The following is a 144179-nucleotide window of genomic DNA, read 5'->3' as shown; positions in this document are numbered from 1 at the left end:
TGAAACCAAGGTGAAGTATCAAAACACAGTGAATGCAAACGGAGACTGCAGAACTTTTAAAGATCTGCTGGAAAGTTAACCATACAACTATTGAATATTTATATTAAAGGACAGGTTCACCTTCATAGACATATGGGTTGAGTGAATGCAGCAATACTAGTAGAACACATCAGTGAGAGTTTGAGAAAAATCGGACAATCCGTTAAAAAGTTATGAATTTTTGAAGTTTCTGCTCAGTCACGGCTGGATGAAAAGACTACTATAGCTTGTGATGTCACATGAGTACAACGATATAAAGAAAGAATAAAGAAAATTCAACATATTTCCATTATTCTCGCATAACCAAAGAACACCCGACTTCTCTCTTTCAGAAGGCAGGGGGAATATTATTACCCTTAACATACGTCTGTCGTAAGTCGAAGAGATGTGCACTTTATTCAAAAAGTAAAGTTTTGTGAAATTCTCTTTTTATTTTCCTTATATAGTTGTACGCATGTGACATCATACACTGTAGTAGTCTTCTCTTCCAGCAGTGACTGCGCAAATACTTGAAATATTCGTAACTTTTGAACGGATTGTCCAATTTTCCTCAAACTTTCACTGATGTGTTCTACTAATATTGCTGCATTCTCTCAATCCTTATGTATATGAAGGTGGACTTGTCCTTTAATGTTAACGCACAGTTGATATGAATAAGGATGAAAGAAAGAGATCAACAGCAGCTGAGAATTAGATGAAAATGGAAAAAAAAAAGAGGAGGGAGTTCGTTATTCCGAAGGTTCGTTAATCTGAAGAAAAAAAAAATGTACGTACTAACGAACCTTCGGAATCAAAAATATTTCGTTTCGGATTCAATAACCTTCGGAATAACGAATCTTACTACCTTCGGAATAGCAAGCCTTCGGAATATCGAACTGCTACCCCGTTTTGACACAAAGATGCAGGGAGTACAGCAAAAGGAAGTACCAAAAGAAAAATCGAAGAAGTTTATTTCTGACATGCCCTCTCGGTGTGTTGATGGAACATTTCTGCATAACATTTTGAATTTCCAGCTGATGGTGACACGCTATCACAAAGACACCGATGTAAGTGTTACTTTAAAATAGTATTTTTCTTCACTGCCGACTTTTAAATCCGGAATGTTGTTTGCAGCACATCGTAACTCCGTTACTTCTCAATGGTCCCTGGAAAACTCGCACTTACTTAGTACATTATACATTCAATACTCAACACTGTGGCGCAGTCGGTTTAAACATCTGATTTATGGCCAATTTCAGGAGTGAATAGCTTTCAACGATTTCAAATTATCACTGTGGATTTTGTAAACACTACATTACGACATAACTGAGTCCATTAGATAGAGAATAAAGAAACATAGCGGTCTGCAATCAACATAATCACTCGAACCAACAACGTGCTCATCAAATATACAAAAAGAAAAGAAAGTGCATGCGATTTATTCGTCTTTACAGACTCTATGAACAAACGGGCATTCGGAGGAACGTGTGACAAACCGCTAGTTACTGCAAAAGTCGAACAACTTTTTTTTTCTTTCTTTTAATTCTTTGTAAAACATGGTAAAGACTGCAAACCATGTGAAATGTCAGTGGATTATTTGAGATGAAAACAAGTGAAGCAAACACGCTACCACCGTCGTGGCATTCCCTCACTCCAATTTTTATCCTCGCCCTCACACCACCACTCATTCAGAGCCGGCGAAGGTTAAGCATTTATAGCGCCAATCTAAATTCAATGATACGCTAACCTACCCATCAAATGACATTATAAATTGCATCCTCATTTCCGTACGCGGTGCGATGTGATGGTGTTCGCGGTCTTTTCTTGTGCTCGACTTGCAAAAGTAGCGGCCAATAATGACTGCGCTTAATTCACCTTTGCCACAATGGGATGCCCTTCATGACGAGAGAACAACATCCAGAGGTGGGGGAGGACCACCCGAGATATTCTAGCCCTTCATTCTTCGTGAGATAAAAGCAACAATGGACGGCTGAAATGAGGAAAAGAAGAGACAAAAGCGATTTGAACAGATCATTCTCTCCTCATCACTGCCACCCAAGTACCCCTTTGTGAGACATGCTTTACATGGGGATGGTGTGATGTGGTGGGGAAAATAAAAGGGCCGAGTTGCTCTCCCATCGGACCGATATGTGCGTGCTTCCCACAACCCCGCACGGCCGACACGATCAATATTTGGAATAAAAATTTTATCCCCCCGATGGTGAACCGTCAAACCAACTTACACTACACATTCTAGACATTGTCAAAAAATCAGATAACACTTCCACGTATATAGTACACACCCAAATGCGTAGTTCTATAGCCTGAAACAACGAATATGTCTTCAATGTGTAGAATCTGCCAAAAATGCCTTTTCAGGGTAATTATTAAAGGATTTCCTTGTTCATGGAAACGAGCTGAGGTAAATAAACATCATCGCTCATCGATATGGCATTGTAACATGATTTGAACCATAAGCCAAAGGTCTCTGCTTGTCAAATGAAAGAACTGTGTAGGGCGCCTACTCACATTTAAGACAATCTTTAAGTAATTTGAAAAATACATGCCAACATTCTGAGAAAGTGCCTAGGGTCTATACATACACAATTTATAAGTACGTGGTAGTATATGTTAATCAAATACACTATGCTTTGAGAGGTTCCAGTTGAAAATATGGATTCTGAGGTGACTGCCATAGCACTATTCTATGAGGGGCGCTGCCCCAAAGAAAATAGTAACTTTGCCAGTCACCGAAGAGTCCATAATTCAAGCTGGTACCTCAAAAATAGGGGCATGGCATATTTTTATTCATATCCTACAAGAGAAGAATCTAGATCTAGGTGAAAACAACGAAATTATAGTTACAACGAAGAGAACATTCATGTTCCTAAAATATATATATTTATCTTTGTATACTTTACTGTTCGGTTATAAGGAAATTTTAATATAACGGAAGAAACCCCCGGTCCCGAGGACTTCGTTATAATAGGAATGCACTGTATAGCAAAAAAATATACCGAGGTCTGACGTCACTCCATGATATCCACTTATTTGTTCATATTGAAATTAATTAAAGTCACATGAGAGGTTTCCAGCCAACCCTAGTTCGAGAATTTTTTTATGATGTAGGATTTAAGTATGAATATTATATGCCACGTAGATACAGGTCCCAAGGTATAAGTGAAATATAATGGTAAATGCATGGATTATATATATACATATACACACACACACACACACATACACACACACATATATATATATATATATATATATATATATATATATATATATATATAATGAAAATGCAACCAGACGTGGTTTTAACACATTTTGAAAGTAATATATCACCTGGGATTTCTGCTTCGGAATGCGCTGTCGTGTTATTTTCATTGTTTCTGAGCGAGCCCTTGCGGGTACCTTTCAGGAGCCGACAAAGCTGGTGCGACTTGTCTCCCCTGGTGTTTGATTCACGACATTGCACTTGAACCACTCGATGTGACCAAAACTGTTTGTTTATGGTCGTTTGCGTTATACAACTCACCTCTAAGGCGTATAAACAGTTCAGAGATTCCACAGAGAGTGGAACGGGGGTAGGTGAACTAAAATTTTGACTTTGTCGCTGAGTCGACGGAGCGAGTATCACGTATCAATACTCATGGAATAACATTCCTTTTTAACCATGTTTTCAAATGAATCTTTGGAGTTGTGTTAGTTTACTATTTGCCTTGAGTTTTTTTTTTAATTTCTTTTTGTGCCATTAATATAAAACCTACCCAGTATGGTACCACAGTACACGCCAAAGTTCGCTGACATCGCTGTGAATAAGGTTGATGATAAGAGGGCACTGCTTACACACACAAATCTATGTCAAGTAACAAAGGATTCTATAAATTTGAAATACAAACATTGCATGATGGCCCATGTTTGATTTCTTCTGCCGAATCTGGGTTAAGCCGTGAAAAGCGACAAAGATTAAACAGTGTACAATGCAGTCTTGGTATTTCTGCCTCCTCTTTTCTTCCCGCAATACTCGAACAAGAATGATAAAGCAGTCGAATAAAACAAACACACACACAGTATTGATTTGACTTATTTAACATCTACATCACTCCCAAACTGTCCAATTGACTACGTGCCAAAGACTTGCCACAAGAAAGAATCGGTAACCGACTTGGCTTTTGCCCTGCAACATGATGTTGTGATACCAGGTGTAAATTCGTGAGGGTGATAAAGGCAAAAGGTGTTAATCGCGTGGTCTTGGTCAAACTGCCTGTGTGCCGTCCGAATTCTCTTGGTGACGCGGAGTTTAATAGGTGGGACCGCGCTGCCAGAAGCTGGTCAAAACGTGTCGAACGCATTGCTCGAAACTCTCTGAAGGTTTGTTAAATCATCACCCCCGTGCTCCTTTTGTAGAATATTCTCCGTGACCTAAATTTCGTGCTTGAAAGTGACCCGAGAGAAAACCAGTGTGTACCGTGTAAACTAGCATTTTCTTTTTCCCTCTCTCACTCTGCCTCTCCGTTTCCCTTTTTCTTTCCTCATTTTCTCTCTTTCTGTTCTGAGGCAAGGTGAGCAGCCATGTCAGTTTGGCCACCAACAAACCGCCCCACTCACAACACAGACAATAGGAGGCCTGGTCATCCAAACAATTATGAATAAAAACAGCATCGGCACGGTTTGGGCAGGGTTTACCACATAGTAACCACAACAAGCATTTTCAATGATCACCTTAAAGCTAGAATCCCGCTTAGAGCGGCAACAAAAGCATCAAACAAGTGAGCTGTATGAATTAAATCTTGTTCGTCAGAGGAAACTTACCGGCAGTAGAACAGGATCATCATTTAAATGAAAAAAAAAAATGTGTTGAATACGAAAACTGTCTGAGTTACAGAATGCAAGGCAAAGACGAAACATATGCCACGTTGAATATATTTAAAAAAGATGCAAAGGCATATGCTTTCTCTTATTATAGGGAAACAGATTTTGACGTAATGTTGACATACCAAACGCTGGGTGATGCAACAGATTAACATTTACCCTACCGAAAATAGGTACGTAACGACATTTCAGTTTCACATTTAGCAAAAACACGCATCCTGCATCTTAATTTAATTCATCCTGATATACATATTTCTTAGATAACATAAATGGAGTTGAATCAATGGCTGAAATCTAGCATCAGATTGCAAGCAATGGCATTTTCATGTTTCTTTTTATATCAACTAATACTTTCTGAATGTTTAGGTCAAATGTTCATTTTCATCGAGTTTTCTTCGCGTTGTTACGACAAAAAAGAAATACGAAAAAGACATGGTTGAGAAATGCATTTTTGTCGTTCCAGGATATTTTGTCTCAACCGTATACAGTTTAAGTTGCAGGAATGCCAGATTTGATTGGGTGAGGGAGAGTATCGATCTTCTGAGCAGAAGCAGCTTTGTAGATTTTGTGTCCAAAAGAATTGAAGTCAGCGATTATTGATACTTTGTAGAAAGATTAGTGGCAGTCTTAATGAATGATAGTGAATCGATCAGACGGTTCGCTGCCTCAGCGGGTAGTCGGGCTGAGGTAGGTTATTAAGACACCCGTTCCCAAACAAGACCAAAGATTATGAGAGAAGAAGACCTTGATTACCCCTTTCTATGTTTTGAGTGCTGACTGGCACAGTAAACCCCATAGCATTGTACACACTGTCCAGAGTCCCTGGCACAGAAAGGGTTCAAGATGAAAAAGCGGCATCGGGATTTTTATCCAAACTTTCATCCGAGATGTGAAGCAGCTAGCAACGAGAAGATAGGGATTAAATAATATTATTTCCAAAGGTCAATACGTTGCATACAGGAATCAGTTGTGCTGTGTATTAAGTCATCTAGAGAGGTATCAGATCATTAGTTGACCATATCAGTCTTAAATTTACTAGGATAACCAAAAGGGAAAATGGTCTACTTTTAAATGCCTGCCATTCCACGTAGAATAAAAAAAAAGTTTCCTTACTAGCAAAATACAAGGTCCTTATATCGAGCTTTAAAACAGGCGAACAGAATGATAGAAATAATGATAATGTCGACATTAAAATAACACGCAACATATCCAGTCAGGATGGGTTCGCAATAAAGCGCTCACAATGTACATGATAAGATACTCAGCCAGCATTTACATTGTTTGAGGACTGGTATGTAACGACCTGTGATTACTTCGGCTACCAGATCGCATTTTACCACATCTGGACAAAGCAGATTCGTATACTTATCCACAATATCAGGCACAACAATAGAAAACAACAAAACATGAATAAGGTGGCTAAGAGGCGCTCATTATTGTGTACAAGTCGCAAGCTTGAATCTATACTATAGGCTTTGAACATTTAGAATGAGATGACGCAAAATGAGGCCACCAACGCTTGTTGGTATCCTACAGAGAAAGCGTCGATTCAAATTCCGGTGGCGATTAACTAATCAATACCCGTCAGATTGAAGTGCTCTAATTGATCAAGAGTCATCTATTTCAAATGTCGCTACGACGCTTCCAATGACGGCAATTATTTACATTAGTTCTCCTAATCGAAAGCAAGTTATACATCTTGCTAGTGCCTCAGGGAGCCTTTGCCCCCCCCCCCCCCACTCCATCTCTCTTTATTTCTCACTCTGTCTGCGTGATGAGAGATGCACATGTATCTTGCCAATTTGGTGGGCATTAAGTGGTAATCGATTGCAGCAATTCATCCAATTCAGTTCAAGTGGCACCTGAAGACCTGCCGTCGATGTTAAAACCAAGATCTACAGACAATATAGTGCTGACAAATTACTAATGACGTGACGCGTTTAGCTGACAGTTCATACGAGACTGTAAAGGCATAATTTACCATTTGCAGATGAAACAAAAACCCAGCATTAGTGATTTAAAACAGTTCTAAAATGTGATTTAGGGATAGAAACAACAACCATTGTAAAAATTTGAATCCATATAATCAATGTTAAGTATATTGAAATACACAAAATGTGAACGATAGTTATAATAGAATGTTTCCATACTAAACCGTCTACGGTTGTGGTTTAATGAGAAAAATACTGATATTTCCTTATATATTTTAGGCTTTATTGAGAAAATTTCATATTGCAGGGTGTTTTGTGAAACAACAGACCTACACATATGCATCGCATAGGATATCTTGATCATTTTTTAAAACACTGCTCCCAGAGGTAAACAGGACCTTTAAACGAGAATACATCACGATGTTTTGTGGCTCGATCGAGCCTTTCAAAAAGAAGCAAATGAAGTTGAGCTATGAGTGAACCCTACATTTAAGAAGTATAAGAGTGAATAATCATCCATAAATGATACAGCAGTGCGACTTCTTCAACGGTATACATAATTATAGTGTTGCAATGAATATTATCTCCTCGATTACTAGTATAATGTCTCAGGTTGCAAAGCACTTTTATATTTCCGAAATATTCATGAAGTCGATTGGTAATAACTGGAATAAAACGATGTTAATTCAATGGAACTGGAATGAATAAAAACAGGAAAGAGATAGATTTCAATTGCCTTACCCAATTGATGTTTTATTACATCACCTTAAATAGTAGGGAAAGGTATCGTGAGAGGCTGTACGGGTGGGACTACAGTAAAGTAGGCCCATACGTACGCGTACAGCAGTGTTCCATCTCACATAGATGTAGACCTATTCTGTCAGCAGCCACTCTATGGGTGGGACTACAGTAAAGTAGGCCCATACGTACGCGTACAGCAGTGTTCCATCTCACATAGGATGTAGACCTATTCTGTCAGCAGCCACTCTATGGGTGGGACTACGGTAATGTAGGCCAATTCGTACGCGTACAGCAGTGTTCCATCTCACATAGATGTAGACCTATTCTGTCAGCAGCCTGCTGTAACCCTCTGAAGTGAATACAAATTTTATCCAAATGAAAATATCAGTAACAGAAAGTGATGCAAAGGACTGTGGGATATCAGGTCAGAGTTCACAGGCTATGATAAGCTATATAAATGACGTCATCGTCCAAGCCATTTCTGCTACGGATTATCCCTTAGATCGGCGTTCGCAGCGTTTGTGCGAACCACGGGAGATCCTGCCCGTATATCTGCGGGATGACTTTTTGTTTCGGAAGAAATTGATAAAGCGCGGTGACACTCATGCTATTGAAGTTATAGTTGTATGTTGTTTATAAGTCCAGATCTCGTTCAAAAGCCCATGTGGGAGTTTTACAGCATGCTGAATTGAATAGGCGAGTCCGTTTAAAGAAAACAGAAGTTTGCACTCTGTTACAATATAATTTTGACTGTTAATTACTTTGTAGATGAATAACTTGGGAAGTATTCTTGGTAGGAGCTAATAGAGGATGGTCTCTTGTCAAGGAGTTTTAGAGTTTAGTGGAATCAGATTTTTTTTTCACCTCATCCTAACAAAAAGACTGGAGTTGGCACCTCAGTTAAGTAACCAGACGAGTATGCAAAGTTGAATGGGAGCACAAATATCGGTCGCTCTGGATGTCTACCTCTTTGAGCAGGCGATTCCGAGCTATTTACTTGTGAGTTTTAGTCAGAAAAATCTTTACAAGTTTGGCTCAATGGCATCCCCCAGGAGGGGGGGGGGGGGGGGGGGGGCATCGTGTTCTGCCTGAGGGGTGAAATATCCTCACCCCGAGAGAGAAGCCTCATTCTCTAATATTTTTCCGTCTCCGGGACCAGACATTCTGATGGCGGCACATTCTCGGCGAGGACTAGCCCCTTCATTCCTTTCCTTTTCTTTTCCTACTTCTTCTTTTGCGCCCGACCCGTGTTTAAGGTTAAACGCTCCTTTATTTGCCTTTCTCGCATTGTTTTGTCTTCTGCTATGGGTGTCGAATTTTGGCCGAAATGAGTGATGGATACGACTAAACCCTGTTGTTCGAGACCTTCTTGCATTTTTTTTTATTCCTCACAATATCGCTCTCTTTCGCCCACTTTCAACTAACTCGCCTTTTCCCTCCCCCCCCACCCCATTCCCTTAATCTTTCTCTCTCTCTCTTCCACAGGGGATTCTGTCTCATTGTTTGAATAACGCATCTTGACCCAAGTGGGTTCGACGACCGTTGGGTTGCTTCAACATTTTCCCCATCTCTCCATCTCATTCTCCTTCTCTCTCCAAATGATTCTGCCTTTCCTTTTTTTCACTCTATCTTTCGTATTCCATTAATTTTTCCTTTAAGACTTACTTAAATGATTCTTTGTGGTTTGGGTTTTCTTTCCGGTTTACCAAGCATCCGATTTTTGATTCACCTTATAACAGATTATGATAGTTTGTAGTGATATCTATTTTGGATTATATCATGTCATATATCAATTGATTACTGTTCCACACTGAACGAGACATAAAAATGATCGATTAAATAAAGGCTGGCCGACATGTCAGTTGATTCTATACTTGACTGTCACGTGTTTCTGGCTTCCTCATCTGTACCTGATTTATCTAGATGAAAATTAAGTTTCGTTCGCTCTCAGCTTCCGTCTCTAGTAATTGAGTGTTGCACAGGAGATGAATAGATTGATGAATAAATGAATCAATCAATATAATTTAGAGATAGATAGATAGATAAATAGATAGATAGATAGATAGATAGATGAATACATACATATACATACATACATACATACATAGAAAAATAAACCAGCCGGGTCCTACTTACACCTCTGCACATAGCAAAGACAGGATATATACAGAACATTCATATGTATATAGGAGACATACATTCATATGTATATGGGAGACATATACATTCACATACACATGCATACATATATACACACACATAAACACAAAGAAAAGTAACGCACTGACGTGATAAGTTTTCACATTATGCATATGACCACATGCAGGGGAAAAAAAAGAGTTGGTCGAAAATCGACAAATGGATCAGTTTACTGAATTTTTGGCCGAGCTTAGACATGATCTTTTGACTTTGTTTCAGCTTCCTTAAAACTACACCAAGGCGATGCATTCTTGTGCATTGACGTGAAACTCATTCGCGAACAATAGGGTCGGAGATTGAGTTCAAATTTAGTTCTGGTCCACGGTAGTTTGCATCGTCGAAGGAATGAAAAAGAGAAATTTACTTTTCACCTTTCTTTTCAACGGCGGACAAATTTATTAAGAAGGTAAATTGAAAAGTAAATAATACCCGCTGTCTTCGGGCTATCTGATGCAGTTATAGCGTGATTGGATCGCACCACTTGATATCAAGAGAGAATGACGTCCACAAATAGAGAATTGTATCCATTTTGAAGGCTCTATTCTCTACACGTCGCGGTGAGGCGAAATTGTCGTGGCAGACACTCAACCTCTGCTATCCACCCCAGCCAGCTATCCAATACTATACGCCTTCCTTTGATCCAATTCATCGTGTTTCGCCCTTCACTCGACTGCTTTCTGCTATCCTCCGGGGAAGTCCTTGCCAGAGGAATGAGCAGTCCCCCCCCCCCCTCCTGCACATATATACATACACAAATACACACACACACACACACACACACACACACACACACACACACACACACGCACACACACAAGACAACACACATACACACATAAACAAAAATAAAGTCTTGCCCCCTGTCCCTCAGTTCCCCCTGCCTTAAAATGTGAGTTTCGTTCTTTTTATCCGAATTAGCGGACTTTCAAAAGCCGCTTACAGTAGAATGCCGAAATTGCGCTAAGCAAACACGTCTGGTTAAGGCATTGCCTTTCACTCCCATGTCACGGGGATTAATGCATTCGATACTCTTGTAGAAACTGGATCTTATTGAAATAGGTGTGAGAGAGAAGCCCACGAGGAAGGGAGGAAAGACCTTGTAAATAGAAGCAAAAGGGAAGAATGAAAGAAAGAAAGAAAAACTTGCGAACAATATTCGGTTATGATCCCATTTTGGTCTCTGCGCTGGGCCAACTTTCATTGTTGCTGGTCATAAACTGTGCAGAGGGATTTAGTTCGCAGTTTCAAATGTTTTCGAGTTATCCATTGACAATTCCAGTAGGTCTACTCGAATCTTTCTATTTTTTTTTTTCACTCTACGTTTTGTACAGTTTTTTTTTTACACCTTTCTTCTTGTAATTGTCACATAGTAAATTTTTCCGACGCTAATATGGTTTTTATCGAATCAATTTGCGCGAATAATGATGTGTAGCTCACACTTATTTCTCGAAATATATGAAATGGGAGCTTGATTTTAATTCCACTCTTTTCGAAATTGTTCATATAATTTTATATCATATTGATTAAAAATGCGTCTTACGAGGGTCTTATAAATACACACACACACACACACACACATACACCACATACACAATTACAGTTGTACATAATAGTCCCACAAAAATAATTGCAATCCATTTTAGATCTGTTTCAAACATTTAAATATGTGTTGCAATATATAAACATGTATGTATGTAGTATAAGAATATATATAAGTATATATATACATATATATATATATACATATATATATATTTATATATTCACTAGTCTTTGTCTTTGAAATCTTGGTCTTCGTGTATGTGTTGGTGGTTAAAATACACATTTGAATGTGTTTCTTTTTTCTCTCCTCTCTTTGAGTGGTGACTCGAGTATTCCCTTTGATTTATCGTCTTGTATAGAAAACTATTTTCTGAGGCCAATATTTTCACCGAGCGTTTGCCTGTGATGATGGTCTCCTGTATTTCTGTTATATTTAGAGTTGCTTGATTTGTCTTTTGAACAGCACATACATGTGATTTTTAAAGTTGCATAGGCATAAGATAACACCTGTTCGTCTTCATTTTGTATTATCATGGAATAATGTCCTATACTTGAATTAATCAATTACATGTTTCATATGTTAGATTTAAACAATTATTGTGCTCAATTGCCTTGTTCAATTGACCTTGTGTTACATTTATGTATGAAAAAGAAATGCAGAAATGAAGTCAGCTAAAACCAACTCAATCAAAACGCATTTTCTTTGTTCAAGGGCTCCAACTATAACAAGCACATGTTGCTTCTCAGGAGTCCTGGCCCTTAGTGTTATTTGCTTCTCTGTTATGACTTGTATTGTTTTGTATTTAGTCAAATGAATGAATGAATCAATGAAGTACAGAGATACCATTTTTTGTTTCACGCACGATATTTCGCCCCTTATGATCGCAGCGGATGTTCGTGTATCCAGCGCCTGGATTCATCGAAAAGAACCCCCTCGCTATATTCATGTATACGCATCACGCTCGACCTGCGTTGACATCAGTTCCACTAAGTCGAAGTGTTTACGTGACTTTAAATAGAAGCGCCGATTTAGGCCACTTTCATACGACAAAATAATGGGCGAAAATTCCAAGTCGGCTTACAGAATATGAATCACTTTCATTCACATGCGCTTTCCTCCTAGACTCGCCCAAGGGTATTTTCTGTTCAGTCCATCTTTTTTTTTTTCGCGCCAGATTTGTTTCCTTTTGTTCAAGAAATTTGGGTCAAACGTTCATCGTCTCCTCCAAAGATGAAGCGACTCGGTCGACGGGGATAACACCGTTTATAGGACGCTTATTGCGACAATTATAAGTCTGTCAGTAACATGGTATCCAAGAGGAAACATATTATATTTAGATAAGATTGAGATTATTCTCGCGAGAGTAGAGCATGGCTTTTTCAAGAATGTTTCTTCGCCAAGTCAGAAAGTCGGTCAAAAACCATTGACACAGGTAGAGTCTGTGCAAGTTATTTACACTAGCAGGGGGAACTGACTGTTGAAAAGATATGGGCATAATTATGCATAAAGTACACACGTCACATATACACACATTTTATAATTTCTAAACATGATTGTATGTGTAACAGCAAATATAAAAATGATTCCTATATATGTATATTGCAACACCCTTTACAGCATATTCTGTTTAGTTTCACAGAGCACATTCTATTCTTTTATTTAATTTTTTTTCTTTGAATATTTGTTTGTATGTGTGTGTGTGTGTGTGTGTGTGTGTGTGCAGGTGTTGTATAGGCAGACAGGTTTATTTAGTACTTGTCTCGAAGAAGCAATGGATTCATGATGAAGTGTAAGCTTAACTATGTGGTATAATGTAGCAAAGTAATTGCCCTCACTGTAAAAGTGACCATTTATTACCCTTTTTTGTGAGAGCGGTTACAACGGAACTGTATGTTCAAATAGCACAGAACAAAATACATGAAAATATGAAAACTGCATTATTGTATTATCCAGTGCAAAAGAGTGAATCTGCAGGATTTAAATATATTGTCAATATCATTTTTTTAACCATTTCCCCCAAAACCTAATATTTGGAAAGAATTCGTAAAAGACACCACTATTACCTCGTATGTGAAAAATGGCACCCAAAGAAAGCGAAGAAAAGAAATTAATGGAATCTACTCGTGGATCCGATTTAGAGTGCTTAATATTATGGAATGACTTTTGCAAATGGAGCAGAAACGACCTATTCTTGGGTCTATGCAAAGATTTAGAACACTATCTTACGTTTCTTTATATACGATACCATGCGACACTAAAATCGCCCATTGTTTTCTATACAGCGCACTCTGAATTATACTGATGTGTGTTCTTCCGTCACACTTGGGTTGCCCACGTATTCAAAACTTGATTAAATATCATAAATCAGCAAACGACCCCAAAAAGGGTGAAAAAAAAAATCACCCAAAGTTCCGAAAGTGTGAAAAAAAAGAAAAGAGTGAGAGAATAGGAGACTCACACAAATTTTTGGTGAATGAAAAGCTTATACTGGTGACGGATGGCCTCCTGTATTTTGGTGACAGGGTGCGAAGAAATGTTAGGACTCTATTGAGTGTCTCGGCTATAATCGCCGAGTTGTATGGAACTTTGCGGCTGAAAATGAAGGTCAGTGTTCAAAGGCTTACCAAATTAGACAGAGAAGTGGGAGAGAGAGAGAGAGAGAGAGAGAACGAAAGAGAGAGATTGTGTGTGTGTGTGTGTGTGTGTGTGTGTGTGTGTGTGTGTGTGTGTGTTTGCACCCGTTTGGGTGCATGGAGTGTTTGTTTAAAGTGTAAGAAATTGACGAAGAGAAAGAATATAACATAGTTACACACACACACACACACACACACACACACACACACACACACACACATATATATATATATATATATATATATATATATATATATATATATAGATAGTAAATAAAAAGTGAAAGAAAAGAGTAATAAACAACTACAATGTAAACAAAGAACCATCATCTTACGATGGGTAGGGAAGTACTATCAGTTCGCATAGTAACAATTGTTTGTATTACCAGCACATGCACAGTCATAGGAAAAAAAAAAACTTAGAAAGTTGCACTCTTTTACTAACTATCATAGGATCTTTTTTTTTTGTTTTTGTTTACGCGGAGCGGAAAGTATTGTGTGATGATATGACATTCTTTTTATTTCATTTCCCCAGGGAAAATTTTGTCCATGTACCGCCCTAAATACACGAGCTTTAGCATTCTTTCCTTGGTCCAGACGATACAGACTATGGATATTAACCTGACTTTGAAAACAACCGGTATGCCAATAAATAGTTTACTTTGCTATGATATATTCAAAAGAAATATATTAAGTTGATCTAATCTATTGCATGGATTGGGCACTAATCCCTGAATAATCGCTTGGTCTGATTGGTATTATTCCTGATTAATCAAAAGATTCTTTCTTTCGTTTGTGCGAAAGCAAAAAGAAAGCTGGTCGACTTGTTAACTCGGCGCCTTTTGCCAAATTTGGCCAATTTGGTTTGCTTTCTGTTTATAACCCCGTCAACTCGACATCGACTATGAGAAAAGCATCCCGATATCATCATGGCAATATGGATTCCGAAAATGACATAACTATGCGCGAATTATCCTAAATTGCTTTTCACCTTTGTATGAACCCAACATTGTTCAGGGAGAAAGAGAGACAGAGAGATCGTGCAAAAGAAAGGACGACAAAAATCCAGACAGAAGCGACGGTCAAAAAGGAGAACTATTCCAATGGAATCTACTATTCATAAACGTGTTTATTAAAACGAACACATTGGAATTTATGACAGGGCTTCTTATATCGATAGAAATGATAACACAATTGATAACAATGATATAAAGAAGGTATGGCTGCAAAAGTTAGTTGCTTTATTTTTATATAGCCCTACATTCTCTACTGCCTTGTTCAGAATAGACCTAAAACGTTTCATGTATCCTTTGTTGTGCTATAATGTCAGGTAAAGGGATTAAGAGTATATAATACTTTATGCATTCAAACGTAAATTTTGAGTGTAATTGCCACAGATAAAATATCTTTAAAGCAAAGACTAATTTCTCATACATTGTTTGTATCAGCTATATTAGCTCCAAAGAGACCGAACTTTGTATGACATAGAGGGTAAATGGATAATTCTGTTCAATATTCAAACTGACGTCTGTATCTAAAGAGAAAATATAACCACACCGAATAGACGCACACAACATGTCGTGTAAAATTATGCATTTTAAAATTGTCCTATCTTACGTCCGATTTTAATGAAACCTGTACTATTTGGTCAGTTTGATTTTTCTCTATCTTAGTAGATAATCTTGAATGTGAAGTGAAAGTGTACTTTCCAGCATTATCCACCTGTTCCGTTGGCAGAATACCTGGTGCACTCACGTAAGTTACATTCATTGGACATTCGAGTTTGCTATCCTTGCCGTTACAGTGTATATTTGTAAAGTTTTCTTCAGAACTGGCTCGGCAACATTTTTGTATTTTTTTTCCCCGTCGTTTCACCTTCACTGACGACCGCGAAATTCCGAATGAAACTAATGGTGGGAAACGTTTGCCTTCCCACGTGGCTTCATCGCATGCATATGAGGCAGACGGATATAAGTGGCAGAAGGAAATAAGTGGCATTCCACTGCGTAAAAGAGAGGAGGGCGCCACGGAGGTCTCTTTCCTCAGAGCTTCGAACTTGGCGTGGCCCCTTCGTCGTGCGATTCCGCCATCAACCTAGACAGGTAATTTTCTGGCGCTCGACTCTGGTGAATAATGACGGTCCGAGCGACGGCGGTAGATTTCGCGTCCCCGAAGCGCGCTCTTTTCTCTTGGCCTTACATCAAGTCAATTTGCATGATGCATAGTTTTAAGACATGGGCTTGACTGGTATATGTCAGGGGAAAAAGACACCGCCATCAAAAGAGTAAATTGCTTCGGATTGAAAAATGGTGGTTGAATGGGCGGGAAAAGACAAACAGATAGACGACGGCATGCAGAAAATGTAGAGGGCACGACCGGGGACTACCTGTGTGTCATTTACACTTGCTTCAATTTACTCTTTATTTGAATTGATAGTTATTTGCTTTGTGTGTGTATGTGTGTGCGTTGCATTTGTCTCTAGATTACTTTCAAACCGATAAACGTAATGAGTTTCTACATTTCAAGCTTTATTTTGTTCTATACAGGCGTCACGCCTAATTTTTGCCTTTCTTCTCTCTTTTCCCCCCCCCCTCTGTACTTGCAGATATTGATGCTCCGTCAACTACATCATTCCGACGCCTTTGATTCTTTCCGAAAGAGGTCTATCCGAACCTTTCAAGGAATAAATCATCGTAATGTATTTCACTGCGCGCGAGGGAAAACTGTCCAACCACAACATCAGCGTCACCAAAACCGTTTTGGGCTTAAAAGGCACGCTTTGTCAAGAAACTGTTAACATCGTCGTGTCGACAATCGCGTTGGTGTGAGATGCCAATACTGCCCATATTCATCGGTGTCTTGCTGCAGAGGTGAGGATTTCATAACTGGCAGGATTATTAAACAGCGGATCATTCACCCTAACATTAAATTTGAAATGGTCCATAAGCTTTGAATTCTGTCAGTCGTCATGGCTGGGGAAACGGATGTATACCTGAAAGATCCGGTGCCTGTTTTGCCGTATAAAAAGAACTACATGTATGTTAAATTCTTCCCCTAACTGCGTGATTATTCTGTTGTTTCAAAATTGCTTCTTTGTATTAACAGGCACGCCTCTTACTTAATAAGATGAAACCTTACCTTGCCCAAAAACTATTATCATTACTACTACTACTACTACTACTAAAAAAAAAAAAAACTACTTTTTTGGTTTGATTGATATCGTTTATGCTCTTCGGCGTTGTTGTCTTTTAGCATGATATGTTCCAGGTGGATAGACGGAATTTGCCTCCTTTTTACATCATATGAATATATTATGTTATATCATACGAATATATAAATACATATATATATATATATATACACACATATACATATATATGTATACGTATAAATATGTATATATATATATATATATATATATATATATATATATAATGGTGTGTGTGTTTGCGTGTGTGCGTATGTGTGTGTGTGTGTGTGTGTGCGGAAGTGTGTTTTGTGAGGGAGAAAGAGAGAGAGAGAGAGAGAGAGAGAGAGAGAGCTCTTGCGAGTATGTGCGTGTGTGTAAGTGTTGGTTAGTGACAAATATGCGCATTAATCACTCGGCGCGCCTTTTCCGACACAAATTTGTGTGATTCCGTCTCAGACGCTTAATTTGCTGGAGGTGAGAAGGGTATCCGAAGTGTCAAGTTAGACCAAACATGGGTCGTCTCCAGGTCAGTGTTTTACCCCTCCCCCCCCCCCCTTCATGACCCCTTCCTTCTTTCCTTCACTTCGTACATCCCTTCTTTCCTAAAAAACAATTTTCAAATGGGATGTAGTTACTAACAGTCTACACCGCTACATCTCCTTGAGTTTATTTACTTAATACTTTTATTTTTGGCAAATTGAGGCAACTTTCTTTTTTTTTCTGGAAGGAAATTACTGGAATTTAGTTAATGTCTGAGCACAGACATTACATGTAAGGGAAACTCACCTCTCATTCGCAATCAGATCCTCAAAAAGTGATCTCTTACGTAACAATGTTGCTGTTGTTGGTGTTCTTGATATAAAGATTATCTTAGATTGGGGCTGTGAAGATTCATCAAATGAATATGAGATAAGGTCACAATCACATTGTATCTTCGCGCTGATCGGATCAGCTCTTGAAGGGGCTAATGGCAATTGGAAATCGTATACTTGTCATATCAAATTTATATGCTATACGTACAGTCGACTTTCGGAAGCTTTTCGTGTCCCATAAAACATGCTGACACATTGTCATGAAGTCTTCATATTGATTGATTGATTTTATTTCTGCATTTCTTTTTCATATATAAATGTAACACAAAGTTAATCGAACAAAGTTATTGAAACCAACAGTTGAAACAGATAAGTGATTAACTAAAGTATACGACATTATTCCATGATAACACGAAGACGGGCAGGAGTTTTTTTTTTATTTTAGCAAACTTAAGAATTACACGTACCTGCCGTTCAAAAGACAAATAAAGCAAGTCTAAATATGAGAAAAATACAGGAGATCATCCTCATAAGCAAACGTTTGAAGAGGATAATGGCCTCAGAAATAGTTATCATACAGTACGACAAATTAAAGGGATACTCAAGTCACCACTCACCGATTGGAGAAAAAAAGATAAGGAAAAAAAATACAGTGGTGCATCGTGTAAAAATGTGAGGAGTTTGTATGAAGATGAGTTGTGTGTTTGATGGCGAATACCAGCGATGTCTACAACATTGTGCGACCGTTACACTGGTTTACTCGAGTTTTGAAAGGTGGCAACCATGACAACGATTCTGGTGACGACGACGACGACGAAGACGATGATGATGATGACGGCGGACATTTAATTCGATAAATCTTCTGTCGTCGTTCTCTTCGAATCCAGTACTCAAGAAGAGAGAGATGTGTGGCGGGGGGGGGGGGGAGGGGGGGGGGGAGGGGAGAGATATCATTAACCGTATTTGGCGATCCCTCTTTAGTCCGTCAAAACAACTTCGTCCATCCGTATGTTCCTTCCTCATAATCGAGACTAATCTAGGGATATTGTGCAGCCGTCGCTGAAATAGACCGTTGCAAAAATGGTCAACAAAGTCAATTACTACCGTTGTCCTGATTTAAGGTCATCGACGGTCCGTGGACTTATTTTTTCCACCTTCATGTTATTCATCCTTCAGATGAGACGAATATTAGAGAAAATTTAACAGTATATGGCGAGTGATGAGTGACCAAGGTAAGAACCACTTGATGAAAAACACTAATGAAGTTTATAAACAGGTGTATGGAAACGAAACCAAACAGAAAAGAGATGGTAAATGAGCGGGAAATCCCAGCGCTTCAATGAAGCAAGTAATCGCGATAGAACGTCTACACGAAAGTTGGTCTGACGTTGTCGACGTTGTCAGATCAGCTGGGGGGCATATGAAGCAAGATATTTCGTCTGACAAAATGTTAAAAGCTACTGAAATCATCTGATTGAGAGCAAATTTGTCACAAGTTGTCAGACAAAAATGCTTCATGAAATGCAGATATCAAGACACATCCACAGACTCACACAAATACACAATAGCCAAACTATTGGCTATTCTTTCCAGCAGTTTGCATTCTCAACAATGTGTTTTTATAACAAAATAACATCCAGTTTTCACCTTCCTTTACGAGATATGTTACGCGTAGCAGGTGAGTTTTACTCTCTGTTCTCCTGCAGTGTGAATAATGCAACCTACAGCAACAAAAACATGTTTAGGCAAAAAGAAAAAATAAACGCCCTCGAGCATGTTTCAAAAGTTGCTCGGAATTAGCAGTAACGTGAGCCACTGATATTCAGTATATGATATGAGTGTACGACACAGGTGTAGAGAAACACATTTTTATAATAAAAACAAAACAAAACAAAACAAAATTAACAACACAGCCGAGTAAAGAGTTAGAAAAATTCTATTCCGGAATGGGTAATTTGCAGCAGTTGTGTTGATATCATTATGTAAAGAATGCGAATAAGCATGATGTTTAACCATCATGATCCTTTAACCCATCATCCACACACTTGAAAATTACTCATAGACATACCAACTTTGTTCAACTATAGCGCACTGACGTCTACATTACTCGTAAGTTGAGAAGCTGCAGTGGCGCAAACTAACCTTACGAATTCTATGGAAATAACGTCCTTCTGCGTATCACGGTTTCAATTGACGATAATCGTCACTAAGTATTTGAGATCATTGCAAGTGACCATTGATTAAACTAACTTCCAGACGAATGCAGACTAACCGCTTTACCTGAGACTGACCTTCCAAGATGACACCTGTCAACGAACCAATTAGACACCTTGCCAAAACTGGACTCGACACATACACACGCGCGCGCCCGTGCTTGCGAAATCAGATGCCGTCCATCAACGGACACCGGTATACGGACCGGAGGGCTTCAGGCGACATCAGCCAGTCCCTTCCCCTTCATGATCACCATTCAATTATCAATGACCGCCCGATAAGCTGTTGACACTGACTGTCCCGTGCCATCTCGCCTGGCGAGGTGACACACCATGGACAATCATCGTAACTTAAGATGTTAAAGCAGAAATAACCGGTAGGTGATGATCAAAATCAGTGTAACAGTGAATTAGAATGAAATGTTACGCGTCATCAAGTAAATTAATAGCAGTAATAAACAGACACACACACACACACACACACACACACACACACACACGCAAACAAACACACACGCACACACGCAAACAAACACACACCTTCTCTCTACCTGCTAAATGTTTTGTTTTCACTTTGAAAATGTTAGTGAAAAACTAAGTACAGTAGTCTCACATGTTTGAATGCTAACAGGTAAAAAGAGGCCTAATGTGTTTTGATAACATTCGTTGAATCACTTAAAATTTCCTAACAGAATCTTTCATTGATCTACGTTAGATTTGTTTGGACTCTCTTTGTTTTAAAGGTACAGTTTACCATTGGGAGCAGTGATTTCAAAAATGTTCAAGATGTGACAGATGCATCTGTGTAGGCCAGCTGTATCACAAAACATCCTACCACGTAAACATTTCCCACTAAAGCCTAAAATATGAGGAGATATCACTACTTTTTCTCTCACTAAACTATAACTGTAGTTTTAGTCTAGAAACATTTTGTTATAACTATTGTTCACATTTTATATATTTAACAATACTTAACATTAATGGTACTAATTCAAAATTTTACATTGGTTGTCTCTATCCCTAATTCACATTTAGAACTATTTTGAAGCACTAAAGCTAGATTTTTTTTTTGTTTCATCTGCAAATGGTAAATAATGCCTTTAATAGGAGACATGGTAATGACAAAATAATGTCCATTTGTCTACCTATATTCCCACGTGACCACTTTGTTTGTCCTATCTGCGTGGAAGTCAGCATGTGTCACATGCGTCAGCAGGGCGGGAAGTCTTACCTGTTCACTCCACGTGAATGCCTTTAATTAAACTTTGCATCATTGAAAATACAACAGGGTTCAGTTTAGTCCTGATATCACTGAGTTTTCTCCCTCTCCCGCTATATATATATATATATATATATGTATATATTCTCTCCCTCTCCTTCTCTCTCCCTCTCTCCCTCTCCATCTCTTTCTCTCTTCATCTCATTCTCTCTCTCTTCTCCCAAGAAAAGTCCGTCTTCCTCTGGCTCCCAGTGACCCGAGCCGATTCCTTTTCCTGCTCCAGGCATCCTGTTACTCCTGCAAAAATTTTGACCACACCCTCTTGCGACACCCCCGGACCGCGCTCATCAAGAGTACGGGTCTTCCCTCTTCCTCACCAGAGGGAGATCTAATCACGGTTCCCATGGCAACCACGGTACAGGTAGAAAAGTGATCGCGTGCGAAACGAGAATGTTTCACTCGCATCATTACGGCTTCTCACGACCCAAACTCGGAAATTGGTGGAGTGCTTAGTTCCTTGAAACCTCAAAGGGCTGTTGTTTTTCCCCGACACATGAGCAAATTTCTGGTCAAAGGATATATGAGAAAGAAAAGAATTAATGCTGATATTAAATTTTATCTGAAGTCTTTCACTGTCTGAACAATAACGTGTGGCATCAATCAACAAACCGAAAGTTGAATCGTTCTCAAGTCACAGCATGGACTTGTTTGTGAAATAATATTCGAAACGTGCGACCATGTGTATCTTGTTAATGATGATGGTGGTCAAAGGGAACATCGTCCGCGTTTTGATGATGTTCAAGAAACGCAAGTCTCACCGCGCACCAGCAAAAATTACTGCTGCTCCCTGTTTTCGTGTGTGTTCTGGCGGACACGTCTGGTGTCGGTAACATATTTCAGGTAGTTGATACAGAGAGCGTGACGGGAAATTAGAGCCGGTTGACATTTGATGTGAGGCAAGAAGATGATTACTTGACACTGAGAGAGAAATAAACCATTATCCATTTCATTCTCGGGTATTTGATTTGGCGTTCTCTGATGGAAATCTTTTAACTTTGCTCTTTTCTTGGTGTGATGATGCCAGAAGTTCTCCTAATCATCTCAGTGAAACCTCTAGCGATCAGATTCAGAGTAAGATTGGAACCCACAATCACATAGTCACGTGAAGACATGAATGTGACGATCAACGTCTACACAACCATGACAACGGCAATCTAAAACTGTGTTTGTTCGCAGGCTGATGTCTTATGTGAATTTCGTAGGTGAATATGCTGACATTCAGCCAGTTTATGTTATCTGTCCGATCATTTCAAATGCGATGTTACTTAAAAGACAAACATATTTCAGCGTTTCCTGAGAGTGGTGAACAGATATAAGCTTATCTGATTGGTAGAGCAATTGTTATTTCCCAAAGGCTGGGAGCGAAACTATTATCATCTCCATCGTGGTTAGATTTGCACGGTCTTTTTTTATGAAAATGTTGAGGAAAGGCGTGCAGAAACTCTCCTATCGCCTAAAGGTAACATTCGAGAGAGATCACTCGCCGGAAAGGTGGTTCAAATGAAGCCAGTGTATCGCTCCCTCTCCCTCCCTATATACCTCCTCCCCTCCCCCTTCCTTTCTCTCACTCTCTCACATGCACACATGAGGAATGGAGTACATAAAAAGATGAATCCAAGAAAGTATTATTTGTTTAGACTGCCAAGACATCCTTACAACACCGCAATAGATATCGATGATGGACTGAGTTTCTAAGGGATTTGTAATTTGTGAATCTTCTACTTCCTATAGGGGAAAATAGTGATATCGTCGGATATACATCATTTTTATTCATGATATCTTGTCAGGACAATCATAAGACAATCATACACACGACAACATCACCTTATAAAGACAGCAATTTACATCGAAGCACATTACGCCTAGTTCTAAACTCGAATGTTTGCAATGTTTATGAAGTGAGAAGAGATTAACACCATGTGAGTTCAGCATGGCTGTTTTTTACTTAGTCCGTGCAATAAAAACAAGTATATCTATACATTACATAATACGTCATTGAAAGAATACAATACAAATTTCTTCGACAATGAAGAGCTTCGTAGTGATTAAAGTCGTTTTTATGCAGCCCTTTTCCTTCAGATGGTGATGCTCAAGGAGTTTTGTTTTATGACAGAATATTTTGAATAGATATAATCATAACTTGCAATGGTTACATTCGACTATAAACGTGTCCGAATCAGAATTTGCAGTGACGGAAGGTGTATTTCAATGCCAATTTGACATTCACATGTCACGACGCAACGATCTTTACACTTTCACTCACTTGAAAAATCTTCAGCATTCCTCCCACGACGAAAATGAATTTAAATCATTTTTCCTTTCACCCCCATCATTCCACTTCCATGACTTCTCTTTACATAATTTTCGTAATCCCCGTAATTTTCAAGTCGGAACCCTCGGCGCCTTCCTCGTTAATCAATCACATATCTCGTTTTTAAGATCGGTATCGCCTAATCGATCAAAATCTCCACTATATCGCTGAAGGATTGGGCGACCGGGTCACGAGGTGTAAGAAAACAACAACAACAACACAACAAAAACAAACGGCAACAAGGACTAGCAAACATGTATGTTATATTGCCTCTTATTCATAGTCGACACAGACAGGTGATTTTTCTTCAAGATGGAATCATGAAAATGGAAAAAAAAAGATTATGATAACAACAATAGCGGAGCTTCAACAGCGCATAACAAATCAATGTTCCCCACGCTCTTTACAATATTATTCATTTACGCACGCAATAACACAAAAACATATTGACAAATTCCATTCAAAACACCAATATAAGATTGATACAGTATATCAAACATACAACACACAACTTAAGATTTATAAAGGTACATTGATATAACTTAGACAAAAAAAAAGTTTACCATCCAAATAATTCAGTCTTCAAAGAAGATTTAAATGAAGCCAATGTATGTTACTCTCACCTTGAAAACCCCCATCATTTCATTTTTAGTTCATTTTCATTTCAATTTATTTTCATATTTCTCAATGAAAAATACTACGTAAATCAAATATACTGTATAACAATGGACAAGATACATGTTGTCCAGCTCGGATACTTGATACTGTAATCCCTCTTGCAGCTCCAAGTAGCTATATACTAGGATGAATTACACATGTAGATGCACAGTAGAACAATGCAAAACATACAGAACATGGTGGTCAATCTATGAAAGTTTGGATCTTATTTATAAACATGATAAATGCTAAGGAAATACGATGGAACCTATACTTACAAGCACGTCAAATGCAAGTAGTATACTTTTGATATTGTTAGCATCAAGTGTAACCGTTAATTATGTTGTCCTGAAGCTGTGTTGTTAATTGAGGTCCAACTTCTCAGAATTTCCGGAGAAAAATGGTGAATGTATAATCAACCAGGTGATGGTTACTTTCTTTTATTCATGATTGTCAAAAAGGTGATGCTACAAATTTATCATGACAAATTGTGTGCTGCTCCAGCATCAGAAGTTTAATAGAATGCCCTCGATGCATTTCACTAATCCAGCAATATGCCATCATGCACAAGGGACATCTCTTTTGCAGGTTTTCCAGAAAGGTTATTGCCGATCATAGACAATGAGTAATTATGGACAATACATAATTATCATACTTTTCAATGGTAAGTATCAATGTGCCACTGGAAGCTCTCATTAATTATTTAAGAATGCAGAATAAACAGAAGAAATTAACGAAGTCTTTTTCTTTCAAAATTTGTACCATGCATATTATTTTTTTTTCTTGTCAAAATGAAGATAAATTAAATCAATCACAGTAAATATGTACGTATGTTTTTTTTTATTATAAGGTATGCATATATATTTATCTGTACATAACCCTGTTTATTGTATTCATATTGTCATACTCGCATGCCCGTGCAAATGATTATGTACGTCATATAATCATGTATTTATGTAAATACTTTTGTTGTTTATAAACTCAAACTCGATCACAAGAGTCCTTGGCAATGTTTCCGCAGAAATGGCGGTGTGAGATCTAAATAAGGTACATGGAATTAACGAATTAGATAATGCCTAAAATCGTTCATCATCAAGAACGACATGCATTGGGAATATTTTATCATCATTGTCATCAGTACCGATTACTGATTTGTGGTTGTGGGGGGGGGGGGCATGGGGAACAGAGTCAAATATAAAATTAAGTTGGTGAAGATGTGATGAGATGATGATGACGATGATGATAAGGTTTATATATTATATGTTTGTATTATTTCATCATTATTTTTTAACGAGGATTATTGTGTTAATATTGTGGAAGATAATTACACCACTGTTGTTATTGTAACGCAGTAATATTATTGATATTTGACTGATTGATTAATATTTGACAGTTCGTGTGTGATATGGTATATAACATGTATTTTGTATGGCGGTAATGTAAACTTCAATAATTTTTGGGATCTCATGTACGTGTTTTAACCTGCCATTCGTTTTGAATGAAACGGTGGACCTGGTTTTTGTATCTATGTCATTCTAACACTGCCTTGAACTTGGATAAAGTCATGATTAAGCAACAATAAAAAATGAACTTTGCAGGGAGGTCCCAAAATGGCAGTGATGATGGTAAGATTTCGTTTTGCAGAAACCATTCATGGCATTTACAATATATATCAGGTGTATGAAAAACCAGCGTTTGTCTCATGCAGTGAGTTTTTTCTTCTTCTAACTAAATGACAGACGATGAGATTAAAAAGAGTAGTATTTTATCTGTTTGTATGAGAGCATAACTTGATTGAATTGAGTCACGTACAAATCACGACTGAAAGAGAAATTGAGTAAACGGTACCAGACATCGAAGAGAGAATTTCAGGAAATCCTGCTATCCCACGAGTTTGCATGCACCAGCAGCGAACCCACCTGAGTTTTGCCCACTCACCTGATCCACATGACATGATTTCAAGTGCGCAGTCTGTCGAGCTAGATTGGGAACTCTGCCCACAATTCACGTTTTTGCCAGCACTTCTCTTTATTTAGCGAGGGCTGCTATTCAAAGTCTTAATCCTCTGGATGATATGCCCTTCTGATTCCCATCAAGTCATTCCTGTGTGTGAATGCCAACCTGAATTCAACATTTGTCACTGATTACATTTGTCCTCTTAGATTCGTTGGTTAGGAAGACATTTTGTGAAGTACGTCATTATCGGTATTTCAACGTGTTGGAAACAGAGTCACTGTCTTGTGAAAATTGCTTAAATCAATTGCAGATATCTGATTCTTTGCTGTTCTTAAGAGGTCCTTAAGACTACTTTCTTTTACAGAGGAATTCCTAACCAGTTATAAGCTAATCTGAACAGAGAGAGTGAATGTTTATATAAGCACAGCAATTAAGATTGGATCATTTGGATAAAAATTGGGAAAGTTGTGGAATTGAGAAGTTTACCTAATTTTTGCAAAACAGTTTTCGAACAGTTGATATGAATATCCATGTCACTGAGCTGATAATGTCATCACCTCACAATTTTCCATCGATCGTGTACACACACAGAGAGAAAAGAAAATGAGAAATTAAATTTTCTGCTTCAAAAGTGTAAAACATTGCGTGACATCCTGACTGAATAATTCCAAATCAGTTAGATGTACTTGATTTTCAAACTTGGGCATAACTGCCTTTTGAACGAAAAACAAAAACAAAAACGAAGAAATGACAAGTTGAGAGGCGATGACATCATCATTTCACTTATTTGCATATTCATATTGACTGTTCCAAGCGACGAGTAGCGAAACTTTACAATTTCATAACTTTCCTAATTTTTATCCGATTTTGATCAGGTTTTCACTGCTGTGCTTATAAAATTTTACTCTTTTTACTCTTTCTCATCAGACTAACTTGCAAAAAGTCCTACATTCCTCTTTAATCTAATATTCAAACATTTTTCCCGTACTTAAGAAATCCTCAGACTCATTTAGACGACTTCGCTTAATTTGCTTAATTTCTCATGTAAGAAGAAAGGCAATATGAATCTCGTTCGATTACCATGATATCTCTGAATATCAAGCTATAGTTTATAGCCCCAATCGATGTTAATGTACGCAAAACTCTCCGAATGGCTTTTAAAGAGGGCTGGCGCTGCCTTCTGCACGGTTATATTGCTGATATATCAGCACAGACAGATATAGTCCAGGGAAAGGTATGATTCCGTGCCTGAATCTATATCGTTTCCGAACCCTCTTCGATGAAATTACATAAAAAATGACGTAGGATCTAAGATTAGGGCGATAAAAGAAGTGTTTCAGAAGGTGCCATCATGTCCGCAGGCACCAACCATCCCTTCCCCACCTCTCACCCTCCTATACTGTGGTTCCTACATGAACCGGTACTACAACGAAGTGACTGAGCGGTTGCAGTTCGTTGAAGCTTCGCTATTCCGAAGGTTCGTTAATCCGAAAACGAAATAAGATTTATTAGTACGCACTTTTTTTTTAGTATTAACGGTAACATTTTCGGATTAAAGTTACTTCGGAAAAATAAATCTTTCTACCGATTAAAAAACCTTCGAAATAATGAACCCTTTTTCTTCATTTACGGATAAACAAACCTTCGGATTTTTTTATTTTTTTTTTTATTTACGGATTAACGAACCTTCGGAGTAACGAATCTTTTTTTTTTCGTTCACGGATTAACGATCCTTCGGAATAACGAATCTTTTTTTCACTTACGGATTAACGAACCTTCGGAGTAACGAACACTACCCAAACGAGCCTTTTTTAGCTTCTAGACAGAGGACTATGCACCAACGTTACCGTCTCATCTACCACGCTTCAGTTTATTTCCCATAAGTAATCAGTCAGTAGTTTATCGTTAAAGCGCAAATCAAATACATTTCGTTATTCCAAGGTTCGATAGTGGGATATGAGTGAGGGAAGTCATTCTCATATCTCAGTCATTGCATATTTGGAGTTCCTTACCTGGGTTGTTGTTGATATAGGCCTACTTTGATACATGCTTAAATGCATCATTTAGCATTTTGAAAGTTATAAACTCCGTATTGTCTGCTTACTGAGATACATAATGACTTTTAATGCATTAAATTCACAACAAACAACGGTCACTGTTGGTACCACGAAAACCAGGACCAAATGTTACCATGCCCGTATACAGTTTACTAAATTTTTTTGCTCTAACACCAGTCTCTATGGGATATATTGAGTATGGTAAATCCGGTCACTCACAGATCTTTCACCGTTTTGAAACATTTAGCATTTATAAATGTTCAACTTTCAACCCTATCTTTTTTTCAGAGTTTTATACGTACAAAATTATCTGCTACGACCACGTGCATCTCAGATTTTCCATTTTCACATTTTGATTAAACAATGCCTTTAATTAGCTCGATCACTTTTGATGGATGTGTCGTCAAAAGACAATGGACTTTGTTTGTTTGTTTGTTTTTTCTTCATCTCAAGCCGACAAAGATATCCACTAGAGTTACAGTGACGACGTTGTAATGGCCAACTTTTACTTTCTCTTATGGGAAAATGAAGGAACTCCTTGTCTTAAATGGAACACCCCTAAATCAGCTTCAAATACTCTTCTTTTCAAAAAATGTAACCCGAAGAAAACGGGAAACGAAGGTTGAATCAAAATGTATGTAAACATCAAGATCTCTCGCTGTCCTGAAGAACCTAAAGAAGACAGTCACACACAAACAGTCAAACATCATTAAGCCTGTGATCTCCCTAACTTAGATACTACTTCCTTTAGTCGACTTTACCTTTCAAGATAACAGACTAAAAAGGATCAGCTTCTTGGTTTCATCCTTCGTTGCCAACTGTCAATCGCAATTCGGCAGCCGTTCCCTTTCTTGCGTCAAACCAAATTCATTATCCATGTAGGTGCTTCCTTTAATTTTCCTTTTTCATGACTAACCTCCATTTTTTTTTCTCTCTCTCTTCCCTAACCTGGGACTGAGTAAGCAAGCTATGAAAAGTAGAGAACAATCAGATAGACAAGAAATTCTCAATTAACCTGATATATTGGTTATTTGTCTGGCCAGTCTGACAGACTTCGCAATCCTATATCTTTATACTTTGATATTTGTGGTCGGAGCGCATTCTAGAAATGAAAACATATCAAATTGATTTTTCCTCTTTCAGTTATTGACCGTCTAGAAGAAGAAGCAAGGGTCGGCAGTCAGTGCCCTGGGGCTATTGGAATTTCTTGCGAAAATTTCTCCACAATGGCCTTACAATCTGGAAAAGTAATGACAAATTGGGATCACTAAGTCATAGTGTTGACATTATCCTTCCACTTCGCGGCCTTTTTAGATGATTGTTTGTTGGTTGCTTTAGATGTTTTGATGCCTTTCAAGGAACTGTTTCCCAGAAATATTTCGTGAAGAAGATCACAAGGGAGCAAGAGGTACATTCACTTGTACACAGTCATGTCGCAAACCCTACGAATACAGTTTTTACTGTGCGAGTTGTTCAACTGATACATATACTTTCAAATGTTGATATTTTTTTAATCTCCCCTCCCCCTCTTATTTATATATCTATTTATCTCTCTCTCTCTCTACACACACACACACACACACACACACACACACACACACACACACACACACACACACACACACACACACACATATATATATATATATATATATATATATATATATACATATATATATAAACAAAGAAAGGGAAAACTGATATATCAACAAATATTAAATAGTGAAAACTTTGAGCAAAGTTTTCACTATATATATATATAATATATAAAGAGAGAGAGAGAGAGAAAGAGAGAGAGAGAAAGAGAGAGAGAGAGAGAGAGAGAGAGAGAGAGAGAGAGAGAGGTATTATACGTAGTGTAGATGCCCACGCAAATATCGCCACAAAACAAATATAAATAGACATAATTATATAACATAAAATATGTGTACATTAGGTATACCTGTGTATACAGATGAAGCTCTTATTGCCTGGTATGAGTCTAAAGTCACTTGATAATTGAGATACTGTGTCGAGTCTTTATTGAGTCTTAGTAATTTTAAAATCACAACAAACTCCGAGCTTTTCACGACCTATCCTTTATGGAGCTGACTCATCACATTTTTTGTTCAGTACTCCAATTTTCAGTCACCCCATCAACAAAATCAAGAACAAAGAAGACAAAAACTTAAGTGGTGGAGGCTTTTGCTGTTAGTCAGCTAATTGTTGCCGCGTAAAATGAAAAGCATGGACAGAAAACTTATTTCCTTGGCGCCCTTTCCACTTCAAGCTGGGTGCTGAAATCGCTTTTACAACGTAATGCTTTAGGTTTTATGAATATGTTTAGAGAACAATAACCGTGATAAAAATCATCACAGAGACCATAAAGATATTGTCACAACGACGATTGATACTAATAATGATGATGGTGATTATAACAATGACTCTTCTTGATTCTGGTGATGACGATTGTGGTATCAAAACATCATCATCATGACTACTACTATAGTAGCACTGTTTATGTCAATATTGATATTCATCGTTAAATTGTAGTTGTATCATGCAATAATAATAGTGATAACAACATACTTCAGCTTTGTAACAACTTCAAATAAGAATTTTGGTGTTTGAGCTTATTCTTAAAACCAAAACTATCGTAGTATATAGCTTTTGGTAAGTATGCTAATAGTAAAACTAACATATACTAATGGTAAAGATATGTATTCCAATTCAACAAACATGACTGTAAAGGTCGCCTGCAAAATCCCACCCATGCAGAAATTTTTTTCGTCACTACTACCCGTCTGTGGACGTATTTCATCAACGAGTGTTTCCGCCACTGAGTCTGATTGCAATTAGGTCGCTGTGATTGGTCGTGAGCATAAGTTGTACATATTGTTCAAGTACATGCACGGATTATTCGACTTCCGATAGATCTTTCGCTACGCCTCCCTCTCCGCGCAGGAACTGCGTCGATTTTCACTCCTCGAATCGGTTCATTTAGAACCGAGGCGTGCATGAAGATTATGGGCCGTTCCCCCTGCGGGAATAACCCCCTCCGGGATGGGAGAGATGCAATTTCAAATCCATTTGACTATTTATGAGCACAAAATGATAAACATGTTGTAGGCTTCCACGCTGAACTGGCGTCGATCCTTGTGCATTTCTCTCATTCACGAGTGTCGAAATTGGATAACGCCATGGATTTCCTTTCTCGTGGATAGATAATCGCATTTCACACCAATACGGACGAAAATTGCTAACTGGGAGAGATCCGTACGAGGACAACATCCGGTCACGTGATATGACGTCAGATCATTCAGTATAGATGCCTAATGGTAAGAACGCTTGTTGCCTCAATCTGTCTATATATTAGTCTTGATTGACGTAATCCACTGCCGTTCCTGACATAATTCGAGGGGGGGGGGAACTACTCTGAGGATAGTATGGTCATACACTGAGAGAAAGAGAATATTAACTGTGCAGAGAATCTTTCGGTTAATAAAGTCTACATCTATTATGATAGTCAGATATTATAGTATACTGCTTTTATTGTTGAGAGGTGTAAGAATACAGATGGAAAAACCCCACCAACAACAGCAATAATGAATACAAAAATACAGTAAGTTATGTATGGAAAGCAAACGCGCGTGCGGACACACACACACACACACACACACAGCATCACCAACATCACATACACTCCCTACCACCTCCATCCCTTATTATGCTTTATGATTTATATGTGTGTGAATATTTGACGTTTGTACGCACTTTGAAGCATCTGGACATTACAATAAAACATCCAATCTGTATGAGTGAATGTTAAATATTTTTCAAGCTGACGATGCAAGATAAGGATCCTGTGGGGATAATTTTTCTTTTTTAAGAATCAATTTGTTTTCTGTCTTATAAGTAAAAGATCCACGTGGTTGCACTTCGCTTTGCAGACACAGATTTATGATTTTCAAAAGAATACGTTTAAAGATGTTTTAAAATGCTTTAAAATGTTTAAAATGATTTACAACATTGCACTGATATTGTGCTACTTTGTGCATGTTAATGTTTTGTGTTGCTGGAAATGAAATGAAATGAAATGAAATGAAATGAAATGAAATGAAATGAAATGAAATGAAATGAAATGAAATGAAATGAAATGAAATGAAATGAAATGAAATGAAATGAAATGAAATGAAATGAAATGAAATGAAATGAAGATGTCACTTAGTATGTGCATTCAAGCAAATATGCAACCCTTTACCAAATGCTTTACACTTTAATATTTGCATATTTATAACACTTAGGACCATACCGCCAGAGCATCAATATCGTTTTACTATCATTATCAATGGCTTAAAGAGTAAACACATTAATCAACTTTTTATCATACTGAAATGATATACTGAAAATGACATCACGCTGAAATCAAAACTCGCTTATCGAGTTTGAGTAAGCCCAACTTAGGAGGAAGTAGGGTAAACTTACTATTCCCGCCCCTTCCCCGTCCCTCGAGGTAAGATAAGTCAAAGATTTCGACTACTGTAGTGTTAAAGGGCATGGCGTACTCATAATAGCAAACTCGGGAGAGATGCCCACATCACATTTTGATTTTATCCGCAAATTATCTTACAAATGAAATTTACATTACAAACATTAGAGACTGTAAACGTAAGAACAAGTGAGGGTATGACATTCGATGTTGATGCATAATTTTTGCTGAGCGATTATTAAAGCACCAATGCCTAGTTACTGTCAGTGATTGTATTTCATTTTATTTTTCGTGACTAGTCGACTTCATGGTCATAATTTATTCAATCCTTGAAGATCATTTAAGATCGCGAAATGAACAGGTGTTAGTTGTGCCATAACACGACGAGACATACAGTAGACTCTTACAGGTCTACATTATACAACTCATTGCTGGCATGAATGTGAAAATCGACAGGTTTTCAATATGGGGTCATTAGACATGGTTTCAAGAGTTACACGAAATTTAAGATCTTCATCACTAACGGTTTGTCTGGTAATTTGAGCTAAAGCTGAACTCTTTTTCTTTTTTAACCGAAGGTTGGCTCAGGAAAATATTGTAGAGGAAATTTTGAGGACTAACAAAAGAAATGCTACCACCTTTAATAGGAGGGTTTTTGTCTGCAGACTGCAAGAGCCCTGTCGAGAACGGAAGACACAAGTTGACATTAACAGACGCGGGAAACCTGTTCGAGCGCGGAGCAGACATCTAGACGCCACCAGGCCCGGCTGGCATCAAGTTGCACGGGGTTCGCTGGCTACGTTCTGGGGGCTAAATTAATGTCAAGAGTCGGAGTTTTCCCTTTTGCCTATGTAATACCAGAGTAGACAAAATTGATGAGATTAATATAATAATATGTGCAGGACTCATATCCATATTGCGTCTGTTTTGACTGATTGACAGCATGGAAATACTTTCTAGGTCTCTGTTTGACCATATACTCACAGCAGCTACAAAAATTATCAATCAAAGAAACTCGTCCTTGCCATATCTATCAATGACTATACTGCGAAAGTAAAATATCTGGGCGTATATTTTTGTCTAGAGACATAAGGTGTTGATTTATCAATTTCACAATCAATAGCATTGTGATCATAGGCGAGTCGAGCGGGAAAAACGGACGTTCATCGACAAATCAATACTTGCCAGATCCCTCATTCCTGATTTGCTCAGTCCTTTAACCCGTTGAAGACTGTACTCGGGCAGGTGTCAAAGGACAATGCGTCTTATAGCAAAATCAGCTCGTCCTCAACGGGTTAAAGGGATTGTACAGTTTCGGTTGAGACCTAACTTCAGATTTCTAACATTTTTTGGTGAGATAATGAAAAACCTCTTATGAAATATGAAAGAGCATGTAATTTTATGAGGAATTCAACATTTATTTGACGAAAATTGGTTTTGAAATAGCTGAGATATCCAAAAAGAGCGATTCTAATAAAGTGTGGGACCCACACTTTCACACGAGCGCTTTGTTTTACATTGTTTTTGGATGTTTCCGTCATTCCAAACCCGATTTCCATCAAGTAAACTTTGAATTCCTCTTAAAATGGTATGCTCTGTACTATTTCATAAGTGTTTTCTTGGTATCTCGCAAAAATTTAAAAGCCCAATTCTCACCTCCACCAAAACTGTACTATCCCTTTAAGCTGTCCTCACTGCTTGCCATATCATGACGTATATTCTTTGATTCGTCACAAAGTTGCCCGATGCGGGAATTCCCCCGTCGACCGTGTTGTCGTCTTCGTCGTGACATTTGAGACATCTTCCGATAAGACTGCTCTTCTCCGATTGATAATAAAGATGTACCTGGGACATTCACTCGTCATTCTAGAGACAAACTGAAGTTTCCGATGCGTCAATGAGGACGTCTCTATGGCGGAGCAGCTCGGAAAAGTATATGGGCCCGTGTTTCGAAGGTAGCTAGCAAGTTGATCGTGGCAGCACGCAATGGCGAACATAGACGCTTATACATAAATTTTGCTAAAGAATGACTCTCCGTGGTAATTCCAAGTCACATTGCAAGTAATGTTTAATTGGACGGTACCAAAGTGTGGGGAAAATTCGTCCTTAACACTAATAGGGTTGGATAGAAGGATGATTAAAACTTATTAAGTTTCGGAATGTAACGTGGCGCGATGGTCTAAAACTTACTACAGATACTTATTAAGGTATAAGAAAGGCTCGGGGTTTGAAGTGGTGCATAGAGATTTTTTATTTTTTTATGGGGGGGGGGGTGCCAAATCTATCACGCTCTGTCAGGACTCCGAGAATCTGAAAATTATGGCTCTCATGTTGGACAAAAATGAATGTTTTCACAGTTATCCCTAATAATCTATTGGTCGCGTTGCAAGCACTTGTTTCGAATGAGAATGAGAATGAGAGAATGAATGTAAATGTTTTCGATGCTCTTTGTTCAAGCTGATATTCTCACATCCCCATTGATTTTGTTCCCCGCTTCAATGAAAACGAGAGTTTATGTCCTACTTCAATGAATCCAGACATGAATGATATGAAATATTTTAATAAAGATAAGTAAGAGATCATCTTTATTAAAAGATTTTAAATCATTCATGATTGGAAACATTGAATATTGAATATTGAATTGACTATTGGAAATGCGGAAAATTAATTAAAGATAATCACTTAAATATAAAGTCAAAAGTGTCCAGACTTCCGAAATATATGACAATCAAAATTGGTAGAGAAAATTGATTTAAAGGTTGCCTGAATACCTCACAACGTTGCGTAAAAGAGAGAGTAACACTCCAAGATACAGTCGTCATTTACGAATCCTCAAAACTACTCCAAAATCTGCCTCTCTTATCACATTAGGTTATCTTCGTCAAGGCTATTGACTCTCTCATTTGCGGGGACTTTTCTCGGCGCTCGCGCAATTTGTGCGGTTGCAAATTGTACTTAAAAGTTAAATTGAATAATTGACGTAATTGATAACTCCGCCAAAACGCCAACGCCAAGTGCAGACTTGCTTTTTTTCCAAAGACTGAAATTATGTTGTTACATTTGATACGAATAAATAGCGTGAACAAGGTACCTGGGGGGGGGGGGGGGGGCAAAAATCTCTAACCAAGCTTTCTCGAAGGAAATCTATGTCCTATAATTAGACAGGGTTATTTTTGAACAAGATCAAAACTTCTCTCAATTTTTGTCTTTCTCTCCCCCCCCCCTCTCTCTCTCTTTATGGCGGTGATTACTATCGAGGGACTAGCGGGAGCTGAACTTCATGACAGCGCTATTGAGAGGAATTGTGGGATACATTCGAGTTCGCAACATACAGGCAATGGGGTGTCAGCCAGGTCGTTCGTTACGCGCGAATTGAACGGGCGGCGACTGATAATTCAGCAACATCGTATATGCGGCAACTTGTGTATTTGTGTATGCGCGTGTGTGTGTTTGTGGGGGGGGGGTTAACGACAAAGAAACCATTTATGGAGACCTTGAGGATGAGACTGATATTGCTATCGAATATTGAGTGAGATACTATTGTTTACCGCAGATCAATCCGGAGTCGTTTAACTTTACCCTTTGGCACTGGTCTGTGGTACAAGTATATTATGTTTTTGTTTTTGTTTTTTTTTTGCTATATGATTGAGGCATATATGAAGTACTCATATATTTTATATATTATATATCATATCATGTCATGTCATATCATATCATATCATATCATATCATATCATATCATATCATATATCATATCATATCATTTCATTTCATTTCATTTTTGGTTTTATGATTTTTTTTCAAAATCCATGAAAAGAACAAAACAAACAACTGTGATTTTGTGATTGTCAACCGTAGACATGTAAATTTGTAACTTCAAGCGTTTCATTTACTATCATTTATTATTATTCATTATTTTCATTTTCATTATCACTATCATTATTACTATCATAATCATTATCAGTATTTCAAAACTGTGGTGTTCGTTGCCTCATGGAACCTTTTAGCGTTTGCAATGGCCTTTCTAAGGACCCTACTATATTTTTGCCATGGCATTATCACGTAGGTCTACTTATTTTTGCACGTCTGTCAAGAGTTACTCTGACCAGTGATGCACGCACTAGGCAGGATTCGAACATGAAGCTACATGGTTCGAATTCACGATCTCTTGCTTAAGAGCCAGGGGACTAGATCACTAATACCAAAGTACTCCCGCTTCCTAAATGGAGTCAACTAAGATGGTAAACTTTGTGATCATTGAGGAATTCATGATGTGAAAACATGACATACACACACAAAAAAAAAACCACACACACAAACACACACGCACACACACACACACACACACACACACACACACACACACTTTGCACACATTCCTAACAAGCCGAGAGTAAAAAAACAAAAACAATCTTTTCTGCACTCACTAAAGAATATTTTAGTACAAAAATTTAGCAAAGTATAAGAGATCCAACTTGACGAAGAACTGATCTATCCTGCCTTGGGTGAAATACTGAGGATATTAAAAAGGTTAAAAATAAAATTTTCTTTCGCATAGCCACTAATGGGTATATCAGTCAGTGTCTCATTATCTCAAAGCTCTTCCTAAAGAAATAAATACTAACAGAATTTATGGGGATAGAGCATATATAAGCCTGGTAGGTCGCCGTCAAGGAGCAAAGGGGAGGGGGTTGAAAGAAAGGAGCCCTGATTCGTTTTAAGCGCTGAGCTCTGTTGATTGAAGGAAACAAGCGTAATCCCTGGTTCCAAGATACAGATCCTCATCACATCCAACGCCGCATCCGAGATTGAACAGACCGAAAATCTCCATGCAACTTTGACTCCGTCGATGTTTCCCACTCCCGGATGTACACCTTCTAAAGCCTTGACTCCTCAAACTATCTATCTCAAAATGTCATGTGAAAGCATTTCGGTAATCAGAGTCAAACTAGACATGAAGTGCTGAATGGAATATGTAAGGACTGCGAGTTTCGCAACGACGGTTATCAGTGGTTATCACTATGACACAGTGCACAACCCTTGTCGAATTCCATCAGTAAATGGAAGTGCGATGTCGAGTATGATCAAACGCAACATGATTTTTGTGTCTATTTACTAGTAAAATGTATCTGACACAAACAAACTCTAAAGTTGATAAATGAAAATACTAGGGAACTCGGCATTCAGGATTTGTTTGTCAAGATTTGAAAATACGAGTAGGCTACTACTTGAGGAAGTATCAAGATATTGACAACCACTTAAATCTTCTCTGCAATGTATTTATACGAAGAATCATGAACTTCGGGATAGAGACGAACAGTTACACATGGCTTGCGTTCGCAAGGTGACTATTTTGTCCACATGTAGACAAAAAGGTTGTCTAATGCAGCGTATTGAATGTAAAATGAAAAAAATCCAATAATGTTTGAGCTGGCTTAACAGTGGAGGGTATCGTGGACTACATTATTCTCTAAACATCTTCTCTAAACATCTGCGCCAATTATCGACAGATATTTCATCCTATTCATATATTAACAAATAAAGCAAAATAACACTGGAAGAAGTTAGATAGCAATGAAATGATAAATCAGGAGAAGAGTATTTGTATGCATGTATTATATAATTTATTGAAAAGCAAATGTTTGTCTATTTTGATTTGTAGCCGCCATCCCAGCCAAGCTGCACCTATATGATAATCATCTCTTGTATTTCATATTTCCACTTACACATTGATTACAACGTGCGGCTTTCTGTTTTGTTGTTCTGTGATGATAATAATGACGATGAATACGTTCATATAAACCATTACTATTTCATTTTATTCCTCGTCTTGTTACTCTATCTTGCAAGAGTGTATGACTCCAACAGTGAAAGGGCGCATATAAGCTATAGCAGGTGGAAAATCACAAGTGGCAATGCGAAGTCAATTCACAGATCGAGGGAATAGTAATTCACAAAATTTACAAGCTTTACTTTTCTTGTGGGTTGCTCTTTTCCATATCCATTTGAAAAAAATAATTTTAGTTGCTTACTTGTTCATTTATCGAAATATAAAGACAAATATACTATGACTGTATTATATGTTACTGAGGAATTTGTGTCATTTGAAAAATCTTTTTATACTCTTGTAAGCGTTACCTTGTAATACTTTATACGGAAAGAAGATTAATTGAATTGAAATTGAAATGCGTCGGCTGATTCGCAAATCATAAATGCCAGGTGAACACAAAACACAAAATAAAATAATTTAGTATTACCCAATATCAAATATGCAGAAAGAAAGAGAAAAATAGAGTGATGAAACAGTTGGGAACATGATGGTGAAGAATATTTGAGTAGAAACCCCAAAACCCAACCACAGAAAAGCTATAAAAGACTAAATATGTGAAGACAGTTTTCGTTATCTCTCCGTTCACTTATAACAAACCTTTATGTCATACACTACCAAACTTTTCTCCTTTCTATATCCCTCATTTTCTCCCTCTTTTCATGTTCCCTCGACGCAGCTGATCAATGCTTGGACGGGAAATTAAATCAAAGGCCTACACTTCCCACTCAGAATGCACAAGTTCAATAGCAGCTGACAAACGCGAACTTTTCTCGTGTGACGATGGCCGGCAGGTTAGCGACACTTGACCTATAACGAGTGACCCTTCACCTCGATTGCAGCTGGAAAAGCCAAAGTTCAGCAGTTGACCTGTGACCAAGTCGCAGGGATTGCCTGAGCTTGAGGACAGTCTATCTTAACTATTATCATCAAACGTTGCATACACAATTTGAAAAACAAAATCAATAATGTTGTTAACACAGGGTAAGTGGAAACACATTCTATTGTTTTATTCATGTTCACTCACATACTATGTCAAGTGACTATTTCATTAAATAACCACAATACAATGCACATGACTTGAATATTTTAAACGCTCAAATACAGCCAATTTAAAAATCGACCACACACGTGCTGTACTAGGTAACTATAAAGTACTAATATTAAAATCCTCTCCCACAGCTGTTATGTAGGAATATTTTCCAGAGTGGCTTGCACACACTTTATCATAATATAATGTGTGTATGAATTGATCATTAGCTCATCAGTTTGCTGTTGTTTTTTTCTCTCTTCATGGATGGCGACGATTTATATTGCCATTTGTTATCACACATCTCTATTATTCCACGACATAATTATCATTATGAAGGCCAATTACCGAAGAAAGCCAAGGAAAAATATATATAGAATTTGTATTTGTGATTTTAATTTTGTCGGTTTTCTGTGTTATATATACAGGATTTCAACAAGTTCTAGTATACATTACAACTCCGTTGTAACGATTGCCGTCTCATACGCCACGTTGCCTCATTCCCCCAGCGCGATCACAGCGGACGGGAAATGGTTAATCATTCCTGCACCAACATGTAACCAGATGGTTCGGGACCTGTTGCTCTCAAGTACCAAGTTCAGCAATGCAGACCGTCTTTACTCACGCGCACTCCAGACGGACAGCCGCGCGAAAGGCAACTTCCGCGAGATCCAAAAGCGGAAACAATCCAAGCGATGCCAAGTACTCGGTTCGTCATTAAGGGCACTTCGCGCGAATGGAGGGCTGATTTCGGCATCTGTTCCGCCATCATTCAGAGGCAATGGGGCTCCGTCATCGGACTCATACAGTCACCCTGCCACATCATCGTCGACGTCACTGTCAATCAGCCGTGTCAGGTTCACCACCTTTCGACGAATCCACCTGCTATAGTGACAGTCCTGCAACAAATGGCGATCGCCAGCCATCTCGACCGGCTGCTGTGTGGGCTGTGGGTCGTGGCGCCCTGATAGCTATGCGCGAGGGTGACTCCTCACAGCTCCTGGTGGATCCTCGGAAGTGAATTCTTCCGGAGCCTGTTCGAGCTGAACACCAGCTGATCAATGACATAATAATGGCATACTTGGGAATGTCAGATGACGTTTTTGCCCCTCCCCCTAGCATATTAATGTGAGTGATGACCGTACGCTTATAACGTTGAACAAGTTACAATATATCTCTCCTAGTATTAAACTGCAAATTTGTCTTGTAAAAGATTAATATTGTAATTCTTATGCATATTTTTTTTCATACACTGTCCTTCATTTTCAGAAAGGAATTCCATGCCATAGTTAAGTTGAATTTGGTTGATAGCAAAGCTCACGTATAACAGTGCAACTTTGTTAAAAAAAACGATGAAATAAAAATTGGAACTTTTCACCAAATCAGTCACATAGATCACTAGTAAGTATATCAGTAATTTCTACCTTAAAATTGTATGATATATAATAATACATATAATACAATACAATATATGAATTCATTTGTTGATATTCTAATAACTATATTATATACCTTAACCTACAATGAGTCAACATTGTTAATCATTTACATTGGCATAAAGGATTTGCATTTTTATTTCATTTCCCATTTACTTTGTATGCCATCCTAATAGAGAATAGCAAAGCAATGTCTTTTTTATTGTCTGTGGCTGCTTTGCTTTCATTTTGCCACATATACCAAAGTCAACTTGAGCATGAAGAAAGTTTTTGGTAAAAGAACATGAGCTGTCAACAAGTCCTCATATTTTGCCCATTAGGAAAAAAGTAAAATAAGCATGACAATATACATCAAATCAATTTCGGAGTTATAGCGAGAGGGAGATTATCTATGAGCGTCTCATTACTTTTTGTCGTCGTTTCTGAGGGCTCATTTGTATTTTCCATTCGTCACAGAATAAGTTACATTTAGTTTCTCGTCAAATTATGGCAATGAATAGTTTATGATGGTTCAGTACGTCAGTAAGGGTGGGATTTCACGGAGCACGCGAACGATTTGCGAAGGATGCGAATTACAAAATCCAGCATTCGGAGACGTTTTTCTCCGAATGTGTTCCGACAATGAAGCCGAAAACTATTCTTGCGCAATTTGTGCGAAGTTTCCACGACGTATGTGCGAATGTCGTGTGTATCATTGCTAAAGTACAGCATGTTACGTACACGAAGAACACGCGACGGAAATGCGAACAACGAAAAATTTTCAATGATCATGGGAGAAAATGTACCCAAGGAGAGGTGGCAGCTGTCTTGAGTTGAATATTTTTCTTTCCTCTATTTCTCTTTTCTTTTTCTCTCATTTTTCTATTGTGTGCTTGCCTATATTTTTTTCCTAGGACGTATCTCCCTAGTAAAGCATATGATCTTTTTTTTTTTTTTGCAGTTCCTCCAACACATAATCTCTACACTTCAAATAAAATTGTACATACTTTAGATTAATTTTAACTGTATTCTGCGATTTTTTTTTGTATATCAAACATTTCTTTCTCTTTGCTAGTCTTTAATTTCTTTTGTTACTATAGTTGTTAATAATTGTTTGATGTTTAGGTGTATGCTACGATTTTTATTTGTAGAAAACGTATAGGTCATACATCCCCCAAACGTGCGCTAAACGTTCGCGAGAATGTCTCAAAAGGTACGCGAACAGTTTGCAATTGCGTCGTAAAATGATCGGAAAAACTTCGCAGATTTCGCGTAACATACGCGAGACATTCTCAAAAGTTTCGGAGTCTGTTTGGGGTTTCACGAACATTTTGCGAACATCGCGCGTGTCTTGCGAAGGTCTTGCGCATATGACGAGGCTTTAAAGACACTTTCGAGAACAATTCACGAGCAAATCACGACCAAGTGTGCGGAAAAGGTTCGCAAAAAATTTCAAACTTTTTTGAAATTCACGCCGAAGTAAAAACGACATTCGCGAACATCTGACGACGCTTCCGAACCCTCACGTTCGTTTGGCGATCTTTTGCAGACCAAAAAAATACCCTTTTGGGTAGGATTTCACGGAGCACGCGAACGATTTGCGAAGGACGCGAATGGCAAAATCCAGCATTCGCATTTTGGTCTGCAAAAGATCGCCAAACGAACGTGAGGGTTCGGAAGCGTCGTCAATTGTTCGCGAATGTCGTTTTTACTTCGGCGAGAATTTCAAAAAAGTTTGAAATTTTCTGCGAACCTTTTCCGCACACTTGGTCGTGATTTGCTCGTGAATTGTTCTCGAAAGTGTCTTTAAAGCCTCGTCATATGCGCAAGACCTTCGCAAGACACGCGCGATGTTCGCAAAATGTTCGTGAAACCCCAAACAGACTCCGAAACTTTGGAGAATGTCTCGCGTATGTTACGCGAAATCTGCGAAGTTTTTCCGATCATTTTACGACGTAATCGCAAACTGTTCGCGTACCTTTTGAGACATTCTCGCGAACGTTTAGCGCACGTTTGGGGGATGTATGACCTATACGTTTTCTACAAATAAAAATCGTAGCATACACCTAAACATCAAACAATTATTAACAACTATAGTAACAAAAGAAATTAAAGACTAGCAAAGAGAAAGAAATGTTTGATATACAAAAAAAAAAATCGCAGAATACAGTTAAAATTAATCTAAAGTATGTACAATTTTATTTGAAGTGTAGAGATTATGTGTTGGAGGAACTGCAAAAAAAAAAAAGATCATATGCTTTACTAGGGAGATACGTCCTAGGAAAAAAATATAGGCAAGCACACAATAGAAAAATGAGAGAAAAAGAAAAGAGAAATAGAGGAAAGAAAAATATTCAACTCAAGACAGCTTCCACCTCTCCTTGGGTACATTTTCTCCCATGATCATTGAAAATTTTTCGTTGTTCGCATTTCCGTCGCGTGTTCTTCGTGTACGTAACATGCTGTACTTTAGGGTGGGATTTCACGGAGCACGCGAACGATTTGCGAAGGACGCGAATGACAAAATCCAACATTCGGAAAAGTTTTTCTCCGAATGTTTTCCGACAATGAAGCCGAAAACTATTCTTGCGCAATTTGTGCGAAGTTCCCACGACGTATGTGCGATTGTCGTGTGTATCATTGCTAAAGTACAGCATGTTACGTACACGAAGAACACGCGACGGAAATGCGAACAACGAAACATTTTCAATAATCATGGGAGAAAATGTAGCAAGGAGAGGTGGAAGCAAGAAAAAAATCAACTCAAAAAGCTTTCTTGAGTTGATTTTTTTTTCTTTCCTGTATTTCTCCTTTCTTTTTTCTCTCATTTCTCTATCGTGTGTTTGCCTACATTTTTTCCCCCTAGGACGTATCTCCACTAGTAAAGCATTTGTTCCTCTTTTTTTTGCAGTTCCTCCAACACATAATCTCTATAGTTCAAATGAAATTTACATACTTAAAGGGAAGGTAAACCCAAAGAACAATGTGGATTGAGTGAAAGCAGCAACATTAGTAGAACACATCAGTGAAAGTTTGAGGAAAATCGGACAATCGATGCAAAAGTTATGAATTTTTAAAGTTTTGGTGTTGGAACCGCTGGATGAGGAGACTACTAGAGGATATGACGTATGAGTGGACAACAATACAAAGAAAATATAAAGGAAATTCAACAAAAATTCACTTTTCTAGAATTATGAAAGAGCAATGGACCAACCGCTTTCAGAAAGCAGGAAGAATAATTGCTACCCTTAACATATGTCAATATCAAGTTGATGGAATTTGTAATTTTCATGAAAAATGGATTTTTGCAGAATTTTCTTTATATTTTCTTGGTATTGTTGTCCACTCATACGTCATAACCTCTAGTAGTCTCCTCATCCAGCAGTTCCAACATAAAAACTTTAAAAATTCATAACTTTTGCATCGATTGTCCGATTTTCCTCAAACTTTCACTGATGTGTTCTACTAATGCTGCTGCTTTCACTCAATCCACATTGTTCTTGGGGTTTACCTTCCCTTTAAGATTGATTTTAAGTGTATTCTGCGATTTTTTTTTTTGTATATCAAATATTCTTTCTCTTTGCTAGTCTTTAATTTCTTTCGTTACTATATTTGTTAATATTTAATTGTTTGATGTTTAGATGTATACTACGATTTTTATTTGTAGAAAACGTACAGGGCATACATCCCTCAAACGTGCGCTAAACGTTCGCGAGAATGTCTCAAAAGGTACGCGAACAGTTCGCGATTACGTCGTAAAATGATCGGAAAAACTTCGCAGATTTCGCGTAACATACGCGAGACATTCTCCGAAGTTTCGGAGTCTGTTTGGGGTTTCACGAACATTTTGCGAACATCGCGCGTGTCTTGCGAAGGTCTTGCGCATATGACGAAGCTTTAAAGACACTTTCGAGAACAATTCACGAGCAAATCCCGACTAAGTGTGCGGAAAAGGTTCGCAAAAAATTTCAAACTTTTTTGAAATTATCGCCGAAGTAAAAACGACATTCGCGAACAATTGACGACGCTTCCGAACCCTCACGTTTGTTTGGCGATCTTTTGCAGACTAAAATGCGAATGCTGGATTTTGCCATTCGCGTCATTCGCAAATCGTTCGCGTGCTCCGTGAAATCCCACCCTTAGCAATGATACACACGACATTCGCACATACGTCGTGGAAACTTCGCACAAATTGCGCAAGAATAGTTTTCGGCTTCATTGTCGGAAAACATTCGGAGAAAAACTTTTCCGAATGTTGGATTTTATCATTCGCGTCCTTCGCAAATCGTTCGCGTGCTCCGTGAAATCCCACCCTTAATGGGTCTCATTATTTTAATTAAAAAATTGCGATAGCAAACTTTCCTAGAATGCAAGCCTCTTGTAGTAACAGCCAATCAGGAAGCATGAGTCTTGTCGTTACCATGACACTTGCCATTGCAACCAAGGGCTGCTATCACAGCAACTTTTTATGAAATGGAACCCAGGCTGATCTTACTTGAGACCGCCAACGAAGCCCCTCAAACTGAAGACTTATGGTGAAGACGCTGAATGGGAAGAAGGTCGTTGTAAGTGTGTATTGATAAGTAATTCAATCAGTCAATAAATGTGCCTTGTCAAATCATGAAGTTGGAGACAGTTTTGATCTGCTTGTCTCTTGCAGCACCAGATCAACTCGATAGGCGTCGAACTAGTGGCTCTTCTGAGGCCATCCATGACCAAACTCAAGATCTAAGGCCAATATTCTTGATATTCATATCTTTTCTTCTTCTTCTTCTTCTTGTGTGCTTTTTTCGGGCAAGAGTTACCTTTCAAGCTTTGAACAGCTTTGTCCATTCGCTATCCATTAAAACAGACCTCCTTGAAACTGATATAACTGATGAGTTGTGTGCTTGTGCCATGCTATGAGATGGGATTCAGCAATCGCATCATAAAGTAATGTTTGCAATCATTATTTTTTTCCAGCTGATTTTAAAGTCTTCAAAACCTGACAGTATTTGAAGGTCATTTTTTCCTTACTTGAAAAGGGTCAATAAATGACCAGGGGTACGGCCTGCGATTCCTCATCAGGAGAAGATACTTCATGACAAACCAAAGCAGCGGCGGGAGCAGCATCGGCTCCAGTGACCCAGCTTTTTGCTCCGTCTTGCTCCTGTTTGTACTCTTTGAAGTCATCTGGACCTGAGGAACATTCATATGCTGATTAGATTAAGGTCTCAGGTCGTGTTAGGGTCCGCAATGCCTGAAACGTCTGTCCCTCTGTAACCGCACTGGTCGAGTCATGGATCACCAGACGGTTTCTTGTTTCCCGCCATTTTTGGCACATCACTTTCTTCTCGACTCGACGAACTTTGTCGCTTCCAACAAGTGGTCTCCGATGGCTCATACAGCACGGATATTGGTCATAATAATAATTTCAAGACCATGACTTTTTGAAAATACATCCTAATGATGTCTATTGTCTTGATCAGACATATGCTCTTGTAATGTTCAAAAGATATAAAGAAAAAGGACGGAGTCATTCTGAAGAAAAAAAACCAACTGCAACGTTGAGCCCAGGCGTCTTCATACGAATAACATCTGGACAAAACATAAATTATACTAAAAGGAAACACGCGGACATTCATATTGAAGAAATGTGACAATTGTTAAGGAAATGAAAAGTAATGTAAACTCAGGTATAGATGGTATAGATGGTAAAGATGATATAGACACTAAAGTAATAAAGTTTGTAATCCCTCTAATATGAGAATTAAGCTCCCATTTTTAATAGTGATTGTATGTCTGTTGGCTTTTTCCCATCAAAATGAAAATTGCACGCGTGACCCCTATTCATGAAATGGGTTACCGAAATTATATCAGTAATTACTGACCAATATCAGGTTTATCCATATTTCCAAAGATATCAGAGAAATGTATTTAAATAGATTATTTGGATTTATTGATTCAGTGTTGTTTTTTTTATATTGAAAGCCAGTTTGGATTAAGGAGGGGTCATACAACAGCAACAACAATATTAGACCTTGTGAACAAAATAAAGGATGTCATACATAATAAAGACTAGGCTTTGACAAAATTCATTGATCGTAGTAAGGCCTTTGATGTCATAGATCATTTCATTTTAGTGTCAAAATTACATTACTATCATGCGCGTGGTGCACCACTTCAACTTTTAAGTAAGCGGTGTTATCTTAAAGGTAGCAATTAATCGAAATCAATGGGCTTGAGCCTGTTTTCAAAACAATTGTGGTGTGCGACAAAAATCGACTTTAGGCCCTCTTCTTTCTAATATTTATACATAATTTGCCTTTTTCAACTCAACATTTAAGTCATATTCTATTTGAAGATGACACCAGAATGTCTTGTTAATTCTCAGATCTAAGTGAATTATATTTATTTGTAAATAGGTAGTCAGAGAATATTAATGATTGGATGGAAGCTAATAAGTTTCCTTTAAATATAGATACATCTGATTACATAATACTTGGTACAAGAATTATGACAGATCATAATTTGCAATTACATTCTAAGAATAAGAAAATTGATAATGTTTTAAGTACAACATTTTTAGGAGTAATTATAGATGAAAGATCATCTTGGAATTATTATATTGATCAAATATCCAATACCACATTTACAAATACAGGAATTTGCACATATTACAGTGACTGATTATTTTACCTTAAACAAATGAAATAAATTGACTCTTTTAAGAGCGCATGACCGCGTGCATGACAGTACATGAAAGTGTGTGTGTGTGTGTGTGTGTGTGTGTGTGTGTAATTGCAAATGATTATTCGCGTATTAATATCATTTAATATACTCCAGCTAATTCTCAACACCGGAAGATATCTATGATGAGTTGTTTGAAAGTTTAATGGAGTAAGGACAAGGAAAAACGAAACAATCTACTTGTAAATGAATTATAAGGGAGATGTTTCATCCGTATAAGAAGAGAGCGGAGAAAGCCAATTCGTGGCATAATATTCTTTGTTCCCAAGTAACTTCCGGTGGTTGGAATGCAGTGGTCAAAGATGATGATTCAGCTCATGTAGTATCGTCTTTGGACCGTCATACTTTTTATTCTTCTCGGCCAGTTGAGTATGATGTGTGGCAACAAAATTAAATGTAATGTTGATCATTTACCATCTTCAAATTCGCTTTAGAAGACTGTACAAACACGCACACACACATACACACACACACACACACACAAAGTAACAAAATCATTAGGAAAAAAAGGCATGAAAAAAGTCATTGTGACGAATGATAAAGTTCTTCGTAATATCCTAAAATAACGACACATTTAATTCTTTCCCAAGTTATTTCCTTTCATTTCATTTCATTTCATTTCATTTCATTTCATTTCATTGCCGACAAAAGTATAGAGTACAATATGACTTTTGCAGATTCTAGCGAAATTGATGCAGCTCATTTTTTATCACAATAGGATAAACAAAGTTTAAGGAAATGCATATAGGCAAACTGTAACTGAATCGCATCAAGGAACAGATGTCGGAAATGGAGGGAACTGCTAAAAAGCCTAGCTTGTGGAATGCAGTCCCCTCGTGAGCAATGTAGTAGTAATAGTCAAACGAAACGAGAACACAACGATTTCACATTGCTCTGTCTTTCACCTTGACACCCTCCTTCAGCGAGTTGAATCTGGAGTTCCCAAAGACCCAGGGTTTAGATGAAGAGAAGATATGTTCAATGTGATTGCACTTGTATTCCCAAATCAAACAGCTTATCAAATTTAGGATTTCTATTTGATCGTTTTGCTTGCAGCATGTAGTTATCCAGATATAACTGTGATATGCATTCATCAAATTCCCTTACATCCGTGCTATAATTTCAAATTCCTTGTACTTATGATAAACTAGTTTCGAAATGGGGAATACGCGGGCATTCTGGACTCAGAACTATTGGCATGATTGGAGGTTCCCAGCTTCTATGTCGCCATGGGACATTACGCGACAATATTTAAGGCTCATGACATGCTGTACGTACTTTGACACAAATAAAGGTGATTGAAGGAATTAAGCCAGATGGCAAATCATACATATATATAAATAAATAATTAAATAAATAAATAAATAAAAAAAATATATATATGCTGGAATATATAAGATTTATCAAAAAAAAAAATCTAAATGTTCAGAAGTGATTGGAATAGATACTTTAAGAGTTCCAAAACAGCCTGCATGATGCAATTTGGTAAATTTATAGCTTATTACGTAGCTCTAAAATCCAATTTGAAATATATTGAATAGTTTCATACCAAATTTTATTCTATATATATATATATATATATATATATATATATACATATACATATATGCATACTATAATAACTTACCTCGCTTTAGTTTCCATTATATCCGAGTGATCACCACATCATTCAGATCCTTAAAGAGATGATTTCTCCCGGCAACCGGTCAACGAATGGGATGAGTCTAAAAGAAGCTCTCCCTACATGGATAAGATTTGAGAGGAGGAGGAAATGTTTTGTTGACATGCCAACAGGGATTTTTGAGCAAACCTCTGACTAGCATCCTTTTGACCGCGTTACCCGGTTTTCCCGCCACCGGTCCATATATAACGAGTTCTCCCCCTCCTCACCCTTCCCACCACCCCACCCCAACCCCCACGCACATCCCACCACTCCTACTGAGGAAGACTTCAAACCAGTTCAAACTAAAGCGGTCACCTAATGTCTATCTTGAGATGTCAGTCCAACCATATTTACCTCTAGACCTCGAGGAGCAGTACCACGGTCAAGGGATAGCCAGCCATACAGTGGTTGCAGCCCGGAGAGACCCCTCAAGGCTTCTAGTTTCCTGACGGGTGTTCCCTCTTTATTTTGTTTATTCCTGGTCCTTTCCACTCTCTTCCACCCCCCCACCAATAATTCTCTCTCCTTCAGCATATAATGTGTAATAGCGTGTACGAGATTTGTAGGGTGTTCTTTGTATTCATTGTGCTTATCATAGACGTAATTACTGTATGTAGTTGTGATGTAAAATGTGTTTGTATTGCCATGATCATTTTGTTGCAATATAACGCCAATGGAAGCCAAATTTCTATGTCTGACATAGACCAATAAATGAATGAATACCGTCTGCGCATCAAACACGTCCCGTGATATAAAAAAAAAAAAATATTAGAACATAATATTTATGGCACACAGACACACGGGGAGAGAGAGAGTTACACACTTAGTAGTTTATATAGTGTATCTAGTGGATAATTGAACAGAGGATGTCACTTTAAATGTAAATTTTGATATATATCCAATAGGCAAAATTCTCGTGAAACAATTTCAAAAAGAGATGATCTAAGTAGTAAACTTGATCATTTGCAACGCTTAGCAATACATTCTTGTGTGTGCATGCGTGTGCGTGTTAAAACAAATACGAGTATAATGATTTTGTATTGTTTTGTTTGGTATAACTTAATATGGATTGACTTTCTTTTAGACGTGTCATAATATTGTTAAATTGCAAATGTTGCTTCTCATGAATCATGGTCTAAATATCAACCTGTTCCTTTATCATGATTTCTTGTGCTAATGATGAAAATGGAATGAACGAGGGAATTAATTTGTTTCAAATTCCTCAGACGATCTAGAAAGAAGTAACAGCATTCCAAAAGTTATAGTTATCATTATCATCACAGGTTTTTATCTGAAAAAAATTTTAAACAATTTTAAACACTTTTTTCTAACAAACTCATTTCATTATTTTCATTTCATTTTATTTCATTCATATTCATATTCTTTTGTTTCTATTCTGTCTAACTCTTCGAATTTGCAAGCTAATCTTGGTAGCATCATTAATATTGTTATTATGATCATCAGGAGTATCATCGTTGTTACCTTTCCCTTTTTGTTGAAATTCAAAAATAATTTGTCATAAATGCATCATAAACATTTGAAAATAATATACCACCATGTATTTGAATGTATTATATATCAATTGATGGAGATTTGGAGAGAAAGTTGACTTCTACCTTAATGTTCACAGAAATTCTAAGCGTCATTCTCGTCCGATTAATGCCCCCATCGTCCTGAGTGGCGCCTCCTCCTACCCGCCGGTGACGGGCGGCCAATCGTCTTGAGATTTCACGGATGTTGCATGAGGTGACTCCAACTCGGCCGTCATCGCACCCCACCTGTGAGTCAGTCCAGTAAGGATGTCTCGACCGCAACAATTTCCCCCTATCGTCCGGACCTGCTGGAGGAGGAATGGAGGGGGTGGGGGGGGGGGTGGGGGTGGGGGTGTAAAGAGGGGGAGCTGACATCACGGCCAAGTTTCCTCTATAATATATCTCTTTTTCTGATTTTCTCTCTCTCTCTCTTTCTCTTCCTCTTCCTCTCTGCTGATGGTGGCCAAGCAAGTTAAAGGGCTCACTTTGATAACCTTAACCCTTTCAATGTCTCGTTATCGACAGGGGATGACCTACGTTTGTTAGAGATTCACTTTCATAGAGTTGCTTCTATCATCGCTGTGCTTTCTTGGCTATGATGTTTGCAATAGCTCTCTACAATGATACTACAGCTTAAAACTAGGATATCATATTTGATGTCTTATAGCAAGCTACGATACTACATATCCCAAAATGTTTCAATAATTATCCTAAATATACCATTTATGCCTGCGGAAGAAGTACATGACTGTGCCCCAGCAAGACGTTGCTCTTTCCGATTTTTAAGTTTCTCAAACTCCCAGCCACTTGTCCTCTATCAAGAAATAGTTTTGTGTATGTTATTATAAATGTCCCGTTCTTATAGATTGAATATATCATTATTATCATCATTTAGCCAAAAGCAAAAACGCACGTTCTGTTCTGGAGAGGTTCTGGATGTTTCTTGAGTATTAAAGTGCAAGCGACAGTTCTTTCGGTTGCAAATGGTGAAACGGATGAGGAGCCTCGCGGACTCATTCTCATTGCTAATGTAATAATGGAGTCTTATGATACACGCCAAACCGTAGCCCATTTTCCTTTCTTGATGAAGAGATTAAAACACATGCAGTCTTGGTAGAACAGGTTGCCAACAAACCTGTCTGGTGATTCAAGCCCGCAACAAAAATGTGAATAACTAGATAGCTAAAGCAAAAATTTGTAAAAAAAAAAAACAACGATGGCCTGCCTGTTTTGCGTGGGAGAAAACTGGATCAACTCGCCATCTCGCCCAAAGTATCAAAAACCGCAGAGGAACAGATTGCGAGTTTACGGTGATGAGGGGGCCGGGTGGATGTAAGTACATGTAGTGTGTTAAGCTGGCACATGATAGCATGGAATAGGAGTCGACGAATGAAGAATCTGGGTCTTGTTACGTCATCCAAACATGTAGCTTACGTAAGAATTACATACACACACATACACACACATACACACATACATACACACACATACACACATCATGGTCATGGAGGGTTATTAATTGCCTCGTTGTTACGCCCGTTATTGTTTAACAGTTGTTTGACTTGTAATTACAGTAATTACATTACTTTAGATCGAAGTCACATTCAAGAATATTGTATTTTATTTTTTATATGTATTATATTTTGTTCAATATGCGCAATATTACACTAAATACGTCAACCCTCCTTTCAAAAAGTGTAGGATAACTTCTTGACTGGTTCATTATTTGAGGAACTAATTTAGTTACTTTGTAAAATGGTATTAATGTGACTCCGTATTTCAGCCCGATTTGTAAGTTTGTGGGTGCGAATGTATGTGTACGTGTGTTTTGGGACTGCAAAATGTGTCAAGGAACCACGGGATCACAAAAATGCTTCAAATGAAAATGCATCAAAACAAAATGTATGGTGGCAGGGTGAAAGCAAAGTGGCGCCACATAGAGGCAAATGAGTAAACGAATGAATAATACAATATATATGTATATTCATATATATATTATATGATTCATTATCACATGCGCATACAGAGTGAAGCAATCTATTCATTCTGGTTTTCTGATATCTAAGCCACGTGTGCAATGTTTGATATAAATTCACTTTGTGATGTCAATATATACACTTATTTTCTGTAAAATAAAAAAAAATCATGTTTACCATTCATGTTTTGTTGGAGATGAAAAATGAATGAATGAATGGATGAATGAATACTGGATTTCATTTGGTAAAGTAAATCATAGAACAACCAGAAGCTTGATGTAAATGAGACATCATCGATATAAAAAAAAAAAACACCAACGAACAAAATCATAGAAAAAAAACACATGAGATGATAATTTGATTAGGGAGCAATATCAAGGGTTCATGGTCCATGTAATAGAATGATCACAATTGTACCTATCAGTTTTCTTTGGCGTCTTCTTTACACAGTGAGATTGTCATGTCTTATACACATCGCAATATGATATGGGGGTATTGTGCGAAATATCCTTTATATTGCATCACCGCCCTCCGGAAGTTGTGAGCCCCAAACTCATTCAGATTCCTTGTTGAAAAAACAAAAAAAAAAACAAAAACAAACTTAGATTGGTAACTGTGTATGATGTTGATGAATGTATGACCGGCCCATTAAATTTTTCGTGTATCAATAATTGTTTGACAACAACTCTTGAAATGCACACAATACTAGACAAAGTAAAACTAACTACATTCCAAACTACAATTCTAATATTTCGAGATGCACAATAAGAGATAAAGGCCTTCTTTTATAAAATGTCTTATATGAATGCATAGAATGACGAGCAGTCCTTAATGTTTCAGAATGAATAAACGTCATCTCTTCTTCTACTTAATATACATGTTCTTATTTAAAGAGCACTTGCCTTGCTTGTTGCACAGTTTCTCACGATAATTGTGATGTTCAACGTCTTCTGCAATGGTCTTTTCTCACTTTTCATGAACTTCGTGTTTATCATTCTTGCTTAAGATAAACTTTAAAAGGTTGATCCAACTCACTCTTAAGCACTTTCAAGAAAGTAGATGTGAGTGGCTTCTATTTTGTTGTCTTGTTTGTATAAGTTTGTTTTGTAGATTTTGTTTTGTTAAATTGTGGAAATGAAATTATAAGTCAAATGATATCTCCACATCCATAGATAATGAAATAGTCTTAATATCTAACTGGTTCGGAAGATATGTTTCTAACATAAATCGACACTGCATCTTTAATGTTTTGAGGTCATGTGAACTCCAAACCTCCCAGCAGCCACTCGCGGTGTTAACAAAGTTATCGACAACTACACGGGCCTGCAACGACAGCAGCAAAACCAACAGCTACAACCCATTCAGTGTGAACGACTTATGCTGCAGTCTGGGCTGTCCAAACTAAAGAAGCTTGACGTGCAGTGAAGAGCAAGACCCGCTGTGTCAATCATTCAAAATTGCCCCCCCCCCCCCCCCCTTTCAATATACTCCCCTCCACCCCCACCCCTTCCAATGCGATCCTGTCTTGTCGGGCGATCGGTGTGACTCCTGAGTGTGGAAATGTGGGGTGGGGTGGGTAAATAGGGATATGGATATACACAGATAGAATATGGTAAGACATTTTACATCTACATCAAGTCAGAAATGCCTTCCGTTGGGTTTTTCTTAGAGCACAGATGTGGAGAGGAGGGGGAGAGAGGAGGAGGAGCAGGGGGAGGAGGGGATGGAAGATCGAGGAGGAGCAGGAATAGTGGCAGAGGAGGAGGCGGAGGGGAAGAGGAGGAGGGGAGGAGGAGGCGGAGGGGAAGAGGAGGAGGGGAGGAGGAGAAGGAGGAGGAGGAGAAGGAGGGGGAGGATAGGAGGAGGAGGAGGAGGAGGAGGAGGAGGAGGAGGAGGAGGAGGAGGAAGAGGATGAGAGGAGAAGGAGGAGGAGAGGGAGAAAAACAGGTGGAGAACAAACAGACATGAATATTAATATAATAAACCGGATCGAACTGCATACATGGTGTGTGACCATGGCTTGTATTTTAGTTGTATTCTTCTATGTACCACAAAGTTTTATTATGTTGACAACCCTCTGCTAGATATATCACTAAATGAGGGCTGCTGTTCTTTTCATGTATCTTTTTAAAGAAAAAGTAAACACAGCAACACACAGACACATACACTCACACACGTGAATACACACTGTTTACCATGATAATATGGAACAAACAAACTGAAAAGGTACATGAAGGTTTCTAAAGTAATTGGGTATATTCGACAGTTAAAGCAGAATATATCACAAAATGTCTCATTATGTCATATAACGCATTAATCTTACCACATATTCTAAGGTCTTGTGATCTGAGCAAATACATGTATACAAAGTGCAATATCAAGAAATTACAAAAAACTTCAAATACAGTATAGATATGCCTGTCTGCAGGTATTTTTTTGTTTTAAATATTCAGTAATGTCTTTGTTATCTGGAATACAATGTGCACGTTTGTTTGGCTTTTTTGTTGTTGTATTTGAATGTATGTTTCTGTATCTTTTTATTGCGCATGGCCCTTTGATGGACCAGATGGAACAGAAAGGGCTACCCTGTTGAAACAAAACGAAAATTAAAGGCATAATATACCATTTGCAGATGAAACAAAAATCCAGAATTAGTGCTTTAAAATAGTTCTAAAATGTGAGTTAAGGATAGAAACAACCATTGTAAAAGTTTGAATCAGTAAAATTGATGTTAAGTATTGTTAAATAAACAAAATGTGAATAATAGTTATAATGAAATTTTTCCCAGACTAAACCGTCTATAGTTACGGTTTATTGAGAAAAATACTGATATCTCCTTTATAAGGCTTTATCGCGAAAATTTTATATGATAGGATGTTTTGTGGTACAACAGACCTACGAATATGCATTAAATATGATATCTTGAATATTTTTAAATCACTGTTTCCAAAGGAAAACAGGACCTTTAAACTAAATTGTACGCGAGTGGTGTAAGACCTCAAGACATCTGCAAGAAGGCGTAATGATTATTATCAACGATTACACAGACAAGACAGGTTGGTTACCTGTCATACACCGAGTACACAAACACTAGAGGTTAGCAAAACAAAGACGAGAAAAAATGCCAATTCTGTGGTTTTGCATATCCTGAATCATTGTTCATAGTTAGGGTCTTTAATGTGGTACGAACAGTTTGTCTAAATCGCTCGCTAATTACTGGAAACCAGTGGAAATATTTTGTGGTGTATGAATTATCGTTTTGTGGTTTTCATGTGTTTATCAAAGCGTTCCTATAGCGGCACTACTGAAGGTTTCAAAAGTTGCCCCCTTTTGAATGGAATGGTGGCGGTCTTTTTTGTGCAATTGTTCATTTCTTATTCTTAAGTATTTTTTGAATTCGGACAAAAGGAACAATCAATAAGAACCACAGATTTTCTGTGAATTGTCTTGCCCTTGTATCCGTTGTTTTACTATTATAATTGATTTCCTTTTATTCAATAGGCCTGGTCCACCTAGGACTATTTAACATAACATTGTTGGAATTCAGAGCCTCGGTATTTGTTCCAAGTTTATTGCGTCACCAGAGATCTAGCCTGGTGGTATAGTGTCACTGCCCGTAAAGCAGTAGATGATAGGATCGAATCCAAGCATGTGACTGGGCAGGGTATGAATATAAAAATGAATACATGAACTATACTCCGCAGTCTTGACAGTGTTCCATGGATGTACTTGATGGAAGGAATCATAGCAGAATTCACAAGGTGAACGAAGAAGCGACGAACAACATAGAATATTGGAGATTTTCATTTTCAGATTGAAGGAATTCAACCAGTTTCATCTAATTCTTAATCCTATATGATATAATATATGCAGTGGAATTCAGATGTACCAACTGGATTATAACAAGATGATCATTTTGTGCAGTAAATTAGCCCGGCCTTAAAGGGTTGAAGGCTAACTCATGATATTATACCCCGTTTTACTTTAAAAGGACTCAGGCATCGCATGAGGTACATCACATGAAAAGACATAGTTGAGTGAAGGAATAGCATCGTGTGTAAAGCTTGTAAGAAAATCATGCACGGAAAGTTGATTTTCATGCTGCTGGTGGCATAACTTAACGCACACTACAAAGCGGAAGTTCATTTTCAAGAAGTATGTCTTGAGGCAAATCGAAGGGGGGGGGGGGGGGACGTGGTATCGCCCACGCGGAAAGAGTTTGCATGTTGGAGGCAAAGAGGGACGTAGGCAATCTGTTCGAACCACTCACATTATGCAGTGGAAAAGAACATTGTTCTGTGAGGTAGAATAAAAAAAAAATCATGTCATTTCGAATGAATTAACAATTAAAACAATAACAAAACAGTAAAAGCAAACCACGATTATAAGCAACGCACATAATGTTACGAGATTGAATGTTTTTTTATCGCATGAAACTTGGATCTGTGTGGAAATGAATGCAGCATTTTAGATATGGCCATGAAAGGAAATAGACGAGGATGAAGAGATTGAGGAGACGGAGGGGATAAGGAGATGGTGGGGAGAAGGTCATGGAGAAGGGGGACGGGGAGGAGGGCTAGGAGGAGGAGGAGGAGGAGATGAAGGAGTCAGTTGGATGAGGAGTAGGAGGATGGGAGTACGAAGCAGGAGGACAGGTGGAGGAAGAAAAGGAGGACGAGGAAGTGGAGGGGAGGAAGAGGGGTGGGAGGAGGAGGAGGATGATGGAGGAGGAGTTGGTAAATGATGATGAGAAGGAATGGGAGGAGGAGAAGGGGACGAGGAGAAGAAGGAGGAGTTGGTAAATGATGATGAGAAGGAATGGGAGGAGGAGAAGGGGACGAGGAGGAGGAGGAGGAGGAGGAGGAGAAGGAGGAGGAGGAGGAGGAGGAGGAGGGGAGAGGAGGATGAGGAGGAGGAGGGGGAGGAGGAGGAGGAAGAGAAGGAGGAGGAAGAGAAGAGGAGGGGCCATGGAAGGAGGATGGGGAGTGGGGGGGGGGGAAGAGGAGGAGGAGAAAGAGGATCGAAGAGGAGGAGGAAGGAGAGGACAAGGAGGTGACGAAGGAATGATGTTGTAACTTGTAACCCATTCATTAACGTGGTTGTACACCACTTAAATATGTTTTTACCGTATCACCCTTACAGTTGATGCTGCTCCTACCATTACTATATTTCTATGAATACTACTGTTACTGGTTACCGCTGCCAATGACTGCTGTAGAATTTACTAACCCTGCAACCATTAGCACTGCTCAAGCTGCTCTGCTACTGCTATTACTCAACACTTATACGACTACCACTACCACTCTCAAAACAGGGAGGTGTGAGAGAGAAACTACCATCACAACGAACAAGTGCCTCTGCTACTATTATACTACTATTCTACTAATACTATAACTTGCTACCAATGTCTACCATTACTCCCTTAGTCCATAAGATTGTTTTTTTTTTCAAGGCGTAGAAGTATATTGTGCCCATAGGATGAACTCAGAAACATTACACAACATCGAAAGTTGCATGAGCAAACATTGTTGAAATTCGCCGAATTGTTTTCCAATTTTCGCGCCACTGGCGGTCCCGTCTACCCTTCACATGGCTCGGGGCCGCTTTGTTTAACGGGTGGAGATCAATTTTTGTGCGCCATTAAACACTTACAAATTATTGTCGTGTAATGACATAAGTGGCAAACACTACCTACCGCGAAATGAAATCGGATCTCAGGCAAGCTATCACACCATGTCATGGCGCATGCGCACGAAGTAAAGACCTTTTAATAACAGTGTTTTTTCCCTTATTGAGAACAGGTTGAATACAACTCGTCAAAAACTGTGTGCCCTGGGCAGTGGCTCAGTTCCGTGGTTCCATGAAATTTTGTCATCCCCCCATTAATATGATTCTTTGTCATGTTATTCAATTCCTAATGATAACGAATTTGATTTTCGGAGATGAATCTTCTGTTTTATAGCATATTTTCCTTTAGTGTTTGAAATGATCTCAATGTTCGTAGTTACGTAGCATTTGTATTCAGCTACTCAGCTTCCAATTCTAATGCAGCAACGTTTTATCTTAAAACCACTAATTCACCGCTGAGACTAAAATCTCAGTGATCACTTTCAGATGATTAAAGATACATCCTAACCTGCACCCCCGTAAAAATATAAAAACATTAATCTGTTATGAGAGTACGTGAACAGTTTCCGCGAAACGTAATTTCCTCTCCTTCAAAATTCATCAAAAAGTCATTAGAAATCATTAATCAATGAGGCAACAAAATGGAAAATACTGATTTTGACGGATGGATATACGAATTTAACTCGAAAGCGCATTGCTTGAATTACCGTATGATGAACTACTGCCTTATGTATACATATATACAGAGAGATAGAGAAAGAGAGATAGAGAGAGATAGATTCATATATAAAACATTCTTTGGCACTTAACTAAATTCGCTTTGGCCGAGATGAGCCTAAAACAAAGCAGAAAACAGCAGCAAATAAAACAATAATGACCGCATATATTTCGCTAGGTTGGACATTGAAGATTGCTGTCAGTTGATTACTTAAGTTTGGGAATATTGTCGTGATGTATGAAATATCATCACCTTATGCAAAAGCAGATTGGATGAACAATGATATCTTCGCCTTTACATAATTCGATATCATCAAAAATGTGCGAATATTTCATCATCAAAGCCCTATACGTCAACTGCACTGGCTCTCAGCCTGGAGTACCCACAAAAGGTACTGTTTGGCGGTGAAACCTATCTCCCGCCCTCTCTCTGTTTCTGTCTCTCTCTATCTCTCCCTCTGGGGAAAAAAAAATCATGAAAGCTATAAGGATTTGTGGATCAGGAAGGCTTCCGAGCAGAAGTATCAGTTTTTCTCTCTAAATCTTCTCAAAGCTAGCTCTTTCCGGTTCTCTGGCAAGCAGTTTGCTTCTCCCTTCTATAAAATGATGAGGCAGGAACGCATCCTAGCTCTCTATCATCCTTCATGTGACATCTAATTCTCCCTTCCTCCCTTCCTCCCTCTCTCTCTCTTCCTTCCACGTCCCCCTCCTCTTCCTCTTCTTGTTTTTATCCTCATTCTTCCTCCCCTTCTTTTAATTCTTCTTCTATTCTCCTTTAATCGTCTTCTGCTTGTTTTCCTCGATCCGCTAATAATCGACCAACCGCTATACAATTGCAAGTCGAAGTGGCAAGAAGAACAAAGACATCTAGAGTATCGCTTCGTTCGATCATCACAATGATCACAACTATTGCACTAACGCTTGTGCTGATCAGAACACGCACACTTTGTATATCACAGATAAGGCTGTGTGTAGTCCATTACGAGAGAAGATTTGTTTCAGCGGCCGACGAAAATGCTCAATTTCGGGCGCCTCTCACGGCGGCAATCTGCACAAAAATGTTAATCATTTCACAGCTTATTTTAGTAATCGGGTAAGGAGAACCTAAGAGCACAAAATGAGATAATTTGTTTAAATTTTTCATTTAAAATGGCACAGTTTTAGCTCTTTTTCAGCTTGTAGTGTTAGAAATATTGACTCGCGATTTTACTAGCGTGCCGACGTGAAAAAAGCACGCGTACCGTTCCCCGCTGGGAATGCGGCGTCTACCAATCATGCCAATAACGGCGAAAATTAGCACGCCGAACCAATAACAGCGTACAACTGGCACTAATACTTAGTAATAGGCAACACAGCTGGATAAAAGAAGTAAAAAGGTAAAACATTGAAATTTGCCGCAATCTGCTCCGACATCGGGTGAATACATTCGACAGTCAACAGGAGGGAAGGCAAATGAAATGCGCGCACATTCCGACACGAACTTCGCTGCCAAGAGAGCCCCAGTGGTTTAGTGGATAAGACTCCGCACCGTCTCGAACGAGTCGTCCACGAGTTCGAATCCCGCGAGGTGCCCTCGCAATGTCCCTCTCCACCCACGTGTACGAATGATTTTACCTAACTACAACAGCCACAACAGCATCATCTATATCAGCAGCAATAGCAACATCAACAGCATCTCTTCCTGTCTGTTATCATTAAGATTGTCATCTACTTAGTATTGGACATTCAGGCTTTTAGAGTTGCCCGATAGGCATTTCGCTGCCACGAGAGCCCCTGTGGTTTGGTCGATAAGACTCCGCACAGTCTCGAACGGGTCGTTCACGAGTTCGAATCCCGCTAGCCACGAGAGCCCCCCTGATGATGCTGTTGTGGTTGTTGTAGTTTGGTAAAATTATTTGTACACGTGGGTGGAGAGGGACATTGCCAGGGCATCTAGCGGGATTCGAACTCGTGGACTGTGCGGAGTCTTGTCGACCAAACCACAGGGGATCTCTTGGCAGCGAAGTTCGTGTCAGAATGTGCGCGCATTTCATTTGCCTTCCCTCGTGTTGACTGTCGAATGTATTCACCCGATTGCGTTTTTTTGTGTTATATATCATTAAGTTTATTTTTTTTTTAATGAAGAAATGATAGTGAAGTCCGAAATTTGAAGATATTGTATAATAACAATTGTGAGGGGGGGGGGGGGGGGGGAGGTGAAGTGGCAATACTTTTCCGATTGCCCTATCAAGCTGTTATTAAGCTGTAATCGCAATAATGTTTGAGTTTGTTTGTATTTTTGTTGTGGAGTAGTGGTTGATTGTAGTATAAGTTATTTTACTGTTTCTACTTTGTTTTGATGTTCATGACATTTTCATCTGTACATAATGTGAGCAGGGCCCCTTGGTAGAACAGTTAACCAACTGAAAGGGCTACCCTGCTAAAAGAATACTGAAATAAATAGATAAATGAATAAAAATAAGCCAAGTTGTAATTTATGAAAACAATATCAATTTTGTATCCTCTTCTCATCCTGTAAAAATGAAAATAAAATGGAGTGCTGCAAAACAATGTATCTGTGCTGGAAGGTGGATGAAATTCATTCAAAGACACAAGGCATGTCGGTGTGAACTAGCGAACTGACAAGATAAATTCAGATTCGGGTAGAATACAAAGTGAACCACAGCAAGTAACATCCTAAATTACTTTTAAAATGGCTTTTTAAAAATGACTTTTAAAGGGTGGGAAGAAAAGGGGTTAAAATTAGAACCATGTTTATGAATAATCATTTAATCAACCGCAGAACTACAAACAAAGTAACTTACCATTGCTTTCATTATTGCAATCTTTTCTTATTGATCGTTTTTCTTGAAATTCCCATTCAAATAAAGAAAGGCAAGAAATATTTTCTGTCAAAACAAGGTTTTTATTCTACAATGTCGCGTAAAGGGCGAGAATCCAATGTGTTAACTGGGAAGAAGTAAAACACTAGGGTTCAGAGAATCTCAAAACTTTATCGACATAGTTCTTCTTCTCTTGGGGGCGCGCCCCCACTGTGCCAGGATAGACGTGCAAAGTTCCGGAACTTTGCAGGCTTTCGAAGTAGAATGCAATGCCCAGAGTTGAGTCACCCTGCATTCTTTCGTCACGCGTTCTACAGCACCTGTCTGTATCTTTTTAAATATTCTTTTACTGTTCCGTCTTTCGTAGTTTTGACTCTATCTTGTGTACGGACCAGCCGAGTCTAAATACGACCCCAGGAAGGGACCAAAGCGGACAATATTATCAAAACAATACGAAGAAACAAGCGAGAAAATTGGAACAGTGCACGTATTTCGTTTATGTCATGTATTATCTATCATCTGACCATGTTCGAATAATAGTGAAGTTTATGACTGCTTTTACGGGGCAGGGGGTATAGGTGTTTTGAAGGTGTCTGTTTTTACGTTAAAACTTCGAATCAGACAAAAAAATTGTGCAACTTTTAAGGTGCAATGTATCTAGACATCTTGAAAGTATTTTATCTGAATAGAGATATTGGATATGATTAAAACTGAGAGAGACGTACATCGGGAAAGTGCAGATAATTCCAGTAGAAGTGCGAATTCTACCCCGGGAACAAACAGGTGCAAATGTGTGCAATATACGCTAACCAAACTTTTCGAATGAGTGAAAAATCACTACCGAAGTTCACAATTATTGTTATTAGGAAACAACCAATTGTTCTTGTTTTAGCAGTATAGAGTAATCTATGTAGGCCTACAAACAGCTAATTTCGATTTAAAAAAATACATCGCACATGATAGGTCTCTTTCGACATAAAACGAAATGATAGGAGTGCCCGTTTTCTTGTTTTGTTTTTTATGTTGTGACATAAAGCGAAATGGCGATAAACCAGCACATACACACGCGCGCACACACACATACACGCGCGCACACACATACACATGTATATACACATACCTACCTTATACCTACCTACTATACATACATACATACATACATACATACATACATACATACCTAGGCCTACAGTATATTTTATATTGTTATTTCAATTGTCCCCGTCTGGTTCAAGCATTCCATCGTGAACTTCTTTAGTACACATAAGATTGTAATGGATTATGATAGCTTATTATTAATTATCGCAGATGTCAATGTTGTTCCCTCCTCGCACAAGCTAAACAGTCCGACGCACGTGTTTGCGTGTACACGTGACTATGCGCACACATTTTTTTTTTTGAATGCGAATGTTTTAAAACTTGCTCCTTAAGTTATACCTCTTAAAATACAGAAAATAAGATAAACTAACACCCAAGGGCCTAGAGTTGTATTTTGCATGATAACCATCGTGAAATCAGCAGACGATGAAGATGAGAGAAAAATAACGAGGGGTCGCTCTCAGAAAAAAAAACAAGAGACCCGCGGGTCTAGCGCTCACCTGAGTATCGCAAGTTCACCTTTCACGCAGTCACTAATCTAAATTATTCACAGCTCTACCAAAATTTGACCAGGCATTCTCAAGTAGAAGATGAAAATGTACAATAAGGGCCCAATTTTTTTAAGATTCCTTAATTTGGGGGGATTGGGGGCCCCCTGGGGCCCTCTGGGTGGGGCATGGTGCCCATTTTGATAAATTGAGATCCTGACCCCCTAGGGATGCTACCTGCCAAGTTTGACAAAAATCCATCATGAGGTTTTCAGGAAGAAGATGAAAATGTACAATTCAGGCCCCCATTTGGACCCTTCCAACCACCACCCCCCCCCCACCCAAGAGGGGCACCCCTGGATCTCCTATGAACAAACTTGAAACTACAGTCATTAATGTACTCACTCATAGTATTATCTCAGCTCTATATATAACTTCTGATTCTAGAGAAGATTTATAAAGATTCCTTCATTTGGGGGATTTGGGACCCCTGGGGGCCCCCTGGGTGGGGCATGGTGCCCATTTTAACAAATTGAGATCCTAACCCGCTAGGGATGCTACCTGCCAAGTTTGGTGAAAATAGGTCATGGGGTTCTCAAGAAGAAGATAAAAATGTACAATTTAGGCCCCATTAGGACCCCTCCTCACCCCCTCCCTCCCCTGGGTCCCAAGGGGGGCACCCCTGATTCTGCCATGAACAAACTTGAAACTACAGTCATCAATGTACTAACTCATAGTATTAACTTAGCTCTATCACTTCTGGTTCTAGAGAAGAAGATTTTTGCGGATATTCCTTAATTTTGGGGGGTTTGGGCCCCCTGGGGCCCCCTGGGTGGGGCATGGTGCCCATTTTCACAAATTGATTTCCTAACCCCCTAGGGATGCTACCTGCCAAGTTTGGTGAAAATGGGTCATGGGGTTCTCAAGAAGACGATGAAAATGTACAATTTAGGCCCCATTAGAACCCTTCCCCACCCCCCTCCCCTGGGTCCCAAGGGGGGCACCCCTGATTCTGCCATGAACAAACTTGAAACTACAGTCATCAATGTACTAACTCATAGTATTAACTTAGCTCTATCACTTCTGGTTCTAGAGAAGAAGATTTTTACAGATTCCTTAATTTTGGGGGGTTTGGGCCCCCCTGGGGGCCCCCTGGGTGGGGCATGGTGCCCATTTTAACAAATTGAGTTCCTAACCCCCTAGGGATGCTACCTGCCAAGTTTGATGAAAATCGGTCTTGGGGTTTTCAAGAAGAAGATGAAAATGTAAAAAGTTTACGCACGACGCACGACGGACGACGGACGACGGACGACGGACGACGGACGACGGACGACGGACGACGCACGACGGACGCCGGACGAAGGGCGATCGCAATAGCTCACTTGAGCCTTTGGCTCAGGTGAGCTAAAAAGCTACCCATCCGCGTCTAAATACCTTAGAAATTTTTAGTAGGTTCCTCATATTTACACATAATTTCATTACATGTCCTTATACATTTGTGAAATTATGTCTAAAATTGAATGTTGTGTTATACATATTTTACTCCGAAATCAAATGGGATATGAAACCTGAATATGGAATGTGGAATATGGAACTTGAAAAAAAAAAAATGGACCTCTAATGGAGTATAACGGCACACCAAATTTGCATCCCTAAATGGCGCCATACCTGTAATATAAGCAAACCCTAAATGAAAGCAAGTGCATCACAAACCTTAGATTGCATGTTTCGTTATGACACCAAGTACAATACCCTAAATGGCGGTTTGAATAATTGCTTCTGGTCGGAAACAACAAAATAACACTTATTCTGAAATACAATCAAGTACTCAGTAAAACAGAATTTATGTCAGATTGTTTTCAATCCACACAATTTAATGTAGCACTAAATGTCCAAAGCATTTTGTGAAACAAGACCCCTAATTGGCGACAGAAAGAAAAAAAGCATCCCTTTTGGAGGGAAAACATGTCGACAATGCAGCATGTCTAAAAACTTTTCTTTATATCGCAGGTCATATCGAGAGGGGCACCCCTTCCGCCAACACGCGAGAGAAATCCCACGCCATTCTAGTGACCGATTAGTAGATGGTATTTTACATTATAATTACATAATTACATGCCATCGAAGGGACAGGTACAGAATAGCTCTATTACTCCCCCCCCCCCCCTTTTTTTTTAAAGCGCTATTAGTCTCGCATGTATAGGCAACCACTACAAAGTGTAATTTACGTATTTCACATTGCGTAAAGGCTCCTGCGTGTAGGGTTTTTAATTAACGTTTTTTATAAATGTACTATGAGCATTTTCCGGCGTACATTTAACTCTTGAGGTTCTACACATCGATGTCCTTTACATTCTTCAAATATAGATACATTTAACTAGAGAGGTGATAATAATGTTTGTAGGAGTGGAATTTCTGCGCAATTTGGGCGGATTTATGCGTAGGTTCCACATGGCATGGCAAGCATCCCACTGGCGCTTGCATGTCTCATGTTCACAAAAGACATTGGAATGTGCCTTCTACTATACAGAGCATAAGTTGCATATTTCCCTGCAATGTTTTTTTAATTACAGTCAAATTAATAACATGAGAAACATGCAAGTTATGCTTAGTCTGGGGGAAAGGTGCATTCCGATCGTCACTATAATCATATTATTAGTATGATAGATGATGTCACTGGCAAGATCTTGGTTTGGAAGGTTTTTTTTTTTCTGGGCGTGTAAGAGAAATCTGAAGAAGAATAACAGAAAAATTAGTAGAAAATATATGGAGCGTAGATGCACATATCATGAATCTACATGCGTTATTTTGCATTGTATAGTTCCTTTAAAAGTTACTGTTCAAATTATTACCATCTTTCACACTGTGCATAATTCTGCTCGCCAGGTTTAGCACTTTGCTTGTTAAAATCTTTTGGATTAAATTACTGGGTAAAGCGCATTTCTGCATATAAAAGAAGCATATTTCAAAGTTTAAGAAGTACTATTTGTTACTGAATTTTACTTCACACATGCGCAGAAAAAGGCAATTTGAACCAACAGGACATGTTGTTTCTTTTTATTTAAGTTACCAGAGATGAGCATCTGTGATGCAAAGATTATTGAAGTAATCTTCATAAATGTTACTTGCGTGCACATCCAGCTGACAGCAAACCAAAGTTCACTAGGTTTGTTGTGATTTCAGAATGATGCAAACATGTGCTTCAAGGACCCATGTAGTGTAAATGCTTGTTGTGTTGATTCATGATAGCCTCAACATCACTTGTGGTGAAATTAATATCTGAATATGTTTAATATATTTAACTCTTTGACTACATTTTTCTTCAAATTCTTTGAATATGACCACAAAAGGTTATATTTGATGTATTTTTTGAGAAATATGACAATAAATTGAAATTGAAAAAAAAAAAACCTTTCCAGAAAAAAGATTCTGCTTGTTACCTCATCTGCCAATAACTGCAAAAGTACTAAATGTAATAACCAAAAGACATAGGAATGCACCTTCCCCTAGACTGAGCTTAACTTACACATTTCACTGCAATGTCTTCTAACATAATATAGTCATATTAGTCAACATGGAAATATGCAAGTAATGCTCCATTTTGGGAAAGGTGCATTGCAATGTCTTTACTAAATCATATTAATACTTTAGCAATGACAGGTGGATGAAGTCACAGGCAAAATCTTTTTGTTTGAAAGATAAAAATGTGTATATATATATATATATATATATATATATATATACACCATCGGTAGCGGTCTACGTGTACCCAAGGTAAATGACTATATATATATATATATATGATATACCTACACCATTAGCAGTAGAGAGAGCAGTTCTGCAGCTATTAAAGGGGGATTCCAGACAATTTTCATAATTTCACATCATGTAGTACATAAATCAAACACCCCATGTATAGCTCTGAAAAATCTTGAACAAATTACACTGAAAAGTGTTGATGACATAGCAGCCTCACATATTTCAGAAATCTGGCAATGTAATTCCATTACAATAATACCGCTTGCTTAACATTTCACCTGTGTGAAATCTATGCATGCCTTCTTCTTTTGTTCTGCTTCCTTGAGCCCCTAGTCATGCATTCTTATGGTGAGGCTGCATGTCATCATCCTTGTTCATTGCAATTTGTTTTAAATTTTGAAAGCATTCTTATTCCTCATCCCAATCACTATAAATTCTGAAACTCTGTACTCAGTCTAATTCATAGTTGTTTAAATGTAAAAGTCTGAACATCATCCAGAGGTCTACTTTAAATATTAATTATCCATCATGAAGTAACTGTGTTTTTCACTAAAAGCATGCTCCGAAACGGCATCATTTATTGAATACGTCTGCAGAGTTGTACGGTAGACTCCCGTTATAATGAAATCTTTGGGACCGGCAATTTTCTTTCGTTATATCGAAATTTCATTTTAGCCGAACAAATAAACGACAAAAATACATAGAGTGGATAATGTTGCTGCTTGAATTTTTACTTCGTTGTAACCAGAATTTCGTTATAACCGTGTTCGTTTAATGGGAGTGCACCGTATATGTATTTTCATCTCTAACTGACAGAATGTAAAGCATTTGCCAACTCGTGCACATATTCTAAAGCTTCTCTCATTTTCTGATGAAGTTTGGTTAAAATGAGTTACAGGGCATGCAAAGGAAAGCATGTATTGTTCAAATACAAGTGAAATCTTCTGTAGGTCAGATGTCTTAGATGGAATGAGGTGATTTTAAAAGCACAAATAAGAACACCCAAAAACAACACTGTTTTCTGTAGAAAACAAAGTTTTAATCACTTTACAAGTGGCATACTGTAATACACCTTGTACAAGGAAGGGTCACTGTTCATTCTCAATATCATTCCATGATTTTATACATTGTAGTGGGAATGACATAATGAAGGAACACAAAAGACAAAGGGAAATATAAATCATTGTTTAACAATGTAAACGTATTAACAATAATTTCCCTTTCTTGAAAGTATGATGTACATTTTATCTCTTTCAAATACGACATTATTTAATGAGGGGCTCATTACTTAGAGGAATCAGTTGGGGCAATTTTAAATTTGAACTGTGAAAAAAAGAAAGAATAAGAGAATGCATATAACCAAGGCCTGTATTAACAGGCAAACTTGTCTAGTGTTTCGTCATAGAGGGAAAACATCCTTTGTATATGGGACACAAATCTTTGCACAAGTAGTTGGTCTTCTCTGCAGTCATAATTGTGCCAATGTTGATCCCCAATCAGGAGCCAAAATGGCAACAGGGAACACAAACGAACCACTTATATTTATTCCAATCATTAAAAGAGAATAACCTGCCTTTAGTCCAGCGATACAAAAATGAATGTGATTTATACGGATGGATTTACAAACAGATCACGGGTGTCATGCAATTTCTGATAGATGTGAGCCATGTGAGCCGCTTTAATTTTGCTAGAAATGGACTGGATTTTGTGTGGGCCATATCAGAATGGCTTTGCGCAGAGAGGGGGTGGGTTGGTGGAGGTTCTGGGGTCCAATGGACCCCTTGAATGGGATCTGACAGGGGAATGACAAATTTGCAGGAAATCATGTTAGCTTAGGCTGCAGCATGGATGTCTATGGAGTCCCATGTCTTCGCATACACACAACTCACACACACACATACATATCCTCACTCGCATAGATGTACATCGTCACATACATTCAGACATGCTGTAGAGAAGGTAACAGAATGTCTACTGTTTAAGAGTTCAAGAATGCGCTTCTGCAACCGGGTATGAAATTCCAACATCCCACAAAAAGTATTTCTGTCCAATGCCGACTTCAAGCATAGGTGCGAACACATTGTCCCACCTCACACAGTTCCGTGTGACGTTGTGAGTACAGCGCCAATAAGATTTCAGGAGTTTGGTACCTACAGTGATAAGTCCTCAAACTCTCAGAGTGGAAAAGCAAGAACTCCACATGAAGTATTATTGCCTGCTCTCCTGCAAATATTTCATCGTGTCTGCCCAATGATACATCCGAAAAGTGCAACATATCTTTCAAAATGTACCTTTAAAGAGACACATGTCATTTTCTTTTAATTGTTATTCTTTCTTGACAGTGAGGCTAGAAACACCCACAAAAAAATTAATTTCTCCATCTCCAGTTTGGATCGGTTTTACAAATGTCATGAGGTACTTTGGTGACTCTTAATGTTGTTGCCGAGTGAATCTTATTGTAGTCTTCATTTCAGCTGAGAGCTCTGATACCATGCCCACAGTTCCTCGATTTTCTGCAGAGAGAATAAAAGTACAGAGCACTCAAATTATAACAAACACAGTTTTAACAAAATTTGTTACAACAAAGTAAAAATTCAGGTCTCACAATTACTACTTACTTATGTCTATGTAATTTTCATGAGGTAAAAATAAGAGAAAGCCTCAAAAGTGACTTAAACTTCATCTGAGAGACATAATGTACGAAAAGATCACTAGAGCGCTTTCCTGAACTTGAGGACCGTGCTGATATTTTCAGGGGAAAAAAAAAACGGAGCATCCAAAGCCGTACTTCAGAGCAAATGGGCCATCAACGAATTGGAGAATCTGCGCATTCGGCAGCGGGTCTCTCTCTGTTAACGTAATCCCTGAAGGAATTCTGAAGTATAATGTCGCCAGAAAACAACATGCAACATAGTAGTTGAATCACTGCCAGGAGTTGGTCTGTGGTTTTAGAATTGATATACACTCAGTGATAGAAAGTCTTAGAATCATTTGGGACTTCATAACCATTACACTTTTGTAGCCATACTCCTGTTATAAATACTCGTGCCCAAACCACAGCCAAAGCCAAATCTTCATTTCAAACTGTCACACTCTGAGATCATCACAGTTGGTGAGAGAGTCTCTAAAAAGACATTCAAACCAATTGATTGTGCATGATAATATTAAATAAGATGGCACACACACCCCTATTTTGACTCAATAGTTTTCTGTTTGCTAAACTGTTGTTGCATTGCTTCACTGGCTCACATAAAGAGTTTTGAAGGAAATGCTTCAAACATTTTGTCTTTAAATTTGAATTTATTTCTTTTAATTTAATTCATTTCGTCTTCTTCTTTTGCATATGTTGATAATAATAATAATAGTAATAATAATAATAATAATAATAATGATAATAATAATAATAATAATAATAATAATAATAATAATAATATGAATATTTATAAAGCACTTAATACAAACATGTTTCTAAGTGCTTTACAATTATCAAAAACAAACTAATGTGTGCAGAACCACAGTGAAACCAGAAACACTCACGGCATGAAACTTTCATGAATTGGAGAAGACGGACTTTATTGCAGCATGCAGCTTTCACGTACTTCCACTGGGTGCTGCTCGTTATTCCGAAGGTTCGATATTCGGAAGGTTCGTTATTCCGAAGGTTCATTATTCCGAAACACACAAATTCCCTATACCTAGAGGTTCGTTAATCCGAAAATGAAAAAGGGTTCGTTAATCCAAACATTTGTGGCGTTATTCCGAAGGTTCGTTATTCCGAAGATTTGTTCATCCAAAAATGAAATTCGGAAAAACGAACCTTCGGAATAACGAATCGTCGGACTGAAGAGCCTTCGGAATAATGAACCTTCGGAATAACGAGCTGTAACCCTTCCACTGGCGTGCAATGCATTGTGTACACATAAACTTTCACAAATCTTGGCCCCTTGCAAAATTTCCAAATGCTTCATGCACACAGAAATGTCTGGTTTTACAGTAAACCGTTAACTTACTTGTGTGTCCTTGATGTGGAACCTTGATGCGACAAAGTTTGAAAACTTGATCTTCTTCTTGGGCTTGTCGGGTGACTGTAGTAAAGACAAGGGAAAGCAGAGAGAGAGAGAGAGAGAGAGATTGAAATCAAACAAATGGAGATTTACAGCATAATTTGCCATATGCAGATGAAACAAAAACCCAGCATTAGTGCTTTATAATAGTTCTAAAATGTGAGTTTGGGATAGAAACAACCTCTGTAAAAATTTGAATTCGTATAATCAATGTTAGGTATTGTTAAATACACAAAATGTAAACAATAATCATAATAAAAATGTTTTCAGACTCAACTGTCTACGGTTATGGTTAAATGAGAAAAATACTGATATCTCCTCATATTTTAGGCATTATAGCAATAACTTTATAATGTTATGGTGGGATGTTTTGTGATACAACAGACCTACACATATGCATCAAATGTGATATCTTTAGCATCTCTTAAATCACTGTTCCCAAAGGTAAACAGGGCCTTTAATCACAGACACTTAGCCTAATATTCGGATATCAATAGACATCTAGAAATCATCAAAATGTGAGCATGGTCTTCCAGTGACTGATTTCATGACAAATTGATAACGTGTGGATGCACCGCCTTCACTGGCACCTACACAGATCTGATTCTCTGTGACTGCTGGTGATTGGACTTCAGAAAAGCAGTATGGTACTTTGTTACCACACATGTACAACTGATCCCCTGCTTTGCATGGAAATGCATAACTTTATGGACATCAATCAGTCATGAATACAATGTATTAAAGCAACAGGTGGCTCACAACTAGCACATCGACAACTGCGGTGGGAAAAAATTTGTGACTTCTTGTCTGTGCAGCATCAGCACATGGGATTGTTCGTATCTCCCTCCAATTTCCTATTGCGCCAAGCGTGCTTGACACAGCATGCCATGAAGTACACGGCTGCTTAGGGGATCGAGTGTGGCCCAACAAGAGTGGGGAAATGGGGGGGGGGGGGGGGGGGGAATGGGGGTGCAGATATTTTCCTAAGGAGAAAATGGTGAGGAGAAACTGTGTGTGGCAAAGAACCTGGGGGAAAAAAGCAACAATATACAAGCTACGGGTCCTTGTCCTTTCAGAGTGCTTAGACAAAGAATCAAAAGGATGGAAGCCAAGAGATTCGTATCTTCAAGAGTTTGTTGATTTCAAGATATACATTGCATGGGAAGAAGGCTTAAATCTTTCTTCTTTTTTGCTGCCTCAAAAAGAACAGAAAAAAAAAACTGAAAAGAAAGAATTTCAAAAGAAAGTATGGGTGCTGGCTTGATCACGCCACGCCAGGAAAGCAAGCCATCATTTTATCAATTCACGAGGGTCTAAATGTCTGGATGAAATTTAATACTACAGTCGAATCCATCTATAATGACCGCTCAGGGGAAAAATGTGAAATGTGGTTGTGATACAAAGGTTTGGTGTCAGAGCCATTGTGATGGATATTGTCAATATCCCATATGATTACATGTATGGACCTACACAAGGTCACTTGTGCTGACTAACTGCCCCTTTTCTTCAAGCTATCATTACGTTCAAACGCAGTTGCCAAACTTGAAGTTTAGGTCGAAAACTTAACTGTTGATGATTAGCTCCACTCGTGAATTCAAGACACGGGTTCTTCACACGTGCACTTAAACTTGCAGTTACAACTTACCAGCAAGCCCAACTCGATGATTACAACGGAAGAGCAGAGTCTTTGCTAGATGACCTTGTGCCCATACAAAATAGCGCAGCGAATGAGACGCGAGGTTCACGCTAACTCAAAAGCTCATTGATTATTGTGTCCACATAGAGCGAAACTACTGGTGGGGAACCCCCCCCCCCCCCCCCCCCCCAGACTACAAGCTAATCATCAAGAGTTAAGTTTTCGACCTAAACTTAAAGTTTAGGAAAACAGCGTGTGAACCTAACTATTGGTTGTCTTTTAAAACAGCTGTACACAAGTTGTAGCTTTAGTAAGCTGATCACTCTGTGGCCTGTCCTGATGGGTGGTCATTGTGCACACTCTCCTGCTAACAGTCCAGCAGAAACCAATCACGTGGCCGCATGTTCACAGTAAGCAGGTGGTTGCTACGCACAGGTTCTTTAAGTACACACTTTTTATGAAGAGGATTTCCATGTGGCCACTTCGGGCAGGTGATTGTTATAGATAGGTGGTATCTACTATGATTGCCAAACTTACAAGTCTGTATTGTAGCCTCTGCTAGCATGTACAGTTTTAACCCTCCACAGGTCTAAGTGAACTAAAGTGTTCATTAATATGAAGTAGATTCACATAGCCGAGTTTAATAGGCCATGATGAGTTCATTCAAACATGATTAGCAATTGTTTGAAACTGTACAAGACATTAAAGATGAATAGAGACAGTAGAAAAAGAAAACAAATCACAACTTTGGAAAGGGGATCTCTCTATGGATACATATTAAAGAAGGAATCGCAAACAACTTGTTTGTGGCATTGAGCAAATGCAAAGAAATATTGACTTAACTTCATGGGAACAGCATATCATCTGTCCATCCCACTTTAAAAGGAGTTGATGGCTAACTTTATGATAGGTGTGAAGGGAAGAATAGGTCGAATGCTGAATTGTAGATGTATTTCCTGTTTTGTCAAAGGGTCGCAACCCACTGTCGATGCTTGGGAAGCGGAAAGGCGGAACAATCGGGGGAGAAAAATGGTGCATATTGCGGCCTGGCTGAAAAGGAAATTGAAATGTTTGGGTGCGTATGAGAAGAATGAATTGAGCCAAAAATGAGTGGCAGAATTTTGTCTGTCCTCCTCCGTCCACACCAAATTAGCGCGCGCAGAAGGACACGCGGCTGAAAAGGAGGCAGAATGGGCCGGTGCAAAGTGGGATGAAAGAAAAACAAGAATCGGAAGACAGAGGTGTCCGCGGTATCAAATGATTCGACAAAGGTGAGTGCAGGAGCCTCCCAGTCCCATCTCTTGCCATCTGTGTGAGGTGTATATACATGGCGATACATAAACAAACATCTGTCTCAAAATCAACGCCAATATGCTTTTTCACCTCCCCCCCCCCCCCCCCCCCAGCTTGTGGTGAGAGAGCGACAAGGAAAGGAGAAAACGTCTTAATTGTCTTCAGTGCTGACAATGACAAGATAAACACTGGCGAGGGACATGTTCATGTTCTCTAAAAGCAGACGGTAGCCAACGGCTTTAAAGGTAAAACATAGTCTTCATACGACTGCAGAAACTGTCGATTTTTGCTCTAAAATGGAAATATAATGCATAAGAAATGTGTGAAATTGTGATAGATGAGACAATTTCAGTTGGGTAACGATGAAAATGCGAAATATTACCCCAAAAGGTGAGACAGAAATAGTGTTATCTCTGAGGATCCCCAATTGTGGCTGCTACATGGTGTTTTATATTCAATTACATCGGTTAAATATATCTGGCCATAGCAATTAATCCATCACATGAGGTGAATTACACACAGCTTGTTAGCTGCATGTGATTCAATACTACTGTAAAAGTGGTTTCTTTTGCGGTGGTTTTATTTTCGCGCTTTTCACGCTTTGAGGTTGAACCGCGAATTTAACATCACGCGAAAATGTTTTGAACCCGTTGCTCGTTACAACGCTATCAAAACCGACCGCGAATTTAAACACACGCGAAATAGTCGGCACCGATGGAAACCGTGAAAGTTTCTGTACGTGAAAGAAACCACTTTTACAGTACTCCTAGGGCATGATTTGATCATGAAGTACTAGTAGCATTCTACATACCTACTGCTGAAGGGGGAGGGCGCTTCAGGATTAAAAGTCGGGTACACAGACTTTTATCATTTTAGACTTTTATCATTTTACACTTTTGATCTCCAAATACTCCAAAACAACTCATTATCCCGGCAAATTCTGTCAGCTAGACAAGTTTCTTGGGAGACCCTTTCGATATTATTGCAAGCAAATTCCAAATGGTGGAAGATGAATTTTGAGCCCTTTTAAGAACTGTTTTAGCCTTAATGCTGAATTCTACTTTTCTCAGCTGATGCGAGACATTTACAGTGCTGCTTTATGAGCTCATATAGAAAAATCCACCACCCAACAGACAGACAGACAGACACACACAGCAGCAGGAACAGTATCGGGACTGAAAAACAGGATAAGAAATAAAATGGTTCGATGAATTCATTAGCATGAAGGTTGAATGACCAGATTGTATTTGGATGAGTGACCAAGGCTGCCTGGTGGTGCATGATTCATTGTCCTGTCCGTTCGTTTGGTCGGGGAGCAGCGCAGAGACAATTAAGAGCTGCTTTTCGCTGATGAGTCCCACCTTCTTAAATCAATCAGCTGCACACACACACACACACACACACACACAATGGCAAGACTTGTAGGTCAAAACAACACCTCCATGCATTAAAAGACATATTATAGCGATCGAAGCCGCAACGGATAAAACTACCTGCATTTCTGTTTTTAATTCATGTAACGTTTCTACGATACTAGGGATATACTTTTCCTAAGGTTAACAGTTTTAACGTTAAAGGTATGCATGAAACACTCTAAACTGCCTCAATTACTCTATGAATGATCACGTATTCACTGAAATTCTGCACAGGCACAAAGAAAAATATCTTCAAAAATTCACGAGACATTCTCTATGGAGTGACGTGTAGCACTCAAGAATGCAGTAACAGATACAGGCAGGGTCGACTCCTTGATGTAACCAAATCGGTTTGGCGTCCCCTAGAAAAATTCCCACTTGTGATTCTTGTGTCTGGGCACATTCACATGGTTCGGGCAAGGGCTGCCACAACCTCGCGCGCAGGCAGGAGCTATAACCTCATTGGTGGCGGAGGAAAACCCCCTATTAATAAAAAATCATTTGGAAAATGCTTTTGACACAGAAGGAAATTGGCTAATTGTAGCTGACGACAGGCCAGATCACCAGCCGCCCGACCCCCCATGCCATCATACCGTAACAGCAACCTGTGCGCACAACATTACGCACAGCGCCACACACCTGCCCGAGCAGACGAGCAGCACATACCACGTCTGTGAACCGCACGTAATTGAGCTGTGCGCCTTTTGCATTGTCGAGATGCAAGCCACGTGGGCACGTTAACAAAAAGTTGCGAAACATCCACGAGACAAATTTCCATTAGATATCTGCTCACACAGTTCAAGTGCCAAGTTGATGTGAGATCCATAACGAGGTTAGATGACAAAAACACCTGCATCAGTTGTCTGAAGATAACATGTACTATGTAAAATGCCGCAGACTGGAACATATGGTAGGAAACAGAGAGTATGCAAACTTTATAAAGGTTTGCGACCATCCGACAAAAAGTATCATTGCCAGCACAGTTGACATTCTACAGCCAAGTTGTGAAAAGCTAGGGAAACAGAGGTCTTCTTAAATTGCACGGGTAGTTACATACATAATGGTGCCATTTAATTTTCATATCTCACCAACAATCCCCTAGTACACAAGGACAAAAGGAAGGACAAAATGAAGGACAAAAATGCATTAAACGTTTGAAGTCTGATTACCAGGTTGCATACCAATACTACTTGCGATTAAGGCAATTTGATTTCTTGAAATATTATGACAAGGGATTTGAATGCACAATGCTAAGCTTGTTACAAGAGGTCCAGAAATGCTTTCCAGCAGCAGTTTGTGATATCTCTTCAATCTAGATCTTAATCAGTACTGTAAAACAGGATATTTTCGCGGGACTAATTTTTCGCGCTTGGCCATGTCAGAAGACGTTCGCATGTTTTTAATTCCGCAGAATCAAGACATCAAGTACTGGAACAAATATGGCATGCAAAAATATTTGCATGCTTTTATTTTCGCGCTAGCTTCTTGTTGCACGAAATGCGTGAAAATTTCAACACCGCGAAAATTTCCACTTTTACAGTACACCCCTTCCATCTTTGCATGCCTATTCACAAAAAATTAGACTTGCTAAATATATGGCGTATACAGTATTTTTGGGGCAATCTTTCAGAGGATATGTTGAACACCAACTAAGAAGCATGACAAGTAATGGAAGGAACTACCATGCAAGCAAATAACAATATGTGAAACCCCAAAAATGAATGAAATCTTCCAGAGTTGGAGGGTTCTTCATCATCTCACACAGAATCAATGCATCATCTGGTAACTTCACATATATTTGAAATTAATCACAGTGACATTTTCTTGGATATACTTATTCTTTTGGTAACCCAGTGCATTCCAACATGGAGCATGGTCCTGTGGTTAAGCTGTTGGCAGAAGGGAACCTGTGGCTCGTGGGTTCAAATCTCACCTCATCAATACTTCTCCGATGAGAACATTTGTACAGCTGAGCATCAAGTTTTCGTTACAATGGCCACAAATCTCGATAGTCTGCCTTGACTCATATACATGAAGCTTTCTCTGCATTCTTTCTCCTCATTTTGAGGGAATTTCAGAAGCAAAGTAAAATTGGACAACATCGGATATGAATTGCTCAAAGTAGCATCAAAAAGGATGGTGCACTGCATTTGAACTTGGAAAGGATTAAATATCGAGGTCATGCTCCATAAATGACATCCTGCATAGCTAGGTAAAATGTTGGCGCACACTCCCCCATCAATGCTCCACAGCCAGTCTGTTCCTTGCATCTATTTCTGATTAGCAGGTACGCAGGGAAACTACATCGATCAATCTCTTGTTCTGCGACTACTGGTGAAAAACATATTTTCAAACACTGTGCCATAAATTGAAAAGTTGACTTGCTGCAATTGCTGCAGTCATGCCATGCAGTAGACAGCTGAACTTGGAGTGTCTCTGTTGGACAAAAAACTCTGCTAAAACACAGACACACGCACCCAACTTTTGCAGAAGGGCAATGTGGGGAATTAGCTCATTAAAGACAGTTTGTGGTAGAAGTTGTTACTTTTTAAGAGGGATTCGGTGAGGATTTGCTTCTCGAAGATGGATTGTGTGACATAAGTTATTGCAAGGCATGTGAGAAGATGCTACTCAAAAGCTCTTGCTGGAAGAATCCAGTAATTATGGGACACTTCACACTTTATTGAGCTGAAAATTGGTTCGAAAGTGCTTAATAATAATGATAACAATAATAATAACAATAATAATAATGATAATAATAATAACAATAATAGTAATGATAATAACAATAATAATCATAACAATAATAATAATGATAATAATAATCATCATCATCATCATCATCATCATCATCATCATCATCATCATCATCATCATCATCATCGTCATCATCATCATCACAATACTACTACTACTACTACTAATAATAATACCACCACCAGAAGGCCCTGCCATTACTATTACTCTAGTATTGCCAGGTACCCATTAACACACCTGGGTCAAGAGGGACGTGGTGGGTAAGAACATCTTGTCCAAGGATGTATTGAAAAGCACTGGGCGGGGTTGATTTCGGGTCCTCCTATGAGTCTGGAAGATCCACTCTGCCACAACACCCCTTTCTGTATTTACAGATGTCACAAACTTCAGTGACATCATGAATATAATCACTTAGAGGAAAAAAAAAGTTGGTCTTAAGAGAGAATAACTAATCAATTGTGCTTTTTCTTCTTAAAACCTGACAGCCAAGCAGGGGAAATGGATGCAGAAATTGTTCCAGGCACGGTACTAATGTTTAAAAACAGCAAAGTCATCAACTACCCTGGAATCTAGGCTGCCCGACAGTTACTTCATTCCTGCATACCAGAAACCTGACTGATACACTGTGAAACAATGAGGGAAGAGACAATGATCGGAACCTTCTTTGTTTTCCACGTCTCCTTATCGATGCGAGAATGTCAAACATATGGGACAGGGAAACACTCTCGACTGCAACAGCGTACCGCTACGTGCGACACAACACCGAATGCACTCGTCATCAGCGAGTCCTTCCCAGTGAATGACGCTGCAAAAAAACATTCCAATTCAATCATCAGTCATAACACCGGAAAATCCCAAGAACATGGCGAACGTCTTGGAATTCGATCATGGCTAAGCTAGATTTCTGAACCCTCGGAGAAGTACACAACTTCTTCAGAAGCCCACGGGGTGTAAAAATGTGACCATGGCAGTTATCAGACTTGGTTTCAAAACAACTGGCACACAATTAAATGGTGACGATTTGCCATTTATCTGATTACAAGTGAGTATGGGGTTGTGTTTTTCTTACCAGGTACCTCTTTATTATGATCGCTGCCCCTCATTTCTCAAACTGAATCTGGTGGGCAAGAATCCGACTATGGGGGGATAATGCTCAGGTATGTTTATGAGCTCCTGCAAATTTGCCAACATATATGCACCAGTGACTTTTATTCAATCTGCACACATTATTTAACTCAAACAGACACACGTATCTGAATGTAAGAATATGTCAAATAATAACATTTTCAAGTGAGAATGAAGAATGGGTGTTAGTTCCTTCCAAGAGCTCCTGGATGTCTGTAAGTCCCTGCCACAGACCTGTATGTAGTGCACAAGGTACTGTACAAGTGTGTACATCTGAATACGTATTTTCCAAGATCTTAAAGGGACTGTACAGTACTGGTTGAGGTGGGGATTCATGTTTTGAACATTCCTGAAGTGAGATAATGAGAAACCTCTTATGAAATATGAAAGAGCATGTAATTTTAAGAAGGATTCAACGTGTATTTGATGAAAATTAGTTTTCAAATGGCTGAGATATCCAAAAGAGTGATAATAATAAAAGGCGACAGGCCATGCCTTTTATTAGGATGCCTTTCATTAGGATCTCTTTGTTTCACCTTGTTTTGGGATATCTCAGTCATTTCAAAACCGATTTTCATCAAATAAACTTTTGATACCCCTTAGAATTGCATGCTCTTTGACATCTCATAGAGTGGTTTCTAAATATCTCACAAAACGTTAAAAACTAAATCCTCACCTCAACCAGAACTGTACACACCCTTTAACAACCTTTAAAATAACCTTTTTCTGACAATTTCAGGGAAGCAAGAAGCTTTTGATGTGGTAGCAAAAATCTCTAACTGACCAAAATAACAAAACGGCTCCTTCACGAGCATATAACATTTCACATGCTGATACACAACCACAACACACACACACACACACACACACACACACACACACACACACACACACACACTCTCTCTCTCTCTTTCTCAGATACTGTAAAACATGATATATTCGCGGCATAAAATTTTCGCGAATTGGAGCCGATGGCCTTTTTCATGGCATGAAATTTTCACGAATTGCCACTGGCGTTCAATGCATATAGTGTAGACAAGAAATTTCGCGTGCATTTTAATTTCACGAATCTTGGCGCTAGCGAAATTTGCGAAATCAAAATGCATGCGAACATTCCTCATTTTACAGTACACCGTCTACGTGTATGGCGTCTGACAATGGTAGACAAGTGGTTTTTGGGAGTCAACAATCTGCCATAGGCTGAGTGACTGGGTCATTGCTAAATAGTAAACACATTCTTCTTGCTGTGTTGCTGTACAAAGACCATCATTATACAACATGGTTGCCAATCTTTGATCCTTCTATGAAACCAAAGTTTAATTTGTAATTCAGTACATCAAAAACTACTGGTATCTAGAACTAAACCTGTTGTCAAACTTCCAAGCTCCTTTACACCAATACAATTGTCGTATCTTTCAGCTTTAAGTGAAGAAATTGTTCATGTGAAGATACATAGTGTACATACATTGCACATGTATCTTATCTTGCTGGGTCTGACACCATGTCAACTAAGAGGGCTTGCGTTAAAACAAAATGAAACAAAAACAAAAAAACCTTAAAAATTCATGCTCTAAGTACCGCCTTCATGCTATTCTCACCAAATTATTAAGTCTTACATTAGCCAGTTACATATGCATAAACTCTGAATGTACTGTATACACTGTACGTTTAATATTTCGCAAGGTTTTTATTTTTGAAAATTTCGTGAGTTGGGTGCTATTCGCAAATTTAAAAACACTCGAAAATATCAACACTGATCCTGACATGAATGTGACGTGCATGCATACCCTACGTTTCTCTGTTCAGTATTTTATTCCACAATGGTATATCAACCACTCACTAAATTGTCTGAAAGTCCAGATTTCTGAAAAACTAGATTTGCTAAATATACATTGCACATACAGTACTCCTCCCCCTCCATACAAATGTATATCAATATAAGAGCAGTATCTGTAATGGAGAGGAAAGTGTAAATGGAGTGGGTGCAGACAAGTTCTGTTTCAATTTCGGCAATCTCAGCGATCAGCTGGGTAGGTTTTGAAATCTTTAAAAAGTGGCAAGTCGTAAAACTCAGATGATGTGTTACAGTGGCCACAGTCTCACAGCCCTCCCCCCCCCCCCCCCCCCCCACCCTTCACTCCAGGGTATCTCTGTCAAAGGGCATTACCCCCCTCCCAAGGGGCTGGTCAGACTTCCTGACATGGAGAGAAGGAAGGGGGAGGGGGAGGGGGAAGGGTAAGGGATGGTAGTAGAAATGGGTAGGGGGAGAAGAGGAAGGGGGGGGGGGGTGAGGGGTTCTGATGGTAAACCTACATTATATCTCTATTTCATCTCTCCATCTGGGGGGCTTTTTTGTACCCTGTGCTCTTGGGATCCTTTGGAAAGAGACTCCGGAGTATGTTTGGGCAGCTTCCTGCCTTCGTCCGAGCCCGTCATTGGCAATCATATCACCCAAATACCAGTGGAGGAAAGTACATCCACTGATAATGTCGCAGGACTGAATATTCGGAGATATCGCAAACTTCTCTTTCTCGCGTTGCTTTCTTCATCTTCATTTTTCTCTCCTTGTACAGTCTGTTGTCTGCCTTGTGCATCACTTGGCGTCAACAGTCGGAAATATGTAGCTTTAAAGTATCTGCAATGTAAGTGATGCTCTAACAACACGTGCTATCACAAAAGATAGACTACAATTGAATGTGGGATGAACCTTAAAGGAGACCTCCGGATGATTTTCAATTTTTTTCATTTGAACAACTATAAATTAGATATACTGACGACAGAGTTTCAGAATTTGTGATAATTTGGATGAAAAATAAGAATATTTTCAAAATTTAGAACAAATTGCAATGAACAAGGATGATGACATGGCAGAGTCACCATAAGAATGCATGAGTTGGGGCTCAAGGAAACAGAACAAAAGAAGAAGGCATGCATAGATTATGCACAGGTGAACTCGCAAGCAAGCGGTATTGTAATGGAATTACACTGCTACATTTCTGAAATATGTGAACCTCCTATATCATCATCCTTGTTCAGTGTAATTTGTTTAAGGTTTTCCAAAGTATTGTTTCTCTGCTAAAGAACCACAATACATTCCACAAATCTGTACTTGGAGTTGTCGATTTACGTACTACATGATGTGAAATTGTGAAAATCGTCTGGAATGTCCCTTTAATTCTAGCTGTGACTTATAAGGATGCAAACCTGGTAGACAGTACTGCAGTATTCTGAGGGCTGAAAAGGCTTATTTTTGGTCGAAAAACAGTTTTCTATATGAAAACTACAGTATTTCTAGCAAACCCCCCCCCAAAAAAAAAAACAAAACACAAAATATTTCTAAAAAGTAACATTTGGCATCTCTGCACTAACCATCTATTAAACATCCAAATTTAAAGGAATTTTTCAGCATGGGACTACATTTGATTGCCAACTCTCGATGCACTTAATGCAAGCTTACTCTTCAAACTACAACAAGCCTCCACAGGACACCGTATATTCTGAGTTTTTAACTTTTGAGCAAGAGTCCCACTAGATGATTAATCCACAGAACGAGAAGAAACACATAGTATCCCTGGCACTGACAATAAACCTGATAATGTGCAACAATACAGTGGTGTACAATGCACACTAGAAGTTGATCCAGAAGCTAAGTGGGAATGGGATTCACGAAGAGGCCACATTAACTTTGGAATTCACTGATTATTGTGCCCACAAGACAAGTGGGGGGGGGGGGGGGACCAAATCCCCCCCCCCCCCCAGCTCGTGGATGAAACATAAGCCATACAAAATCTTCTTGTTCTACACCATCGACTAATCTTGAAGCCTGCTAGGAAAACTTTCGAGTGTGTTTATTACATAGGCTAACTACAAGCTAATCAATGTCGTGTGAACACCACAAATGATGAACACTAGCAGAGAATCTCACCTCTTCAGGAATGCATTTGTCAACTATTTGCACAAATTTGGCAATGGGTATCTAAACTTTTAATTCAAGCCCAATCACTCACTGCTTTGCTCAATACAGGAATAGTCTGACAATCAAGAACCAAGACTCACTACAACAAAACTTTGCCTAACTCTGCTACACATATCCACTATGTCTCCTGTCAGGAAAGAACACAAATTAACTTATAGGTAACCTGACTAACTCTAGGACCAACCCTTGTAACTCCAGCAGACTGAAGACTGCACAGTACAGTTGTCAAGTCATGTCAATATATCTCCACCTGCCTAACACTTATACAACTCCTTTGTCCTTGCCACCTCGTCTTTTGGTCATTATGTGAAAAAGTATCAGATACTTTTTAAGGACAAGGGAAAAGCAGTTAGTTGAAAGAAGATTTTCTCTCGCAAATTACCTTTCAGTACGTGCAACTGTACTTATTACAAGGTGAAGTACATGGGAATCAATGCAATTTTATGTGCATACACTTCAGGTATTGGCTAAATGCAGTGGTCTAATTTCAATGTAACTATAGGTGAGATATGAAATTGATAATATTAGCCGTATCAGCTACAACCTCATCACACATCTAATGAAATTTGGTAGGTTATATAATCATATTCATAGTTCTACATCCTCAACTGTGGGGTGGGCCCATATTCAGGGAATACTGCATTGAATAGTATTAAATATAAAGGTCACGTAGTATGTTTTGAGAATTATTCTCCATATCTAAATATCCCAGAGAGGTACGTTTATCTTTTTTTTTAGCCTTTTACACCCCTCATCCTTCCTGCTAAACACCTATTCTTGGATCCCCCTAGGCAGCTCTCATTCTACGTGCTCGCTCCACCAGCTTGTGAAAAAAAAAAAAAAACCAGCACCAGAACATCATTCGATGCAGTTCCATGTCTAAGCCGCGGCACCCTTCCATCATGTCCTATAGTAAGAGATCGACAGTATTAGTTCCCTCCCCCACCCCTCCCATCCCTCTTGTGCAAGCAGCATCGGAGATAATTGGCACATTCCTGAACTTGACAATTACCCTCGAAGTAACGTACATCTCCTCACCTGGGTATTCATGTTGTGCAGGCGCCCTCTTTGTCTGGCGCAGTGCTCGCAAAAAAAAAAGAAAAAAAGAAAAAGAAGTCACTCCTACTTTTGAAATACCAAGTATTCTCTGCCTTCAAAAGAGGGACATATTTTGATCCTTGTAAACAAGCCCAAATGAAGTCAGACAAAAAAAAAATAAAAATAAAAGAATACAACCTTACAGAACAGTTATACCTCTGCCCATGGATATCATGCCCCTCGTGATATATTTGACACCTGCTATCTTGGCCTAGGTAGACACGTTATGAGAAATGACAATGACAGTCAGCAAAAGATATGCCTTATAAATATAAAATGCAATGTTCCATTCTCTTCTCCAACCCCATTCCGCAGCCCCCTGCCCCTCCCCCCCCCCCCACCTCCTTCCCCCTTTCCACTCCTGCAGTGAATGGGATCCTGCGAGTACAAGCCTTAATGTCACCAATTTGACAAGATACACTGACAAATGTCACAAATCTCTCCTCTAGCGGCCAACAAACATTCACTGCAGTCGAGACTGGACTGACACCGCATCTCCGCACTTACATCCTAGGCATAGACGCAAGACGTGTCACCAAGCTATGGCTGTTGAGTTTGGACAAAAAAGGTACAAACTCTTTTTAAAGGCGCTCTATTTGCAGGGGAAAAAAAAATCTGCAGAACAACAAGCACGTCAACCTTGTCATAATATTAAAAGCTTAATGTCACGTCAACTGATTTGTCCCATAACCACATAAAATGTGTTGTTTTTGCACGAAACAGCCACAAAACATAGGCAAGATGATGTCATGATGCACTTCTTTTGAAAGTATTTTTTAAGCTTGTTTTTGTTGCTGATCAATTCTATTTCAAATGTGGTATGTCTTAGCATGAAATATCAACAAAGCTCTAATACACACAGGTAATGTTGATAATCTTTTTGTTTCAGCGTATGTTTGAATTCCAGGTTGTGCTATGGATCAATATGCAAATGGCATTGTTTTCAAAGACAACTCTGGGTGACTGAAGAAAATGTCACATGAATTATGCAGTTGCAGCTTCTGTATTTTTGGTGGGAGGGGAAAAAAAACAAACAAAGAACAGAATCTTTGCTGGCTGAATTATATGCAGTAAAGCTTGCAATGAAACTTTGCATTTTTCTGCTACAATTCATAACCTGATCTATGGACAAGAATAAAGAAAATACAAGGAGAATTCCACAAAATTTCATTTTTCATGAAAGGTAAACATCCGATCAACTTGTTACTGACAATGTTAAGGGTACTATTATTCACTGACTTTCTAAAAGAGGTAAAGTCAAGTGCTTTTCATTATGGTAGAAAAATGAAAACATGTTGAATTTTCTTCATACTTTCTTTATATTGTTGTCCATACATGACATCATGATCTGTAGTAGTGTTCTTATCCAGCGATGACTTACCGAAAATTTAAAAATTCATATAACTTTTGACGTGACTGTCAGATTTTCCTCACTTTTTGCTGATGTGTTCTAAAAATATTGCTGTTTTCACTCAATCCATACTTATTTGGGGGTTTTCGTTTCCTTCAATGCCCTTGCCCTCCTACTTTGGATTCATAAACTTTTCATATACTGCAATTATTATACTGTAGAATATGGGTCTCATGAACTTTTCGAGTTTACATAATCAAAACTTTAACAATACATATCTTTTGTATCGACTATCAGATTTTCCTCACATTTTGCTGATGTGTTCTACAAACATTGCTGTTTTCACTCGGAACTCCATCCATAATTATTTATGGATGGTTCCCTTCAATGCTCTTGCCCTCCTACTTTGGATTCATAAACTTTTCATATACTGCAATCATTATGCTTGGAAGTCTGGGCCTGATGAAAGATTGCAATCAATCTATCAAACTGCCTCTGATATCTTGAGAAATATCAATTCTGAAGTCTTTTGCAGCAGATACACCTAAGAACACACTAACAATATGAATTTCTACATTAGTCACTCAGCTCTTCACTGAGAACTGATGCACGTCTCCAGCATAATTCTCTCTGCTGTGAAAACTTTCATTGTATTCAAAAACAGAAGCCACTATGATTCATGTCTCGAAAGGGAGTACATAAACATTGAATTAAATGAAACAAAAAACTGCAGAGATACATATCTAGAAGTTTAAATGTTAGGCTTACAGTTCAGGATTGAAAGACAACAGCGTCAAGTGTTGAAGGGGAAGGGTATGTTGGGGGGGGGGGAAGGGTAGGTGGGGGAGGGAAGGGTAGGTTGGGGGGGGGAAGGGTAGGTGGGGAAGGGAAGGAGAGAGCAGACATCATAAAACGTCATCAAATTATCAGACTGCTGCGATAAAACTAATATATTCTGTTGCCAACATCTGATGCATATCACCGCTTATGAAATGAAAAAAGGAAAAAAAAAACCAACAAAAACCCAACATGTCGGGGGGAAAGGGAGGAAGCACAAAGATTGGCAATAAAAGCCAAATATTCTTGGCCCAGCTGTAGACCAAACTGAGCCCGACATTGCCCTGTCACTCGCTGGCGAGGAACAAACCCCAATGCCCAGCATGCACAAGCCACAAACACACAGAAAACGCCACGAGCAAAAGTCAAGACGATTACCTCGAACAAGCAATTAACTTTTTACTTCCCCCTTTCTCTGTCTATTTCACCCCCCCCCTTCTTCCGACTACTCGTTTCAAACTCACTGTCCCCTTGCTCCAAGAGACAAGGTCGCGAAAATATTGAAGGCGGATTCTTAATTGATTCTACGGTCCACATTCCCCATCACAAGATAATCCTCTCATCCTCAATAATAAGAAGATTGATGACCGGTTAATAACAGGATAAGCAAACTCAACTAGCAAAATCCACAAACATGGATACGAGATCCTTACTGCCATTTTTTTCCCCCCTCCCCCTCATTTTAATTTCAGCATCAAAAACCTAACTCTAAAGAGACAAGAAAGTATCACCACAGTACACCTCTGGGCAAAGTTCGTACATGATTTTCATCTTTGAATAACTCCCTTCATCTTTTCTCTATCCTCCTCTACCCCCCCCCCCCCCACTTTTTTTTTTCTCCCTCTTCTCAGGACGTGGTCGCCAGGATGGGTTCCACCCGAGGATATACTTTGAAGTGCTGCGGCTCAATATGAGTGGTTGCCGTGGAGGACGAAAGGCAGGGGTTGAATGGGCCGACCATTCATCCGATCAATGATGGCAATTTGCAAACGCCATTACAAGTTATGTCTGCCCGCCTGTTCCCTCGCTTATTAGTCCCATATACTCTCCTCAGCTGACTTGGCGAGTGCGTGTAGGTCAGACACTAAAAATAAGGAGAGAGAACCCTTAAAAATCTGTCTAGAATCCAGTACATCTCCATCTTCACCTTGCTTGCTCCGATCTCCCCCTCTTTCTCTCTCGTCAAACCTTTCAACAGGTTGAAGTTACATGTGTATAACAGAACTTTTAACTGCTGCACTCTATACAGAGGGTCTATCAAAGGCCCATAGAAAAATATTTCCACCCACAATGCCCCTTCATCGGTCACTTTGATATCCATTGTTTGACCGACAAGGGGTGGACAAAGAGAATCCCCGTAATGAAGAGACTGATGCAGTGATAGGATCAAAGCGATCCTTCAAAAGCTAATTTCTTCTAAGCATGGTTCTGCTTCTGCTTTTGTCCCAAGGACTTTGAAAAAGAATATTTTGTAGCCCCTGGAAAACAAGCATGCCACCATTTAAGGGGCATTAACCTCTCCGTTTGCCCTATATTCTGAATTTATTAGGGCATTTAAACACTTGATGCTCTCCAGGATGTTGCGTAAAGCCCGCCGCACACTACACGATTTTGCCCCGATTCACCGGTCTTAAGACCTTAAGACTAGAAGTGTGACGTCACAGTCTTGCCATTTTCTAGTCCTACGACTGGGTCTTAGCGCCAGTCGTAGAGATTTGACATGTTGAATTTCTACGACTGGTCGTAGGCTTTCAGCCATTCACAATGCAGTAAAATGCAAGCGCACGCAGTACGCACTGCGCGCGCTTTACAGTCAGGTCGTATAGTGTGCGGTGCCCGGTCGTACGACTGGTCTTAAGACCCAGCTTGGCTTAAGACTTTAAGACCAGTCTGATCGTGTAGTGTGCGGTGGCCTTAACCTGACAGTAGTTTTGACCTAGATGAGTTCTTGTCTGGTAGGAGATACCATATCAAAGCATACAGGTAGGCTGTCCTAGAGTACAATGAGTAGATACTGATGAAACATGTGGATGACAATCTACCATGTGAGTCGGTATAAAGTCAAGATGACAAGTCTGAATGTGACAATTAGACAGAGACAGAACGATAACTCCACCTTTCTGCCTATACACAGTCAAACTTACACAGCTACACAATGTACTTCAAACTAGTTTTTAGCATGGTTCAACAACAGAGACACACGGTCCTGGCCTCTCTATTTGGAACCTCATTTCTGACATGCTTGGACTTATACTGTAGTTCATCAAAAGGTCTTTGTCTCATACTTAAACATAATTCACTCTCCAAATATGATTTCTAAAGCCTCCAAAGGGTAATATACAATTTCTTTAGCTGTTGTTCACTGACAATTTGACATTTGAAAATGCTGATATACTCTTGTCATGCACTAACACCAGTGGAAACGAGGCATGCCTGGCCAGTAAATGTCAGCAAATCCAATAATTACTTGCACTATGCTTTAGCAATATTTTATTATTACCATCCCAATAAGTCCCATGCCTGCTTAATTGTGTGTGGGCGGATGCAATTGTGAATCTTTTAATGACTGTGGTCAGGCTTTGGCCAATCTTCTTGCTTTTGCCCTCTCCCCCCCCCCCCCCCCCCACTTTTCTTTTCATACCCGGGTAAATGTCAGATGCTCACAGGCTTAAGTCCATGTGTATACTCTGTGTTTAAAGGATAATAACAGATAGTTGATGAGAGTTTCATTTCCACAAATACTGAAGCCTACTTTCAGATACTTTGTGTCTGCCCAGCAAGCAGCATCTCACAAATACTGTGGCAAGCCAACGACATTGTCAAGGTTGTGGCGGGAAAACTTCCCATCATCTCTGCGCATGCCTGGGGCAGCATTTCCCTCGTTTCTTTTATAATCCTGAAGCACAAAGAAATAGTTTGAGCAGTTTTCATCAAATACCCCACAATTGTCCTTTAATATCTCATTAGCATGCGGTACCAACCTCTACAAAAAAAGAAAGGAAAAAAAAAGAAGAAATTCTTCAAGCTCGTGCATGACAATAATTTCTCAGAATTTGCCCAAGCATCAAAGCTTGCATCAGTTTCGAAATGTGGTGTTATGCACTTTCCTTAGCAAGATGTTAAAGAAGAACTCCCATTAAACTCAGCAGTGGATGAAACATAAATGAGATTTCAAAAGAACAAACATGGGTTCATAATTAAAAGTATTAATGCTAATGAGACCACACCACATTCCAATCAATGTTTCAATCACTGTTCCAATGTTTGTGGGTTTGGGATTTTTTTTTTTTGCAAATGGACTCATCATATGCGTATAGCCAGATGCCTCCGAGTCCAGGTATGTAGCCAGGTGGATAACTGAAGAAGCCTTGGCCGAGACTAAAACTATTCTGGACAACGACTGGAGTAAAGGCTAAGCTTCAGGTCAAGATGTTGTAAAAATAAGATTCAAACATATTGACTGAAGATGCACATCAGAATGTATCAAGAAAAGAAAAATGTTCATGGTAGAACAAGAGGCGATTGGTGCAATCTTCATACTTGATCAAGTAACAAAGATGGACACACCTAGTGAAAGATGCGAGTACTGAGGTGAGTTTCAAAAAGTTTTGCCACTTTAGCCCATTGAGGACGGGCTGATTTGCTACAACATGCATTTCCCAAAGACACTTGCCTGAGTATACTCGGGACTTGTCCTCAACGTGTTAACAGCAGCAACTAACATTTCGGTAGCATTTGGTGGCAGGGACCGTATAGTGCAAGCGAACAATTTTGCATGGGAGAAATGGAAGTCAAGACGAGATAAAAACAAAGGATAAGAGATGAGGCATACCTTGGCGATATCCTGCTTGATTTCATCGATGCTTAATTGCTTCTTCTCCTTCGTCTTCCCACCTGACTTGGCCTCCTGTTAAAAAAATGAAAAATATATAAAACCATGGAATACATATTTGTGTTGGTCTGTCTGTCCCTGTTTCTCTCTCACTGTTTCTTCCTCTCTCTAAACAATTTTTATTTCATATTTTCAATCATTATTCATACAGGGAACCAGGGGAGCTGGGGGGGGGGGGGGGGGGCTGCCCCCTTTTTTTGGTCTTTTAAAAAGAATGAGGAAAAAATCTTAACACCCATATAAATGTAACGTGAAAGTACTTCAGTCACATACATGTATGTGATGGGGGCTGCAACAAATATTGAAATGGCGACAAAAGGAAGTGCTCAGTGGGACATTAACTTTGCTTTATATTTGCAAACAAGATTTCGACCTTTTTAAGGGTCTTCTTCAGGGCTTGAAATACAAAATAACAATGCATCATATGGATACATAGCAAACTGAAAGGGTAAATATCAACCCTTTGCTACATTCCCTCAAAATTAAGGGTGACCAGATAAAAACTCGATGCACAGCAATTCATAGGACTGTGCATGGTCACACAATCCTTGATAAGGGGGTGCTTTGGTGGCTCTCTGTCTTTGCTTTCGTTTAATTTGATGCTTGTTTTCCACGAGGAACAACCACGACACTGATCATGTCAGAATGGCCGAATGTTGGCATTTTGCTCTTTCGTATCCGTCATGTGAGCAATTAAGTGTCAGTGTTCGGTGAACAAAGTATGGCTGTCAGACGTATTCACTGTGAACACTTTATCTCGTCCTGTTTGCATTTAGCATTAACAAAGAAACACACAAAAACAAGTAAAATACACCTCTGTCATCCTGAATAATGCAATTAACAAGAGCATTCAGTCAAACAGGCTTCACAATTGCTCAAAGGCACTGCAATGCATGAAGAAAAGGATACCACGAAACTCTGTTACAGGGGATGGGGGGGGGGGGGCAATGCAGAACTGCAGGGATACTGGTGAAGTGGCTGCTTATGTGATGCCTCCCGTTTGCTAGTCTCTGTAATGTGAGGGAATCACGCAGCACCCTATTGGCTGTCTAACCTGTCAGTTAAGCAGTCAATCATGCCTCATGCATATTCATGGGCTTACTAGGCCACACCCTTGAAACCACTTTGCAGCAGACTCAAATTGAGTGGAAAGAGAACAAGAAAAAAAACAACAACAACAGTGAGACCTGGTTTATTGAACTATATCAAAGATATGCGATGAAAAGAGCTCACAGGCAAATTTATATGTATCTCTCTCCCTCTCTCTCTCTCTCCTTTTTGAAATTCTGTCCTCTGAAAGAAAGAAAAGGTGACTGTTGCAGGTGAAAAAGTTGTAACCCACACAAGAACGGCCAGAAAGGAAGGAAAGTATGCATTTCAAACATTCCTGGCCTCTTTTTGAACCAATTATTGACATTACTTGACTCATCCTATGCCGGCGACATAATGAAAGAATGAAAGAAAGAAAAAGGAGGGGGGAAAACACAAACACACACATATAAATAGAAGCAGGTGTTTTATAGTCTTAGACACTCTTGATAAATAGGCTCATATCAGTCAATTTTGTCATGCTAGTGGGGCAAATGTGACACATATACGATGGAATTTCTGACTGCAAAGACGGGAATATGAAGTCAAACAAATCAACGGCGATGAGTAATAGTATTACTCACCATCCATACAATGAGTCTAGCTCAATATTTCCATTTCATAAAAGAAGGTGATTACCAATGCAAACAACTTAGGGTCAACTGACTCCAAATTGGGAATCCCTCAAAAGAAATTTGTGGTAGACACTTCAAAGTATAAGCACACAAAAAATATATAAGACTTCAGTCAGAGGAATAAGGAATTAATAAAAACAAAATGAATAGATTTTTTTTCATCAACTAGAGTAATGGAACAAGAAAAGTTTGAATTAGATTCAAAATTTGCTTTTCGGTAGTTGTTTTTTTTTTTCCCAGGTAGGGGGGATAACTCAGCCATTAAGCATGCCATTTGGCAAAATCTAACAAATATGTACAAAAGATACATCAACTTGCAAAAAATACTTGTACAAGGACATGTATCAAGAAGTACCATTCATCATATGGTGATGCATCAACGGATATTTTACAGATGAGGTCATAAATATCTTGATTGGCTAACTGATACCTCGATGACCTTTAATCAATTTCTTTATATCATCCTATATGCATTGAAAAGTTTCTTTCCTATGCAAATCACAGTAACACAGCCTTAGCAAACATACCACTCCCTGACTGAGCCTCTTCCCCCTTCAAAAAATAATACCCCCAAATCAGAAGAGCAATAATACCAACTCACATCTATACTAGACATCCAGCTGGTACGGCCATCAACATCGTACGGACAAGTTTAGTCAATTCAAATCATCGCTAACCGCAATGAATGGTGAAGATTTTTATGTTAAGATAATCGGACTGGCTTCAGATTTCAAACATGAGAGAGGGCAACTTGTGTGACTACATGTACGTAACAAAGTCTGCAAGGAACACTAGCTAGACTGATGTACATCGCACAACTGTGAAGACTGACGGAATATAATGAACTCATCCAGCAATTTAAAAAAGAATATAAAGCTACTTGAATCTGACAAACTACAGTAAAGTTTCAAGCATACCCAAAGTTCCAGATCGGGGATACATAAAATCTTCTCAAGAAGATATTCTGCACTCCCCCCCTCAAAAAAAAAAAAAAAAAAAAAAAGAGAGAAAAGACTCACTTTTATTCCATTCATTGGTGCATTGTTTTCCTTCTCTTGGCATTCTAATGACATCTTTCTACCAAGATGTTGTTGGTTTGGAGTCAAAATACCATTAACCTATTAAGCTTATCTCTCTCTCTCTACTTAAAACACATCTACGCTGTCCCTCACCTACACTCAAGCGCATAAGCACATAACCATTTGCACCAACTCACTCTCATTTTCACTGAAAATGACCACCAGCTATTGTGTCTTAAACAGCTTGTCTCAATGGGGCTCAAATCATAGAACCACTTTGCAGGAATATCACCTGAGCCGCGCTTGTAAAAAAAGAGCACCGCTATCTCCGCCTGTTGTTGCACACCGAACGGGCCGCGACAAAGAGGACTGTGCCGGAATATCAACAAGCAGGGCGGCTTCCCATTCTCCGCCATTTCCAAGCAAGGTCACTACAGTTTGTCTACATCTATTTAGCGCTTACCTTTATTTCCCCTCCTCCTTTCTATCGGCAGAGCCACACACAGACAGAAATTTCCATGAGCATTGAGTGTGCTCTACATGATTCAACTATTTCTCCATCTTCAAGGGGGGAACATTTATTTTTTATTTTTCCCCCTTCTCTCTTTCCTCGCAGAGACTCCGTAAGGGCACTTCTTTTCTTTCCCCCATTTTTTTCCAGGTCAACCAAGGCTGGTTGGAACAAACAGTCCACCCTCCGCCGTCCCATCAGCTGGGAGAGGAAAATATCACCTGTAAGCAGCATTCTCTTCTTCCACGGCCACGAGAAAGTAAAAGAGAGCTACAGATGCGACAGGGGGCTCATTAAAACCCTACTTCCGAGGAACACAAATGCTTTTTAAAGATGCTTTTTAAAGTTTGTACGGATGTTATTAACTTCTCTCAAATTGCTATTTTTCATTCACTCATTTTTATACCTGCATTTATACACAGATGCAAACTGTATTTCTGGCAGCAACCACAGAATACCTCAACAATTTAATGACAAAAAAGGAACAAAACTAAAACATCAGACACACAGTTCTGTAATTCAATATAATAATTAAAACTTTAAAAAAAAATCACCAGAGGGAATATAGAAAATATCAAAAATGTATATAAAAGTTTAAAGCAAATATTGAACATTTGAACTTCTCCTCTGGATCCACAGCAGAAGAATAAAGCCCTTCTTAAAAATTTTCAGTTGATTTTTTTTGGTTAATTTTCCAGCATTTAAAAAGAGGATGAGCACTTGATAGGAGAGTCATGTGATGCAATGAGAATAAATTGTGTTAATGGAAGCAATTAGTTCCAGCTTGTCAGGAATCCCTTTCCTCCAAGTTCTGTCCAATGTGTTTATACATTGATATGCAGTTCCAAGAGCATCCAAGTGCTAAACTTGGAAAAATCACATCCACGACATGCTTCACAATGATTCACATTTCTCTGTGACCACTTAACCAGATTGAATGGGGTTTTCTGCAAAATATAAGATGTTATATTTTCAGACTCTGAAACAGCATTCAGACAGTAATCATATTGGAAGTTATCAATGCAAAAATCCAATTGTAATTCTTGTTGGGACATACTGTACAAAGAGTTAATAGAACACTAGCATTAGTCATTGCCAAGCTTTTCCATAGTTTGTGCTAAAATTTCAGACCTGCTACAAAGAACTGTGCCAGTGATTCACTAAAGATCTTCTTCAAAACAAATCTTGAGGGAAAATTTGGGGAAAATTTGGAAGAGCTCACATGAAAAGAAAAAAGAAACATTTTCAAAGTGAGTCCACACATCATATCTTGTGGTATGCCCCCTACGGTGTTGCCCAAACAAGGCTGACTGTTATGGATTCATTCATCAAAGCCACATGTAGTATATTGGAGGAAGAATGTAAGAGGAAATGATTTAGACATTGTACCCTGCTTGATTATTTCTTGTTTTTTTGACAGTGAATCACACTAGATTATATAAATTCTAAATGAATAGTTTGTAAAAAATGGAAATATTGCCTTATCCCGAACAGTTATAGACATTTTTTTAAAAACTAAATTAAAGCGGAAAATGCTGCTTTCAGACAAAACTCAGTCAAGGCTAGTTTATTCTCAACTGTACTTTGTAAGGCAGCAAAATTTACACCTACACATAATTCTGGAGGCATAGAATTATTAATAATATCATAAATGATAAGTCTGCAATCACTGAAAATGTTCTGATTACTGCCTTCATCTCTCATCTGACACTTCTCTGTATCATATGCGTTCAGAATTGTTAAAAAATGGGGTAATGATTGTCAGATTTTACTGTACCCAGTTACATATTTAGGTTTTTATGCTTACATGTAAACTATTCTGCTAATGAGACATTATCCAAAGAAAGAAAATTAACTTGTGCTGATTTCAATAAAAAAAAAAAAAAATTAAAAAATAGATAGATAAATAAATAAATAAATCACAACTTCAAAAATTCATTCCTTATTTCTGTCCTGTAACTGCCATTCACTGGGGGTATTCCATGTGATAAACAACTAAAATGCATGGATCTACCTACAACGAGGCATGAATAATAACACAATACCAGTATTATTTTGCATCATGTTTACCCTAAATATCCCAAATGTTAAAGTGCGTATGCTGGGGACCAATACTAGCACACCTGGCAAAACGGGGAAATGTCTAAACGTCACATTATCTTCTATCAGAAGTATAAAATCTCAAAATAGTTTTGCCATACATCACTCATTATGTACAAAGATTACTGAATCTTTGTACTTTCCGTTGGTGTTTAAGAGGCTCATCTACATCCAGTTCATGATACCAGTATGTAATTTTTCTTTCTTTTTATTTTCTGGCTAGGGGTACACAATCTACTTAACTGCTGCCACAGAAGGTTTTTTTTCACAATTTCCTATTTAAACAAAATATTTGCAAAAGAAACAGAGACTTGTAGTTACAAATAGTATTTGACAACAATAACAACAAAAATCCACTTTTACCCAATCTACATGGTCAGCACAACTTGTGTACTATCATAGTGATTGTACAAGACAGATGAGCACACACTGTATTGAACAAAATGAAAACTGAGTGATCTGGATACACTTTCTTTCTTTTTTACAAGACCTCAAGGTTTGCTTGTCAACGTCTGGACAATTTTATCCCATTTAGTTAGGAAATTATGTTATCATGTTTTTCTACACTGTCAAGTAAAATATTTATTTTTTCCCCCAACAATTTAAGCAAAGTACTGCAATTGAAATGGATACTTTTCTAAAGTCTCGTTGGAAATTTCAATCAGCAAAATTGCTGAATATGGTATCGTAATGCAAGGGAGTGGTATCGGCCTTTCACCATCCTTTGGGGATAATTATTATCAATCATACAGTGAACAATGCCGCACTACTACAGGCAGCCAGGTTTGGGAGAGATTTTCTGAAAGTGTCTGCGACCTCCCTGGACTTCACAAGAAATGTGATCCCCTTTCACATTCATCTAATTCACACAGCTTGCACTCGTGGACTGTAATGCGGGAGCTAAATCTCTCCCAGAGACAGGGGTGTCAATTAACGGATTACACCAATTTGTGACCTGCAAAGTACTGTCTTGGGAAAATCGAGAGTCCTTTACTTGGTTACTTTTGAGTGCTGTTCATCTTGAGTGTTGTTCATCTTGCCATGTTTATTACTCGCTAGCAGAGTAAGATTAGCCGTTATTGCAGCATTCTCATTTCCGGATTATCATTTTACGAGCCCCCTAATGGGATCAATCATTTGGAGGATTTGGCGAAGAAGTGACATGATCGACTGGTCATTACCTAAAGCATTTGACCATTTGACAGATATAAATAACTCAGACATAATTCAAATAAATGCTATTGAAGGAGTGAGGGACATTTAGCCATGATGTAAAATTGGCCACACTGAATTAGTTGCTGACTAGATATTTTTTCTGATCATTTTCATTAATCTCTACATGACACAGTGTAAAATTGACCACCCTTTTTGAAAAACAACTAACCCATAACCATTTGGCCACTAGATATGGTAATTTTTCAACAATCTTCAGAAGAAAATTCATTTTATGTTCAATTTCTTAGTAAAAAGACATCATCACTACCTTTCACGTCCTGTCTTCAGCAAATCTTTCTTTTGGGATATGAGTATAATTTTCATATTGAGTGTCAAAAGAATAAAACTAAAAATGAAGTTTTCATTTGCCCATTAAATGTGCTAATAGCACTTATTATTTTTTTTTACAGGAAGTAAACAGAGTACAGTTATTTGCTCAATGGATATGAAGTTTATGGGACTTACATTACCAGCTGTTTTATAAAGTTTTACTAGAACTCAAGCTTCGACATCTCACATGAGACTAGACATCATTCTTTTTGATTAGAAAAAAGTTTCCGTTTTAAAAAATATGGGGAAGTTTCTCATTAAAACATTTCATTTGCTCTTTTGAATTGAAAGGCACACTTAGAACAGAGAAGTTTGTGAGAAGAGCAAAGAAAAACACGTACCGCTACTACAAAATTAACCCCACATACATATAATCATAAATTGGTACTTCAAGGTCATGGACCCAGTGTAATTGATGCACATATACTTGTGTATACTGCCCTCAAGTGTCGGGCACACATCTCGCCTCCCCGAAGGGGACTGCTAGTTGACATCGACACTGGAGTAGTCACTTGAAGAGAGGGGAGGAGGATGTGGGAGACAAGACAGAGAAAGGCTTAGCGACGATGTAGCGGCATCGCCGAGGAGCTCTAGAGGTGGATGGCGGCTCTCGGGGCAACCCTTCATGGACAGCGACGTCATCAAGTCGATTTCCTTGACGACAGAGCCGAGTGCAGGCGAGACCGCGTGATGTCATTCACGTCGCACACTTTGCCGCTGAGGTTCACGCTGAAAGATGGCCAAGACATTTCTTCCTCTCTCTGCCCCCCGCGCCCAGAGTCACTCCCACTCGCATCTCGAGCGCCGAGAATTGGCTCTTGAGAGCTGGCCGGGAGTACACAAACAAGACACTCCACGTGCTGTCTCCCGTAGCTATTTATGCCAAGATCGGTGGCGAGACGCGAGAGTAATAGACCTGAAGGACGTCTTGTCACTGAAAGGTCGGCGACTCTACTACGTCTGTCAGCCCAACTTTCACAATGGAAGCGAAGTTGGGATGCATACTGCAAGACTGGCAAGTGACTGATTAATGCTAAAGATTGTAAAGCACCATGACCCACTTTTAGTATGGAACACTGGAGACATGTACATGTACCTGTAGAAGGTTAGGGGAGTCACATTTTTAAACCCTTGCCTGACACAAACTGCAATGAATACTTCAGGTGTTAAGTTAACAAAATATGTGACCCAAGTAAAATATGGCATGCTTTCACAAACAAGATGCCACTTGCCATGGTTTACTTGTCCTTTTTTTTTTTTTTAAATGGATATGGTAGATGCCAAATATTTTGCAGGCATAATATTTTGTGAACCCAGACTTGTATGACAATTCCATGGATGATTGACGAATTCAAAATTGCGAACATGAATATCATACTGCTTGTGCCATGGGTAAGGCTCCCAATTTTAGTCCCAGCCCCTATGTGGCTACCCCTGGATCTGCTGTACACAAATTTGAAAGTATACTCACTACTCTTTTACTCAAGAGTATCTCTGGTTTCTACAATGCAGATTCTCTAATTTGGGGGTTCTGGGATCCCCTGGGGGCCCCCCAGGGGATGGAGGCATAGTGCCCATTTGTACAAATATACATATTCATCACCCTAGCAATAATGTCCACCATGTTTGTGAACATATTGACCTTATGTTTTTAAGTAGATGAAACTGTGAAAATAGAGCCCAATTTAGCCTCCAATCCCCATCGAGCATGCCCCTCCCCCTCTCCCCCCCCCCCCCCCCCGAATATGCCATGAATAAACTTAAAATCACAGTCGCCAATCTGCTTACTCATAGCAATATCACTTCTAGTTCTAGAGAAGAAGATTTGTAAAGATTCCTTTGTTTGTTTGTTTATTGTTGTTGTTGTTGTTGTTGTTTTTTTTTTTTTTGGGGGGGGGGGCTTTGTCCCTCCCAATCCCATCCCATCCCCAGGGGAAGGGCATTGTGCCCCTGTGAGCCCCCACGATGTAATGGTGCCCATTTGCACAGATATGTACTCTATCACCCTAGCATTAATACCTGGCAAGTCTGGTGAAAATCTGACCATACATCTTCAAGACGATGACAATGTAAAATTTGGGCCCCAATTTGTCCCCCGGGGTCCCCAAGGGGCCCCCACCGGGTGGTCTGCCATGAACAAACTTCAACCTACATTCACCAATGTACGTACCATGCATAACTGACGACGGATGACACGGACCGGATGCCAGACACCAGACAATGAATAATCGCAATAGCTCGCTTGAGCCCAGAGGCTCTGGTGCACTAAAAATTCTCTGACCATTACGTCAGTCATACGATCTTATTCAGATGAGGATTTCACCTCTCCTGGCCTAGTATGAGCAGCACACCAAACAGTGACCTCGTATAACTTGACAAGCTTATGGCTTAATATATTCAGGACGGCTACCATTGACATCTCATGCGATTTGATGCACCAGCCGGTACCCCAGGGTACCGCATGGTATGGCGCCATCTCATGTTCCGAAGATGTGTATTTACACATTGCAACCATGGTGGCCAAAATGCAGCACTCAGAGATAATGATCCCAATACCAATTCTGCCCTATTATGGAGCTTTCATCATAGTCACAATAATAATAATTATGCTAATTATGATAATACCTCTCATGTTTTCAAAAATGTTATTACTATTTTGAACAGTAATTCAGAAGGAGATCATTTTAAAATCCACAAAGCAGTCATTATATGATTCCTCATTTTACATCTGTGGCTTGGTATCAAATGCAGTGAGGTGCAGCTGTCTGTGTGTGATGCTGAGATCACTAGTGATGTGCACTGATGTGGTTTTCGTCCATAAAGCACTAAAAATTACTTTCACTCACCACACTTTTGGTAACTCAGGGTATTGTGCTAAAAATGAATGAATAAATGGATATATATATATATATATATATATATATATATATATATATATATATATGTATAGATATATATATATATATTTATAATTCAACAAAATTGACAGATTTCTATTTGGTACGCCAGGGTGTCAAAAAGATCATCATATAGCTGCCCGTAAGCACAAACACAGTTAAAGAGATTGTGCTTCACAGCATACGTGTACACGTAGCTCTAGCACAGACCTCACTTTACACAAAATAATCTGGGTACAGTACACTCCAGTTATAACAATCACAGTTATAACGAAATTCCAGTTACGATGAGTGAAAATTCAGACCGCAACATTATCAACTCTGTTTTTTATTGTTAATTTGTTCAGTTGAAATGAAATTTCAATATAACGAAAGAAAACTGCTGGTCCCGAGGACTTCGTTAGAACAGGTGTCCACTGTAATGACTATGCAAACAACAAATTATATTTTTGAATTCTTTACTTACTCATAATTTTATATTTTCTGAGGATATTCATCCTATTATCACTCCAACAATTTCTGAAGGCAATTCTATAATTCATCACTGTGTACTGGCATAAGATGACTAATAACATGATACGATCCGAGTGGAATATATTTGTTTATATAACAAAGTATGTCAAGATTCCGTTCCTCCCTTTTCAGTATTATTTTCTTTCAAGGGAGAAGGGAAGGGGGAGTGGGCAGGGCAATTACATATCATATTTTTAAATGCAGATAGTAATTTAGAATATGTCAAAGGAAAGCATATCATGTTATCAAAGAATAACAGTAGCCACCGAGTCACTTGACCTTTGACCTCACATATCCTCTTTCCTCCTCCTTCCTCGAGGTGCAAGGCAGGACAAGTCACAAGTCAAGCATGCATCTCACGCCACCGCCAAAAAGATCACCTTTAACTGTGAATGAAATGCAAATACATGCTACGACGCACTGCGTAATAGGCCATTGTGCTTCTTACTACTCTTGTGGGAATTTTCTCTTCTTTTTTTTTTTCTCGGGGCACAAAGGCAGCCCCAAAATATCATTTCATGTTATACACACACAAACACACACACTCACACAAAAGGGGGAGAGAAAGAAAAAAAAATATGCTTGATTTTTTTTTTCATTTAAAGTCATAACTTCCCACAGTGATACAACAGGCGGGATGGGAGAGGATGTACAGGGGAGGCCTCATCTCATTAAAAAGCTCAGCCCGCGATGCTTTCACGATCAAAAGTGGCTCTAAACAGAGCAATCAAACTCCGGGATTAGAAAAGGGCCAGCCCCTTTGTGCGGCGGACTTCAAGCCATCAGAAATGATATATGGGCTAGATTATGCCTCTTCCTCTCCCCCTATTGTGCGCCACTGTCCCAATACCAATCACCGATATCTCGCAAACAAATCTTTGTACAAAGAAAGTACATATCGACAAGTCAAGAGGAGAGGTCCGTCTGCGAAATCTTTTATCCTAACCACCCCCGTATCCATCAAAATGCGCGCGGGGGCAAGGAGGGAAAAAGTCTTGATTGCACTTATAAATTTATTGATATGATTACTCCACACGGTTTTTATTGCTAATTTCCCTTCCTCCCCTTGCTGGTGAATTGTCAGACCTTTTCAGCACAAGATTCAATTTGCACACAGTCCATGGATGTTATTACCTTTTGCCATCCAGGCAGATACCATCAATAGTATTCTCTTCCCCACACCAGAATATGAACTCTAAAATAGCCTTTATGTCACGAGAAATAAGGCGGATATTGCATTTTCCTGTTCCCCTTTTTTGTTCTGATTCCACATCTTGTCTGTTTATCATTATAACTTTTATTTTTTTTAATCATTTGCAGTCTCATCACACTTCAAAGACACAAACAGGAATGTGAGATGTTTGGAAAAATGCACAACAAATTTGAAAGGCTTTCTGTGTGCATACACAGCACCGACACTTCTTTCATAAATATAGCTAAAGAGACGGCAAAAGTTAAATAGCTCAATCTACAAGCATTGTAATGTGCACATTTGCATTGTCTCGTGACACTGTATCTTTGGCATTGCTGTACCACAGAGAGAAACAACCTTACCCAAATCTTCATGTAGAAATTGTGTGCTGTAAAACCAGAAATATCTGCGGTGTAAAATTTTCGCAAATTGAAGCCGACGGCCTTTTTTGCAATGTGAAATTTTCAGGAATTGCCTCTAGCATTCAATGTTTATATTGTAGACAAGAACTCTCATGTTCATTCTAATTTCGTGAATCTTGGCTCCTTGTGAAATTTCTTGCATGCAGAGATTTCTGGTTTTACAGTATACGCTATACAGCATCCCACTGAAAAAAAAATCCTACATACCGTAAACTGGAAATTTACATCTGTTTATTGAAGCACAGATTTGGTGAATAAATGTCGTAACACCCTTTAATTCTGCAGTCATGTTTAAAGAATTTATGTCTGTTTCCATGACAGAACAGTGTTTTGGCTCCAAGCGTAGGAACCATTTCATTTTTTTTTTTCAATTTTAAAAGCCCTTTTAATGGAGAGCTTTGTGAACATCAGTCACTGCAAAGAAAGCTATAGTGAATGCAAACAGTTGAGCAGACCCACAGATCAGAGAGAATTTGGGCAAATTTGGCAAAAACTATGAAAGCTGTAGAAAAAAAAAATTGCCTCCCCCTCATTTCTTTTGATACAACATCCTTCTGCTATCTAGAGTTGACAGCATTTAATTTCTCCGAAATTGCAGCACGAGAAAGAGTTGAAAACAGAGGTGCACGTCACCAGACTAAGCCCACTTTACAGCTGCAAGGAACCTTGGTTCAGGACTTTGAAGTTGATCTTCGAAAGAGACAAGTGGCAAATGAGAGAAGAGCCGTACGTGTCACATGACCTGGAGTTGCCAATCACGTGACCATCCCACGTAGCGACAAGAGCAGCAAACTATTCAAACTCACCTGTGTTTTGGGGGTTTCAGCTTTCTTGCCTGCTGTCCCATTCACTTTCCCCTGTAGGTGCATATAAAGAAAAGAAAAAGTGATTTTAGTGTAATTATTGTTTCATGATGAAGCAAAGACATTTATGACACTAGACCATTCATTCTCCTGTGTATGTGTAAATAGAAAAGAACCAAAAGAAGAATGGGGATATAAGTGTACTAACTTACTGCATGCAAATGAGGTATAGACATATGACAATAGGCTATTAAACCAGAATTCTACAATTGTTGTTGTTGTTATTTTCTGATGAGACAATCATAAATTATGGGGCATTTTAGGTTAAAAGACACAAAATATGCCCAACTGCTCACTGGACTTCAGTGCTATAAAGGTTCATCTTCTACAGTGGTATTCTAGAATCATTCTCCTGTCCATCTTCCAGGGGGTTATTCATGCTACATTAAAGTCACACCAGGTTTGGGGAGCTCAGTTGTGCAACTAGTCAACCTTGCCTCAGTGACTCAGTGGCCCAGGGCCACTAAAAATTGATGTCAGGCCACCACATTTTCAAACTGTCCTTTGGTGGCTTGATAGGACAGCTAAAATTCAAAATGACTTTTTATATTTCCTGTTATTTTAGAAAGTTACTGTAAAACTAGGAACCTTCGTGTGCATTTTAATTTCACGAATTTTGTGAGAGGCAAGATTCGCGAGAGCCATGCCATCATCGTGAAAGTAAAGTGTATGTGAAAGTTCTTGTCTATATAATACACCATATACACTGAATGCCAGTGACAATTCATGAAAATTGAACACAACAAAAAAGGTTGTTGATTCAAATTCGCGAAATTTTATGCCGCAATAAATGTTGCTGTACAGTTGTGTTGAGCCCCTTAGTTGACCCTTTAGAAGTCTCTAGTGCAGGAAGTTCCTATTTTTTGCTCTTCCACTGAAGACACTATATGTTGCGTATATTTCAGCATACTCTCCTGGTCAAACTCGCTCTGACTTACATTGTACAAGACATTGATCACAATACGCTTTACTCAAGTAGCATATGAATGCAGACTTGAAGTACAACGATACACAAAGTACATTTGTATCATGTATAAATGTGGAACCAAAAACAAAGCCAAGCCCAAAACAGTCTGCAAGACGTTAAAGAATGACTCCTTTGAACATTGATATAAATGTTCAAGTATAATAGTCAAGGAATCATGCCTGGTTATACGTTTGCCTACTATTCCAGCATTCGGTTTATTTCCTAAACTCGGAGGATTTGTTTTTTCTGCTGAGGGGGAAGCAAACTTGAACCTACCACTCCCCCCCCCCCCCCACCCCGAAAGTCTGATTATAAGGTCATTGACTCCAGCTCCCCAGAATTGTTACAGCTATCACTAACCTTTCCAAACAATGGCGTGAATTGGTCCCTAAAATCCCCCATACCAGCGCAAAGCCCCAGAACGCAGCCCAGCACGTGCCTTGCTCTCTGACTGAACTCACCATGGGGACAGGGCAGGGCAAGGGCATGTTGCTGACTGCAAAGTTGCTTTCTGCTTTTAAACCTGGTCTCATTGTAGAAAATGCCTCTGAATGTGCCACTCTTTCCAAATTATTACTCTTATCATTCCTTACATTTTGTGCTGAATTCCCAAGAATAGTGTTGGGGACTGATACACTCCGTGATGTAACTCTTGCCATGGAAAACGCAGGTCCAATGCAAATTGAAATTAAAAGTTAAAATCTATGCACTAAGTTTACAGATAACCATGTAGCTTTCCATACATCTGTACATAAAAATAGTGCAATCCCATGGTCTACGGTAAACTTGAATTTCTTCACTCAAGTCGGATGCCTTTAATAATTTAACCACAGACCCTACACAACTGATGCCTGTGATGCGATTGCCACACAGGTACATGTAGTTTAGCAGACAAATAAATATATAAAGAAATTACAACAAATGCTTCATCTACTCCATGCCACACATTCACTCAAGTTCTGATTTGTTAATTGCAAGAAAGCAGTCAGAAGGAAGTGATCAGCACACTTCAAACTTAGAAACTGCTTCTAACTTTTACAATATGTTTGCAACAAGTTTTGTTCCATCGCTTTCTGCCCAAACTTCTCATTCTATCTGGTGCTCATGTATTTTCTCCGATTCATTTCACAACTGCAATTTTCTTTTTTTTTTAATTATTCACATTGCATAATTCCCCTTCTTTATTTCTAGGGTGTTATATGGAGTCCCTTATTCATGCCATCAGTGAAAAATACATCTTTTGAGATGGATATTTTTTCAAAGTTGTAACACACTATTGAATATTATGATTATCTACACGTAGTCTACATAGGTTGCATTTTCAGCATGCACTACATATACAAACACAGCCTGTACGTACATTGTACTTCTATGCCACCACATATCAGTTCATCATGAAATTGCTGCTCACTCCCCCCCCCCCCCCCCCCCCCCCCCAAGCAATCCCCCTATGAACACCTTTTCCATGGCCACCCATGATTTCCAATGTTCGACTGGCCTCGAAAAGAGGTTTGCTCAACGGGCCGGAAGCCTTGCAAAGACACCACGAGACATAAGGATCGAACCTGCTCTGCTCGAGGCATTATGTGTATTCCTGCTTACTTACCCCGGTCCCCTCACACCTAAAACACAATGTCAGCACAATAACCGCAGTAGATATTCCTTAACCCTACATCCCGGGGACAAAAAGAAAAAAATCAAAACCTTAACCCTCCAAGCACACCAAGCGCAACTCTGAAATACTATCGATAGCTCGAGCAGTTCGGTTGCCAGTGGCAAGGACAAATTTCAACATGGTAGACTTGTGGTGATCCTGGAAACTTCATGATGGCATATCTCCTCATCATTATCTTGATGTAGAGACCTGTTTGGTTTGACCAATATTCTTTATGCCAATGTCTATTTCAGCCATAACTGGGGGGCTTCATTGTACCAAACAATAATTGATTTATTCACAGACATGGCAATGCACCTGACTCATTCTCATTGCATAATCCATTAAAACCATCTTTTCTTCTTATATTTCCAAAGCCCCCTACCCCCAGATATGGCTCACATAAGTTATAGTGATTCTAAAACTAAATCTCAGGTCTAATATTCAAGGGTCGAGAAGTGGAAGAAGATGGTGAAATCTAAAGTCTCCTCTTGTGAGGATTTCACATGAGTCACAGATGAATATTGTGATACATTAATAAAAAAAAGTGATATTGCTTCACCATATGACTCTTCAATGATTTTTCACTTTTCATCATCACACAAATCAATGTTCAATAGGATTAATCATATGCAAAACACAACAATACTGTCAATGATAACAGGTCAAAAATTGACCCTTGGATTTTGGAAATCTTGCAAGCCACACACAAATTCTTTTAGACTTTGAATCATATGAAATTTGGACAGGAAAGCTTTAACAGCTAAAGAAAAAATGATAATGATAATGAAGTAACAAGTCATCTTCTTTTTTTTTTGCTCACACGTATAGCTATTTGACCTCACAAATATATTGCACAGTAATATATTTCCTTACCTTGTCAAAATGAGCCTTTCCTACAGTATTTTGCCATCATCTAATCATAGCTTTTAATCAAAAACATCATCATTGCAAAACAAAACAAAACAAATCACAAGGTAAACAAAAGAAATAAGAGGAGAGTACCAAGGACAAAATTAATGTTCAATTGATCGTCTTGTCGCTGCACTCATGAGCTCAAGACATCAAGTACAATGTAAGTTCTCAACTTATGACTGGTGGAAACACTTGTTTGATTGAGTATGCTGTACATTGCAATTCTGTCTCAATATCACTCCGCTTCAATTCCTTTTCGTCGCTACAAGACTTGGGAATAAACGCTACATACCATCCAAAGATTGAAAAATGTCCACCTGATCAGAATTGTGTTTTCAGTTGAGCGATCAGACTAATCTATGCTAAATTACAATATCTTCCAGAAAACTGGAACTCTGTTACAATGTACTGACAACTGATGAGATATATCACTCACTACAATCGTTTTCGTACCATGTTTTTGCTCTGAAAGAAGACAAACACAATTCACAGTCCAGACAGATCTTGCAGATATGAGACTAGGAGGTATGAAGCATTTCTTTCTTCAAGATCTTTATTTTTGTTTCCCTCTCTCTATCAGATAGGAGAGGAAGAATTGTTCCTGCATAGTATCAGCACACACAAGCACTGGGCTAACAAACAGTTCGAAACTTGCACTTTTATCAAATTCAATAACTGGACCACAAATAACAATTATCTCACAGTTAAATATACAGTCTGACTTGTTAAACAACTCAAATGGGTTTGTAGCAATCTGAGGCAAAAGTCATGCCTGACTTGTACATCAATGTGAATACCAGCATTTCAAAATGACAGTGCTTCATTGACAATGAAAGAATACACACCTAGACCAAAATAATACACAAAGAAATGAGAGAAAAAAGCAGGTAACAGCTATCTTCTAGACATTGACAGATTATTATCGGCATGGCTGCGAGAGCAAGTCGGCATTGGTTTTCATTTGTCCGACCCACGAACTGGCAGCAGCCTATATTGACGCACTCCATCATTTTCAACCATTAGCCTACAAACAGGAGGACTCCGTATCACCCATACACTGGATATTTCCCTCTTTTTCTCCCTATTGCAAAAAGCGCAACAATTCCTCCCATATTCCCTTTCACAACGCTAAATACATATTTTGTTGCTAACTTGGCCATCTTTGTTTGAAATGTAGCAAATACGGCATTTGTTGGGAGAGGTCACGCCGAAGTACAACTGTCTCGTGTGCCGGAGCCAGCTCCCCTTTGTGGAGTCAATGCACTGTACTCGCAGTCGACTTTTCTATGAAAATCAAATACCTGGCATTCTTCTTTCGAGCAAAGCAACATTGCTTCCCAAGACAGTATTAAGCCTGTGTAACAATTCATCATTTCAAACTGAATACCCATCAAGGACAGCATTCCCCACTGTCACAACTTGAACCCTGTGCAGGGGATACAATAAAAAAAAAAAAAAACACCCCCGCACACACCCTGAATCACTACAGACTCACTGTAGCAAGTTCACCATAGATGGCAGTCTTTCACTCTGTGCCAGGTAAGAGAGTATGGCAAGCCATGCATTCAATACTCTCAACCATGATTTCATACAAGGGATGAAGTATTTCAAATTTTAACAGATGAAAAGGTTCAAGATTAATATCATTTATATTTTACCATTTTGAAAATATGCACATCACACACATGAAAATATGCACATACACACATATGTGAACGTAAGTCTGCAAGTTACATGGCATTCAAAAATCTGAAGAAAAAAAAAATCAAGATGGAGGTATATTGCAAAAAGAAGACATAAATATGCCATACCATAGACATGTGGAAAACAAACAAGAATAAAAAACAACACTGTTTACTTTTTACTTACTTCTCTTAAAGGAGAAGTTAGTAAACCTACATACACATAGACACACGAAACAAGCTCCAGTTTAATACAGGATTAACTATGAACACTGCTTTAAGAATATTGGGGATTTTTTTTTTTCGCTTTGTTTTATTCCATTTCTATTTTGTGGAGAGTGTAGCCACAAGAATTTTTTTCTCTTTTGTTGGGGGGGGGGGGGCTGTTACTCGCCATGAATTAGTTTGTATGCTTAATCTGCATTATTATGACCACCAAATGAAGAAGATGGAACAACCACAGGATTTGAACCTGTATCACCTCAGAAAATCTCTCTACATTGTACTGTTATATCTTTTATCTTTTTTTTAATCTTTTTTTTTTTAAGCAGGCATCATCATCACCCAATAAATGGCAATTTATACTCATCTCCTTGCTAAAACTTAAAATGTCTTGGAAGCATTAACACATCTAAATGATGGTTTATCCCATATCACACAAAAGACACTGTAGACTGGATATCTTAGAATGATGTGAATTCAACATGAAAACTAGAAATGTCGCTTTGGCGACTGGTATGCCTCCGCCATAATGCATGATTTTCCCAATAGGTCTAGATAGTACATGTGGACAATGTGTGATTACATTTTCACAAAATTGGCAAAATATTGAAATAACAAATTTGTCACAAATGTGTTGAATGTTCACCTTCCTTGACCTAGGTTTAATTGGATGAATAGGAGAGCATGTATCTAGGGATTTAAGGACTTTAACTTGACTTTGACCCATTCATACATTTAGGCATTGAGTAATTTTCAAGGTACAGGTGTGGAAAATTGGTGTGAATTTCTGAATTGAATAGTAAATTGTTACCATTTTCATCTGGCCCTTGACCCTAAAATTCATAGGATAATCACTTTCAGATAGAACATGCATAATACAGTGTATGTACTAAGTTTCAAGATAACTTGAGCCACTTCCGAGATATGGAGGAAAAAGTTAGTTCAGCACTTTCACTTGATTTTTGACCTTTTGACCTTTGAGGCAAAGAAAGAAGAAAAAAAAAACTTTCCAGAGAATTTCTATTAGGTTACACATGCATACACCAAGTATAAAAAAAAATAACCCTGCTGGCATTACATAAATATGAGGGAAATAGTAAAATTTTGAAGTGTTGCACTTGACCTTTGACCCCTGACCTTTGACCCCATGAACCCTACATTCTCTAGATAATCACTTCCAGTCAGTACATGTATATACTATGTTCCATGAAGATACCTTGAACAATTTTCCAAGGTACGGAGAAAAAAAAGTTTTAATATTTTTACTTGACCTTTTTGACCTTTGACCTTTGACCTCACGACCCAAACTTTCACCAGAGAATTTTAATTGGGTAATACATGCATACACTAAGTTTCAAGAAAATATCTTCAGGTATTCAATAGATATGGTGGAAATAGTGAAATTTTATGTATTTGACCCTGACCTTTTGACCTTTGACCTCATGACCCAAACCTTCACCAGGGAATCTTAATTGGGTAATACATGTATACATTAAGTTTCAAGAAAATATCTTCAGGCATTCAATAGATATGGTGGAAATAGTGAAATTTTATGTATTTGACCTTGACCTTGAACATGTGCACCCAAAAGTTGATAGGCACAACTTCACCCCCTAATACACATACATGCCAAGTTTCATTAGGATACCTCAACAGGTTTTGATAGTTACCTTGTCCACAAAATTCATTACGGACGGACGGAAGGACGGAAGGACGGACGGACGGACGGACGGACGGACGGACAACCCGAAAACATAATGCCTCTGGCACCACTTCGTGGCGGAGGCATAAAAAACAAAAGAAAGAAAGCTGCTGGGGCTGACTCGAGAATAGTCATGTGACCAGCATACTACAACATTCACTGATATTTCGGGATACAATATTTTTTTCTTTTTCTGAAATTCAATTCTCTTTAAATTAAAGACAAAATCAACTTAACATCACTTTAACCTTAACCCATTAAGGACGGGCTGATTTTGCTACAACACGCATTTCCCATAGACACTTGCCCGAGTATACTCGGGACTCGTCCTCAACGGGTTTAATAGTGAATGTAGAATTAATCCATGAAATATGCTTGCAATGAATATGAATTTTGAAGAATTTCCATTGGTAATTTCTCAATAATGGCTTTATGAACACACATAAACATATTCTTCCAAATGATGAATGATTTGTTAATATTTTTCTTCTCACTATAAATCATACAATCACATAATCAAACTAGAAATATCTAATGATTTGCTGTAAACAATATTCAAACTCATGGATTATCAGTGATTGTGTGAAAATGTTGAATTCCTTCAATTATCTACTTCCCTGCTTTTTCTGTTTTCATACAAAGCAACATATAATCAGGATGGCATTTCAAACTCTGCAAGTTCTTGTTGCATTACACACGATAAAATGACAAAGGGGGGGGGGGGGAGCATATATGTGGTCCCACATGTAATAAACGATGTCAGTATTTCAAAAGGTTGTTATCACAGAAGTTCTAGGAATGCTTTCTCACCTTTGCCTTCTTCACTGGCTTCTCTGGAGACTCCTCATCCTCCGCCTCCTCCTCATCATCCTCCTCCTCATCATCTTCATCCATGTCTTCATCGTCATCCTCGCTACAAGGAGAAAAAAAAAGTTATTGGCATCAGGTGCTACAATCATTTTTAAATAAAGACTAATGTGGCATCACAGTTTACTTAGCAAAGCTTTGTGTGTGCATTTGTCATGCAAAATGAATGAAACAAAACAAGCACAGCCCACTAGTCATTACTAACATATGCATACATGTACAATGACTGACAGAATATTAGCATTCAATTAATTTGCGAGAAATTCTTTTTAGAAACAGACTACTTTCTTTTTCAAAATTCATGGACAAAATTCATACAGATACAAACCATATAGATGAAAAGTCAGATCGTGGTCTATCAAATGAGGCTGTGGACTACCATTGTACATGAATAAGTATCAGTCTGGATCACAGCATGCAACATTAACTCTATATTGCTCTAAATATATGTTGTAATGCCATCCATGAGTTGACATATCTATGCTTTAAAATGCCTCATAAATGGAAAAGCTCTGTATCAACAGGAAGATCTTAACCGATGAGCCTCTACAACATGTACATGTATAAGCTAAATAAAGTCTATTGCTGGCTTAGAGAGCAGGTAGGATGGTAACTCATATCTAGAATAATACTTAGCATTACAACTAATCTACACTTTCATAAGGTGTGCTTTACATTATTTAACTTTTATTCAAAAAAAGAAGAAAAATAGATCTAGATTACAAAATAAGGAAAGTGCATCATATTCCCTAGTCTGGTTAGAAAGCAAAATCAACAACACAGACTTCAAAGTTCTTGACAAAGATGAAATTTGATATTGTTTACAGGTTAGCTTGGCTAGCAAAGATTTTACCAACCCTTGGAAACATGAACTCGTTGGCAATGCCATTCATTTCCTCTTCTCCCTTTCCTCTCTTTAACACTGCTTTCTCATTTGGTCCCTGCATTGTGAATTACACCTTGTCACTCAACTACTTCACTACAAGCAGCGAGGCCGCTTTCCTGCCAAAAGGTCACAAAGCGCGGTTCTGTCATGCTCAAAACATTCATGAAAAATTTCATTCATGTGCGTGTCTAGTTTCCTTTCTCACTCTTTATATCTCTGCACCTGTCTTTATCTCACATAGGATTTGCAGAGGAAAGGAAGAGAAAATTCTAGAAGGTTGATGGAAGAAAGCAATGACCAGGAGAAATTCTCTTTCGGATATTACATGTGAATGAATGCACGATTAGAAGTAGATAATGCAAAATATATTGTTTATTTTACACCACATCAGAATGAAGTCTGAACGATGAGACTAATCACTCGCAAAGGTGGTGAGGTTCAAATTTTTGAACAAGCTTAAAAATAGAAAACTTTGTATGATTGTGTCACTCAACAAGGCCACAATTCAAGCTCAGGACTTGATTTACGCCCTGTACCGCGATTTGTGCGTCTACGTGTACCAGTGGAAATCTTGTCGCAATTTGGGTCGGATTTTCCTCCTAGAATGCCACATGTTGCTCATATATTGCTTCCAACACGCTGGTGGCAGACACGGCGGTCTTATTGGGTATACAGGCAGACACAGGCCAGAGCAATCAACAGCGAGCTAACGGTAAACAGAAGCATCCCCAAGGACGAGGAAGCATCTTATCAATGGACTCAAAATTGGACAGACAAGAATGATTTCCTCCGCAAGACGGACCATTTCTCTCCCTGGCAGAAGGGATGAATCACAAAATGGTGTGTGTAGGAAGAATCCAGGGCTAATCTTAAGTATTTCAAACAAAATCGTAGCATGGTGGGGGTGAAAGGGAGATCTTAATGCAAAGGGAAAAATACTGAAGGTATATAAAAACACAGGGTGAAAAAACAAAGCTTAAACATGATTTCCGCAGTATAAACGCCCTCCCTTCCTCAATTCCACATGTAAATATGGAGCACAAATCTTGGTTCTCTTACCTATCGTCTTCATCGTCATCTTCGTCATCATCCCCAAGAGCCATCTGTGAAGGGAAAGAAAAAAAACAGGATTTATTGTTTAATGTGTCACTGTCTGGTTCAAAATTATTAACATCATTCACACAGAATCATTTCTCTTGCCTTCCACAAAGGTACTACACAATGGACTCAGACTAGTTTAAGGGACTGTGAGCGTTTGTTTTAGAGCATGGTCAACTTCCAAAGAAAAAATAAATGAATAAATGAATAATGACAAAATAATGTGAGAGAGCAGGCAGATATGGTATGGTCCTGATTATGTTTGGGAAAGAAAATCATACAATTGAACTCCTCCCCCACCCTCCACCCCCTCCCCCCCCCCCCCACCCCCACAAAAAAAAAGAAGAAATCATAAATTCTTCATCCAAATACTGTGGTTAATGCATTCATTTACATTTTTTCCCTGTGTTCCTTTAATATATATCACAAGAGATTACCTCAGAAACACAAAATGTAACTATCCCTGAAATATAAAATTTGACTCGGTTTATCATCCAATAAACATCAGACATTACAGGGGGTTCAAACAGAAAACTATACCTCAAAACAGCATACAAGCCAGTTAATGGCAGAGCTGTTTTAATACATAGTCATTAATTTTTCAGTTTCATTTTTATCCCGTGCACTAAGTCCTATATAATGTTTTAGTTTTTCAATGTGTGGGAAAATCAGAGTAAAACAGTGCATAATCTATAAACCCTTTACAATCAAAACCAATCCCACTAAGCATTTGTCCCAATTTGTTTGAAGTACGAGGGTGTTAACTATCAGTGCATGACACATTAAAATAATAGAGGGCATAGTGCTAATAGAGTGGTATATCCATCAGCACATACATACTGAAAAGGATGTTATTCAGCAATCAGTTGTATACACACTTCTAATCTTACTCTTCAATGCATAATCTATTCATGCAATGGCAATGTCTCTTTTTTATTGGGGGGGGGGGTATAATTGATCACAACAGTTTTAAACGCATATATAAGCTTACGAGAGGGCCCCTTTAAAATGGCAGGGGGTTTAGGGATAATGGAATTACCCAGCATGCATCAATAGTCACAGGAAGAGGAAGTTGGTCAAATAGAGATGTGGAACTGATTAGCATGGCACAAGAGAGCAACACATATTGCAGAGTGTTATGTGTAGCACAAGAAAGGCAGTGTTAGTAATAGGTACATTTGTACGTGCCAACAAAGTGTCACAAAGGAAGGAAAAGGTGTATGTTTCCAATATCGAAACGCGTCAGAGACGATCAATACAACAATGAGGCCAGACCGGTGGAATTTATTTGTCAGTCCTCAACAGACCGGCTGACACACTTATCTACTTTACACACGGCAGAGATGCGGTCACACTCTTTCTAACATTCACACCCTTTCAACAAATAATGTTGAACATGACTGAGCAGCCACCCATCCACAGTAAACCTCCCTACATACAGCTGCTACAAATCCTTCACTCACAGAGAATTAGCATTTCCACATCCCATGGTGATCTGCCTTCCAATACAAACAAGCTGAAACTTTCATTTCTAGATGGCATGGTCAAACTGTTTGACCATTACTACTGGCCACTGATACATGTGTCCCAAGGGGGCACAATCTAGCATGTTGAGATTGATCACCCCATGATTAAAACCATCCCCCTCCAATTATGTCTCCAACAGAGACTTTTATAGGAACAGCAAGTGCTTGTAGTGCATGTCGATTCTTAAACACTACTGAAATCTCTGGCCTGTTTATCATGTGTATTGGGTGATGGTTTACCTCAAAATCTCCCAACTGGCCAGTTAAATATCTCAGTCAATGTCACTTTGGTAATTTATTGCCTTTCATCTTAAATTAAATAAAAATCCTTTTCATTCCCAAACAGAATGTTAATTTTCCAATTGTGCAAAAACAATCATCCAAATGCAAGGTGATTAAAATGAAAACAGAGATAGCTAAAATCTAAAGTAAAAAGCAAACATAAGAATACATTGCTTGGACATTCAAGGGGGTTGGCAAAAAAAAAAAAAGAATGTGAATGGTGCATTATTACAATCAACAACATCTGATGTGATAAATAATATTCAACATTAATGTACAGACATTTGGTTAAGATATTGCATATTTTAACGAAGTATCACAACATGATAATGAATTCATGTATGATGTACACACTCTATCACACAGTCACTCTCTGAAGAAAACCTGTGGGATAGAAGAATTCAGATGCCAGAAATATTCAATACAAATTCAGCATTGTTAAAGTAGAATTCATACATTCAATGACTGGAATTCAACCTATCTGTGAAAAGGCTTTCAGAACAACTTAAAGGACAAGTTCACCTTCATAAACATAAGGATTGAGAGAATGTAGCAATATTAGTAGAACACATCATTGAAAGTTTGAGGAAAATCAGACAATCCGTTCAAAAGTTATGAATTTTTGAAGTTTTTGTGTAGTACCCGCTGGATGAGAAGACTACTGCAGTGTATGAATAACTTAGATGTCACATGCGTACAACAATATAAGGAAAATATAAAGAGAATTTCACAAAATTCCATCTTTTGAAAAAAGTACACATTCCCCTGACTCGTTACCGATAAATGTTATGGGTAATATTATTCCCCCTGCCTTTAGAAAGAGGCAAGTCAATTGCTCTTTTATTATGCGACAAAAGTGAAAATATGTTGAATTTTCTTTTAGATTTTCTTTATACTGTTGTACGCATATGACTCACAAGCTGTAGTAGTCTCCTCATCCAGCGGTTCCAACACAAAAATTTAAAAAATTCATAACTTTTGCATCGATTGTCCAATTTTCCTCAAACTTTCACTGATGTGTTCTACTAATATTGTTGCATTTTCTCAATCCTTATGTTTATGAAGGTGAACTTGTCCTTTAAATAGGAGTGAAATATTTCAAGAGCAGTTGATGCCTGCTGATACCTTTACACATCACACTAACACACAAACTGACAAAGATAGCTGAAAGTGTTCACCATCTTATGACGGCCTTAATACAAGTGCATCGTCATGTCTATTCACATCTGTGTGGACACAAATATAAGTAGGTTATGGAACAATATATTCAACTGACAAACACATTCAGATGAAATTGTAAATTCAGAATAAAGATGAAAACAAACTGAAGTGAAGTGGGATAAAATGAGTTATACTACCTGCGACCTGAATTATACCTATACCTCAAAGATGCAGTGAACAAAAATAAACATGGTAAAGTGAAGGGTCATGATATGTGAGTTAGAATAAATTCAACATGCACACCGACGAAATAAAACTTGACATCAGCAAGTGATTAAAAACTCTTCAAGGACCTCATCCTCCTCTTCCTCCTCGCTGGAATCCTCGCCGTCCTCCGCCTCCTCGTCGACCTTGTAATCTTCGTCCTCTTCATCGTCGTCATCGTCGTCTTCTTCATTGCCTTCTTCGTTGGGCTCGGCGTGACCGTTGGTCACCTTGTCACCGCCCTCCTGATTCTTGCCCTTCCCGCTCTCCATCTTGGCTAGCTGGAGATTGTGACACAGCAAGAGGGCATGACATGCTAAATGAATCGTTCGTGAGCTTTAAAATTCTCTGGGGAAAAAAAAGACTCAGTTTCTCTTTGTGGCACAGGTAAATCCTCAGGATGATCCCGTGTTCCTGTAAATTCTGTGAGGAATAGAATAGTTTGCAATGATGAGAGAAAACACAGGTGCCAAGTGATTACTTTTCTGCTGCCAAATTGTGTGCAACATTCTTTTTTTTTTCCTAAACAAGGTGCTCTATCAGCCCCATATGCTGTCAGGTCATCCAGTCAGCCATGTCCACTGCCAACAGAAACCTTAGACTTTGAAACCTTTGGAACGGAGGGAGTCTTTCATTGTTTTAAAACAGTTTATCACATCTCTCAAGGCTGTAGGCTGGTGGTGTTTGGCTAAAACACATTTACAGACAAGAAGAGAACGAATTTGATTAAACTCACTGAACGAGGAAAACAGATCATAAGAAACACACACAAAAACAAAACACAGGAATAAGGAGAATCCTCGCAAGGTGAACATTCTGTTGACCTGTATGGAGAGATGACGTGATACCATCATCAATGCAGTCCCATCCAACATCTCTCGTAAGTAGAGAATATGTGTACGTAGGAAAAGAAACAACCCTGCCGAATACCACTCCTACAGACCCATGCTCGATGGTGCAAAACTTCTTTTATACATGTATCTCGCTCTTCCCATCACAATGAAGATGATGTTTTCCATGTCTCGTTCTGATCGTATTAAAGGGGATGGCTAGTAACTGATCAGTGGGAATCAGTGGGAATGCTGGGGGATGATTGTTCCAATTCTTGTGGGATTCATTGAAGAGTACATTATATATCTATGGTTGTGTGAAAATTATTTGCTTCAGAATGGTCTCGTATTCAAGTAACGTGCAGTTTAATGGTTCCAGGCTAGCATGCCTGACAGTGACGGGGCATTAAACTGCACAATACCTGAATATGAGACCGTTCTGAAGCAAATAATTTTCACAAAACAATAGATATACAATGTACTCTTAAATGAATCCCAGAGGAATTGGAACAATCATCCTCCAGCATTCCCACTGATCAGTTACTAGCCATCCCCTTTAAGAGATGCTCCACCACAAATTGTATAATGTGTACCAAGGCTATTGTATTTTGATTTTTGTAAATGTTGTTTTGAAATGAAAATAAATGAATGAAAGAGTGAATGAATGAATCATGCTGCTGTATAAAAGAGAGTTGAATAGAAAATGGTCCCAGAAAGAAGAGCTCTTCTACGATGGAGACATAAACAAGGATCTTGAATGAGATTATCCAGTTAAAATCAATGAGAGACCCACAAGTCTAGGGCTCACCTCAATGGCGGTTGTTGGATTTGTGATGTGCAGTCACATATACGTGTATATCATGAGCATCTCTGTATTACATTATTGGACTGAGTGTTCTGGTAAGCAGTTAAAATCAAGTAAAGACGTATTTTCATTAGGATAATTAAAACCTTAACTATAGATAAACACTACCTATATATCAGTGATAATTCTCTGTTGATCTTGCTGCTGTTTTTTCTTTAAAAAAAGATACATCAGGATTGGGATGCATTTGAAATATCTTGGGTATGAAGAAAGTGGTGCAAAGGATATCTGAATAGCCGAGGGTCATTAATATAATGTTAATATGTACTGTGCCAGGATCTTGGAGTGAATTAGTCAAGTACACACTTATAAATGCTATTCATTTATTTATTTTTTGTAATTTTTTTTTTTTATAGACAGAAACTGGAGTGACAGAGATATTTTGAAAAAGCTGAAACATAGGTATAGTTATATCTAGATATTGAAGCCAGGAGCTGCAGATAAAAGATTAAAAATAAAAAGCTCTGGAAAAAGTCCAAGAAAAGCACATTATAGCAACATACGAAGCAACTTCACTTTCACTATCATTAGTAAGCCTTTCCTAAAAACTTGAAGGATAGCTATGACACCCGCACTTGGATACGAATCCATGGTTAGTGTGTATTCCATCAATGGTCCCCATTTGAAAGCATTTACATACACAAATGCACATAGGCTCACACACACAAAAACACAAACTAATGACCTGCCATACGCTCACACATACTCCAGTGAAAAGCAGCAGAGGATACAAGTTTGTATATGAGGAAGAGAAAGGGGAATTGTCTGGCAGAACAAACCTTCCAGTCAATATCATCCTCATCATCGTCATCATCATCCTCAATGCTGTCTAGGGAGGGCTTGGCAAGCTTTGGAGAAAAAAAAAATGAAATAAATCACAAATTGCTCCACAAGAACATTCCAGACATGACATAACTTCATGGGAAACTATAATTAATAGTGTCTTTGTGAATACTGCAGTTATTATGTTTCAACAGATGGACCAAAAGTAAAACTCAAGTTTAGAGCAAGTGTTACCATTAATAATCTTGAGTTGGAAATAGCGAAATTGTTTGACTGCGACCATTTTACTATTTACTTCTGTGAGAGTGTGTTTTATATGTCACATATGTTTACTGATTTTCATGAATTATTACCTCAGTCATTCAACATTACAGGTCCGGAATTTTTCTTTGTTGGCCTTCAATGGCAAAAAATAGAAAACTTAAAAAAAAAAAAAAATCCTTTCATCAAGGACATGCAACTGATGAGACCAAAAGACAGGTAACCATAGTAATGACAGAATTTTGTGTCAGTAAAGGGAACATTAGACAGTGCTGGATCAATGCCAGATAACCTGTCTTGCAAATTGTGGCCGGGCAACAAGAATGCTACTGACGACCAATCTGCGGAAAAGAACGGCGCTCAGAAACATTGATGATATGGTAGGGCAAAAGTGATGTCCAATTATGTGACAGCGGGGAACAAAATGCACGGAATTTTATTAGCCAGAAAATAATAATGAAAACATGCAAGGCAATTGAACTTGCATGTGCAGACACAGACAGCATATGAGTTACATGTAACATAACATTTTATCCCAGTAGAAATAGAAACAACTGCATTCCAAATATGGTAGAAAGTTTTTTATCATCTTTTCACGCAGTGGACATTCATTGCACAATTTCAAAATGCATACAAAAACTGTAGAAACAAGCATAAGTGTTCAGGAATTTTCTAGGACTGTACATGCTAGGACCATGAAAGAGTGAAATAGAAAAATCTGCATTCCAATTTTGATCCAAAGTTTTCACAATCTTTTCCTTCAGTGGGCATTCCTGGCACAACCTCAAGATGCACACGAAAACTGAGGAAACATAAAAAAAAATATTAAAAATTTATGACTGCACATGACAAGACCTAAATGCAGATGGGCACAAACTTCACCTGCTCTTCAGAAGTAGTCACAAGCTTGACGACTGTCTACACCCTTTAAACTATTCCTACAAGCTTTAAGGTGTGTGTACACTCTGACTACATTCAAGCATCAAATCTGCCTCTAATGTTGGACTATTCCATCTTAGTGGCGGGATTTATTTAGTGTGTGTCCGGAGGGTCAGGCATGACCAACGCAGATCAGTCTCACAAAAGATGTAAAGATTTCTTCTTCTTTTTTTTTTGCTTTTGTTTTTGGTGAGTTTTTTTTTTTTACAAGGATGTCCCTTTTGAGTCCCTTTGCCCAACAAGATTCTAGGTCACATGGTTATGCCAGTGCAAGTGTCGCTACAAATAATATTCTGAAACAGAGCTCTCGTTCCCTTTATGAGAATTAACACATGGCTGTCAACCTCTGTTGATTATTAGAAAAAAAAAAACATTTTTAAAGGCAAGAACCATAATATGGTTTTAAATATGGAAATTGCACATAACAAGCATGCTATATCAAATCTCAGGAAAAAAAACCAAAACATCTCATACGATATTTTTCTATTTGTGACAAGGAAACACCTAAGAATTGATGAAACATGCCAGTAGGTAGCTTATGACCAACATCATGACTGACAATACGCTTTATCAGTTAAAGACAATTAAACACTCAGAAGCCTTTCTACGTCCATTATGTATCACCACTAGTTCTGATACACTGCAGAGTTGAGGTATAGGGGCTCTCCTTTTCGGGGTTGGGGAGGAGGGGAAAATTAAACGCACCTTTTTGGCAGCACCAGTGGCTGAGGGAGCTGGTCTTTTTTTGCCTTTTCCTGCATCCTTTGATTCCTCCGCCGGCTTCTCATCTTCCACTTTCTCTACCGCCTTCTGCAGATTCAAACAATGGAGACACAATTACATTCAGACTGTCATGAGCACATGTGTTTCTATGTACCTCTCTGCTGTGATACATACAAGTACCACTTTTAAGGAAGATACTTTCGGTTGTCCCTTATCGCAGACGGATGAAAAGACAGGCAAACATATCCACTACACTGTTTCCATCACTATGTTGTCATGGAAACACTGAAAAGAGATGATGCTGCCATTATGTAAAACCTCCAAGAGTGTCTAAACAGAAGAATTGTAAGGAGGTTGTCAGGGTAATGTTGGGGTAATTTCAGGGCAATGTAAGGGTAACGTTGCTGTAATTACCCTAGCTGGCCTAGGGTAAAATCTGGCAAAAGTTACAGTGACAAGGTCTGAGCAACATAAGAGCGTCTTAACAGGCAGGGTAAAAATGGATTGTCTGGAAAAAGTCACAGTAACCCTGATTCGAAGGGCTCTGTTAAAATGGGGCTTGAGAGAGAGAGACAGAGAGAGAAGGAAGGAGATCACATACCTTTGCTGAAGCTTTTGCTGCAGCAGCTGCTTTCTTGTTATCCTTGCCCTTTGGAGCTGGTTTGAGGTTGGGTGATGCTGAGATGTCAGCTCCCTCCTCCTCCTCCTCCTCATCCTCCTCCTCCTCATCCTCAAAGGCTTCTAATTCCAGGTCCTCATCATCCTTGAAGTCCTTACCAAAGTCTTCATCTTCTTGGAGATCTGATCGTAAACAAAATGGAGGGATTACTACTGGGATGTTGCCAGAGAGCTTGCTCCATCCTGCAAACCATCTTCAAAATGGCATGAAGTTTTAGTTTTACATCTAAAACATCTTTGTGAATATTTCATTCTAAGGGACAGAGAAAAGCAAGAAAAATACATGTGCACTTCTAGAGTAATGTCAAAGAGGATTACTAGCTTAGGAAGGTTGAACTGTTTTGCTTTAAAACACATAAGATGATATATCTACAGCATGGCTACGATTTCTGCAAAAAGTAAACCACAAAATGATAAACAGCAATAGTGGAATTGATCAAGTATATAAATTCTGGGCCAAACTTGTGTCTACTTGAGCATTTCATTGATACATGTAAGTTACATTGTAAATACACCTATTGCTTCAAGGTTATTGGGTCTACTGTACTGATAAAAGTAAAGCATCTGCTTCACACACTCAATGTACAGTAGGTATAGACTGCACCCGTAGCTATATCATCATGCATGTATGTACAGGAGGCACAGTAGTTGCAAACGGGTGCATATAAGGGCCCGCGACACATACACTGTATATCACTCTACACTGCATGTTACATTATTGCATCAAGCAATGTATCATTACAAAGAGTCAACTGATCAAAAGACTGCACAAATGTATGTGATGTACGAACATAAAAATATAGTTGTGATGTATGTTTTTGAGTGGTATACCTAGGATATAGTAAGAACAAAGCTTTTGCCTGGTGGTACCCTTTTACATCTGATACAAGCTACTGAAACAGGAGAACTGCTATTGGTTTCTCACACTGCAGACACGTGATGGAGGCAGTAACCATGGGAACAAGTGTATAAAGGTGTTTGTGCCATTTAACATTACTGAGTACCTAATGCGTGCTGTCCACTGAGGAAGACTGGTCCAATTCCTCCAGAAAGCCTGAATGTGACAGGAGGCTGCAGACCAATGTCCAGTGGTGCCTGGAAAAAGGGAACAAGTCCATAATGTACACAATCTGAATACACGCAAGTACAATCTGTATGTAGCGGGACTGTAGACAAGTATCACAAGAGTTGCTGTTTACAACAGACAGGAGCTGCCAGATCGGGGCAACGTGTTTGCTTAGGTGTGTTGCAAGTCCTTTTTTTTTTTTTTTTTTTTTTGACTATATCAAAGTTTGTGTTCATCTGGTGAGATGGAGAGCCATAATATGTGAAATCAGGTGAAACACTGCCATTAAATTCATAAATCTTATGTAAGATTTGGACAGCACTTGCAAACTGTTGCTGTATGCCATTTTTGCTGCTGCACTGCAAACTACAAACATCGAGCTAACACAATAATTTTTACATTAATCTTGGCAGCATCTCTATCCCTACACAGTGCTGTCAAGAATACACAATGTTAATGTGTCAAGACTTTAAAACATAAGATTGCGGTTGACAAAAAGAAAGAAAGCAGGTCTTTCCCAGCATAGCAACTAGAATATTCAAACTAAATTCCACATCACGAGAAGTAGATAAGAACAAGTAAGATGTTCTGTTCAACACTAGTTAAGAAGAGAGAGAATTAAAAAAAAATCCTAAACTCATTGATACATCAGTAAAGTAACAGATCTACATTATCACATGGACCACTGAAGCCGAATGCATCATCAATGCTACAGTCATCTTCGCCAAGAATATTAAAAGAATGAATGGTACAAATGGCTGCCAATATTTCACTATCACTCATTTATGAATAGCATCCTCATGCACACTGATGTTTAAAATCTGCTGAAATTTGGACACAGATTACGCAGTCAGGCTGTCTACGTATCCAACATGTACAAAGAAAAAAAAAAGTAACCAAGCAAACTGAGGGCTTTATCTAAATAAATCAACAGCCCAAGGAGAAGAAAAAAGACACACTTATCATGAAAAGGAAAAAAGATAAAAGTGAATACAACCTGACAATATGACTATCCCTCTATCCTTAAGGCAGTCAGCCCCTTGGAAAATGTGGCGTGAATAACTGACACCATTTCAATTCCGCCATTAGCGCTTCTAAATCATCAAAACACTTGTGTGTACATTTTCATTGAAGGGCAAGAAAATCCTAAGTCTGCAGCAATTTCAAACACTAAGATTTTCATGCAAACTCTAAACCTATATGTAAATAGAATTTTTTTCCCACTGTGTGTGCACATTTTCCCTTTATTTTCATCAAAGCTTTTTGTATTGGGGTCCTCGAAGAAACCTCACATCGTCCACATGGTTCCTGACTGAAGGTTCCGTTTAAGTGTGCCAGCTTAGCTAAACCCGAGAAGCCCAATTACAGGCTTAGATTTCAAACCGTTTCACAGCAACGCTATTCTGGTCTCCACTGCAAATCTCAATTTACAGCTTACGGGCTCCATGGCACCAGCCACTTTTCACAGAGCAGTGGGTTTTTTTTTTAAAGTGTTAAAGGCCTTGCAAGTTTCTGGTAATTAAATGTTCTTTTCTCAAGGCGAGCTTCTTAAGATGTAACACTACGTGGTAACTATTACTAAATAGATGCAAAAGTCACCAATGTCGCAGCCGATTTCTCCAGGCCAGCAAGTCTTACACTGTATAACCTATAATTTGCATAATAATGGTTCATTTCTTACAACTCGCTGCACTTACTGGCGACGGTATCAATTCACACAGACCCCCCAAAAAAGTAAAGAAATATTTGCAAATTTGTACTTGTAGTTTCATGTTTGTGAAAAGAGCAAAAAAAGTGCACAAATTTTGACTTCAAGAAATGTCCGACATTTATTGCACTACGTGTGTATGTTCAACTGTAACAGGGCTTGCTAACAAGGAAAGGATTATTAAGTGAAGTTCATGTGAAACAAGTGAAATATATAGGACTGTTTAACCTTGCCAATGATGATATAAGACCAATCATAGAGCAGTGGAGAATAAACTGTAATGCATCAAGGTCAAAGTAACAGATGATTACAAGGAGGGAACAGAAAATGATGTTTTGCACGCAAATCTTGTTCAGCCATTACTATTATGATGGCCTCCAGTTTCATCCAGATTACATAAAAAAGAAAGAAGAGAAAAAAAGAAGAGACCATGAATGCTGAGGATAATTTCCTGCTCGTCACAAGAGGTCGAAGGGGAAATTAATTAAGGCCTGGTTTTGCGGACAAATTTGAAGAGGAAGGAAACTAAATCTGCTCACACGGGGGCTGAGTTTTATGGAGAAAGCTGACACCTTGCTTAATCAGAGTTTTCCACTATTGCAGAGGGTAAAGGAGGGGTAACACCACCAGATCGGTGGGGTGCAGGGCGTTAAAGGACAAGTTCACCTTCATAGATGTGTGGGTTCAGTGAATGCAGCAATATTAGTAGAACACATCAGTGAGAGTTTGAGCAAAATCGGACAATCCGTTAAAAAGTTATGAATTTTTGAAGTTTCTACTCAGTCACGGCTGGATGAAAAGACTACTATAGCTTGTGATGTCACATGAGTACAACGATATAAAGAAAGAATTAAGAAAATTCAACATATTTCCATTTTTCTCGCATAGCAAAAGAACACTGGACTTCTCTCTTTCAGAAGGCAGGGGGAATAATATTACCCTTACAATACGTCAGTAGCAAGTCGAAGAAATGTGCACTTTATCCAAAAAGTAAAGTTTTGTGAAATTCTCTCTTTATTTTCCTTATATAGTTGTACGCATGTGACATCATACACTGTAGTAGTCTTCTCTTCCAGCAGTGACTGCACAGATACTTAAAATATTCGTAACTTTTGAACGGATTGTCCAATTTTCCTCAAACTTTCACTGATGTGTTCTACTAATATTGCTGCATTCTCTCAATCCTTATGAATATGAAGGTGGACTTGTCCTTTAAAGAGAGAGAGAGGCAGCCGTCTGTGGGCACAATGGATGCTGTAATAGTGTTTGTGGTTTCTTGATCAGTGCTTCCAGTGGTTAGGCTGGGATCTGATTAACATCGGAGGGTGATACTCCATCTTCAAATTCCCCTCCCGGAGGACATTTCACAAGATGTGGTTGGTATGAGGGGAGGGGGAAGGAGAGCCTACTCATAGGCCTATCACATATCATGAAAACCAAGTATGATAATCATGAATGACATGTATTAGGTTCACCAAGGTAAACACTGGACACATTGATACTTGCAGTGAAACTTAGTAGGAGCTTGCAATTGAACAATCAACCATTCTTTCTCCTTCTACACATTGTACAATCATAGATTTTTATTCTCGAAGGTTCATAACTTTTTCTACACTACTATATGCATTAGCTTTACATGGAAGGTAAGCTCTATCAATGTGATAGTCATAATGAAATGCCAGAAAGAATATAATTTAAAAAAAAAAATTGCCTTTATGTTGAGTGTAGTATTGGCATCATAATAATTACTATTTTGATGCTCAAACCAATTACAAACTAGAAAAGCATTCTGAGAGCCTCCGCCAAGTATGCAGCTCATTTCCACCACTGATCTTGTTCTTCTATTATTTCAACCCATCGTACTGCATTGTGTGCAGAGTTGCCCGAATCCCAATATAGAAGCCTTTGTTACGTCATAAACCCTCAGCTGCACGGCGCGCCTCGCCCTAACAGAAACCTAGAGCACGCACTTTCGTGCGCGCATGCAAACCTCAAATGCGTGCAGTCTGAACTCGCAAGTTCATTGACCCTACCTGCTGAAATATAAAAAATCCTTCATAAATTCCCCCAAAATTCTCGGATCACTACCAAAAGTTAATTGTTTGGTACTTGTGTCATTCTCTACCTTTCCTGCAAGTTTCATCCCAATCCGTTAACTACTTTTAGAGTTATTTTGCGCACGGACAAATGAACGAACGAACGAACGAACGAACAAACCAACAGTAACCAAAACATAACCTCCCCCCTTGGCAGAGGTAATTACAGTGATTTTGACCTGTCAAAATAAGAAAAGTTTAGCCACAAAAGAAACATGTGGAAAGAGGCATAACATGACTTTAACTTAACACGTGTGCTTTTGGAAAGTCAAATGCAGGGGTTTTTTTAATAACTGAACTGAATTTCTTTTGTGCTAAAAAGCAAAAATTACTTGAATGTAAGTTATCTCATAAAACACTTATTAAGCAGGGCAATAATGCAAACACAGAAAGAATCAATAATGTACTCCTGTAAAATGTCCCTTTCAGTGAGAATCACCAACTTAATGAAATACAATATTCTAATTTTGGAATATATGTTAGAAGACCTTTTACATACCTGTAGCTAATTCTCAAAGTTCTACAAAACTTAGTTTAAGTTTATTTATTACTGGACAAAACATTCCTTGGTTCGTATGAATGAAACTGTGATAGTTACATTTGTAAAGTTTCTAGCTGTAACTGTTATTGTCTTTCTTTAAAGAAAAATTTACATAATGAAGGGGAAGAAAGAAAATAATTACTTTAAATTCCCTACTTAATGGAACTGACCACCATTGATTACAGGTACAATCCAAATAAGATAAGAAATTACATTGTATGTCACAACTTCATTGACTTTTGCAAAGATTATGACTACTACCTTCACAATTTCTACAAAAAACAACAAAGAAACATTTTAATTCAGTAGCTTTGTCATATTTTTTTTTTTATTTATCTATTTATGTATTTATTTATTCATTTTTGCAATTTCAACTGGTAAACTATCACTGATCTTTTTGTATGTACTTCTTTATTCTTCAAGCTAACTTGACCATGGGAAGGAGCTGGACTTTAAATAAATTCTAAATTCCTTATTCCCTTTAACATTGACAAAAACCAACTATATTCATTGTTGTTGGGGCAGTTGGTTGGTATTGTGCTCGGCTCCAAACCACGTTTCCATACGCTGTCCTCAGACGACCACTGCAAGGAGGAACGGCTCGCGGCGGCATGTCTCACCCCTTCGTCTGCGGATTAGCGCGCGGAGCTGACACCTCTTGTGGGCTCGGCCATGCAGAAAAACTGATTAGGCGGGCCCAGCGGTGATCCACTGCTCAATCACATGCATAACATTCCATCTTGCCTCATATTCATTCTCATTTCAAATAAAGCTTTCACTTTTTTACCCCTCTCCTTTTTCCCCTTCCCCTTTTCATTTTGTTGGCCACAGGTTCAGCCACGCAACAGGGAGTGGTACTATTAAATCTGGATTCAAATTCGCGGGGCATATTTCCCCTCTCATTCCCCTCTCTCTTTATTCTTTCAGCGGACAAGGAGCTATTGTTTGTGTGTCAGCTAATCACACCTTATTAGCTTGCTTGTGGGGGCATTATATCCAATCCAAAGAAGGGCACAATTACCCTTTGTTGCATGATAATCTCTTTAGCACTTTCAAGTCCCTATGTAATACATCACGCAGGGATACCTTTTATGTTGTTGAAAAGGCGTCATAATGCAGCAGTGCATCTTTATTTAACCGTCAACATTCGGAGCAATTTCTAAAGCCAGATCTCCTAAAACTCACTTGGACTAAATGTCTCTTCTGCTGCCGTCTGAAGATCCCCTTTTCCAATAATCTACGATGACAAAAACTGGTCTATCAACACTGAAGCGTTAGACTGACAGAATCTCCTCAACTGTCTCTTGTCTCTTTTATCAAACAAACATTCAGAACACTTTCAATACTAGCCCGACAAAGAAATAGAAAAAACAGCAGGCATTTCTTTTTCTGGAAATACCATTAGGAAGAGGATCTGTTGGCACATTCCTGCCAAGATAAGTGGCATTATTGTGAGGGAATCTTTCAAAATAATGCCTCTGGCACCTTTCGGTAAGGGACTATAAAAATGATGTCCTAAAGAAGACTTTAAATTAGCTCAACTCCGGGCCTCATCACACCATGGAGAAAAACCAGACACAAAATCCAACACAAGAGGGAGCTATTTTCAGAATAATCCTACCTGCATGCCTGCTGCTATTTAAAGTTTGGGCACAAACATTCCATGAACATTGTTGAATTGAATTAGTGTGACAGTTTGAGACACTAATTCCAATCTATTGATTCCACTTTATTGATGTTGCTAAATTTGTTTTGTGTGTGTGTGTGTTTTTGTTTTCTCCCAAGCACAAAGTCTTTATCTATTTCATATCTGTGAGAATGAAATTCACTTTTGCACTGTAGTTGTGGGGGATTAAGTCTCCTACAAATTTCCAGGTCATCATGACTAACCCTTAAAAGAAAATATTACTAGTACTGTCTCTTCATCCTACCACGTTTGCTCAGCATTAACATACAACAATTTATTACTAGTAAATAAAAAATAAGACTATAGTAAGTTCTGGTTCTACCGAAGAAACATTCTGAATTGTAGCCCTTCTTCTTTTTTCTCTTTTTAATTAAAAAGAAAAATGGTCTTGGTGTCCCATGTGGGCACTGGGGGATTGTGAATGCAAACTTGGCTGTATTTTTTTCCCCAATATACACTGACAATTTCTCACCTTGACAAACCTACGAATTCCTTAAAGTACAAGTTCACCTTCATAGACATGTGGGTTGAGTGAATGCAGCAATATTAGTAGAACACACCAGTGAGAGTTTGAGGAAAATCGGACAATCCATTCAAATGTTATGAATTTTTTTGTGGTTTCTGCTCAGTCATGGCTGGATGAGAAGACTACTATAGCTTGTGATGTCACATGTGTACAAGGATATAAAGAAAGGATAAAGAAAATTCAACATCATTTCACTTTTCTCACATAACAAAAGAAAACTCGACTTCTCTCTTTCAGAAGGCAGGGGAAATAATATTACCCTCAACATACGTCAGTAAGAAGTCAAAGAAATGTGCACTTTATTAAAAAAGTAAAGTTTTGTGAAATTCTCTTTTTATTTTCCTTATATCGTTGTACGCATTTATGACATCATTCACTGTAGTAGTCTTCTCATCCAGCAGTGACTGCACAGACACTTTTTATAACTTTTGAACGGATTGTCCAATTTTCCCCAAAACTTTCACTGATGTGTTCTACTTATATTGTTGCATCCACCCAATCCACATGTATACTATGAAGGTGGACTTGTCCTTTAACTCAATGATAATGGAAGTACTCAAGGCTTGCAGACTTAGAAAAAGAATAAACAGGCAACACAAGAAAAAAGAAATGCATAATGCCCCCCCCCCCTGCATTGATATTTTCTTCACAGTTAGATGCAGAATCTTTTTTTTTCTCTTAAAAAACTTGTAACAGTATGAGAACAATACTCACAAATTAATCTAATTGACAATACAAAACTAAAATAAAACAAAACAAATATCTGAAAACCGGAACTTGATATAACCATTAAACAGCATCAATACTGGTGGCTAGCATGTAAACAAATTTTGAATAGTTTAAAATACATTTTCAAACTTGACTGTTGTGAATGTTTTCCTACTTAAACTTTTGTTTGGCAATAACAAGTTCTATATGTCTAACATTACAAATAAATGCTATGAGACCAACTAAACTGACTTTAGATTTATTGCATATCTGGATATGGAAGTATTTCTTTAAAGGGACTGTACAGTACTGGTTGAGGTGGGGATTCAGGTTTATAACATTCCTAAGTGAGATAATGAGAAACCTCTTATGAAATATGAAAGAGCATGTAATTTTAAAAAGGATCCAACATTTATTTGATGAAAATTGGTTTTCAAATGGCTGAGAGTGAAAAAAGTGAAATTGATAAAAGACGACAGGCCACGCCTTTTATTAGGATCTCTTTGTTTCACCTTGTTTTTGGATATCTCAGCCATTTCAAAACCAATTTTCATCAAATTAACTTTTGATACCCCTTAGAATTGCATGCTCTTTGACATATCATAGAGTGGTTTCTGAATATCTCGCAAAACGTTAAAAGATAAATCCTCACCAAAACCAGAACTGTACAGTCCCTTTAAAATAAACTAATCAAGTGATTTATCAATAGCCTTGTGTTATCCCTCTGCAGATTTGTGAATGATCCCGTTTTGGACGCTAAACATTCAGTTCTGTCTTGTTTGCTTGTCAGTCCTAGTGGTAAACACATTCTATAAAACATCAACAATTTGTTCAATGGAGTTAAAAGGAGCCAGCTTTCTATCCTAGCAGAATCTTTTGATAAAGATTCTACAAGGATTGAAAGCTCAGGCCCCTTTTGACTCTACTCTCCTCCACAGGTTTGCCACTATTAAATACCTGGTCCTGTAAAAGCGGAAATGTTCGCAAGAGTTTTTATTTTACAAATTTCTCAAGAGCCAAGATTCACAAAAATTAAAATATATGCAAAAAATTCTTGACTACACTGCATACATTGAATATCAGCGGCAACTCTCAACTAGAAATGTTGCTACAGCGACTGGTTATACCCCCGCCAAACAACATTTCATAAGCTTTGGTCAAAACAACATTTCATAAGCCTTGGTCAAAAAACTGAGGAAGTAGTTAAATCCGCAAGATCTTTCCTTGATCTTCTGCCATTAATATGCCGTTACCATGGCAACGTACTTTCGGGTACTGTCGAAAAATGCGTCTTGCACATCTACAACCAAAGGCACACATCTGTACCAAGTTTCATGGAAATTGGGCAAAAACTGAGGAAGTAGTTTGCAACACAAAATTTTCCATCATTTTGGCTCATAATATGTGAGCTGTTACCATGGCAACATACTTTTTGTCACTGTCAAGAAATGTGTCATGCTGACCTATATCCTAAGACAAACATTCAATATGAATTCCATGAGAATTGGAAGAACACTGATGAAGCAGTTTTGCCATGAAGCATTTTGCCCTATATTTTACCAATAACATGCCGTTACCATGGCAACGCACTTTTTGCCACTGCGGAAATATGTGTCTTGCACATTAACATATTCAGATGAACATCTGTACCTAATTTCATAAAAATCGATCAAAAAATGTGGGAGGAGTTCGCGACGCAAGATTTGTACCCATTTTTGCCCATAATATGCCGTTACCATGGCAACGTACTTTTGGGTACTGTCAAAAAATACGTCTTGCACATCTACAACCCAAGGCACACATCTGTGCCAAGTTTTATGGGAATCGGTTGAAAACTGAGGAAGTAGTTCGCGACGCAAGATTTGCAACGGACCGACCGCCCGCCCGACCGACCGCCCGACCGTCCGCTGATTCCTATATACCCCCTTCAAACTTCGTTTGGCGGGGGTATAAAAAAGGCGGTCAGTTCCAATTTGCGAAAATCTCATGCTGCCAATATATCAGTTTTACAGTGATCAAAATCATGAACCGCTTTATCCGGACAAATCTGGCTGAAACATTTCCAATCTTCATCATTAGGCCAAAAAAAAAAAAAATTGTTGCATTGGCGTAACATGAGATTTTCAAATAGGGTCGGTCGGGCGGATTTTTTTTTTTTTTTTTTTTTTTTTTTTGCTACCTGCATTTTACGTGTAAAACTCGTGCTCAGCTCAGTAAACAGTTACAACTGCTGCACCGAATGTGCTGTGTTCATCTATTCTACAAATCATTTATGAGGCCGATATTACTGGAATTATACCCCTTCACAGAATTTAAAGATGTTGAAATCCCTATCCTGAATGTTTTCACTTCATATTTTACTATTTTGACTTAGATAAGATAGATGCAAATTGACCCATATGTACGATCTTTTCATCGCACACGGCGATCTCTATTATAGTCCCACATATACAGATTCGTGTAAGTTCTCCACACAAGAAACCTATGGCAAAACTGCACAATACATCGCAGTCTGAATGCTACGTATACACTGAATAAATCTTGTTAGAGTACGTGTCCGTGTGGGAAACAGATGACGTACTGATCAAGGAAGGCTTATGCGAGGCGCTAGATCTCTCCCTCGTACATCCGATATCCCCAGAGCCGTTTCCACTTCCGGGTTTGTGCGATCGCGATCGCAATCAACAAGATATTTGATATCGATAGCAAAAAAAAATAATAAAAAAACATGGGGTCGGCGGAATTTTTAGGGTCGGGCGGGTTACGCCAATGCAACAATTTTTTTTTTTTGCCTTAATGTCAGCAGTGTTTTTGACACACTTTGTTCAATATTGGCAGAGTGCTATTCACCTCTTGTTTCAGCCACGAATCACTTGCAAATCTGCAAGTGGATGAAACTTGCTTTCTAGCTATGGAGTCCCCCCACCTGACGACTTACGCTTTCATTAAGACCGGCTTTCAGGGACAGGAGCGGTTGTTTTATCGGCTCTCCGTCAAAGTTTACTGTCTCTACCTCGATGATATTCCTCTCCCCTTCCTTGGCTCCACTGCCAAGAACAGCCTGTTAAGAAGAACAAAATAATGAGGACAAATTACAGTGTGAATGAATAACTTATCATCATTCAACAGCAACAAAAGGGAGGAATTTCATCAAATATGTGATTTCGATGAGAGCTGCTGGATTTTTATCCCTCTGGATAATTTCAATTCATTACATATCATGCTATTCTAGCAGCTGTTCAGCTCCTTCCAAGTAAGCTTTTTACATCCATCTCTTTGGTTATGGTTGTAGGGATGAGACACTTCTGCGGCAGGTGCAAGACTCTCCTACAAAGGGACAGGAGAACTGCAAAGGATAGCCTGCAACTTAGAACCAGGAACAAGCATGTGAAAAAAAAAGTAATTAAAAAAAAAAGATAACTCTTCCCCTGGGGGCAGAGGGCTTTTTAATTAGTCACCAATCAATATATCATATATATTATATCCAAACATTCAAATCGTTCACCTTTCTTCAGTCACAGGCATTTATATGCAAATTATCTATGTGAATACTTTAAATTTTGGAATTTACATACCTTGGAAGTGAACAATAGTGTAGATAATAAGGAGGTGCCTTTTTTTCCCTTTTAGTTTCGTGATTTACAGTAACTCTTTCCTCTCTTCACTTTTTCTTCCAAGTATAGAATTGTTCAATCAACATAACAACTGGGCTGTCATACAGTATGATAAACAGTTCTGTGTCCAGGAAATTACATTTTCCCTTCAGATAATGAAGATAATCAAAAGACATGCAACTGGTATCTGCACACAAGTTACTGCTCCTCCAATTAATTCTTTGTTGCTTTGATTATAGCACAGAACATAATCATGCATTACACACACAAAAAAAAAGGAAAAAAAGAAACGTGAAGAAATCAAACACAAAATTTGTCAACTATATCATGTATTCTTTGCATGATACAAATGGGAAATAAAACTGTTTGAGCATAAGTTTAAACCTAAATATATTTTTAAATCTTTCTTTGCTGAAACGCACAAAAGAATCTCAATTAACAATAAACATTGATTTATCATATTCCATGAATACTTTGTTATAGGACTTAAAAAGAGATACTCTGTATACTCACACACTGCATTCCACAATCATGTCAACTACAAGCTATCCTTGCAAGTATCTGAGGTGAGCCACTAGATGCTTACAATTCAAGCACCAAGAGATGGCGCTAGACCACTTTCGAGAGAAGTTGGCTCTTAATTATTCATCTTTATGTTCCCAGGCAGCTTTTTCATCAGTACCCTGTCGTCCCTCCAAACTTGACTTGTTATATTAAGTTTAAAGCTCCTTTTAGATCAAACTTCATCTGATGTCTACAAGTTTTCTTTTTTTTCCACGCACTGTAAAAGCATGGAACAACTTGGCTCTATTTACTATGTCCCAAAAGGACCCCCCTAAGTTCAAACATGCCCTGTCTGAGGACCCTTCCCTCTCATTCTTTCTCTGAAAGTCCATCCTCTATGCAACCTCCAGCTAAAACTCCACAGGAGATGTTTAGGAGGTCTACTTATCCAAGAAATCCAAGAAAGCAACCCCTCTCTGGCATAGCTACGACACCTATCATTAAAGGGATCGTATAGTTTTGGTTGAGACTTAATTTCAAGTTTCTAACATTTTTTGGGTGAGATAATGAGAACCTCTTATGAAATATGAAAGAGCATGTAATTCTATGAGGAATTCAACATTTAGTTGATGAAAATTGGTTTTGAAATGGCTGAGATATCCAAAAAAGAGCGATTCTAGTAAAGTGTGGGACCCACACTTTATTACGATCGCTTTGTTTTAATTTGATTTTGGATGTTTCAGTCATTCCAAACCCGATTTTCATCAAATAAACTTTAAATTCCTCTTAAAATGGTATGCTCTGTACTATTTCACAAGTGTTTTCTAGGTATCTCGCAAAAGTTAAAAGCCCAATTCTCATCTCCATCAATACTGTACTATCCCTTTAAAGTTGAACAGGAAGGCCATTGTGACACAATTGGGATCAGAGGGATTATAGGTTAACTCTACACATTGACTAGTAGTTTCTAGACATTAATGCCAGTTAAGGAAACAAAGCACAGTATGGGTTAATCACACTCATAGTTCATTCTTTGATTGCCTGTTCATCTGAGACTCATTCCATTTTACATTTTTTAATTTTTTTTTTGTGATCATCACCAAATCAAATTATGTCCCTGAAGCTTTACCTTTCATCCTTGGCTTTTGAACGAGGAATACCAAATCTTTTTGATACAACAAATATCCCACCATTAAATCATCAACAAATGGGCATTAGACAAAGTGTCCATTCACATAAGAAGTGACTGGTTATACAAGATCTCCACCTTCACCTGATGACATGACATTCATAGCATCTGATCCCACATTAAAGCCATGATGAGTCCCCTTCCCCACCCTCCCTCCCCCCATACTTCATCTCTGTACCGACTTTCAATTGCTTTTAACTATTAAAGCCCCATGAAGTTTTTTTGCGTCAGTTGTGACAAAGATCTTGTACTTAAAGATCTTGGTCATAACTGATGCCGAAGATCTTGTACTTCCGGAGCTTGTACTTCAAAATTTGAATAGTTCCAAATTCCTTAGAACACATATTTTACTTTTAAAACATTTACATGTTTTACAACTACCTATACCCATTTTAAATTTCTCTAAATGACACAACAAAGATATATTTCCAGGGTGAGGGAAAAAAATGCTTGATACAAATGTGATCCTGCAATCACAAAACCAACAAAAAGTTGCAAGACATGGATTTTTAGTTAAGGGCAGATTCTAAAAGAGCAGACTCGTTTTAAACTGATGTATAACTTAATTCAAATGGACTCTCCTTACCAATCTACATATTGGAAAGAAAGCACACAATCTGGAAAAATATGAAGTTAGAAAAGAGGCTCTCAAGTACAGAGTCTAATCAAGCACTTAATCTTTACCTAAGCTGTGCTAGCTGCGCTTTGAATGGGACAAAAAACAGGATGTAAACCACCACAGCAACAATAATGAAGGGATTATCAGATTAAGCTGAAATTGAGCGTGCTGTATCAACACATTCTGTCAATGATTAAAGCCAACTTTCAAAGTAGTAGCATTTTAGAGTTGAAAGTGAAGAGTGTGCACAGGATTTTCAAGAAATGAAAGACATACCTGATCACCCCAGTACTCCACAAAAAAAGGGTGTACAGAAACTGCTAAAAACACACTTTCTGTTCATTTTATGATCCCAAACTTAAACCGTTGAGGACTGGCTGATTTTGCTACAACATGCATTTCCCATAGACACCTGCCCGAGTATACTTGGGACTAGTCTTCAACGGGTTAAGAATAATGTACAAGAATACCTCTCTCAAGACATGAAAAGCTCAAGTTTGACTTGGTTGACCCGTCTCACCTTTTTTGAGTCCTCACACAAGATCAAGGGTGTGACTTATTGTTGGTTTTGTGATGCATGATCACAAATGATATAGCACCTCTTCACAGTGCGATCTAGGCATGGAATACAACCACTCACTGACATAAATTAAACAGATTTAACCCTTTATTAATACAAAGGACTTTGGACAGTTGGTAGAATGATGTGGGGTTTTCTGAGTGTGCCCATTGTCACTCAAATTTCACAAAGGGTTAATGTCCCCTACCTGCTTCAAGAAGAGGAAATGCACAATGGAATCATCATCATCTTCATCATCGGCATACTCAGCTTCCGGGTCCCATTTGAAGATTCTCTTGTCCTTAGACAGCTTGGCACCTGCCACAAAGAGAGAAAGAGGAGAAACAAATGTTTTTGAGTATACTGTACATGCCAAATATTTCGCGAGGTTTTTATTTGCGCGAATTTCGCGAATCAGGCGCTATTCGCGACATTAAAGACACGCGAAAATATTGACTCTGATCCTGATGTGAATGTGATGTACGCGTGTACATTTCTCTGTTCAGTACAGGACTCCACAATCGTGAATTTAACCACAATCGTGAATTTAACCACTCGCGAGATCATCAGGAATTCCCGATTCATGAAAATTTAGACTCGCGAAATATATGGCGTATTCAGTATACCAGTAGGACAGTCTTAGAGTCTACTTGGTGGCACTTGCACAACAGTAATGATTTTTGACAAGGGGAACTGGAGGCACATGGCTCCAATACCCATCTGCTACGGCCATGAAGACATTCAATGAGTCCTAAGCCCCTGTCACAAGTACCTGATCATGACCCTGCCCACACACAGGAAAATTTACAGCACTATTACATGGCATGTGCGAGTTGTCATCAAACAACAAAAATACAGACATTTTTCTAAAAATCAAATCCTTCTAGTACACTTGAAGGATTTGGAACCTGTGCACAGGTACAAATGTATTTGCCAACAGGTTGAAGTGGATCAGTTGTCAAACTACTAGCTGCGTAGCTGACACATCGAACAACATGCGATTGCAATATCCCGTGCTTTTGCTCTCTGCTGCACGATTATCGAGCTTTACATTTGTAATGCTACATCACAGAAAATTGCCACGATCAGGCGCAAAATGTGAGAAAGTTGGCAATAAGTCTGTGATACAACAGCTTCCATTTGTGAACATCCTGTCTAGCCACAACAGTTATGTATTTTCATGCCTTTGTCATCCATCCCGTGAACCACCCATGTGGGCGAGGCTTGTGTGTGAGGCACAGCCCTGTCACTGTACACAAGTGCGTGCTTTGCAAGACGTCTGGTCGGGGCCAATCGGGCGAGTAAATCGGTAACCTTGTAAGTACATGTAGATGATATAAACGCAACAAGCTGACGAATCGGGATAAGATTTTGGATTCTTTTTTTATTATTTCACAGAATAATTTTGCCAAGGCAGTGAATATAATGTCCTCTGGGATAGGTTAACTATTGATCCTCTGCTTGAGATAATAACGCAGCATCCATTCATTTAAAATCATGAAGGACAAACGTTTCACTGGTTACGTTCCGTTGTGTGCCAATGGCAATGGCAATGCACAGTGCCCCGTTTGTCTCTTCTCAATCACGCCGTGCAGGGAATGTCATGTGGCGTACCATGCTTTTTTCATTATGCACACTCATGTTGACACATGATACACACACCACTACGGTTTGCACTCCCACCGTTCACGAGCGATGACGTCATGTCTCGCTCAGCGCACTGCATGCACCATGCCGTTGATCCCTACCATAGCAGACGACGGCAAGCTGGTATCGGTTGATGATCGGCTTGCTATCGCTTCTCAACTATGAAAGGTTTTCCCTTATTGGTCGGCTTGCTCTCCCACAATGCCTTCCGAAAATGACATCATCGCTTTCTTCCATTCATAAGCTTCACGTTGATACCATGTACACCTCCGTGGCTTACTGCAAAACGACGGAGATTTTCCGTATAATTTCGCCCTATTTTATGTAATTTTCCGGCAATCTGTGCCAGGAATATGTCATCAAAGGAGTAGTTTTGGTCATTCATGCAATTTTTTTTCATCCTCGTGGTATTTTTTGATGGATTCTCGATCGATTTATCTGTGTTTTGATACTACTTTTACCGTGTGCGAGTATGTGCAATGTATGTGCGAGGATGTTTGAAGTGCATAGATCAACGTTGATAATGTAAGGCTGCGTTCACATAGAAGTATTCGGTATTCGGTATTCGGTATTCGCTATTCGGGCACCGAGTACACCATCACCCGCACCGTCAACTCACCATACCATGCAGTGAGGATTTCTTCCTCCTACATCCCAGCAAATCTTAAGAATTTCTAAACTGCATCAGAATATCAGTCTACATGCTTATTTTTGCTAAAGGGCAAATCCAGACCAAGTGTCATTATTTCATAAACAAGAGACGGTATACGCTGCAAGAAAATCGAACAAGCTTGATTCCCACTTTGCTATACTTTTCGCAGCTATTCGGTACTTTCGAATAGTGCCCTCCTATGTGAACCGGTGTGAGGAAATCCTATCGTTTGATTCAAGCTATTCCGTGCCCTCGAAAAACAAGCCCGAATACCCGAATAGTATACTTCTATGTGAACGCAGCCTTAGATTTCCGTAGCAAGCGACCTACCCGATACCAGCGGTGCGCTGCGAGGCTGTTTGGGTACATACAAACGGGTTACGAGAGCGGGATTGCGTGCAGTGACTACACACTCTGTGCATGCTAGCGATGCAGCGAGCGAGACACACAGTGCTCACAATACAAATGGCCAATGCAGTCGTGGCTCAGCCAATCAGCAACGAGGTAAGACATGGCAAGCGCATCGCGGAGCGGAGAGAGCCCGAGAGCACTACGGTTTGGCTGCCATAGGCCATGTACACAGTTTAAGCAGCGCCTCAGTCAACACAGCGCAAGCGCAGATCCCCGATATGCATAATTCATGTCGCCCCAAACTCACCGAGAATGCCTGCCGCTCCACCGCTCATCAACTCCCGATTGCCTACAGAATATCGTTATCTCGACTATCGGCTGTGCGATCGCAGCAAGGAGAGAGCTGAAAATATCTTGGCCGCTCCTCTCTCGGGCTCTCTCCGCTCCGCAATCGATGCGCTTGCCATGTCGTACCTCGTTGCTGATTGGCTGAGCCACGACCGCATTGGCCATGTGTATTGTGAGCACTGTGTCTCGCTCGCTGCATCGCTAGCATGCACAGTGCGTGTAGTCACTGCACGCAATCCCGCTCTCGTAACTCGTTTGTATATGTATGTACCCAAACAGCCTCGCAGTGCACTGCTGGTATCGGGTAGGTCGCTTGCTACGGAAATCTAACATTGTCAACATTGATTTATGCACTTCAAATGTCCTCGCACATACATTGCACATACTCGCACACGGTAAAAGTAGCATCAAAACACGGATAAATCACTCGAGAATCCATCAAAAAATACGAGGATGAAAAAAAATTGCATGAATGACCAAAACTACTCCTTTGATGACATATTCCTGGCACAGATTGCCGGAAAATTACATAAAATAGGGCGAAATTATACGGAAAATCTCTGTCGTTTTGCAGTAAGCCACGGAGGTGTATATGGTATCAACGTGAAGCTTATGAATGGAAGAAAGCGATGATGTCATTTTCGGAAGGCATTGTGGGAGAGCAAGCCGACCAAAAAAGGGAAAACCTTTCATAGTTGAGAAGCGATAGCAAGCCGATCATCAACCGATACCAGCTTGCCGTCGTCTGCTATAATAGGGATCAACGGCATGGTGCATGCAGTGCACTGAGCGAGACATGACGTCATCGCTCGTAAACGGTGGGAGTGCAAACCGTAGTGGAGAGAGAAGCGGCCAAGATATTTTCAGCTCTCTCCTTGCTGCGATCGCACAGCCGATAGTCGAGATAACGATATTCTGTAGGCAATCGGGAGTTGAGCGGTGGAGCGGCAGGCATTCTTGGTGAGTTCGGGGCGACATGAATTATGAATATCGGGATCTGCGCTTGCGCTGTGTTGACTGAGGCGCTTTTTAAACTGTGTACATGGCCTATGGCAGCCAAACCGTAGTGCACACTGCATCCCACCGTGAAATCTCACACACATGCACACAGTGCTCACAGTACCAGAACACATGCTGTCGAATCCGCGGTGCCTGAGTGATAAGTTACATGTTAAACTTACTTGAATTCGCATGCACTGCTAGCGTAAAATCTCGCATCGTTGATATAGGGGCCCTAAATTGCCCTTTTGGATTCATTGTTCTCAGCCTGCAACAAGACACACACAACACTGCACAGCCACACACAAATGACATTACACAGACCAACTGGCACTCCACTGATACAGTTTATCACCATCGGCATCAGGGCATCAGAGTAGGTAGACGGGGATCAGAACAGTTCGACTAGATCTATAGTACAGGATTATCGTAGTTTACCATTGTTTACAAGTCAAGTTCTTAGGTATCACTGGATCACTCACCCCAAAAATATTCTTTTGCCATTTTAATTCGATCTTTTTGGTGCTGTTAAACAGTAGGTGATGAAATAATTATGCAGCAGACTGAGCAGAAGAAGCGGTCGCAGTTCGTTCTCCCCCAAGTTCTGTTCTGTGGGTCACCCACGTGCAACGTTTGTTCCTGCTGTCTGTTCGCGCGGTATTGTATTTGTCCAACACGTTGCAACTTATTGCGCAGTGCATACAACATGTGCAGCGTACGGGCCATTTAAAAAAGCATGCCAAGAGCGCCACTTCCACTTCCGGGGTGTTCTGTATAGCAACCTCGCACCCGAAACTATGAGCGAGCACACGGGAGTTCCTCCAAACCACCACTGCTCGCGTGAGTTATCGGGAGCTGGCTCCGGTCTGACCGTTCCTCCGTTGCCGAAGGATTCTGCAACACGATGAACGGGGGAAGCACCGTGAAGCCAACATAAGTTACATAACACACACGAAGTCACGGCTGAGACAGAATGTTTCACAAAATGTCTTCTAGTAATTAGTACACTAATCTAATAGTACATACATGTCTGTACATGCACACTGATCGTGACGATCGTGAAGGTCATAAAGTGTAACACTTGTAAACCTATATCTAATGTTGATGTCATTTATCATTTCTTTTCAAAGGAAAAAATATTTCAAACTTCACTCTCTTCTGTGATTTTTTTAAAATCTTTGTTTGTTTGGTTTTTTTTTTGTGGGTGTTCTTTTTTTTTCCGCCTATGCCGAAACTCCACACATTGGTCTTACAATCAAACTACAGTAATATTTGTTTTGTTTTGTTTTGTTTAATAGTGGTGTCTGTCGTTTTAAGGGTTTTTTTGTTTGTTTGTTTGTTTTTAATACACTCAAAACTTCACAGGAGAGAATGAACACCATGGTATATGTTATGTGTATCTCAGTTCCTCCCAAGAAATGATTTTTTTTCCCCTTCCAGGCAAGGTGGAGTTGCAAAGAATGTGCATAATATATTATACTTCTTCATCACGGTTTATTGGGTATTCCATTTGTTCAATAACTGTAATTATTGTGTTCATTCTATTAATAGCATCCTTTGTTCATGCATGTGGGGGGGGGGTGTTCCACTTTATTCACACTGTGCACACATTATTATACAGTATGAAACCTATCATTTTCTACTGTTACTGCTAGGCAAGGGATTTTTGTACAGCCTCAATTAACTCATAGCTGATTGAAACTATATACCAGGTATTGAGTATATATATGTTATCTATCAAATCTAAGTCAGTGACAGCACCATGTCGCAACATATGTTTGTATTGTCTACCTCTTGACAATGTGTTCAATATTGCCCTACCCAATATATGAGTAGATTTAGTTTTTTTCCTTAAATCTTAGTTCGCAGAGCGAAGTCATACACACATACCTATGAGCAGATACATCGCATAGGTGGCCTTACAAAGTTACCCATCACAAACTACTTGTACTAAAACATTGCATAATTCTTGTTAGCATATAGAAAACAATTACGGACAATTAAAATCAGAAACAGCATTCTACATGTCTTTACTCCTCTCTTTTTCTGCATATTTCTATATGCTCAGTATAATTATACTGCTGCTATTTTGATATTTTAATTGTATCTATATACCTCATATCACACACCATACTACAAAGTGTACTAGTACTCATAAAGTAAACACTCAATCAAACACACAACACATGCACACTCACAACAGCGTTACTCCTAATTCACTACTGCAGGTCACTGCAAGGAATGCCTAACATGGGTACCATTTCATAGAAACCTTCCCAGACCTTCACAGAACTTTTTGCCATAGCCCATTACCCACACATATACCTTGTACATCCATCCAGCCTGCCTCACACACACACACACACACACACACATGCATACACACACACACACACACACACACACACACACACAGATATTACATTACTGTATATCAAATTTGTTAAAAGCTATAATCACTTTGGTCAAGAGGTATTATACCAAAATATATCTGTCCTTTCATGACCTAAAATGTCTCTAAAAATCAGAAAATGTGACCATGTAATGTATATATTTCTCATATGTCTTCTCCACCCTTTTCTTCCCTCCCCTCTCCCACACTCACATACGTAAAGTGCTCAACCACACATGCATACATTTAGAGATCATTGTCTCTGTTAATGAGACGACAGAAATGTCAATTTTCATTGTTTAGAAAGAGGGGAGAGAGAGAATTGTTCAAAAATAGCAAAACAATACTTCTACAGCACAAGAATTACACAAAAAATATGCAATCAGTACACCTGTGTCCACTTGGAATGGGCATCTTGCATTTACTTCTGTATGAAAGTTTTTTCTTCATTTTACATATTTACCACACAAAAAAACATATTTTTACCTTTCCTGCCACAATTATGACAGTGTTTGCATTTTCTCAATAGTGTACTTTTTGTCTTGCGTCAAAACAAAGACAAGAACAATGATATGCAACAATACAATTTCATATTCAATGCATACTGAGCTTCATACATTGGAGGTGTACAAAGATAAGTAAAGAATTCAGAGGTCTTCATACATGAATTCACCAAGGCAATGTATAAAATAGAGTCAAATAATATCTGTACTGTCATAGTTCAATTACCAGAGAATCTTGGAGAAACATAGCACTCATGGTTCTAACCTTAAATCCTGCCAATGGAGATTGCAGTGTTTTATAACACCGAGGCCAAAATTATCATTATGGCCTTTTTTCCCTCAAAACTTCAAACAAGATTAGA

At 38.8% G+C, this 144179-nt stretch overlaps 1 protein-coding gene across 1 annotated transcript; it reads right to left on the bottom strand.

Annotated features, from left to right (window-relative positions):
• Positions 1 to 68590: 68590 nt before the first annotated feature.
• On the bottom strand, positions 68591 to 141538 carry LOC139708044 (mitotic apparatus protein p62-like). Its single transcript, XM_071620032.1, has 13 exons — positions 141405 to 141538; positions 137134 to 137243; positions 133379 to 133501; positions 123113 to 123203; positions 122032 to 122231; positions 121413 to 121517; positions 117119 to 117310; positions 113758 to 113801; positions 111756 to 111858; positions 103747 to 103797; positions 90958 to 91032; positions 71584 to 71658; positions 68591 to 70086 (listed from the first exon to the last, which is right to left on the bottom strand). The coding sequence occupies exons 1-13, from the start codon at positions 141424 to 141426 to the stop codon at positions 70039 to 70041; spliced, it is 1239 nt and encodes a 412-aa protein (XP_071476133.1). The 5' UTR covers positions 141427 to 141538; the 3' UTR covers positions 68591 to 70038.
• Between the last annotated feature and the right edge of the window lie 2641 nt (positions 141539 to 144179).

The sequence above is a fragment of the Diadema antillarum genome, unplaced genomic scaffold, assembly GCF_040938485.1.
Source record: "Diadema antillarum isolate AM-2024a unplaced genomic scaffold, OU_Dant_1.0 seq00001295_RagTag, whole genome shotgun sequence".
Classification (NCBI taxonomy): domain Eukaryota; kingdom Metazoa; phylum Echinodermata; class Echinoidea; order Diadematoida; family Diadematidae; genus Diadema; species Diadema antillarum.
The sequence above is the reverse complement of the archived record's forward strand: the minus strand, read 5'-3'. Positions and strand labels throughout refer to the sequence as shown.

Bases quoted from the DNA above. Each gene is read 5' to 3' on its own strand.
- LOC139708044 (XM_071620032.1), bottom strand. From the start codon at position 141,426: ATGGCAAAAGAATATTTTTGGG. The intron at 122,232-123,112 runs GTACTCAGTAAT...GTTTACGATCAG, and splicing joins CAGTGGACAGCACGCATTAG to ATCTCCAAGAAGATGAAGAC. The intron at 121,518-122,031 runs GTATGTGATCTC...TTGAATCTGCAG, and splicing joins CAGCAAAAGCTTCAGCAAAG to AAGGCGGTAGAGAAAGTGGA.